Below are 139,013 nucleotides of genomic sequence, written 5' to 3' on the forward strand. Positions count from 1 at the left end.
AGTAATATAGTTGTATAGTGAATATAAAAAGAAGTATCAATGTGTGCTGGGGAGAAGGGTAAGAAGAGGGTAACAATGTATGTGTGTGTCTATAAGGATATATACATTCATCTGCCACTTTATTTATTTTTACTTTCAGGAAATATGTACACTCACTGGCCACTTTATTAGGTACACCTGTTCAATTGCTCAATAACACAAATTACTTATCAGCCAATCACATGGCAGAAATTCAAATGCATTTAGGCATCTATGTGTGGTGAAGACGACTTGCTGAAGTTCAAACTGAGCATCAGAATGGTGAAGAAAGGGGATTTAAGTGACTTTGGCATGGTTGTTAGACCAGCTCATCTGGCACCGAGTATTTAGTAAACTACTGATCTACTGTGACTTTCGAGCACAGCCATCTCTCGGGTTTACAGAGGATGGTGGGGAAAAGAGAAAATATCCAGTGAGCGGCGGTTGTGTGGAGAAAAATGCCTTGTTGATGTCAGAGGAGAATGGGCAGAATGGTTCCAGATGATAGGCAACAATAACTCATATACCCACTTGGTACACCCAAGGTATGCAAAATACCATCTCTGAACGCACAACACATCCAACCTTGAAGCAGATTGGCTACAGCAGCAGAAGACGACACCGGGCGCCACTTCTGTCAGCTAAGAACAGGAAACTGAGGCTACAATTCGCACAATCCAAAGCCAACTAAACTCCCGTTGGGGCAGACAGGCAGGTACAGTTGTGCGCATAAGTTTATGATTTATGAATTTTTTTGTCCATTTTTCTGAGAATATGAATGATAACACAAAAACCTTTCTTTCACTCCTGGTTAGTGTTTGGCTGAAGCCATTTATTATCAATCAACTGTGTTTACTCTTTTTATATCATAATGACAACAGAAACTACCCAAATGACCCTGATCAAAAGTTTACACACCCTGGTGATTTTGGCCTTATAACATGCACACAAGTTGACACAAAGGGGTTTGAATGGCTATTAAAGGTAACCATCCTAACCTGTGATCTGTTTGCTTGTAATTAGTGGGTGTGTATAAAAGGTCAATGAGTTCCTGGACTCCTGACAGACCCTTGCATCTTTCATCCAGTACTGCGCTGACATTTCTGGATTCTGAGTCATGGAGAAAACAATAGAATTGTCAGAGGATCTGCGGGAAAAGGTAGTTGAACTGTATAAAACAGGAAAGGGATATAAAAAGATATCCAAGGAATTGAGAATGCCAATCATGAAGTGGAAAATGAGGGGTTCTGGTGAAACCAAACCACGGTCAGGTAGACCAACTAGAATTTCAGCCACAACTGCCAGGAAAATTGTTCGGGATGCAAAGAAAACCCACAAATAACTTCAGGTGAAATACAGGACTCTCTAAAAATATGCGGTGTGGCTGATTCGAGATGCACAATAAGGAGGGACTTGAAGAAAGATGGGCTGCATGGCCGAGTCGCCAGAAGGAAGTCATTACTACGCAAATGTCACAAACTATCCCACTTACAATACGCAGAACAGCACAGAGACAATCCTCAAACCTTCTGCCACAAAGTCATTTGGAGGGATGAGACCAAAATTTAGCTTTTTGGCCACAACCATAAACTCTACATTTGGAAAGAAGTCAATAAGGCCTATGATGAAAGGTCCATCATCCCTACTGTGAAACACGGAGGTGGATCGCTGATGTTTTGGGGATGTGTGAGCTACAAAGACACGAAATGTTATCAAATAATACTGGAGGAACATTTGCATTCATCAGCCAGGAACCTGCGCATGGGACGGACATTCCAACATGACAACGATCCAAAACACAAGGCCAGGTCGACTCGTCATCGGCTACAGCAGAATAAAGTGAAGGTTCTGGAGTGGCCATCTCAGTCTCCTGACCTAAATATCATTGAGCCCCTCTGGGGAGATCTCAAGCGTGCCGTTCATACGAGACAGCCAAAGAATTTACAGGAACTGGAGGCTTTTTGGCAAGAGGAATGGGCAGCTTTACCATCTGAGAAGATAAAGAGCCTCATCCACAAATACCACAAAAGACTTTAAGCTGTCATTGATGTTAAAGGGGGCAATACACGGTATTAGGAACTGGGGTATGTAAACTTTTGATCAGGGTCATTTGGGTAGTTTCTGTTGCGATTATGATATAAAAAGAGTAAACACAGTTGATTGATAATAAATGGCTTCAGCCAAACACTAACCATGAGTGAAAGAAAAGTTCTTGTGTTATCATTCATATTCTCAGAAAAATGGCCAAGAAATCATAAAATCTGCCCTAGGGTATGTAAACCTATGAGCACAGCTATAGGTAATTAGAATAAAGATGGGTTAGGGTTTCCCCTTGAAGCACTTTCCCCGACTTGTTCATTCCCCGACTTAGTTGGGGTAGGCGGTACACTTTGGTGGGGGTGGGTCAGCCACGCCTCGTGACCTTTGACCTCTGGGAACCCGTTTTCTGACATTTGACCTCTGGGGGAGGACCCTGTTCCAATTCCTGAGTCCTAGCCTTATTCTTCAGGGGGAAACCCTAACCCTAAATAGAGAGAGTGGCTGCTGCAGGGGAGAACAGGGTGCACCAGCAACAGAGTGGCAATGGATGATGTCACGGCTCTAGGAATTCACGCCCACTACCAAACAATCTACTACACAGGAGAACTGTGGGACCACGTGAGTGGAGGCGGTTAGATTGACCCAGGTTCAGGGGACCTAGACTTTGTCCAGGTTTGCTTTTTCTCTTCTGTATTCTGTATTTAGGGTTAGGGTTTCCCCCTGAAGAATATGGCTAGGACTCAGGAATTTGAACAGGGACCTCCCCCAGAGGTCAAAGGTCAGAAAACGGGTTCGTTTTCTGACCTTGGCCCCGCCCTGCAAAACAGAAGAGCCCTGAGGGCAAATAAGAAAAAATATCTCGGAATTCTGAGACAATATCACCGTGTTCTCAAAAATATGTCTGAGTTTTAGATACAAAGGGCCAGATCCACGAAGCAGTTACGCTGGCGTATCTATTGATACGCCGCGTAACTGCTAGGTTGCTCCGGCGTATCTTTGTTTTGTATCCACAAAACAAGATACGTCTGAAGCTGGGCTAGATCCGACTGGCGTACGCCTTAGTACGCCGTCGGATCTAAGGTGCATATTTACGCTGGCTGCTAGGTGGCGCTTCCGTCGATTTCCGCGTCGAGTATGCAAATTAGCAAGATACGCGAATCCACAAACGTACGTCCGGCCGGCGCATTTTTTTACGTCGTTTCCCTAAGGCTTTTTTCGGCTTAACGTTACCCCTGCTATATGAGGCGTAGCCAATGTTAAGTATGGACGTCGGGCCAGCGTCAAATTTTCCGTCGTGTACGTCGTTTGCGTAAAACGTTTGCGAATAGGGCTTTGCGTAGAAAGACGTTCACGTCGAAATCATTGGCTTGTTGCGGGTTAATTTGGAGCATGCGCACTGGGATACCCCCAGAAAAAAACGTCATTTACGTTGGGTCAAGACGTATTAACATAAAACACGCCCCCATCTCATCCATTTCAATTGCGCGCCCTTACGCCGACACAGTTACACTACGCCGCCGTAACTTACGGCGCAAATTCTTTGTGGATACGGGAAATACGCTGTAAGTTACGGCGGCGTAGTGTATCTAAGATACACTACGCCGGACTTAAAGAAGCGCGGAGGTACGTGGATCTGGCCCTATGCCAGTATTCCGAGGTCACACATCAAATTCCGACATAATATCTCAGATTCATGAAAACTTATTTTTTTCACTTATATGTAAATCAGTAGATTATACAAATATATTGAAAAACTATATGAAACGTATCAAGTTATATATAAAAAAATATATAAAACAGTACAAACATCGCATCAGATGTGTACAAAGCGTGATCACAGGGTAGATATAGATAGAAAAAGCGTAGTGTGTAGAGCTGAGCAGGCCACCTTGCATATTTCAGCTTCAGTATCTTATCTCATGAACTTTAACATCTTGTGACTATGTCTAATGCCGCGTACACACGATCATTTTTCGGCTTGTAAAAATTTAAGCTAAAACGATGGTGTGTGGGCTTCACATCATTTTTCGGGTTCTGAAAAACGACAAAAAAAATTCGAACACGCTGCATTTTTTAACGACGTTTTAAACAATGTCGTTTTTCGGGTTGTAAAAAATTATTGTGTGTGCGCTAAAACGATGTTAAAAACCCGCGCATGCTCAGAAGCAAGTTATGAGACGGGAGCGCTCGTTCTGCTAAAACTAGCGTTCGTAATGGAGATTGCACATTCCTCACGCTGTAACAGACAGAAAAGCGCAAATCGTCTTTTACTAACACGAAATCAGCTAAAAGCAGCCCAAAGGGTGGCGTCATCCGCATTGAACTTCCCCTTTATAGTGCCGTCGTACGTCACCGCGATTTGCTAGAGCAATTTTTTTTTAACGATTGTGTGTGGGCAACGTTGTTTTAATGATGAAGTTGGAAAAAAAATTCGTTTTTTCTAGAGTCTGAAAAACGTTGTTTTTTACAACCCGAAAAATGATCGCGTGTACGCGGCATTAGGAACTGAGCATGAGATTTTGCCTTCAGGGACTCTCATGTGGTCATTGAAGTTTATTAGCTGTGTTCTTTAGAAGTTTCCTTCCTTAAAAACATTCTATGTGAAAATTTCATTCTGGCTTATTTATGGTTGTAGGCATGTGCAATTTTTTAAGTTACGAATACGTTTTCCGTCAATTTTCGTTGTTTTAGTTGATTCGTTAACATACGAATGAACGAACGGTTTAGCGCAATTAATAACGAAGAACGATATTTTCAAAATAACGAATATGGAAAACAACGAAGATACGAAAGAAGAAAGAAACGAAAACATAGAAACAACGAAAATACCGAACCCAAAAAAAAAAATTATTACGAAAAACAAAATGAACGAAAATGCAAACTTACTAATATTCGAAGACCGAAAAGAAAACAACCGAAATGCCGAACAAAGAATAAAAAACGAAAATCAAAACTAACGAAAAATAAATTACGAATCTTCGGAAAACGGAAATGAAAACAACGGAAATACGAAATAATGTAAATTAGCTTTCGTTAGTACTGAAATATTTCTGGACATTGACCAATAGCCACTGAGCGCTGTCCCTTTCCTCTGAAGAGGTTTGTTCCTTCCCCCAATGAGCTTCTTTCTCATTACCTCCTGGCTCATTGTGTCTTTTTCTGTGTTAGACTGCAGTGCATCTCATTTCTAGATTTGTATTTGTAATATCTGACATATTTTAGTTTTCTTCTACGTCAGACTTCATTCTAGACAGGGTGGGCCAGATTCACATAGAACTGCGGCGGCGCAACGTATCGTAGATACGTTACACCGCCGCAAGTTTTCATCGCAAGTGCCTGATTCACAGAGCACTTGCGATGAAAACTACGCCGGCGGCCTCCGGCGCAAGGCGGGCCAATTCAAATGGGCGTGAGCCATTTAAATTAGGCGCGCTCCCGCGCCGGACCTACTGCGCATGCTCCGTTTCGTAATTCCCGTCGTGCTTTGCACGCCGTGACGTCATTTTTTCAAACGGCGACGCACGTAGCGTAATTCCGTATTCCCGGACGGCTTACGCAAACGACGTTGATTTTTAAATTTCGACGCGGGAACGACGGCCATACTTTAGACAGCAATACGTTTGCTGACTAAAGATAGGGCACCTAAAACGACGACTAACTTTGCGACGGGAAACTAGACTAGCGGCGACGTAGCGAACGCGAAAATCCGTTGTGGATCGCCGTAACTCCTAATTTGCATACCCGACGCTGGTTTACGACGCAAACTCCCCCCAGCGGCGGCCGCGGTATTGCATCCTAAGATCCGACAGTGTAAAACAATTACACCTGTCGGATCTTAGGGCTATCTATGCGTAAAACTGATTCTATGAATCAGCCGCATAGATAGAAACAGAGATACGACGGCGTATCAGGAGATACGCCGTCGTATCTCATTTGTGAGTCTGGCCCGGTGTGTGTGCTAACTAAGACAGTCAAGTCAATCACAGTAAAGTACGAATTACAAAATTACGACGAGTAGTGTGTCGAATAAACGTAAAATGTATTCTAACAGAATTACGAATGCAATAAAATCTACAAAAGTACGTTTTTACAATCAAAGGAAATTAGACACGAAAATACAAATAATCATAAAGCAACGAAAATATATTTCTTACGAAAATACGAACGCGGCATGATAGAAAATATAATGTAAATACGAATAGCAAAACAACGAAAATTAAACTAACGTAAAAACGAAGGAACGAATAAAATCATTTTAAAAATACGAACGCGGCAGAATACAAAATCTAACGAAAATACTAATCTCGATTCAATGAAAAATAAACTAACAGAAAAAAACGGAAATGGAAAAAAGAGTGTTACGAAAATACTGAAGAGTACGAATACGATAACTAACGTCTTACGAAATTACGACTCGTTACGAATCACGATAAACGAACAGAAATGAAACAGAAATAAACAACATTTTTTGCTGTGCACATGTCTATATGGTTGCATATTTTTGTCGGTGTTAATGCACCACCTTGAATGATTTTCACTTCTAAAGCCTCGTACACACGCTCGGTTTACTCGGCAAAAACCAGCAAGAAAACTGCTGGCAGAGTAAACCGAGCGTGTGTATGAGGCTTTCAGGTTTCTCGTCTGGAAATCTTCCCAGAATCTCGACGAGAAAAATAGAGAACCTGCTCTCGATTTTCTAGATTCTTGTCGGCCTGTTTCCCGACGAGAAACCCGAGCGTCTGTATACTTACCTGTCGCCGGTGGAAACCCGCGCATGCTCGAAATGACTTTGACGCATGCGCGGTAGCTTCCACGGCATAGGTAGGGTGAAGCAAGATGGCGGCGACGGCATCAACGTATGCGATGATGTCACCGCGTTCTTGCCTTTGAAAAGAACCGCGGTTCTTTTGAATGGAGTGTGTGTACACTCGGGCGGCAAGAGATTCTTGCCAAGAATCTCGTCAGGAAAAACAAAGTTTTTTTCCTGACGAGATTCTAGCTCGTGTGTACGAGGCTTAAAGGGGTTTTCCACCTTTTTTTTAAGTTTATTAAAAGTCAGCAGCTACAAAAAGTGTAGCTGCTGGCTTTTAATAAACTGACACTTACCTGCGACGCGCTGGCCGGGGGGTCCGCTCCTCGCCCCCCCTCGCCGGCCGGCGTCTTCATTCTTAGTGTGGGCACCCGGCAGTGACAGCTTACAGGGAGGGGCTGTGAAAAGGCGATTAAGCTAATCGCCTTTTCAGCCCCTCGGCGGAAGGAGGAAGTGGGACAGGAAGTCCCCTTCTCTTGAAGCCCCCACTCCCCCCCCAAAAAAATTTCATGCCAAATCTGGCATGTAAGGGGGCGAGGAGTGGGTTAAGCGGAGGTCCATTTTTAGGTGGAACTCCTCTTTAAGAGCATTTCTCGTACATACATCTATGAAGCACTGCACACAGCACTTTGGTATATTACTTGATACGTTTCATATATTTTTTCTAGGGCTGTTACTGATTAAAATTTTCGTGTTCGATTAATCGTTTTTTTTTTTATCGATTAATCGATTAATTTCGATTTAGAACGCACAGAGCCAACTACTTTTAGCTGATCTCCTTGCATTGCAACTCTGCATTAGTCAGTGGTAAATGTGGTATACACTATATACAATCACCCGACACTAGTTAGTTTCCACAATCCATAACTTAACTTCACAGTTCACACAAATACGTTTTAAATTCAAATTGTAGAACCGACGTAAGTAATTTTTTCTTATTAAACTTTAAGAAAAACGTAGAAAGTTAGTTTAACTTTAATTATAAAACGTATCTAGTATATTGACTGTCAGTCACTTTATAGTAGGCAAGAAGGCATCACTTTAGCCAGTCACGCAGACATACCAGAGTGTTTACATTTTCTGGAAGCAGACATGATCGCATTTTATTGACAATATACCCTGAAGAACCGAACAGTCTTTCGCACGGAACAGATGATGCTGATACACAAAGAATTGTCTGCACAAAACTGCTTAGGACAGGAAAACAATGGTTATTTTTGCCCCCTTCCCCTGGTGGAGCCTGGTGCATCCTCCTGCTCCACAGATGCAAAGGTACCTCAATCCAATGGGTGCAGTTTGCTCGCATCCAGCAGGGTAAGTCTCACCGTCCAGGCTGTCCGGTGACATCAACAATTTTGATCGATCAAAAAAATTAAAGATTAATCGGGGAATTAATCTTTAATTTCCCCAGCCTTAATTTTTTCACATTTTTTTAACTTTTTTGGTTATATATGCACTTGGCACTTTATATAGTACCCCACATTGAGCCCACACCCCTTGGACATCAATCCGGGGTATACATTTATTCTATAGCGCTGCATCTCCCCTGTCCTTTTACCTTGTGCAATTCGTCTTATTGCTGATGCTGGTCGCTTGTTGATATTAGAAGCACAATTCCCCCCCCCCCCCCCAATATTTTATACAAATATATTGCATTTACCAAGATACACACAATACATACCACATAATGTCATTGTGATGGTCTCACTTTGTGCGCTGTCTACTAAACTCTTCCCTCAATCTTCTTATTATGTCCTTGGCTTCATGTCTCTGTATCAGTGTTTTGCCTAAGAAAGGCTGTAGGCCATCACAGGGAGTCAGGTTGGTCAGAAGCTCTGACATAGGGAGTTGAAGCCGTTCATTGCCAGGTAGGTGAAAGTCAACCACCAGCGCATTCCACACACAGCGAGGTTCATAGGCACGCTTTTTGCGCCGGAGCACTGACCTTCTAGAACGAGGAGGGTCCAACGGTCTCACCTGGCAGTTTTTCTCAGAGATCTTCAGTTTCAGAGATCTGGAGGTGGATTCCGGCCTCCAGAACAATCTTTCCTCCATCCAGTAGACAAAGGGCATGCGTCCAGAGATGTTCTGGGCAGGTGGCACAGTTGGAAGGTCATTGAACTGGTCGGCGTTGGGACGGTGAACTACAATGTAGTGAGCAATCTCCTGTTTGTAGATATCGGTCCCCAGAATCCTCAGTTGAGGTTCCTCACCCCCGCAGTGCTGAGTCTTGTACAAGGACAGAAGGTAGGACAATGGGAAGGAAAGTCTGAAGTTGCCGTACAGAGAAGCCGATTGATCAAACGCCGGAGAGCTGGCATATTGTTCCTTTATCTCTGTCTGGAATCCTTCGGCATTTCTCACACGTCGGACTTTGTCATAGGCCTGTTGGCGAGCGCTCTCAATGTACTTTGGACAGATGTCTGCACTCCAGAATGAGAGGTCTCTGAATTCTTCTCTCTCGTGGTCTCCTCTTCCTTTGAAAGATTTTGATTTCAGAATTTCTTGTAAGGATTCCCAATCGGTGACATGCTGCAGCCTCATGACGGGGAAGTCTATCGGTAGACGGAGAGAGAGATCGGTGCGAACCTTGCCAATGTTCTCCTTCATGGTTTTCCCGGCTGTCTTTATATTATCCAGAGAAGTCAAGTTGTTATAAATCTCCTCAATGGACAGTAATTCTCCAGAGCAGTGGTATCCTCTGCATTTTGAGCCAGATTTGATCTCCTCTAGATTTTTCAGTATAGAGGACGGCATTGTGGTCGGGTTTGTCACAGCTCAATGAGATCCCTCGTGTACAGTATGTAAGAAGACTTTGAACTGGCGAATTGTCACACCTTGAATTCACAATACAGGAGGAAAACATGTATAGGAAGAATGTGAACTGGTTTATGTCACTAACATGTGTCTTATGACTAATGTAGAGAAATATGTGACCCTATATAGAACGAATGATGGTGATTGACAGGATCACTTCTGTGACCTTAATGAGTTGAACTAAAACCATTCTTAAAGTGTATATACAGGTGAAACTGGAAAAATTTCAATATTGTGCAAAAGTAATTTTTTTTTTACTAATGCAACTTAAAAGGTGAAACTAATATATGATATAATATATAATATATTCATTACATGAAAAGTAAGATAGTTCAAGCCATGATTTGTCATCATTGTGATGATTATGGCTTACAGCTCATGAAAACCCCAAATCCACAATCTCAGGAAATTAGAATATTACATGCAATCAATAAAACAAGGATTGTACATAGAACAATATCGGACCTCTGAAAAGTAGAAGCATGCATATATTCTCAGTACATGGTTTGGGCCCCTCAGTACTTGGTTTGGGCCCCTCAATGTGGCGTGGCATGGAAGGGATCAGCCTGTGGCACTGCTGAGGTGTTATGGAAGACCAGGATGCTTCAATAGCGGCCTTCAGATCTTCTGCATTGTTGGGTCTCATGTCGCTCATCTTTCTCTTGGCAATGCCCCATGGGGATCAGGTCAGGCAAGTTTGCTGGCCAATCAAGCACAGTAATCCCACGGTCATTAAACCAGGTTTTGGTGCTTTTGTAAGTGTGTGGGAGGTGCCAAGTCCTGTTGGAAAATTAAGTCAGCATCCCCATAGAGCTCGTTTGCAGAAGGAAGCATTAAGTGCTACAAAATCTCCTGGTAGACGGCTGCAGTGACCCCGGACTTAATGAAGCACAGTGGACCAACACCAGCAGGTGACACGGCTCCCCAAATCATCACTGACTGGGGAAACTTCACACTGGACTTCAAGCATCTTCCAGTGTGTGCCTCTCCATTGTTCCTCCATACTCCGGCTCCTTGGTTTCCTCCATTCTTCCTCCATACTCTGGCTCCTTGGTTTCCTCCATTCTTCCTCCATACTCCGGCTCCTTGGTTTCCTCCATTCTTCCTCCATACTCCGGCTCCTTGGTTTCCTCCATTCTTCCTCCATACTCCGGATCCTTGGTTTCCTCCATTCTTCTTCCAGACTCCGGCTCCTTGGTTTCCTCCATTCTTCCTCCATACTCCGGCTCCTTGGTTTCCTCCATTCTTCCTCCATACTCCGGCTCCTTGGTTTCCAATTGAGATGCAATATTTGCTCTCATCAGAAAAGAGGACTTTGGACCCCTGAGCACCAGACCAGGTGTGTTTTCCTTTAGCCCAGGTAAGACGCCTCTGACATTGTTTGTTGGTCAGGAGGCTTGACAAGAGGAATACGACATTTAAAGCCCATGTCCAGGATCCGCCTGTGTGTGGCGGCTATTGATGCTCTGACTCCAGCCTCAGTCCACTGTGTCAATGATGGTTTTCTGCACAACCGTCAGGTCCGTAGTCTTTCCCATGATTGTGATTCCTACTGAACCAGACTGAGAGACCATTTAAAGGCTCAGGAACCCTTTGCAGGTTTTATGGCTTAATTAGCTGATTAGAGTGGGACACTTTGAGCTTAGAATATCGCACCTTTTCACAATATTCACATTTTCTGAGATTGTGGATTTGGGGTTTTCATGAGCTGTAAGCCATAATCATCACAATTATGACAAATCACGTCTTGAACTATCTTACTTTGCATGTAATGAGTCTCTCTCATATATTAGTTCCACCTTTTAAGTTGCATTAGTGAAATAAATGAACTTTTGCACAATATTCAAATTTTTCGAGTTTCACCTGTGTGTATATATATATATATATATATATATATATATATATATATATATATATATATATATATATCTTTTATGGCCCCCAACAAATCCCAGAGCGCCGCAGGGGCCACAAAAGAGATATACCTGTAATTATGTAAATATATGTGCCTCGGAGGGGACAGGGTGTGGGCGGGACGAGCGCCAACAGAATACATACAGTGAGAAATAACCTGTTTGCACGGTGGCCGATGTAATAGGAAATCCCGTTTCCTGGGCTGGCATTGGATGACTGTTTTGTCTATCATAAGAGGCGGGACTTTGTATTAAAGTAATTTGTTTGTTTGTATTAAAGATCAGGCTGCATTCCTACAATGGTAAGGCTGCATTCATGCAATGGTGAGGTTGCATTTGAGGCTGAATTCATGTCAATGGTGAGGCTGTATTCATGTCAATAGTGAGGCTGCGTTCATGCAATGATGAGGCTGCATTCATGTCAATAGTGAGTCTGCATTCATGTCAATTATAAGGCTGCATTCATGTCAATTATAGGGCTGCATTCATATCAATGGTGAGGCTGCATTCATGTCAATAGTGAGGCTGCATTCATGCAATGGTATGGCTGCATTCATGTCAATTATAAGACTGCATTCATGTCAATGGTAAGGCTGTATTCATGTCAATGGTGAGGCTGCATTCATGTCAATGGTGAGGCTGCATTCATGCAATGATGAGGCTGCATTCATGTCAATGGTAAGGCTGCATTCATGTCAATGATAAGGCTGCATTCATGTCAATTATAGGGCTGCATTCATGTCAATGGTGAGGCTGCATTCATGTCAATAGTGAGGCTGCATTCATGCAATGGTATAGCTGCATTCATGTCAATTATAAGATTGCATTCATGTCAATAGTAAGGCTGTATTCATGTCAATGGAGAGGCTGCATTCATGTCAATGGTGAGGCTGCATTCATGTCAATGGTGAGCAGGGATTTTTTTCAGCAGGAACGTGGGTGAACGCAGTTCCAGCACCTCCCAAACTGAATGTATGTAATAGAAAGAGGTGCTGGAGAGTCTATTAATGCTGGCTGCTGGGGGATATATTGTTGCTGGAGGGGATGTATTTTTGCGAAAGAAGGGGGTTTATTGTTGCTGGGGAGTTCTTCTGTCACTCGTAGGGGATCTGTTGTTGATGGGGGGGTCAGTCGTTGCTAAGAGGGATGTACTCTTGAGGGAGGGGTCTTTGTTGCTGGCTGCTAGAGGGTCTATTGATGCTGGCTATTGGGGATTCTATTGTTGCCGGAGGGGATCTATTTTTGCAGGGGGTCTATTGTTGCTGGTGGGGGATATATGGTTTCTGTGGGTGGGTCTTGTGTTGCAGGGGGACAATCGTTGCTAGGAGGGATCTGCTGGCTGTTGGAGGTTATATTGATGCTGACTGTTGGGAGTCCATTGTTGCCGCGCTGGATTTATTGTCGCTGGGGTGTCCATTTTTGCTAGATCTATTTTACTACAAAATACTTAGCACCACAAAATGATACTTGCTTCTGTATTCTCTAAAAGGGGTGGTACTGGGAGGTGGGTAAGGGGTGGAACCAAGGAACAGTGCTCAGAGGTGGTGTAACGGAATGGCCCATGATACCCAGAGACTTTTGAAGGATGCGGGGTACTCCTGTGCCAGCTTCACTAATGACTCTTGGGTCTAGGGTTATCCTATGTCCAATAGGGGCATAGGATGACTGAGAAATGATATCTCGGATTACATGAGATGGGACAGTAATGATAATTTATGTATTGCAGGATATCTTGAAATATTACAAGTTGTTAATTCTGAACACAACAGGTCAATAGGAGAGTGTCTCCTTCAATGTGGTACATAGACTGTTGAGGTGCTAATTAAGTCTACCTGGCTCCTAAGATAGTTCATTGTCTATTGTGCTAATTAAGTCTGGCTTCTGAAGGACCTCTCATTGTGTGATGCTAGTGACACTGTATTGTGTGAAAGTTCTATTGATGATAGATATGTGTTGGCAGTCTGAAAGCTCAGATGTCTGACCTTTCAGGTGTAGTGGATTAGCATGTCAATTATGTTTACTAAAGGAATGTGTTTTATGTAGCAGGTGAGAATAACTTATCGCAGAGTCATAACGTCTGACTTGTCAGCTGTAGTAATTAACTCCCGTAGATTCGGTGCCAGAATGTCATTATCTAACGGAATGTGTATTGAGCACCCATTGTGTCATGTTTTGGGTGGAGTTGAGTCATTGTCCATATTTGGCTTCTAACTGTATAAAAACCTGAGAGTTTACCATTAAAGTGTTCATTCGTTTGGGACCAGAGAACAGAGCTTGTGTCTCGTTATTCGGGGGGAGGGGGAATCCAATGGATTGTGTCTGCTGGATTGTTGGAGTGTCGGATAAGCATGTCGTGGGTTGGTGGAATGGAATATCGTAAACGGCGTTAACCCCTGACCGTAACAGAGGGATAGGGGGCGGAGTCAAGGGTGGCTTGGAAGGGAGGAGTTCCTGCACCTATTCTCTCAGGAAAAAAAGCCCTGATGGTGAGGCTGCATTCATGCAATGGTAAGGCTGCATTCATGTCAATGGTGAGGCTGCATTCATGTCAATGGTGAGGCTGCATTCATGTCAATGGTGAGGCTGCATTCATGTCAATAGTAAGGCTGCATTCATGCAATGGTATGGCTGCATTCATGTCAATGGTGAGGCTGCATTCATGCAATGATAATGCCGCGTACACACAATCTGATTTTCCGACAACAAATGTCCGTGTGTATGCAATTACGACGCACAAAAAAACACGCATGCTCAAAATCAAGCAGAAGAGCCGCACTGCCTATTGAACTCGGCTCATCATACGTGTTGTATGTCATCGCGTTCTTGACGTTCGGAAATTTACGACAACATTTGTGTGACCGTGTGTATGCAACACAACAAGTTTGAGTTAACATTCCGTCAGAAAAAAATCCACGGTTTTGTTGTCGGAATGTCCGATCGTGTGTACGTGATATTGAGTGCATTCATGCAATAGTCAAGCTGCATTTGAGGCTGCATTCATGTCAATGGTGAGGCTGCATTCATGCGATGGAGAGGCTGCATTCATGTCAATAGTAAGGCTGCATTCATGTCAATGGTGAGGCTGCATTCATGTCAATGGGGAGGCTGCATTCGTGTCAATGGGGAGGCTGCATTCATGTCAATGGTGAAGCTGCATTCATGTCAATGGTGAGGCTGCATTCATGTCAATGGTGGGGCTGCATTCATGTCAATGGTGAGGCTGCATTCATGTCAATGATGAGGCTAAATTCATGTCAATGGTGAGGCTGCATTCATGTCAATGGTGAGGCTGCATTCATGTCAATGGTGAGGCTGCATTCATGTCAATAGTGAGGCTGCATTCATGTCAATGATAAGGCTGCATTCATGTCAATAGTGAGGCTGCATTCATGCAATGATAAAGCTGCATTCATGTCAATAGTGAGGCTGCATTCATGCAATAGTATGGCTGCATTCATGTCAATGGTGAGGCTGCATTCATGTCAATAGTGAGGCTGCATTCATGCAATGGTATGGCTGCATTCATGTCAATGGTGAGGCTGCATTCATGTCAATTATAAGGCTGCATTCATGCAATGGTAAGACTGCATTCATGTCAATGGTAAGGCTGCATTCATGTCAATTATAAGGCTGCATTCGTGTCAATGGTGAGGCTACATTCATGTCAATAGTGAGGCTGCATTAATGTCAATTATAAGGCTGCATTCATGTTAATGGTAAGGCTGCACGGACGCTCTCCCTGGGGACACACGTGGGAAATCATCAGCCACGCTGGAATCAGTGCATTGCACTGCCTATACCCTGGCAGTTGAGCTAACCTTATAATTGACTTACCAAGGCTGTCCTCCTGTGCCCCAGTAAAATTGGATATACATATTTTATGTATAGCTATGAGCCCGTTCTAAACAAACATATCCCCCTCCTTGCGCCAAAGAAGGTATTCAACTGGGTCTCCGGCTTGATCAATTGACCAGTCTGGACAAACCCCCTCCTGAAGAAGCGGTACACTACCGCGAAACCGGTCGAGGCGATCAACTCCTTACATGCAGATATAGTTTGTGTTTAACTTACTGTTGTGCAATGTGGGGATTGTTTTTAAATGTTGTTTTATGATACCTGTTTTATGTTTAATAAATACTTGTTATTTTTTACTTAATCGTGTTTAACCAGTGCCGTGAATAGTCCCCCCCAAAATCCCCTTTCTCCCCTTCCCTTGACCTAGTTGGTGACAAACTCCTTGGTTTCAAGCAGCCAGTGGTGTCTCAATTAATCAGGTCTACTTATTTCATATATCAATTGGGACGAAGGCACATGCCCACTTCTTATATTCTTAGTATAAAAGAGACCATACTCATCCTTTCTTCAAGGCTGCATTCATGTCAATGATAAGGCTGCATTCATGTCAATGGTGAGGGTGCATTCATGTCAATGGTAAGGCTGCATGCATGTCAATGGTGAGGCTGCATTCATGTCAATGGTGAGGCTGCATTAATGTCAATTATAAGGCTGCATTCATGTTAATGGTAAGGCTGCATTCATGTCAATGATAAGGCTGCATTCATGTCAATAGTGAGGCTGCATTCATGTCAATGGTGAGGCTGCATTCATGTCAATGGTGATGCTGCATTCATGTCAATGGTGAGGCTGCATTTGAGTTTTTCATGAAACTTCCCTCTTAAAATAAAGGTGTGTGTTATACGCCGATAAATACAGTATATCCAAATTACACTCCCAAGTCAATCTTTAGTCCTGAGCGGCGCCTGGGGATTCGTTGGGGCCACAAAAGATATACATACATACCTACATACATTTCCAAATAACACGCCCGTGCTCATCTCTTCACCAAACAACCACAAAGGCAGGAGAATTCCTGTTGGGCGGTGTATTAGTGTATTAGTTGCTCGGACAAACACACTTAGACCGAATTTTACTGGTTCAAAGAATGTCAAGCAAAATGGTCGGCCCATGTTCACTTCATCAAATCTGGTTCTCTTTGAAAAAAGTTTGGACACCCCTCCCCTAATCTACATGCAGAGGAATGCATGGATTTCAATGGGGTTTTTTTTTTTGTAAGCACATGATTAGAGCCTGAGGCTGTAATCGGCTTTAAAAAGGGTGGGCTCTGGGTGCACAGCACTGCTCCCTAATCCCACCCAGTTGTGTGACTTTAGCAATTGAATACTCGCTAATGTCTTCCTGCTTCTCCTCCCGGCCAATCAGAAAGCAGGTCCCGAGACCCGATTGGCAGCAAGTAAATACGACGGTATAGTGGCGCTAAAAATTGCGACGCTATACCGCCACGGCACCTCCCCTGCCCCCTGTGAAAGGGGCCTAAAAAGCACACCAAGCCTTGATAATCCCAAGATGTCCACATGCAGTTCTCCTGCCCTCCACGGACGAACCCCCACCTCCACACCACTTGCAAGAAGTCACCCTTCTATTGGACTGGGGACTGGATGGTGGGAGGGGCAATGGGGCTCACACAGCTTTCTAGATTCCAAAGTTTAAAAATGATTTTACTATTATTAGAGCCCTCAAGGGATGCTAAAAACAGACCTAATATATCTGTATATCAGTAATAATACAGTATCTGATTAATATTATTTGTTTTTATGTTTTTTAGAGCTAGTATATCGTACACACAACATTTTTTTTTATATATATATTTTAGGGATATTTATTACAGTAAAAAGTAAAAAATATTGCTTTTTTTTCAAAATTGTCGCTCTATTTTTGTTTTTAGCACAAAAAATAAAAACCGCAGAGGTGATCAAATACCACCAAAAGAAAGCTCTGTTTGTGGGGAAAAAAGGACGTAATTTTTTTCTGGGAGACACGTCGCACAACCGCGCAATTGTCAGTTAAAGCGACGCAGTGCCGAATCGCAAAAAGTGCTCTGGTCTGGAAGGGGGTAATTTCTTCCGGGGCTGAAGTGGTTAAAGGGTGCATCCTGAGGACGGGGCAGAGACTTGCACAGGGGCTTTCTTCGAGAGGGAGGTCTGGTGAATCTTCAGGCTTCACTAATGCCTCGTTTTCCACTGAGCGGGACGGTTGGGGTCGGTACAGTTTGGAAGGGTTAGAATGGTCCGGTCTATTCAGGCGAGCGTTTCCACTGCAAGTCGGACCGCTAGGGGCCATACAGGGTTTAGAAAAAAAAATGTGGTGTTTGTTTTGGGCTTTCCTTTGATGTCAGCATTGACGTTTTTCTGTCCACCAATCAGTGGAATGTATCTTGTGACGCCAGTAGCTCCGCCCTAACCGTACCGTACCATTTTCTATGGCCCCCACACCGGAAGCAGGACCCTGAATGGTGCGGTACGGTTCGGTTGTATGGGCCGCTTTCATAATGGAAACACTTAAAATAGCGTACCGTACCAAACCGATCCGAACCGATTTGAACCGAGCCGGCTCAGTGGAAACGAGGCATAAGAGTCTCTCTAGGCTCGAATCACTGAAGCGTTTGTACCTTAAATGCTGCAACTTACTAGCATTTTTTTTCTTTCAGCAGATCTCCTGCAGATGTTCTGCAGCTTATTAGTTTTTTTGTTTTTTACTTTTTTTTTTACTTCTTTAGTAGATCTCCTGAAGCTTACTAGCAATTTTTTTTCCTTCAGCAGATCTCCTGCAGCCTATCGGCGTGTTTTCTGGCAGATCTCCTACAGCCTATTAGCATGTATTCTTTTATTTTTATTTTTTTCTAGCAGATGTTCTGCAGCTTATTCGTTTTTTTTTTTTTCCTTTTTAGCAGATCTCCTGCAGCTTACTAGCATATTTTATTTTATTTTCCTCAGGGCTTTTTTTCCTGAGAGAATAGGTGCAGGAACTCCTCCCTTCCAAGCCACCCTTGACTCCGCCCCCTTATCCACCTGTTACGGTCAGGGGTTAACGCCGTTTACAATATTCCATTCCACCAACCCACGACATGCTTATCCGACACTCCAACAATCCAGCAGACACGATCCATTGGATTCCCCCCCCCCCAGAATAACGAGTCACAAGCTCTGTTCTATGGTTCCAAACGAATGACCACTTTAATGGTAAACTCTCAGGTTTTTATACAGTTAGAAGCCAAATATGGATAATGACTCAACTCCACCCATAACATGACACAATGGGTGCTCAATACACATTCCGTTAGATAATGACATTCAGATGAGCTAATTACTATTCATAACCCAGACGTTCTGACTCTGCGATAAGTTATTCTCACCTGCAACATAAAACACATTCCTTTAGTAAACATAATTGACATGCTAATTCACAACACCTGAAAGGTCAGACATCTGACCTTTCAGACTGCCAACACATATCTATCATCAATAGAACTTTCACACAATACAGTGTCATTAGCATCACACAATGAGAGATCCTTCAGAAGCCAGACTTAATTAGCACAATAGACAATGAACTATCTTAGGAGCCAGGTAGACTTAATTAGCACCTCAACAGTCTATGTACCACATTGAAGGAGACACTCTCCTATTGACCTGTTGTGTTCAGAATTAACAACTTGTAATATTTCAAGATATCCTGCAATACATGAATTATCGTTACTGTCCCATCTCATGTAATCCGAGATATCATTTCTCAGTCATCCTATGCCCCTATAGGACATAGGATGACCCTAGACCCAAGAGTCATTAGTGAAGCTGGCACAGGAGTACCCCACATCCTTCAAAAGTCTCTGGGTATCACGGGTCATTCCGTTACACCACCTCTGAGCACTGTTCCTTGGTTCCACCCCTTACCCACCTCCCAGTACCACCCCTTTTAGAAAATACAGAAGCAAGTATCATTTTGCGGTGCTAAGTATTTTGTATGGAATTTGTTAATGATAACAAGAAAGGCAGTAAAATAGAATATAAAATGGACACCCCAGCGACAACAAATCCAGCGCAGCAACAATGGACTCCCAACAGTCAGCATCAATATAACCTCCAACAGCCAGCAGATCCCTCCTAGCAACGATCGTCCCCCTGCAACACAAGACCCACCCACAGCAACAATATATCCCCCACCAGCAACAATAGACCCCCTGCAAAAATAGATCCCCTCCAGCAGCAATAGATTCCCCGGTAGCCAGCATCAATAGACCCTCCTGCAGCCAGCAACAAAGACCCCTCCCTCAACAGTACATCCCTTTCAGCAATGACTGACCCAATACGAGTGACAGAAGAACTCCCCAGCAACAATAAACCCCCTTCCTTCGCAAAAATAGATCCCCTTCAGCAACAATATATCCCCCAGCAGCCAGCATTAATAGACCCATCCAGCACCTCTTTCTATTACATACATTCAGTTTGGAAGTTGCCGGAACTGCGTTCCCCCACGTTTCTGCTGAAAAAAATCCCTGGTTTTCCTTCAGCAGATCTCCTGCAGCCTATCAGCGTGTTTTCTGGCAGATCTCCTTCACTTTCTCGCTTTTTTTTTCTTACTAGACTGGATCTCAGAGGTCTGACAAGTTATCTGAGAATTTGCAGGAGGTTTTTTTTTTTCTAATAACTTGGCCCCGCCCTACAAAACAGAAGAGCCCTGAGGGCAAATAAATAATATCTCGGAATTCTGAGGCAATATCACCGTGTTCTCCAAAAATATGTCTGAGTTTTAGATACTATGCCAGTATTCAGAGGTCACACCTTAAATTCCGACATACTATCTCAGATTCATGAAAACTTTGTTTTCACTTCTGTGTAAATCAGTAGATTATACAATATACAAATATATAGAAAAAATATATGAAACGTATCAAGTGATATACCAAAAATCTGCGTGCAGTGCTACATATACCGTATATACTCGAGTATAAGCCGAGTTTTTCCAGCACATTTTTTTGTGCTGAAAATGCCCCCCTCGGCTTATACTCGAGTCACATTTGTGTGCCTGATCTCCCAGACAAGGTGTGTGCTGTTACCCTGTGTTGGCATCACTTCATGATTGTGTCCCACTTGTTGTTGATTCTTCAAAAAAAAATTACAGTTTGATATCTTTATGTTTGAAGCCTGAAATGTGGCAAAAGGTCGCAAAGTTCAAGGGGGCCGAATACTTTCGCAAGGCACTGTATGCACTTGGCACTTTATATAGTACCCCACATTGAGCCCACACCCCTTGGACATCAATCAGGAGTACACATTTATTCTATAGCGCTGCCTCTCCACTGTCCTTTTACCTTGTGCAATTAGTCTTATTGCTGATGCTGGTCGCTTGTTGATATAAGTAGCGCAATTTTTTCCCCCCAAAATTTTATACAAATATATTGCATTTACCAAGATACGCACAATACATACCACATAAATGTCACTGTGATGGTCTTACTTTGTCCTCTCTCTACTAAACTTTTTACTCAGAATTCTTATCTTTTCCTCGGCTTCATAATCCTGCATCGGTGTTTGGCCCAAGAAAGGCTGTAGGACATCACAAGGAGTCAGGTTGGTCAGAAGCTGTGACATAGGGAGTTGAAGCCGTCCATTGTCAGGTAGGTGAAAGGCAACCACCAGCGCATTCCACACACAGCGAGGTTCATAGGCACGCTTTTTACGCCAGAGCACTGACCTTCTAGAACGAGGAGGAGGGTCTGACCATCTCACCTGGCAGTTTTTCTTCGAGATTTTCAGCTTCAGAGATCTGGAGGTGGATTCTGGCCTCCAGAACAATCTTTCCTCCATCCGGTAGACAAAGGGCATATGTCCAGAGATGTTCTGGGCAGGTGGCACAGTTGGAAGGTCATTGAACTGATCGGCGTTGGGACGGTGAACTACAATGTAGTGAGCAATCTCCTGTTTGTAGATATCGGTCCCCAGAATCCTCAGTTGAGGTTCCTCACCCCCGCAGTGCTGAGTCTTGTACAAGGACAGAAGGTAGGACAATGGGAAGGAAAGTCTGAAGTTGCCGTACTGAGAAGCCGATTGATCAAACGCCGGAGAGCTGGCATATTGTTCCTTTATCTTTGTCTGGAATCCTTCGGCATTTCTCACACGTCTGACTTTGTCATAGGCCTGTTGGCGAGCGCTCTCTATGTACTTTGGACAGATGTCTGCACTCCAGAATGAGAGGTCTCTGAATTCTTCTCTCTTGTGGTCTCCTCTTCCCTTGAAAGATTTTGATTCCAGAATTTCTTGTAAAGATTCCCAATCGGTGACATGCTGCAGCTTCATGACGGGGAAGTCTATTGGTAGACGGAGAGAGAGATCGGTGTGAACACTGCCAATGTTCTCTTTCATGGTTTTCCCGGCTGGCTTTATATTATCCAGAAAAGTCAGTTTGTCATTAATCTTCTTAATGGACAGTAATTCTCCAGAGCAGTGGTATCCTCGGCAATTTGAGCCAGATTTTATCTCCTCTAGATGTCTCCATACAGAGGGCTGCATTTTGATCGGGAAGTTCTCAGCTCTGTGCCCGCTCTCATTCTTCACTGCCAAATTCTAAGTCTTTTTATACACATAAAAAGACTTAGAATTTGGCAGTGAAGAATTGGCACGCCCCACATTCACAATACATGAAGGAAAACATGAACAGGAGAATTCTGAACTGGCTTCATACCAGACAAACGTCACAACCACGGTTTGGAAATAGGAAACTAAACTCTTATGACTAACATTGATACATTTTTGATCCTATAAGACCAAAACTAAACTCAAACCCTATAAGACCGAAACTAAACCCTATAAGACCAAAACTAAACTCTTATGACTAACATAGATAAATATGTGACCCTATAAGACCAAAACTAAACTCAAACCCTATAAGACCGAAACTAAACCCTATAAGACCAAAACTAAACTCTTATGCCTAACCTAGATAAACATGTGACCCTATAAGATCAAAACTAAACTCAAACCCTATAAGACCGGAACTAAACTCAAACCCTATGGGGCAGATCCTCAAAGAAATTACGCCGGCGTATCTGTTGATACGCCGCGTAATTTCAAATTTTGCGTGTCGTACCTTTGTTTTGGTATCCACCAAACAAGATACGACGGCATCTGTGTTAGATCCGACAGGCGTACGCCTTAGTACGCCGTCGGATCTAAGATGCAATTTTCCGGCGGCCGCTGGGTGGCGTTCACGTCGTAATCCGGGTTGAGTATGCAAATTAGCTTTTTCCGACGATCCACGAACGTACGAGCGGCCGTCGCATTCTTTTACGTCGTTTCCGTTCGGCTTTTTCCGGCGTATAGTTAAAGCAGCTATCTGGTGGCGTACTCAATGTTAAGTATGGCCGTCGTTCCCGCGTATCATTTTGAAAATTTTACGTCATTTGCGTAAATCGTCCGTGAATGGGGCTGGACGCCATTTACCTTCACGACGAAAACAATGACGTCCTTGCGACGTCATTTGGAGCAATGTACCCTGGAAGTTTTGACGGACGGGGCATGCGCAGTTCGTTCGGCGCGGGGACACGCTTCATTTAAATGAAACACGCCACCTACTCGCCGCATTTGAATTCCGCGCCCTTACGCCGCAAGAGATACACTACGCCGCCGTAACTTACGGCGCGAATTGTTTCAGGATTCAAAGATTTGCAAAGTAAGTTACAGCGGCGTAGTGTATCTCACATACGCTGCGCCCACGCAAATGTATGTGGATCTGCCCCTATAAGACCGAAACTAAACCCTATCAGACCAAAACTAAACTCCTATGACTAACATAGATACATTTGTGACCCTATAAGACCTAAACTAAACTCTTATGACTAACATAGATAAATATGTGACCCTATAAGACCAAAACTAAACTCAAACCCTATAAGACCGAAACTAAACTCAAACCCTATAAGACCAAAACTAAACTCTTATGACTAACATAGATAAATATGTGACCCTATAAGACCGAAACTAAACCCTATGGCCCGGATTCACGTAACACTTACGCCGACGTATCTCGAGATACGCCGCGTAAGTGTAAATGTGCGCCGTCGTATCTATGCGCCGAACTAGATACGCCTGAAAATAGGCTTCCTCCGACTGATGTAAGTTTCCTACGCCGTCGTATCTTGGGTGCATATTTACGCTGGCCGCAAGGGGCGCTCCCATTGATTTACACGTTGAATATGCAAATGACTGAGATACACCGATTCACGAACGTAAAGTTATTCCACATATAGGAGGCGCAACCCATGCAAAGGTATGGACCACAGAACAGCCGTCGTATTTTACGTCGTTTACGTAGTACTACGTGAATAGGGCTGGGCGTAGGTTACGTTCAGTGATTCGACGTATCTTAAGAGTTCTTTCCGACAAGATTTTGAGAATGCGCACTGGGAGCGTCCACGGGACGGGCATGCGCCGTTCGTTTGGCCCATCATTTGCATGGGGTCACGGTTCATTTAAATGGATCACGCCCACTCCCACCTACTTTGAATTAGGCCGGCTTACGCCTAGGAATTTACGTTGCGCCGGCGCAACGTTGGGAGCATTTCCTTTGAGAATACTGTGCTCGCCGCTCTGCGCGGCGTCAGGCGAAGACCAAAACTAAACTCCTAAACTATAAGACCAAAACTAAACTCTTATGACTAACATAGATAAATATGTGACCCTATAAGGAAAGAAAGATGGTCAGTCAAAGGATCAATTCTTTGATCTTATTTTGTGAGTTGAACTCTAACACTTAACGTCTCTTAATTACTTTCTGTTGAACACACCGTAAAAAGCATTTTGTGCAAGATGGCATAAGGCCAGAGCTGTGTTCATTTTTTTTAAATAGAATAATTTTAAAACAGCTGAAATAGTGACTGGAAATTTGTAAGAGTCCCTCTCATTGGTTGGCGATTAGCTTCTTGGATGGGACAGTCAACAACCTATTGTGAAGAGATTCTCTGCCATATTGTGTCATACTTCCCCTGGCCCTCCTCCTCCATAGTCCCGGCCTAATGCCGCGTACACACGACCGTTTTTCGGGATGTCAAAAATTACGTTTTTTTTATGTCATTAAAAACGACAGTGTGTGGTCTCCAGAGCATTTTTCACGACGTAAAAAATGGCCATTAAAAATGTAGAACATGCTCTAAATTTTCACGTCATTTTTAACGTTGTCGTTTTAAACGTCGTGAAAAAAAGGTCGTGTGTGGGCTTTAACGACGTGAAAAAAAACGCGCATGCTCAGAAGCAAGTTATGAGACGGAAGCGCTCGTTCTGGTAAAACTAGCGGTCGGAATGGAGATCGCGCATTCATCACGCTGTAACAGACAGAAAAACATGAAGACTGAAAAGCGCGAATCGTCTCTCACCAAACTTTTACTAATACAAAATCAGCAAAAGCAGCCCCAAGGGTGGCGCCATCCGAATGGAACTTTCCCTTTATAGTGCCGTCGTACGTGTTGCACGTCACCGCGCTTTGCTAGAGCTTTTTTTTTTTCACGATCGTGTGTAGGCAAGGCCGGCTTAACAATAATCGGGTTGAAAAAAACGTCTTTTTTTCTAGACCATTAAAAACGTCCGTGTGTACGCAGCATAAGGCCTGTTGTCTGGAATAAATGAATGTCCCGTCCAGTTTCCTTTTAAATGCTTTACTGCTCAACTTCAATCCAGCACAACCGGCAGACGTCCATAGTGCATAACACTTTTCCTCCTCATGACTTTCCATACAGGGGGTCCCACAGCACTTACATAGTTAGTCAGGTTGAAAAAAGTCCATCCAGTCCAACCACAAAAAAAAACAAAAACAAACAATACAATCCCATACACCCAACTCCATACCCACAGTTGATCCAGAGGAAGGCGAAAAACCCCAGCAGAGCATGAGATCCAATTTGCTACAGCAGGGGAAAAAATTCCTTCCTGATCCCCCGAGAGGCAATCGGATTTTCCCTGGATCAACTTTACCTACAAATCTTAGTACTCAGTTATATTCTGTACATTTAGGAAAGAATCCAGACCTTTCTTATAGCAATCTACTGATCTGGCCAGAACCACCTCTGGAGGGAGTCTGTTCCACATTTTCACAGCTCTTACTGTGAAAAAACCTTTCCGTATTTGGAGGTGAAATCTCTTTTCCTCTAGACGTAAAGAGTGCCCCCTTGTCCTCAGTGATGACCGTAAAGTGAATAACTCAACACCAAGTTCACTGTATGGACCTCTTATATATTTGTACATGTTGATCATATCCCCCCTAATTCTCCTCTTCTCATGAGAGAATAAATTTAGTTCCTCTAATCTTTCCTCATAGCTGAGCTCCTCCATGCCTCTTATCAGTTTGGTTGCCCTTCTCTGCACTTTCTCCAGTTCTCCGATATCCTTCTTGAGAACTGGTGCCCAAAACTGAACTGCGTATTCCAGATGAGGTCTTACTAATGATTTGTACAGGGGCAAAATTATATCTCTGTCTCTGGAGTCCATACCTCTCTTATACAAGAAAGGACTTTGCTCGCTTTGGAAACCGCAGCTTGGCATTGCATGCCATTATTGAGCTTATGATCAACTAAAACCCCCAGATCCTTCTCCACTACAGACCCCCCCAGTTGTACTCCCCCTAGTATGTATGATGCATGCATATTCTTAGTCCCTAAGTGCATAACTTTACATTTATCAACATTTACTTCATCGTGTCACAGAAAGGTTCCAGCCATCTTCCCCAGCAGGGTTGCCAACCTCCTGAAATGAAATTTACTGACACAAAACAATAAAATAAATCTACTGACGGAACCAATGTTTTACTGACAGGACACAAAAAAGTTACAGACAGCTCAAAAAGTTAGCCTATTCGTCAGTTTTTAGTGCAAATATGAATATTTAAGCTACGAAGATGTCGCTAGTGCTAGTAGCAATGTCTTCAAGGCATAACAAAAGGCAAACAACATAATTGTCCTTTTACATGAAGATCATATTAATCTAACTCAGCACAGAGTTCCCCCTTATATCAAAGTTTGTAGGGTTCCCCTTTACAGTGCAAGGGGGAACTCTGCGGACCCTGTTGTAAGAGGGAACACTGTGAACTGTGATGTAAAGGAGAACTCTGATGTAAGGGGGATTCTGCGGACTCTGGTATAAAGGGAAAGTCTGATGTAAGGGGGTCTCTGGTCACCTAAGCCCCCCTTACACAAGATTCCACAGAGCTCCTCTTTACATCACAGTCCACGGAGATTTTCCAGTTTCATCAGACTCCAGAGTTACATAGTAGGTGAGGTTGTATGTTGTGGTCGTTCAGGTGCTTATCTAATATTTTTTTGAAACGATTGAGACCACCGCCGGTGGAAGGGAATTCAACATCCTTGCCGCGCTTACAGTAAAGAACCCTTATGTAGTTTAGGATTAAACCTCTTTTCCTCAAATTGTAATGAGTGGCCACGTGTCTTATTAAACTCCCTTTGGCAAAAAAGTTGTCTCCCTATCATGGGGTCACCAGTACAGTATTTGTACATTGAAATCATCTCCCCTCTCAAGCGTCTCTCCTCCAGAGAGAATAAGTTCAGAGCTCCCAACCTTTCCTCATCACTAATATCCTCCAGACCCTTTATTAGCTTTGTTTCCCTTCTTTGTACTCTCTCCATTTCCAGCACATCCTTCCTGAGGACTGGTGCCCAGAACTGGACGGCATACTCCAGGTGCGGCCGGACCAGAGTCTTGTAGAGCGGGAGAATTATCGCTTTATCTCTGGAGTTAATCGCCTTTTTAATGCCAATATTCTGTTTGCTTTGTTAGCAGCAGCTTGGCATTGCTGAGCCTCTCATGTACTAGGACCCCCAGGTCCTTTTCCGTCCTAGATTCCCCCAGAGGTTCTCCCCCCAGTGTATAGATTGCATTCATATTTTTGCCACCCAAATGCATTATTTTACCTTTTTTTACATTAAACCTCATTTGCCATGTAGTTGCCCCCCATTCATTTGTTCAGATCTTCTGGCAGAGTTACCACATCCTGAGGAGAAGTTATTTCCCTGCTTAGCTTAGTATTGTCCACAAATACAGTGGGGTAGATTCAGGTAGGGGCGCGCAATGATACGGCGGCGCAGCGTATTGTCTTTACGATACGCCGCCGTAACTTACAGGAGCAAGTGCTGTATTCACAAAGCACTTGCTCCGTAAGTTGCGGCGGCGTAGCGTAAAAGGGGGCGGCGTAAGCGCGCAAAATTCAAATGTGGAAGGGGGGCGTGTTTTATGTAAATTTATGATGACCTGACGTGATGCGCCGTCCATGTACATATCCCAGTGTGCATTGCTTCCAAGTACGGCGAAACGACGTATTGGTTTCGACATGAACGAAAAATTACGTCCAGCCCTATTCGCGAACGACTTACGCAAACGACGTAAAAAATTCAAATTTCGAAGCGGGAACAACGTCCATACTTAACATTGGCTGCGCCTCCTAATAGCAGGAACAACCTTACGCCGAAAAAGCCTTAACGCAAACTACGTAAAATACGAACGCCGGGCGCACGTACGTTTGTGAATCGGCGTATCTAGGAAATTGGCATATTCTACGCCGACAACAACGGAAGCGCCCCTAGCGCCGGCGTAAATTCTCTGTGAATCTACCCCAGAGATTTCACTTTTCACCCCCATCCTCCAGGTCGTTTATGAACACATTAAATAGGATTGGGCCCATAATATCCTATTGCCTGGGGCCTCATAATCTCGAATTGCCCGGGGGCCCCATAATCTCCTATTGCCCAGGGGCCCCATAATCTCCCATTGCCCCGGGGCCCCCATAATATCCTATTGCCTGGGGCCTCATAATCTTGAATTGCCCGGGGGCCCCATAATCTCCTATTGCCCGGGGGCCCCATAATCTCTTATTGCCCGGGCCCCCATAATCTCCTATTGCCCGGGGCCCCCATAATCTCCTATTGCCCGGGGCCCCCATAATCTCTTATTGCCCGGGCCCCCATAATCTCCTATTGCCCGGGGCCCCCATAATCTCCTATTGCCCGGGACCCCATAATTTCCTATTGCCCGGGAGCTCCATAATCTCCTATTGCCCGGGCCCCCATAATCTCCTATTGCCCGGGGCCCCCATAATCTCCTATTGCCCGGGGGCCCCATAATCTCTTATTGCCCGGGCCCCCATAATCTCCTATTGCCCGGGGCCCCCATAATCTCCTATTGCCCGGGACCCCATAATTTCCTATTGCCCGGGAGCTCCATAATCTCCTATTGCCCGAGCTCCCCATGAGTTGTCAGTCCGCCCCTGAAAAGATACATTGTTTCTGAGTCAGAGGAGAAGCTGTAGACACAAAATATAAATAAAGATAAAACAGCTAGATGGGGCTTATACTAGATTAGTGTCAGGGTTACGTTTGGGGTCAAAAGTCGGTAAGTTTTAGGTTGGATTAAAAAAACAAATGCAAAAGTGCACATGATTTTTTCTTGCACATCTACAAAAAACGCATACATATGTGGTATCGCTAATACTCGGTTTTAGAGAACGAGGCACAGATGGGGATTGAACCCATGATCTTTGGTTTACGAGACCAACGCCTTACCACTTGGCCACTGCACCCTCAAAAAGATCTGTTTTTATGTCAAGTTTCAAGAATGCTGTATTTGGTTTTTGTATATATGACAATAAAATGTGAATCTTCCATCTATTGTTTGATTCTACACATGATATTTAGTAATAATATTTTACCTAAAAGGATAAAAAGATGTGAGCGGATGTAATGTCAGATCACAGTCAGTGGGCCAGATTCTCGTATAACTGCGGCGGCGTAACGTATCTCCTTTACGTTACACCGCCGCAAGTTTTACGGGCAAGTGCTTGATTCACAAAGCGCTTGCCTGTAAACTTGAGTCGGAGTAGCGTAAAGTCAACCGGCGCAAGCCCGCCTAATTCAAATGATCCAGGTAGGGGGCGTGGATCATTTAAATTAGGCGCGTTCCCGCGCCGATCGTACTGCGCATGCTCCGTCTCGAATTTTCCCGCCGTGCATTGCGCGAAATTACGTCGCAAGTACGTCATTGGTTTCGACGTTAACGTAAATGTCGTCCAGCGCCATTCACGGACAACTTACGCAAACAACGTAAAATTTTCAAATTGCGACACGGGAACGATGGCCATACTTAACATTGAGTACGCCACCTAGGGGGCATGTTTATCTTTACGCCGCGTAACTCTTACGGAAACAACGTAAAATCACTACGACGGGCAATCGTACGTTCGTGAATCGTCGTAACTAGTCATTTGCATATTCTACGCCGACCGCAATGGAAGCGCCACCTAGCGGTCAGCGTAGATATTGCACCCTAAGATACAACGGCGCTGGCCGTCGTATCTTAGGCATGTTTAAGTGTATCTCAGTTTGAGAATACACTTAACCATACGACGGCCTTAGATTCGGACTTACGTCGGAGTATCTGCTGATACGCCGGCGTAATTCTATGTGAATCTGGCCCATTGAGTCCATGAGGTGAAAGTGGGGGGGAGGGGCCGAGACACCTTGTGCCTTATGGATGCATAGAGAAGGGATCGGGAGCGATCACACACCAGTGTCCTCATAGCAAGTGACTTGCTATTGGGGGAACTGGACAAGGGGGAGGAGCCAGAAGCACCAGCGGGGGACCACTTAGGCAATAATTGATTTTTTTCTCCTCCAGCATTTTGGATCTTCACGCTACAAAACTGAATGCAGCCTAAAAGCCAGCCGTGAGCTTCAGTCAGCGACTTCGCCAGAGTAGATGTCATCAGTCTGCCGTAGGCAGGATAAAACATTTCCCTTCTCCCCTCCCCCAGGGATCAGATTGTAAATTCTAATAAGTAACACAGAGAGAGGTTGCAGAAGGGTTCAGATCTGATCAGACTTTTGTTACCATAGCAAATATCTGCACAGACACCAGGATTTCCATGATTGTGTCATCTCTGAGCCGACATCAGTCCAGGAAGAAGATGGTGACCATGGATGAAGACAATAACTTTCTCCTTTTCTAGCAAATATTATATGTAGTGTCAGTCTGAACTAATTTCCCTACAATTGGAGGAAATACAAAGCACCAGATTCATACATCATGTTTATAGAGTTCCCTAATTTATCACAAATGTTTATAGTACTGAGTAGATTAGGTTTAATAAAAGAGGCACAGATGGGGATTGAACCCATGATCTTGGGCTTGCGAGAGCAACGCCTTACCACTTGGCCACAGCGCCCTCTACAAGAAGAGTCTATTTATGTTTAAGCTCTAAGAAAGCACACAAGTTATATTTGGTCATTATAGCTTAGGTCATCTTCATATTGCGCAACAAATCTTTTTTCCAGATCGTCTATTTCTTGTAGTAAAGCCCCAGCCTTTGCTCTTTCTCTACAGTTGTCTCAAAATTCATGTAGAAAGAAGCTGAGCTTCCACAGGTCATGTTTATAGCACTGAGTAGAATAGGTTGGGTTTATATAGGGAGGCACAGATGGGGATTGAACCCATGATCTTTGGTTTACGAGAGCAACGCCTTACCACTTGGCCACTGCGCCCTCTACAAGAAGTGTCTATTTATGTTTAAGCTCTAAGAAAGCACACAAGTTATATTTGGTCATTATAGCCTAGGTCATCTTCATGTTGAGCAAAAATATTTTTTTCCAGATCGTCTAAATCTTTTAATAAATCCCCAGCCTATGCTCTTTCTCTCCAGTACATTAGGGACTAGTCTTGATCAGTATAATTGTCCTATTGCTGACCAATTTTACACGGTTGTGTCATCTGTTGTCTCATAATTCATGTAGAAAGAAGCTGAGCTTCCACAGGTCATCTTCACCACAAATGTTTATAGCACTCCGTAGATTAGGTTGGGTTTAAAAAAAGTGGCACAGATGGGGATTGAACCCATGATCTTTGGTTTACGAGACCAACTCCTTACCACTTGGCCACTGCGCCCTCTACAGGTCAGTTATCTTTATATTTAAGCTCTAAGAAAGCACACAAGTTATATTTGGTCATTACAGCATAGGTCATGTTGAGCAAAAATAATTTTTTCTAGATCGTCTAATTCTTTTAATAAATCCCCAGCCTTTGCTCTTTCTCTCCAGTACATTGGGGACTAGTCTTGCTCAGTATAATTGTCCTGTTGCTGACCAATTTTACACTGTTGTGTCATCTGTTGTCTCATAATTCGGGTAGAAATAAGCTGAGCTTCCACAGGTCATCTTCACCACAAATGTTTATAGCACTCAGTAGAATAGGTTGGGTTTAAATAGGGAGGCACAGATGGGGTTTGAACCCATGATCTTTGGTTTACGAGACCAACACCTTACCACTTGGCCACTGCGCCCTCTACAGGACAAGTGGTTTTATGTTTAAGCTCTAAGAAAGCACACACGTTATATTTGGTCATTATAGCCTAGGTCATCTTCATGTTGAGCAAAAAAATTTTTTTCCGGATTGTCTAATTATTTTGTTAAATCCCCAGCCTAATTGTCCTGTTGCTGACCAATTTTACACTGTTGTGTCATCTGTTGTCTCATAATTCATGTAGAAAGAAGCTGAGCTTCCACAGGTCATCTTCAGCAACAAATGTTTATAGCACTCAGTAGAGTAGGTTGGGTTTAAATAGGGAGGCACAGATAGGGATTGAACCCCTGACCTTTGGTTTACGAGACCAACGCCTTACCACTTGGCCACTGTGCCCTCTCCCGGACAAGTATCTTTATGTTTAAGCTCTGTGAAGGATGCTTCAGTGTAATTCTCCCTGCTAAGTAATATAAGCTGTGTGTTAGAGGATTTTTTAAGGTGGGACTCACTCCTCGGCTAACAGGCTATTGATATGTTAATGACCCTTCCTCAGCCAGCTCCCTATTTCAAAGGGTAAATGGTCTATTGTGTGTGTGTGAAGGAGCCATGTGGTTACTGTTTACTGTTATTAGAAGTGGCTCATGTTAATTATTCTGATTGCTTCATTGTGGTCAGGCTGTCTAGATAATGTATTCTGTACAACTAGTGATTAACGTCACTGATGTCATTATCTAAAGAAAATGTGTTTTCAAGGTCGGCTCCGAAATGTCTGCTTATCATCTGTATGGAAGCCCCAGTGTGAGGGGGCGGAGATTTGTCATTGTAACAGTTTGTAAATTACTTATAAGCTCTGTGTTGTAACATTAAAGCTGTCTTGTTCCAGCAGTAAGCGTGACCCATGTGTGGCTTATTGGGCGATTCCAGGAATATTCCTCCTCGTGGAATATTGGGGTGATTTCCTTTATGGGGAGAAGGGAAGACTTTGATGGGGATATCATCTTAATACCGTCACAACTGGTTGGAAGCAGCGGGATTTTCCCTTCTACTCTCCTTTACACCCGGATTCCAAGCAGACACTGGAAGAACTACTGGAAGTTCGTGGAAGGATTGCTAGCAACAAAACCAAGCGGGTCATCATAGCAGAATTAATGGAGCTAGACCAGGAGAACGGGATTGCAGCAACGCCAGCAGTACAAGAGATGGAGACACCAGTGATTCAGGAAGAGGAATCGCCAGCCAACAAGCTAATGAGAGAGAAGCTAGCATGGTTCGGTCCGAACCCAACGGCGGATGTGGTGCTGAAAGTGATGGACCTGTTAGCAAAGGCAGAACTACAGAAGGATAAACAAATAAGAGACGCAGAACTACAGTTAAAACTGGCAGCAGTCCAACAAGCAGCTGCACATTCTCCAAACAGTGAGTACAGTACAGCAGACACAAGGAAGATTCCGTTTAGCGCTTTTAAAGCTTTTGATGAAAAGGACTGTGAAATTGATAACTACCTGGCAGATTTTGAGAGACAATGTAACCTGCACCGAATAGCTAGAGGAGAGTGGGTTGCAATATTGTCAGGCAAACTGTCAGGCAAAGCTTCTGATGCTTTCCGGACCGTGCCAGATCAGGATATTCATAGCTACGCCAGGGTTAAAGAAGTGCTCCTGGCTCGTTATGCAGTAACCCCAGAGTCCCACCGACAGAAGTTCAGGGACTCACGCAAAACCACGAAAGACTCTTACGCGGAATGGGCATGCCAGTTATCCCTGTCGGCCTCTAACTGGGTTAACAGCAGCCAGGCCACCACCGCAGAGGACATTTTGCAACTAATGCTCCTGGAGCAATTTTACAATCACATCCAGACGGACGTCAAAGACTGGGTGAGAGATCGCAGGCCCATGATGCTACCAGAGGCCGCGAAGTTGGCGGATGAATATGCGGATACTCGCAAGACAAACCAGGTCACACCACGGGTACAACCTCCACGACCAACGGCGCCCTCACACCCACCAGCCGCTAGATACCAACCTCCTAACAGACCGATGACTTCTAGCCCTCGCTATCCACTCCAGGAGTTGGTTTACGAGACCAACGCCTTACCACTTGGCCACTGCGCCCTCAACAGGACTAGAAGTGTTATGTTTAATCTCTAAGAAAGCACACAAGTTATATTTGGTCATTATAGCCTATGTCATCTTCATGTTGAGCAAAAATTCTTTTTTCCAGATCGTCTAAATCTTGTAGTAAGGCTGGGGCCTTTGCTCTTTCTCTCCAGTACATTGGGGACTAGTCTTGCTCAGTATAATTGTCCTATTGCTGACCAATTTTACACTGTTGTTTTATAATTCATGTAGAAAGAAGCTGAGCTTCCAGAGGTCATCTTCACCACACATGTTTATAGCACTCAGTAGAATAGGTTGGGTAAAAATAGGGAAGCACAGATGGGGATTGAACCCATGATCTTTGGTTTACAAAACCAACGCCTTACCACTTGGCCACTGCACCCTCTACAGGTCAAGTGGTTTTATGTTTAAGCTCTAAGAAAGCACACAAGTTATATTTGGTCATTATAGCCTAGGTCATCTTCATGTTGAGCAAAAATTCTTTTTTCCAGATCGTCTAATTATTTTATTAAATCCCCAGCCTTTGCTCTTTCTCTCCAGTACATTGGGGACTAGTCTTGCTCAGTATAATCGTCCTGTTGCTGACCGATTTTACACTGTTGTGTCATCTGTTGTCTCTAAATTCATGCAGAAAGAAGCTGAGCTTCCACAGGTCATCTTCACCACAAATGTTTATAGCACTCAGTAGAATAGCTTGGGTTTAAGTAACAAGGCACAGATGGGGATCGAACCCATGATCTTTGGTTTACGGGACCAACGCCTTACCACTCGGCAACACAGCGCCCTCTACAGGACAAGTGGTTTTATGTTTAAGCTCTAAGAAAGCACACAAGTTATATTTGGTCATTATAGCCTAGGTCATCTTCATGTTGAGCAAAAATTATTTTTTCCAGATCGTCTAATTCTTGTAGTAAAGCCCCAGCCTTTGCTCTTTCTTTCCAGTACATTGGGGACTAGTCTTGCTCAGTATAATTGTCCTATTGCTGACCAATTTTACACTGTTGTGTCATAATGCATGTAGATAGAAGCTGAGCTTCCACAGGTCATCTTCATCACAAACGTTTATAGCACTGAGTAGAATAGGTTGGGTATAAATAGGGAGGCACAGATGGGGATTGAACCCATGATCTTTGGTTTACGAGACCAACGCCTTACCACTTGGCCACTGCACCCTCTACAGGACAAGTGGTTTTATGTTTAAGCTCTAAGAAAGCACACAAGTTATATTTGGTCATTATAGCCTAGGTCATCTTCATGTTGAGCAAAAATTCTTTTTTGCAGATCGTCTAATTCTTCTAGTAAAGCCCCAGCCTTTGCTCTTTCTCTCAAGTACATTGGGGACTAGTTTTGCTCAGTATAATTGTCCTATTGCTGACCAATTTTACACTGTTGTGTCATAATTCATGTAGATAGAAGCTGATCTTCCACAGGTCATCTTCACCACAAATGTTTATAGCACTCAGTAGAATAGGTTGGGTTTAAGTAACGAGGCACAGATGGGGATCGAACCCATGATCTTTGGTTTACGAGACCAACACCTTACCACTTGGCCACTGCGCCCTCTACAGGAAAAGTGTTTTATGTTTAAGCTCTAAGAAAGCACACAAGTTATATTTGGTCATTATAGCCCTAGGTCATCTTCATGTTGAGCAAAAATTCTTTTTTCCAGATCGTCTAATTCTTGTAGTAAAGCCCCAGCCTTTGCTCTTTCTCTCCAGTACATTGGGGACTAGTCTTGCTCAGTATAATTATCCTATTGCTGACCAATTTTACACTGTTGTGTCATCTGTTGTCTCATAATTCATGTAGAAAGAAGCTGAGCTTCCACAGGTCATCTTCACCACAAATGTTTATAGCACTCAGTAGATTAGGTTGGGTTTAAATAACTAGGCACAGATGGGGATCAAATCCATGATCTTCAGTTTACGAGACCAACGCCTTACCACTTGGCCACTACGCCCTCTACAGGACAAGTGGTTTTATGTTTAAGCTCTAAGAAAGCACAAAAGTTATATTTGGTCATTATAGCCTAGGTCATCTTCATGTTGAGCAAAAATTATTTTGTCCAGATCGTCTAATTCTTGTAGTAAAGCCCCAGCCTTTGCTCTTTCTCTCAATTACATTGGGGACTAGTATTACTCAGTATAATTGTCCTATTGCTGATCAATTTTACACTGCTGTGTCATAATTCATGTAGATAGAAGCTGAGCTTCCACAGGTCATCTTCACCACAAATGTTTATAGCACTCAGTAGAATAGGTTGGGTTTAAGTAACGAGGCACAAATGGGGATCGAACACATGATCTTTGATTTACGAGACCAACGCCTTACCACTTGGCCACTGCGCCCTCTACAGGTCAAGCCATTTTATGTTTAAGCTCTAAGAAAGTACACAAGTTATATTTGGTCATTATAGCCTAGGTCATCTTCATGTTGAGCAAAAATTCTTTTTTCCAGATCGTCTAATTATTTTATTAAATCCCCAGCCTTTGCTCTTTCTCTCCAGTACATTGGGGGCTAGTCTTGCTCAGTATAATTGTCCTGTTGCTGACCAATTTTACACTGTTGTGTCATCTGTTGTCTCATAATTCAGGTAGAAAGAAGCTGAGCTTCCACAGGTCATCTTCACCACAAATGTTTATACCACTCAGTAGATTAGGTTGGGTTTAAATAACTAGGCACAGATGGGGATCAAATCCATGATCTTCGGTTTACGAAGTCTAATTATTTTATTAAATCCACAGCCTTTGCTCTTTCTCTCCAGTACATTGGAGACTAGTCTTGTTCAGTATAATTGTCCTATTGCTGACCAATTTTACACTGTTGTGTCATAATTCATGTAGACAGAAGCTGAGCTTCCACAGGTCATCTTCACCACAAATGTTTATAGCACTCAGTAGAATAGGTTGGGTTTAAATAACGAGGCACAGATGGGGATCGAACCCATGATCTTTGGTTTACGAGACCAACGCCTTACCACTTAGCCACTGCGCCCTCTACAGGACAAGTGGTTTTATGTTTAATCTCTAAGAAAGCACACAAGTTATATTTGGTCATTATAGCCTATGTCATCTTCATGTTGAGCAAAAATTATTTTTTCCAGATCGTCTAATTCTTGTAGTAAAGCCCCAGCCTTTGCTCTTTCTCTCCAGTACATTGGGGACTAGTCTTGCTCAGTATAATTATCCTATTGCTGACCAATTTTACACTGTTGTGTCATCTGTTGTCTCATAATTCATGTAGAAAGAAGCTGAGCTTCCACAGGTCATCTTCACCACAAATGTTTATAGCACTCAGTAGATTAGGTTGGGTTTAAATAACGAGGCACAGATAGGGATCGAACCCATGATCTTTGGTTTACGAGACCAATGCCTTACCACTTGGCCACAGCGCCCTCTACAGGACAAGTGGTTTTATGTTTAAGCTCTAAGAAAGCACACAAGTTATATTTGGTCATAATAGCCTAGGTCATCTTCATGTTGAGCAAAAATTATTTTTTCCAGATCGTCTAATTCTTGTAGTAAAGCCCCAGCCTTTGCTCTTTCTCTCAAGTACATTGGGGACTAGTTTTGATGAGTATAATTGTCCTATTGCTGACCAATTTTACACTGTTGTGTCATAATTCATGTAGATAGAAGCTGAGCATCCACAGGTCATCTTCACCACAAATGTTTATAGCACTCAGTTGAATAGGTTGGGTTTAAGTAACGAGGCACAGATGGGGATCGAACCCATGATCTTTGGTTTACGAGACCAACGCCTTACCACTTGGCCACTGCGCCCTCTACTGGACAAGTGGTTTTATGTTTAAGCTCTAAGAAAGCACACAAGTTATATTTGGTCATTATAGCCTATGTCATCTTCATGTTGAGCAAAAATTCTTTTTTCCAGATCGTCTAATTCTTGTAGTAAAGCCCCAGCCTTTACTCTTTCTCTCAAGTACATTGGGGACTAGTCTTGCTCAGTATAATTATCCTATTGCTGACCAATTTTACACTGTTGTCTCATAATTCTTGTAGTAAAGCCCCAGCCTTACTCTTTCTCTCAAGTACATTGGGGACTAGTTTTGCTCAGTATAATTGTCCTATTGCTGACCAATTTTACACTGTTGTGTCATTTGTTGTCTCATAATTCATGTAGAAAGAAGCTGAGCTTCCACAGGTCATCTTCACCACAAATGTTTATAGCACTCAGTAGAATAGGTTAGGTTTAAATAGGGAGGTACAGATGGGGATTTAACCCATGATCTTTGGTTTACGAGACCTACGCCTTACCACTTGGCCACTGCGCCCTCTACTGGACTAGTGGTTTTATGTTTAAGCTCTAAGAAAGCACACAAGTTATATTTGGTCATTATAGCCTAGGTCATCTTCATGTTGAGCAAAAATTCTTTTTTCCAGATCGTCTAATTCTTGTAGTAAAGCCCCAGCCTTTGCTCTTTCTCTCCAGTACATTGGGGACTAGTCTTGCTCAGTATAATTGTCCTATTGCTGACCAATTTTACACTGTTGTGTCATCTGTTGTCTCATAATTCATGTAGAAAGAAGCTGAGCTTCCACAGGTCATCTTCACCACAAATGTTTATAGCACTCAGTAGATTAGGTTGGGTTTAAATAACTAGGCACAGATGGGGATCAAATCCATGATCTTCGGTTTACGAGACCAACGCCTTACCACTTGGCCACTACAGGACAAGTGGTTTTATGTTTAAGCTCTAAGAAAGCACAAAAGTTATATTTGGTCATTATAGCCTAGGTCATCTTCATGTTGAGCAAAAATTCTTTTTTCCAGATCGTCTAATTCTTGTAGTAAAGCCCCAGCCTTTGCTCTTTCTCTCAATTACATTGGGGACTAGTATTACTCAGTATAATTGTCCTATTGCTGATCAATTTTACACTGCTGTGTCATAATTCATGTAGATAGAAGCTGAGCTTCCACAGGTCATCTTCACCACAAATGTTTATAGCACTCAGTAGAATAGGTTGGGTTTAAGTAACGAGGCACAGATGGGGATCGAACACATGATCTTTGATTTACGAGACCAACGCCTTACCACTTGGCCACTGCGCCCTCTACAGGTCAAGCCGTTTTATGTTTAAGCTCTAAGAAAGTACACAAGTTATATTTGGTCATTATAGCCTAGGTCATCTTCATGTTGAGCAAAAATTCTTTTTTCCAGATCGTCTAATTATTTTATTAAATCCCCAGCCTTTGCTCTTTCTCTCCAGTACATTGGGGACTAGTCTTGCTCAGTATAATTGTCCTGTTGCTGACCAATTTTACACTGTTGTGTCATCTGTTGTCTCATAATTCAGGTAGAAAGAAGCTGAGCTTCCACAGGTCATCTTCACCACAAATGTTTATAGCACTCAGTAGATTAGGTTGGGTTTAAATAACGAGGCACAGATAGGGATCGAACCCATGATCTTTGGTTTACGAGACCAATGCCTTACCACTTGGCCACAGCGCCCTCTACAGGACAAGTGGTTTTATGTTTAAGCTCTAAGAAAGCACACAAGTTATATTTGGTCATAATAGCCTAGGTCATCTTCATGTTGAGCAAAAATTATTTTTTCCAGATCGTCTAATTCTTGTAGTAAAGCCCCAGCCTTTGCTCTTTCTCTCAAGTACATTGGGGACTAGTTTTGATGAGTATAATTGTCCTATTGCTGACCAATTTTACACTGTTGTGTCATAATTCATGTAGATAGAAGCTGAGCATCCACAGGTCATCTTCACCACAAATGTTTATAGCACTCAGTTGAATAGGTTGGGTTTAAGTAACGAGGCACAGATGGGGATCGAACCCATGATCTTTGGTTTACGAGACCAACGCCTTACCACTTGGCCACTGCGCCCTCTACTGGACAAGTGGTTTTATGTTTAAGCTCTAAGAAAGCACACAAGTTATATTTGGTCATTATAGCCTATGTCATCTTCATGTTGAGCAAAAATTCTTTTTTCCAGATCGTCTAATTCTTGTAGTAAAGCCCCAGCCCTTACTCTTTCTCTCAAGTACATTGGGGACTAGTCTTGCTCAGTATAATTATCCTATTGCTGACCAATTTTACACTGTTGTCTCATAATTCTTGTAGTAAAGCCCCAGCCTTACTCTTTCTCTCAAGTACATTGGGGACTAGTTTTGCTCAGTATAATTGTCCTATTGCTGACCAATTTTACACTGTTGTGTCATTTGTTGTCTCATAATTCATGTAGAAAGAAGCTGAGCTTCCACAGGTCATCTTCACCACAAATGTTTATAGCACTCAGTAGAATAGGTTAGGTTTAAATAGGGAGGTACAGATGGGGATTTAACCCATGATCTTTGGTTTACGAGACCTACGCCTTACCACTTGGCCACTGCGCCCTCTACTGGACTAGTGGTTTTATGTTTAAGCTCTAAGAAAGCACACAAGTTATATTTGGTCATTATAGCCTAGGTCATCTTCATGTTGAGCAAAAATTCTTTTTTCCAGATCGTCTAATTCTTGTAGTAAAGCCCCAGCCTTTGCTCTTTCTCTCCAGTACATTGGGGACTAGTCTTGCTCAGTATAATTGTCCTATTGCTGACCAATTTTACACTGTTGTGTCATCTGTTGTCTCATAATTCATGTAGAAAGAAGCTGAGCTTCCACAGGTCATCTTCACCACAAATGTTTATAGCACTCAGTAGAATAGGTTGGGTTTAAATAACGAGGCACAGATGGGGATCGAACCCATGATCTTTGGTTTACGAGACCAACGCCTTACCACTTGGCCACTGCGCCCTCTACAGGACAAGTGGTTTTATGTTTAAGCTCTAAGAAAGCACACAAGTTATATTTGGTCATTATAGCCTAGGTCATCTTCATGTTGAGCAAAAATTCTTTTTTCCAGATCGTCTAATTCTTGTAGTAAAGCCCCAGCCTTTGCTCTTTCTCTCCAGTACATTGGGGACTAGTCTTGCTCAGTATAATTGTCCTATTGCTGACCAATTTTACACTGTTGTGTCATAATTCATGTAGATAGAAGCTGAGCTTCCACAGGTCATCTTCACCACAAATGTTTATAGCACTCAGTAGAATAGGTTGGGTTTAAGTAACGAAGGCACAGATGGGGATCGAACCAATGATCTTTGGTTTACGAGACCAACGCCTTACCACTTGGCCACTGCGCCCTCTACAGGACAAGTGGTTTTATGTTTAAGCTCTAAGAAAGCACACAAGTTATATTTGGTCATTATAGCCTAGGTCATCTTCATGTTGAGCAAAAATTCTTTTTTCCAGATCGTCTAATTATTTTATTAAATCCCCAGCCTTTGCTCTTTCTCTCCAGTACATTGGGGACTAGTCTTGCTCAGTATAATTGTCCTATTGCTGACCAATTTTACACTGTTGTGTCATCTGTTGTCTCATAATTCATGTAGAAAGAAGCTGAGCTTCCACAGGTCATCTTCACCACAAATGTTTATAGCACTCAGTAGATTAGGTTGGGTTTAAATAACGAGGCACAGATGGGGATCGAACCCATGATCTTTGGTTTACGAGACCAACGCCTTACCACTTGGCCACAGCGCCCTCTACAGGACAAGTGGTTTTATGTTTAAGCTCTAAGAAAGCACACAAGTTATATTTGGTCATTATAGCCTAGGTCATCTTCATGTTGAGCAAAAATTATTTTTTCCAGATCGTCTAATTCTTGTAGTAAAGCCCCAGCCTTTGCTCTTTCTCTCCAGTACATTGGGGACTAGTCATGCTCAGTATAATTGTCCTATTGCTGACCAATTTTACACTGTTGTGTCATAATTCATGTAGATAGAAGCTGAGCATCCACAGGTCATCTTCACCACAAATGTTTATAGCACTCAGTAGAATAGGTTGGGTTTAAGTAACGAGGCACAGATGGGGATCGAACCCATGATCTTTGGTTTACGAGACCAACGCCTTACCACTTGGCCACTGCGCCCTCTACTGGACAAGTGGTTTTATGTTTAAGCTCTAAGAAAGCACACAAGTTATATTTGGTCATTATAGCCTATGTCATCTTCATGTTGAGCAAAAATTCTTTTTTCCAGATCGTCTAATTCTTGTAGTAAAGCCCCAGCCTTTACTCTTTCTCTCAAGTACATTGGGGACTAGTCTTGCTCAGTATAATTATCCTATTGCTGACCAATTTTACACTGTTGTCTCATAATTCTTGTAGTAAAGCCCCAGCCTTACTCTTTCTCTCAAGTACATTGGGGACTAGTTTTGCTCAGTATAATTGTCCTATTGCTGACCAATTTTACACTGTTGTGTCATAATTCATGTAGATAGAAGCTGAGCTTCCATAGGTCATCTTCACCACAAATGTTAATAGCACTCAGTAGAATAGGTTAGGTTTAAATAGGAAGGCACAGAAGGGGATTTAACCCATGATCTTTGGTTTACGAGACCTACGCCTTACCACTTGGCCACTGCGCCCTCTACTGGACTAGTGGTTTTATGTTTAAGCTCTAAGAAAGCACACAAGTTATATTTGGTCATTATAGCCTAGGTCATCTTCATGTTGAGAAAAAATTCTTTTTTCCAGATCGTCTAATTCTTGTAGTAAAGCCCCAGCCTTTGCTCTTTCTCTCCAGTACATTGGGGACTATTCTTGCTCAGTATCATTATCCTATTGCTGACCAATTTTACACTGTTGTCTCATAATTCTTGTAGTAAAGCCCCAGCCTTTGCTCTTTCTCTCCAGTACATTGGGGACTAGTCTTGCTCAGTATAATTGTCCTATTGCTGACCAATTTTACACTGTCGTGTCATCTGTTGTCTCATAATCCATGTAGAAAGAAGCTGAGCTTCCACAGGTCATCTTCACCACAAATGTTTATAGCACTCAGTAGAATAGGGTGGGTTTATATAGGGAGGCACATTTGGGGGTTGAACCCATGATCTTTGGTTTACGAGTCCAATGCCTTACCACTTCGCCACTGCACCCTCTGCAGGACAAGTGGTTTTATGTTTAAGCTCTAAGAAAGCACACAAGTTATATTTGGTCATTATAGGCTAGGTCATCTTCATTTTGAGCAAAAATAATTTTATCCAGATCGTCTAATTCTTGTAGTAAAGCCCCAGCCTTTGCTCTTTCTCTCCAGTACATTGGGGACTAGTCTTGCTCAGTATAATTGTCCTATTGCTGACCAATTTTACACTGTTGTGTCATAATTCATGTAGATAGAAGCTGAGCTTCCACAGGTCATCTTCACCACAAATGTTTATAGCACTCAGTAGAATAGGTTGGGTTTAAATAGGAAGGCACAGATGGGGATCGAACCAATGATCTTTGGTTTACGAGACCAACGCCTTACCACTTGGCCACTGCGCCCTCTACAGGACAAGTGGTTTTATGTTTAAGCTCTAAGAAAGCACACAAGTTATATTTGGTCATTATAGCCTAGGTCATCTTCATGTTGAGCAAAAATTCTTTTTTCCAGATCGTCTAATTCTTGTAGTAAAGCCCCAGCCTTTGCTCTTTCTCTCCAGTACATTGGGGACTAGTTTTACTCAGTATAATTGTCCTATTGCTGACCAGTTTTACACTGTTGTGTCATCTGTTGTCTCATAATTCATGTAGAAAGAAGCTGAGCTTCCACAGGTCATCTTCACCACAAATGTTTATAGCACTCAGTAGAATAGGTTGGGTTTAAATAGGGAGGCACAGATGGGGATCGAACCCATGATCTTTGGTTTACGAGACCAACGCCTTACCACTTGGCCACTGCGCCCTCTACAATTGACAAGTGGTTTTATGTTTAAGCTCTAAGAAAGCACACAAGTTATATTTGGTCATTATAGCCTAGGTCATCTTCATGTTGAGAAAAAATTCTTTTTTCCAGATCGTCTAATTCTTGTAGTAAAGCCCCAGCCTTTACTCTTTCTCTCAAGTACATTGGGGACTAGTTTTGCTCAGTATAATTGTCCTATTGCTGACCAATTTTACACTGTTGTGTCATAATTCATGTAGATAGAAGCTGAGCATCCACAGGTCATCTTCACCACAAATGTTTATAGCACTCAGTAGAATAGGTTGGGTTTAAGTAACGAGGCACAGATGGGGATCGAACCCATGATCTTTGGTTTACGAGACCAACGCCTTACCACTTGGCCACTGCGCCCTCTACTGGACAAGTGGTTTTATGTTTAAGCTCTAAGAAAGCACACAAGTTATATTTGGTCATTATAGCCTATGTCATCTTCATGTTGAGCAAAAATTCTTTTTTCCAGATCGTCTAATTCTTGTAGTAAAGCCCCAGCCTTTACTCTTTCTCTCAAGTACATTGGGGACTAGTCTTGCTCAGTATAATTATCCTATTGCTGACCAAATTCTTTTTTCCAGATCGTCTAATTCTTGTAGTAAAGCCCCAGCCTTTGCTCTTTCTCTCCAGTACATTGGGGACTAGTCTTGCTCAGTATAATTGTCCTATTGCTGACCAATTTTACACTGTTGTGTCATAATTCATGTAGAAAGAAGCTGAGCTTCCACAGGTCATCTTCACCACAAATGTTTATAGCACTCAGTAGAATAGGTTGGGTTTAAATAGGAGGCACAGATGGGGATCGAACCCATGATCTTTGGTTTACGAGACCAACGCCTTACCACTTGGCCACTGCGCCCTCTACAGGACAAGTGGTTTTATGTTTAAGCTCTAAGAAAGCACACAAGTTATATTTGGTCATTATAGCCTAGGTCATCTTCATGTTGAGCAAAAATTATTTTTTCCAGATCGTCTAATTCTTGTAGTAAAGCCCCAGCCTTTGCTCTTTCTCTCCAGTACATTGGGGACTAGTTTTCCTCAGTATAATTGTCCTATTGCTGACCAATTTTACACTGTTGAGTCATAATTCATGTAGATAGAAGCTGAGCTTCCACAGGTCATCTTCACCACAAACGTTTATAGCACTCAGTAGAATAGGTTGGGTTTAAATAACAAGGCACAGATGGGGATCGAACCCATGATCTTTGGTTTACGAGACCAACGCCTTACCACTAGGCCACTGCGCCCTCTACAGGACAATCTTCATGTTGAGAAAAAATTATTTTTTCCAGATCGTCTAATTCTTGTAGTAAAGCCCCAGCCTTTGCTCTTTCCCTCCAGTACATTGGGGACCAGTCTTGCTCAGTATAATTGTCCTATTGAGAGAGTGGGTAACCGCTCAAAGAGAACCAGGCAATCCGACCCCTGTGGTCCGAGCCAAGGGTGCAGGCAGTGCAATCAAAATGCAGGTTAGGATGAAGGAAAAAAGCTGGGACAGCTTCCACAGGTCATCTTCACCACAAATGTTTATAGCACTCAGTAGAATAGGTTGGGTTTAAATAGGAGGCACAGATGGGGATCGAACCCATGATCTTTGGTTTACGAGACCAACGCCTTACCACTTGGCCACTGCGCCCTCTACAGGACAAGTGGTTTTATGTTTAAGCTCTAAGAAAGCACACAAGTTATATTTGGTCATTATAGCCTAGGTCATCTTCATGTTGAGCAAAAATTCTTTTTTCCAGATCGTCTAATTCTTGTAGTAAAGCCCCAGCCTTTGCTCTTTCTCTCCAGTACATTGGGGACTAGTCTTGCTCAGTATAATTGTCCTATTGCTGACCAATTTTACACTGTTGTGTCATAATTCATGTAGATAGAAGCTGAGCTTCCACAGGTCATCTTCACCACAAATGTTTATAGCACTCAGTAGAATAGGTTGGGTTTAAATAACGAGGCACAGATGGGGATCGAACCCATGATCTTTGGTTTACGAGACCAACGCCTTACCACTTGGCCACTGCGCCCTCTTCTGGACAAGTGGTTTTATGTTTAAGCTCTAACGATGCACACAAGTTATATTTGGTCATTATAGCCTAGGTCATCTTCATGTTGAGCAAAAATTCTTTTTTCCAGATCGTCTAATTCTTGTAGTAAAGCCCCAGCCTTTGCTCTATCTCTCCAGTACATTGCGGACTAGTTTTGCTCAGTATAATTGTCCTATTGCTGACCAATATTACACTGTTGTGTCATAATTCATGTAGATAGAAGCTGAGCTTCCACAGGTCATCTTCACCACAAATGTTTATACCACTCAGTAGAATAGGTTGGGTTTAAATAACGAGGCACAGATGGGGATCGAACACATGATCTTTGGTTTACGAGACCAACGCCTTACCACTTGGCCACTGCGCCCTCTACAGGACAAGTGGTTTTATGTTTAAGCTCTAAGAAAGCACACAAGTTATATTTGGTCATTATAGCCTAGGTCATCTTCATGTTGAGCAAAAATTCTTTTTTCCAGATCGTCTAATTCTTGTAGTAAAGCCCCAGCCTTTGCTCTTTCTCTCCAGTACATTGGGGACTAGTCTTGCTCAGTATAATTGTCCTATTGCTGACCAATTTTACACTGTTGTGTCATCATTCATGTAGAAAGAAGCTGAGCTTCCACAGGTCATCTTCACCACAGATGTTTATAGCACTCAGTAGAATAGGTTGGGTTTAAATATGGAGGCACAGATGGGGATCGAAACCATGATCTTTGGTTTACGAGACCAACACCTTCCCACTTGGCCACTGCGCCCTCTACTGGACACGTGGTTTTATGTTTAAGCTCTAACGACGCACACAAGTTATATTTGGTCATTATAGCCTAGGTCATCTTCATGTTGAGCAAAAATTCTTTTTTCCAGATCGTCTAATTCTTGTAGTAAAGCCCCAGCCTTTGCTCTTTCTCTCCAGTACATTGCGGACTAGTTTTGCTCAGTATAATTGTCCTATTGCTGACCAATATTACACTGTTGTGTCATAATTCATGTAGATAGAAGCTGAGCTTCCACAGGTCATCTTCACCACAAATGTTTATAGCACTCAGTAGAATAGGTTGGGTTTAAATAACGAGGCACAGATGGGGATCGAACACATGATCTTTGGTTTACGAGACCAACGCCTTACCACTTGGCCACTGCGCCCTCTACAGGACAAGTGGTTTTATGTTTAAGCTCTAAGAAAGCACACAAGTTATATTTGGTCATTATAGCCTAGGTCATCTTCATGTTGAGCAAAAATTCTTTTTTCCAGATCGTCTAATTCTTGTAGTAAAGCCCCAGCCTTTGCTCTTTCTCTCCAGTACATTGGGACTAGTCTTGCTCAGTATAATTGTCCTATTGCTGACCAATTTTACACTGTTGTGTCATCATTCATGTAGAAAGAAGCTGAGCTTCCACAGGTCATCTAAAGCCCCAGCCTTTGCTCTTTCTCTCCAGTACATTGGGGACTAGTCTTGCTCAGTATAATTGTCCTATTGCTGACCAATTTTACACTGTTGTGTCATCTGTTGTCTCATAATTCATGTAGAAAGAAGCTGAGCTTCCACAGGTCATCTTCACCACAAATGTTTATAGCACTCAGTAGAATAGGTTGGGTTTAAATAGGGAGGCACAGATGGGGATTGAACCCATGATCTTTGGTTTACGAGACCAACGCCTTACCACTTGGCCACTGCACCCTCTACAGGACAAGTGGATTTATGTTTAAGCTCTAAGAAAGCACACAAGTTATATTTGGTCATTATAGCCTAGGTCATCTTCATGTTGAGCAAAAATTCTTTTTTCCAGATCGTCTAATTCTTGTAGTAAAGCCCCAGCCTTTGCTCTTTCTCTCCAGTACATTGGGGACTAGTCTTGCTCAGTATAATTGTCCTATTGCTGACCGATTTTACACTGTTGTGTCATCTGTTGTGTCATAATTCATGTAGATAGAAGCTGAGCTTCCACAGCTCATCTTCACCACAAATGTTTATAGCACTCAGTAGAATAGGTTGAATTTGGCACAGGTGGGGATTGAACCCATGATCTTTGGTTTACGAGACCAACACCTTCCCACTTGGCCACTGCGCCCTCTACAGGACAAGTGGTTTTATGTTTAATCTCTAAGAAAGCACACAAGTTATATTTGGTCATTATAGCCTAGGTCATCTTCATGTTGAGCAAAAATTCTTTTTTCCAGATCGTCTAATTCTTGTAGTAAAGCCCCAACCTTTGCTCTTTCTCTCCAGTACATTGGGAACTAGTCTTGCTCAGTATAATTGTCCTATTGCTGACCAATTTTACACTGTTGTGTCATCATTCATGTAGAAAGAAGCTGAGCTTCCACAGGTCATCTTCACCACAGATGTTTATAGCACTAGGTAGAATAGGTTGGGTTTAAATATGGAGGCACAGATGGGGATCGAACCCATGATCTTTGGTTTACGAGACCAACACCTTACCACTTGGCCACTGCGCCCTCTACAGGACAAGTGGTTTTATGTTTAAGCTCTAAGAAAGCACACAAGTTATATTTGGTCATTATAGCCTAGGTCACCTTCATGTTGAGCAAAAATTAATTTTTCCAGATCGTCTAATTCTTGTAGTAAAGCCCCAGCCTTTGCTCTTTCTCTCCAGTACATTGGGGACTAGTTTTCTCAGTATAATTGTCCTATTGCTGACCAATTTTACACTGTTGTGTCATAATTCATGTAGATAGAAGCTGAGCTTCCACAGGTCATCTTCACCACAAATGTTTATAGCACTCAGTAGAATAGGTTGGGTTTAAATATCAAGGCACAGATGGGGATTGAACCCATGATCTTTGGTTTACGAGACCAACGCCTTACCACTTGGCCACTGCGCCCTCTACAGGACAAGTGGTTTTATGTTTAAGCTCTAAGAAAGCACACAAGTTATATTTGGTCATTATAGCCTAGGTCATCTTCATGTTGAGCAAAAATTCTTTTTTCCAGATCGTCTAATTCTTGTAGTAAAGCCCCAGCCTTTGCTCTTTCTCTCCAGTACATTGGGACTAGTCTTGCTCAGTATAATTGTCCTATTGCTGACCAATTTTACACTGTTGTGTCATCATTCATGTAGAAAGAAGCTGAGCTTCCACAGGTCATCTTCACCACAAATGTTTATACCACTCAGTAGAATAGGTTGGGTTTAAATATGGAGGCACAGATGGGGATCGAACCCATGATCTTTGGTTTACGAGACCAACACCTTCCCACTTGGCCACTGCGCCCTCTACAGGACAAGTGGTTTTATGTTTAATCTCTAAGAAAGCACACAAGTTATATTTGGTCATTATAGCCTAGGTCATCTTCATGTTGAGCAAAAATTATTTTTTCCAGATCGTCTAATTCTTGTAGTAAAGCCCCAGCCTTTGCTCTTTCTCTCCAGTACATTGGGGACTAGTTTTCCTCAGTATAATTGTCCTATTGCTGACCAATTTTACACTGTTGAGTCATAATTCATGTAGATAGAAGCTGAGCTTCCACAGGTCATCTTCACCACAAACGTTTATAGCACTCAGTAGAATAGGTTGGGTTTAAATAACAAGGCACAGATGGGGATCGAACCCATGATCTTTGGTTTACGAGACCAACGCCTTACCACTAGGCCACTGCGCCCTCTACAGGACAATCTTCATGTTGAGAAAAAATTATTTTTTCCAGATCGTCTAATTCTTGTAGTAAAGCCCCAGCCTTTGCTCTTTCCCTCCAGTACATTGGGGACCAGTCTTGCTCAGTATAATTGTCCTATTGAGAGAGTGGGTAACCGCTCAAAGAGAACCAGGCAATCCGACCCCTGTGGTCCGAGCCAAGGGTGCAGGCAGTGCAATCAAAATGCAGGTTAGGATGAAGGAAAAAAGCTGGGACAGCCGCACTCCAAAAAAACTCCTCCTTTAATTAAAAATCACAAAATACATGCCACAGCAAAAAACAGCACAACAAAAGAAAAGCTGACGTTTCGCACTATGCCTTAGTGCTTCTTCATAGCTGATGGGGATCGAACCCATGATCTTTGGTTACGAGACCAACGCCTTACCACTTGGCCACTGCGCCCTCTACTGGACAAGTGGTTTTATGTTTAAGCTCTAAGGACGCACACAAGTTATATTTGGTCATTATAGCCTAGGTCATCTTCATGTTGAGCAAAAATTCTTTTTTCCAGATCGTCTAATTCTTGTAGTAAAGCCCCAGCCTTTGCTCTTTCTCTCCAGTACATTGCGGACTAGTTTTACTCAGTATAATTGTCCTATTGCTGACCAATATTACACTGTTGTATCATAATTCATGTAGATAGAAGCTGAGCTTCCACAGGTCATCTTCACCACAAATGTTTATACCACTCAGTAGAATAGGTTGGGATTAAATAACGAGGCACAGATGGGGATCGAACCCATGATCTATGGTTTACGAGACCAAAGCCTTACCACTTGGCCACTGCGCCCTCTACAATTGACAAGTGGTTTTATGTTTAAGCTCTAAGAAAGCACACAAGTTATATTTGGTCATTATAGCCTAGGTCATCTTCATGTTGAGCAAAAATTCTTTTTTCCAGATCGTCTAATTCTTGTAGTAAAGCCCCAGCCTTTGCTCTTTCTCTCCAGTACATTGGGGACTAGTCTTGCTCAATATAATTGTCCTATTGCTGACCAATTTTACACTGTTGTGTCATAATTCATGTAGAAAGAAGCTGAGCTTCCACAGGTCATCTTCACCACAAATGTTTATAGCACTCAGCAGAATAGGTTGGGTTTAAATAGGGAGGCACAGATGGGGATTGAACCCATGATCTTTGGTTTACGAGACCAACGCCTTACCACTTGGCCACTGCTCCCTCTACTGGACTAGTGGTTTTATGTTTAAGCTCTAAGAAAGCACACAAGTCATATTTGGTCATTATAGCCTAGGTCATCTTCATGTTGAGAAAAAATTTTTTTTCCAGATCGTCTAATTATTGTAGTAAAGCCCCAGCCTTTGCTCTTTCTCTCCAGTACATTGGGGACTAGTCTTGCTCAGTATAATTGTCCTATTGCTGACCAATTTTACACTGTTGTGTCATAATGCATGTAGATAGAAGCTGAGCTTCCACAGGTCATCTTCACCACAAATGTTTATAGCACTCAGTAGAATAGGTTGGGTTTAAGTAACGAGGCACAGATGGGGATCGAACCCATGATCTTTGGTTTACGAGACCAACGCCTTACCACTTGGCCACTACGCCCTCTACTGGACAAGTGGTTTTATGTTTAAGCTCTAAGAAAGCACACAAGTTATATTTGGTCATTATAGCCTAGGTCATCTTCATGTTGAGCAAAAATTATTTTTTCCAGATCGTCTAATTCTTGTAGTAAAGCCCCAGCCTTTGCTCTTTCTCTCCAGTACATTGGGGACTAGTCTTGCTCAGTATAGTTATCCTATTGCTGATCAATTTTACACTGTTGTGTCATCTGTTGTCTCATGATTCAGGTAGAAAGAAGCTGAGCTTCCACAGGTCATCTTCACCACAAATGTTTATAGCACTCAGTAGAATAGGTTGGGTTTAAATAACGAGGCACAGATGGGGATCGAACCCATGATCTTTGGTTTACGAGACCAACGCCTTACCACTTGGCCACTGCGCCCTCTACAGAACAAGTGGTTTTATGTTTAAGCTCTAAGAAAGCACACAAGTTATATTTGGTCATTAAAGCCTAGGTCATCTTCATGTTGAGCAAAAATTCTTTTTTCCAGATCGTCTAATTCTTGTAGTAAAGCCCCAGCCTTTGCTCATTCTCTCCAGTACATTGGGGACTAGTCTTGCTCAGTATAATTATCCTATTGCTGACCAATTTTACACTGTTGTCTCATAATTCATGTAGAAAGAAGCTGAGCTTCCACAGGTCATTTTCACCACAAATGTTTATAGCACTCAGCAGAATAGGTTGGGTTTAAATAGGGAGGCACAGATGGGGATTGAAGCAATGATATTTGGTTTACGAGACCAACGCCTTACCACTTGGCCACTGCACCCTCTACAGGACAAGTGGATTTATGTTTAAGCTCTAAGAAAGCACACAAGTTATATTTGGTCATTATAGCCTAGGTCATCTTCATGTTGAGCAAAAATTCTTTTTTCCAGATCGTCTAATTATTTTCTTAAATCCCCAGCCTTTGCTCTTTCTCTCCAGTACATTGGGGACTAGTCTTGCTCCGTATAATTGTACTGTTGCTGACCGATTTTACACTGTTGTGTCATCTGTTGTCTCATAATTCATGTAGAAAGAAGCTGAGCTTCCACAGGTCATTTTCACCACAAATGTTTATAGCACTCAGCAGAATAGGTTGGGTTTAAATAGGGAGGCACAGATGGGGATTGAAGCAATGATATTTGGTTTACGAGACCAACGCCTTACCACTTGGCCACTGCACCCTCTACAGGACAAGTGGATTTATGTTTAAGCTCTAAGAAAGCACACAAGTTATATTTGGTCATTATAGCCTAGGTCATCTTCATGTTGAGCAAAAATTCTTTTTTCCAGATTGTCTAATTATTTTCTTAAATCCCCAGCCTTTGCTCTTTCTCTCCAGTACATTGGGGACTAGTCTTGCTCCGTATAATTGTACTGTTGCTGACCGATTTTACACTGTTGTGTCATCTGTTGTGTCATAATTCATGTAGATAGAAGCTGAGCTTCCACAGCTCATCTTCACCACAAATGTTTATAGCACTCAGTAGAATAGGTTGGATTTGGCACAGATGGGGATTGAACCCATGATCTTTGGTTTACGAGACCAACACCTTCCCACTTGGCCACTGCGCCCTCTACAGGACAAGTGGTTTTATGTTTAATCTCTAAGAAAGCACACAAGTTATATTTGGTCATTATAGCCTAGGTCATCTTCATGTTGAGCAAAAATATTTTTTTCCAGATCGTCTAATTCTTGTAGTAAAGCCCCAGCCTTTGCTCTTTCTCTCCAGTACATTGGGGACTAGTCTTGCTCAGTATAGTTATCCTATTGCTGACCAATATTACACTGTTGTGTCATAATTCATGTAGATAGAAGCTGAGCTTCCACAGGTCATCTTCACCACAAATGTTTATAGCACTCAGTAGAATAGGTTGGGTTTAAATAACGAGGCACAGATGGGGATCGAACACATGATCTTTGGTTTACGAGACCAACGCCTTACCACTTGGCCACTGCGCCCTCTACAGGACAAGTGGTTTTATGTTTAAGCTCTAAGAAAGCACACAAGTTATATTTGGTCATTATAGCCTAGGTCATCTTCATGTTGAGCAAAAATTCTTTTTTCCAGATCGTCTAATTCTTGTAGTAAAGCCCCAGCCTTTGCTCTTTCTCTCCAGTACATTGGGAACTAGTCTTGCTCAGTATAATTGTCCTATTGCTGACCAATTTTACACTGTTGTGTCATCATTCATGTAGAAAGAAGCTGAGCTTCCACAGGTCATCTTCACCACAGATGTTTATAGCACTCAGTAGAATAGGTTGGGTTTAAATATGGAGGCACAGATGGGGATCGAACCCATGATCTTTGGTTTACGAGACCAACACCTTCCCACTTGGCCACTGCGCCCTCTACAGGACAAGTGGTTTTATGTTTAATCTCTAAGAAAGCACACAAGTTATATTTGGTCATTATAGCCTAGGTCATCTTCATGTTGAGCAAAAATTATTTTTTCCAGATCGTCTAATTCTTGTAGTAAAGCCCCAGCCTTTGCTCTTTCTCTCCAGTACATTGGGGACTAGTTTTCCTCAGTATAATTGTCCTATTGCTGACCAATTTTACACTGTTGAGTCATAATTCATGTAGATAGAAGCTGAGCTTCCACAGGTCATCTTCACCACAAACGTTTATAGCACTCAGTAGAATAGGTTGGGTTTAAATAACGAGGCACAGATGGGGATCGAACCCATGATCTTTGGTTTACGAGACCAACGCCTTACCACTTGGCCACTGCGCCCTCTACAGGACAAGTGGTTTTATGTTTAAGCTCTAAGAAAGCACACAAGTTATATTTGGTCATTATAGGCTAGGTCATCTTCATGTTGAGCAAAAATTCTTTTTTCCAGATCGTCTAATTCTTGTAGTAAAGCCCAGCCTTTGCTCTTTCTCTCCAGTACATTGGAGGACTAGTCTTGCTCAGTATAATTGTCCTATTGCTGACCAATTTTACACTGTTGTGTCATAATGCATGTAGATAGAAGCTGAGCTTCCACAGGTCATCTTCACCACAAATGTTTATAGCACTCAGTAGAATAGGTTGGGTTTAAATACGAGGCACAGATGGGGATCGAACCCATGATCTTTGGTTTACGAGACCAACGCCTTACCACTTGGCCACTGCGCCCTCTACTGGACAAGTGGTTTTATGTTTAAGCTCTAAGGAAGCACACAAGTTATATTTGGTCATTATAGCCTAGGTCATCTTCATGTTGAGCAAAAATTCTTTTTTCCAGATCGTCTAATTCTTGTAGTAAAGCCCCAGCCTTTGCTCTTTCTCTCCAGTACATTGCGGACTAGTTTTGCTCAGTATAATTGTCCTATTGCTGACCAATATTACACTGTTGTATCATAATTCATGTAGATAGAAGCTGAGCTTCCACAGGTCATCTTCACCACAAATGTTTATACCACTCAGTAGAATAGGTTGGGATTAAATAACGAGGCACAGATGGGGATCGAACCCATGATCTATGGTTTACGAGACCAAAGCCTTACCACTTGGCCACTGCGCCCTCTACAATTGACAAGTGGTTTTATGTTTAAGCTCTAAGGACGCACACAAGTTATATTTGGTCATTATAGCCTAGGTCATCTTCATGTTGAGCAAAAATTCTTTTTTCCAGATCGTCTAATTCTTGTAGTAAAGCCCCAGCCTTTGCTCATTCTCTCCAGTACATTGGGGACTAGTCTTGCTCAGTATAATTATCCTATTGCTGACCAATTTTACACTGTTGTCTCATAATTCATGTAGAAAGAAGCTGAGCTTCCACAGGTCATTTTCACCACAAATGTTTATAGCACTCAGCAGAATAGGTTGGGTTTAAATAGGGAGGCACAGATGGGGATTGAAGCAATGATATTTGGTTTACGAGACCAACGCCTTACCACTTGGCCACTGCACCCTCTACAGGACAAGTGGATTTATGTTTAAGCTCTAAGAAAGCACACAAGTTATATTTGGTCATTATAGCCTAGGTCATCTTCATGTTGAGCAAAAATTCTTTTTTCCAGATCGTCTAATTATTTTCTTAAATCCCCAGCCTTTGCTCTTTCTCTCCAGTACATTGGGGACTAGTCTTGCTCCGTATAATTGTACTGTTGCTGACCGATTTTACACTGTTGTGTCATCTGTTGTCTCATAATTCATGTAGAAAGAAGCTGAGCTTCCACAGGTCATTTTCACCACAAATGTTTATAGCACTCAGCAGAATAGGTTGGGTTTAAATAGGGAGGCACAGATGGGGATTGAACCCATGATCTTTGGTTTACGAGACCAACACCTTCCCACTTGGCCACTGCACCCTCTACAGGACAAGTGGTTTTATGTTTAATCTCTAAGAAAGCACACAAGTTATATTTGGTCATTATAGCCTAGGTCATCTTCATGTTGAGCAAAAATTCTTTTTTCCAGATCGTCTAATTCTTGTAGTAAAGCCCCAGCCTTTGCTCTTTCTCTCCAGTACATTGGGGACTAGTTTTCCTCAGTATAATTGTCCTATTGCTGACCAATTTTACACTGTTGTGTCATAATTCATGTAGATAGAAGCTGAGCTTCCACAGGTCATCTTCACCACAAATGTTTATACCACTCAGTAGAATAGGTTGGGTTTAAGTAGGGAGGCATAGATGGGGATTGAACCCATGATCTTTGGTTTACGAGACCAACGCCTTACCACTTGGCCACTGCGCCCTCTACTGGACAAGTGGTTTTATGTTTAATCTCTAAGAAAGCACACAAGTTATATTTGGTCATTATAGCCTATGTCATCTTCATGTTGAGCAAAAATTCTTTTTTCCAGATCGTCTAATTCTTGTAGTAAAGCCCCAGCCTTTGCTCTTTCTCTCCAGTACATTGGGGACTAGTCTTGCTCAATATAATTGTCCTATTGCTGACCAATTTTACACTGTTGTGTCATAATGCATGTAGATAGAAGCTGAGCTTCCACAGGTCATCTTCACCACAAATGTTTATAGCACTCAGTAGAATAGGTTGGGTTTAAATAGGGAGGCACAGATGGGGATTGAACCCATGATCTTTGGTTTACGAGACCAACGCCTTACCACTTGGCCACTGCGCCCTCTACTGGACAAGTGGTTTTATGTTTAAGCTCTAAGAAAGCACACAAGTTATATTTGGTCATTATAGCCTAGGTCATCTTCATGTTGAGAAAAAATTATTTTTTCCAGATCGTCTAATTCTTGTAGTAAAGCCCCAGCCTTTGCTCTTTCTCTCCAGTACATTGGGGACTAGTCTTGCTCAGTATAATTGTCCTATTGCTGACCAATTTTACACTGTTGTGTCATAATTCATGTAGATAGAAGCTGAGCATCCACAGGTCATCTTCACCACAAATGTTTATAGCACTCAGTAGAATAGGTTGGGTTTAAATAACGAGGCACAGATGGGGATCGAACCCATGATCTTTGGTTTACGAGACCAACGCCTTACCACTTGGCCACTGCACCCTCTACAGGACAAGTGGATTTATGTTTAAGCTCTAAGAAAGCACACAAGTTATATTTGGTCATTATAGCCTAGGTCATCTTCATGTTGAGCAAAAATTCTTTTTTCCAGATCGTCTAATTATTTTCTTAAATCCCCAGCCTTTGCTCTTTCTCTCCAGTACATTGGGGACTAGTCTTGCTCCGTATAATTGTCCTGTTGCTGACCGATTTTACACTGTTGTGTCATAATTCATGTAGATAGAAGCTGAGCTTCCACAGCTCATCTTCACCACAAATGTTTATAGCACTCAGTAGAATAGGTTGGGTTTGGCACAGATGGGGATTGAACCCATAATCTTTGGTTTACGAGACCAACGCCTTACCACTTGGCCACTGCGCCCTCTACTGGACTAGTGGTTTTATGTTTAAGCTCTAAGAAAGCACACAAGTTATATTTGGTCATTATAGCCTAGGTCATCTTCATGTTGAGAAAAAATTATTTTTTCCAGATCGTCTAATTCTTGTAGTAAAGCCCCAGCCTTTGCTCTTTCCCTCCAGTACATTGGGGACCAGTCTTGCTCAGTATAATTGTCCTATTGCTGACCAATTTTACACTGTTGTGTCATAATTCATGTAGATAGAAGCTGAGCATCCACAGGTCATCTTCACCACAAATGTTTATAGCACTCAGTAGAATAGGTTGGGTTTAAATAACGAGGCACAGATGGGGATCGAACCCATGATCTTTGGTTTACGAGACCAACGCCTTACCACTTGGCCACTGCGCCCTCTACTGGACAAGTGGTTTTATGTTTAAGCTCTAACGAAGCACACAAGTTATATTTGGTCATTATAGCCTAGGTCATCTTCATGTTGAGCAAAAATTCTTTTTTCCAGATCGTCTAATTCTTGTAGTAAAGCCCCAGCCTTTGCTCTTTCTCTCCAGTACATTGCGGACTAGTTTTGCTCAGTATAATTGTCCTATTGCTGACCAATTTTACACTGTTGTGTCATAATTCATGTAGATAGAAGCTGAGCTTCCACAGGTCATCTTCACCACAAATGTTTATAGCACTCAGTAGAATAGGTTGGGTTTAAATAACGAGGCACAGATGGGGATCGAACACATGATCTTTGGTTTACGAGACCAACGCCTTACCACTTGGCCACTGCGCCCTCTACAGGACAAGTGGTTTTATGTTTAAGCTCTAAGAAAGCACACAAGTTATATTTGGTCATTATAGCCTAGGTCATCTTCATGTTGAGCAAAAATTCTTTTTTCCAGATCGTCTAATTCTTGTAGTAAAGCCCCAGCCTTTGCTCTTTCTCTCCAGTACATTGGGGACTAGTCTTGCTCAGTATAATTGTCCTATTGCTGACCAATTTTACACTGTTGTGTCATCATTCATGTAGAAAGAAGCTGAGCTTCCACAGGTCATCTTCACCACAGATGTTTATAGCACTCAGTAGAATAGGTTGGGTTTAAATATGGAGGCACAGATGGGGATCGAAACCATGATCTTTGGTTTACGAGACCAACACCTTCCCACTTGGCCACTGCGCCCTCTACTGGACAAGTGGTTTTATGTTTAAGCTCTAACGAAGCACACAAGTTATATTTGGTCATTATAGCCTAGGTCATCTTCATGTTGAGCAAAAATTCTTTTTTCCAGATCGTCTAATTCTTGTAGTAAAGCCCCAGCCTTTGCTCTTTCTCTCCAGTACATTGCGGACTAGTTTTGCTCAGTATAATTGTCCTATTGCTGACCAATTTTACACTGTTGTGTCATAATTCATGTAGATAGAAGCTGAGCTTCCACAGGTCATCTTCACCACAAATGTTTATAGCACTCAGTAGAATAGGTTGGGTTTAAATAACGAGGCACAGATGGGGATCGAACACATGATCTTTGGTTTACGAGACCAACGCCTTACCACTTGGCCACTGCGCCCTCTACAGGACAAGTGGTTTTATGTTTAAGCTCTAAGAAAGCACACAAGTTATATTTGGTCATTATAGCCTAGGTCATCTTCATGTTGAGCAAAAATTCTTTTTTCCAGATCGTCTAATTCTTGTAGTAAAGCCCCAGCCTTTGCTCTTTCTCTCCAGTACATTGGGGACTAGTCTTGCTCAGTATAATTGTCCTATTGCTGACCAATTTTACACTGTTGTGTCATAATTCATGTAGAAAGAAGCTGAGCTTCCACAGGTCATCTTCACCACAAATGTTTATAGCACTCAGTAGAATAGGTTGGGTTTAAATAGGAGGCACAGATGGGGATCGAACCCATGATCTTTGGTTTACGAGACCAACGCCTTACCACTTGGCCACTGCGCCCTCTACAGGACAAGTGGTTTTATGTTTAAGCTCTAAGAAAGCACACAAGTTATATTTGGTCATTATAGCCTAGGTCATCTTCATGTTGAGCAAAAATTCTTTTTTCCAGATCGTCTAATTCTTGTAGTAAAGCCCCAGCCTTTGCTCTTTCTCTCCAGTACATTGGGGACTAGTCTTGCTCAGTATAATTGTCCTATTGCTGACCAATTTTACACTGTTGTGTCATAATTCATGTAGATAGAAGCTGAGCTTCCACAGGTCATCTTCACCACAAATGTTTATAGCACTCAGTAGAATAGGTTGGGTTTAAATAACGAGGCACAGATGGGGATCGAACCCATGATCTTTGGTTTACGAGACCAACGCCTTACCACTTGGCCACTACGCCCTCTACTGGACAAGTGGTCTTATGTTTAAGCTCTAAGAAAGCAAACAAGTTATATTTGGTCATTATAGCCTAGGTCATCTTCATGTTGAGCAAAAATTATTTTTTCCAGATCGTCTAATTCTTGTAGTAAAGCCCCAGCCTTTGCTCTTTCTCTCCAGTACATTGGGGACTAGTCTTGCTCAGTATAGTTATCCTATTGCTGATCAATTTTACACTGTTGTGTCATCTGTTGTCTCATAATTCAGGTAGAAAGAAGCTGAGCTTCCACAGGTCATCTTCACCACAAACGTTTATAGCACTCAGTAGAATAGGTTGGGTTTAAATAACGAGGCACAGATGGGGATCGAACCCATGATCTTTGGTTTACGAGACCAACGCCTTACCACTTGGCCACTGCGCCCTCTACAGGACAAGTGGTTTTATGTTTAATCTCTAAGAAAGCACACAAGTTATATTTGGTCATTATAGCCTAGGTCATCTTCATGTTGAGCAAAAATTCTTTTTTCCAGATCGTCTAATTCTTGTAGTAAAGCCCCAGCCTTTGCTCTTTCTCTCCAGTACATTGGGGACTAGTTTTGCTCAGTATAATTGTCCTATTGCTGACCAATTTTACACTGTTGTGTCATAATTCATGTAGAAAGAATCTGAGCATCCACAGGTCATCTTCACCACAAATGTTTATAGCACTCAGCAGAATAGGTTGGGTTTAAATAGGGAAGCACAGATGGGGATTGAAGCAATGATATTTGGTTTACGAGACCAACGCCTTACCACTTGGCCACTGCACCCTCAACAGGACAAGTGGATTTATGTTTAAGCTCTAATAAAGCACACAAGTTATATTTGGTCATTATAGCCTAGGTCATCTTCATGTTGAGCAAAAAATCTTTTTTCCAGATCGTCTAATTATTTTCTTAAATCCCCAGCCTTTGCTCTTTCTCTACAGTACATTGGGGACTAGTCTTGCTCCATATAATTGTCCTGTTGCTGACCGATTTTACACTGTTGTGTCATAATTCATGTAGATAGAAGCTGAGCTTCCACAGCTCATCTTCACCACAAATGTTTATAGCACTCAGTAGAATAGGTTGGGTTTGGCACAGATGGGGATTGAACCCATGATCTTTGGTTTACGAGACCAACGCCTTACCACTTGGCCACTGCACCCTCAACAGGACAAGTGGATTTATGTTTAAGCTCTAAGAAAGCACACAAGTTATATTTGGTCATTATAGCCTAGGTCATCTTCATGTTGAGAAAAAATTATTTTTACCAGATCGTCTAATTCTTGTAGTAAAGCCCCAGCCTTTGCTCTTTCCCTCCAGTACATTGGGGACCAGTCTTGCTCAGTATAATTGTCCTATTGCTGACCAATTTTACACTGTTGTGTCATAATTCATGTAGATAGAAGCTGAGCATCCACAGGTCATCTTCACCACAAATGTTTATAGCACTCAGTAGAATAGGTTGGGTTTAAATAACGAGGCACAGATGGGGATCGAACCCATGATCTTTGGTTTACGAGACCAACGCCTTACCACTTGGCCACTGCGCCCTCTACTGGACAAGTGGTTTTATGTTTAAGCTCTAACGACGCACACAAGTTATATTTGGTCATTATAGCCTAGGTCATCTTCATGTTGAGCAAAAATTCTTTTTTCCAGATCGTCTAATTCTTGTAGTAAAGCCCCAGCCTTTGCTCTTTCTCTCCAGTACATTGGGGACTAGTCTTGCTCAGTATAATTGTCCTATTGCTGACCAATTTTACACTGTTGTGTCATCATTCATGTAGAAAGAAGCTGAGCTTCCACAGGTCATCTTCACCACAAATGTTTATAGCACTCAGTAGAATAGGTTGGGTTTAAATATGGAGGCACAGATGGGGATCGAACCCATGATCTTTGGTTTACGAGACCAACACCTTCACACTTGGCCACTGCGCCCTCTACAGGACAAGTGGTTTTATGTTTAATCTCTAAGAAAGCACACAAGTTATATTTGGTCATTATAGCCTAGGTCATCTTCATGTTGAGCAAAAATTCTTTTTTCCAGATCGTCTAATTCTTGTAGTAAAGCCCCAGCCTTTGCTCTTTCTCTCCAGTACATTGGGGACTAGTCTTGCTCAGTATAATTGTCCTATTGCTGACCAATTTTACACTGTTGTGTCATAATTCATGTAGATAGAAGCCGAGCTTCCACAGGTCATCTTCACCACACATGTTTATAGCACTCAGTAGAATAGGTTGGGTTTAAGTAACGAGGCACAGATGGGGATCGAACCCATGATCTTTGGTTTACGAGACCAACGCCTTACCACTTGGCCACTACGCCCTCTACTGGACAAGTGGTCTTATGTTTAAGCTCTAAGAAAGCAAACAAGTTATATTTGGTCATTATAGCCTAGGTCATCTTCATGTTGAGCAAAAATTATTTTTTCCAGATCGTCTAATTCTTGTAGTAAAGCCCCAGCCTTTGCTCTTTCTCTCCAGTACATTGGGGACTAGTCTTGCTCAGTATAGTTATCCTATTGCTGATCAATTTTACACTGTTGTGTCATCTGTTGTCTCATAATTCAGGTAGAAAGAAGCTGAGCTTCCACAGGTCATCTTCACCACAAACGTTTATAGCACTCAGTAGAATAGGTTGGGTTTAAATAACGAGGCACAGATGGGGATCGAACCCATGATCTTTGGTTTACGAGACCAACGCCTTACCACTTGGCCACTGCGCCCTCTACAGGACAAGTGGTTTTATGTTTAATCTCTAAGAAAGCACACAAGTTATATTTGGTCATTATAGCCTAGGTCATCTTCATGTTGAGCAAAAATTCTTTTTTCCAGATCGTCTAATTCTTGTAGTAAAGCCCCAGCCTTTGCTCTTTCTCTCCAGTACATTGGGGACTAGTTTTGCTCAGTATAATTGTCCTATTGCTGACCAATTTTACACTGTTGTGTCATAATTCATGTAGAAAGAATCTGAGCATCCACAGGTCATCTTCACCACAAATGTTTATAGCACTCAGCAGAATAGGTTGGGTTTAAATAGGGAAGCACAGATGGGGATTGAAGCAATGATATTTGGTTTACGAGACCAACGCCTTACCACTTGGCCACTGCACCCTCAACAGGACAAGTGGATTTATGTTTAAGCTCTAATAAAGCACACAAGTTATATTTGGTCATTATAGCCTAGGTCATCTTCATGTTGAGCAAAAAATCTTTTTTCCAGATCGTCTAATTATTTTCTTAAATCCCCAGCCTTTGCTCTTTCTCTACAGTACATTGGGGACTAGTCTTGCTCCATATAATTGTCCTGTTGCTGACCGATTTTACACTGTTGTGTCATAATTCATGTAGATAGAAGCTGAGCTTCCACAGCTCATCTTCACCACAAATGTTTATAGCACTCAGTAGAATAGGTTGGGTTTGGCACAGATGGGGATTGAACCCATGATCTTTGGTTTACGAGACCAACGCCTTACCACTTGGCCACTGCGCCCTCTACAGGACAAGTGGTTTTATGTTTAAGCTCTAAGAAAGCACACAAGTTATATTTGGTCATTATAGCCTAGGTCATCTTCATGTTGAGAAAAAATTATTTTTACCAGATCGTCTAATTCTTGTAGTAAAGCCCCAGCCTTTGCTCTTTCCCTCCAGTACATTGGGGACCAGTCTTGCTCAGTATAATTGTCCTATTGCTGACCAATTTTACACTGTTGTGTCATAATTCATGTAGATAGAAGCTGAGCATCCACAGGTCATCTTCACAACAAATGTTTATAGCACTCAGTAGAATAGGTTGGGTTTAAATAACGAGGCACAGATGGGGATCGAACCCATGATCTTTGGTTTACGAGACCAACGCCTTACCACTTGGCCACTGCGCCCTCTACTGGACAAGTGGTTTTATGTTTAAGCTCTAACGACGCACACAAGTTATATTTGGTCATTATAGCCTAGGTCATCTTCATGTTGAGCAAAAATTCTTTTTTCCAGATCGTCTAATTCTTGTAGTAAAGCCCCAGCCTTTGCTCTTTCTCTCCAGTACATTGCGGACTAGTTTTGCTCAGTATAATTGTCCTATTGCTGACCAATATTACACTGTTGTGTCATAATTCATGTAGATAGAAGCTGAGCTTCCACAGGTCATCTTCACCACAAATGTTTATACCACTCAGTAGAATAGGTTGGGTTTAAATAACGAGGCACAGATGGGGATCGAACACATGATCTTTGGTTTACGAGACCAACGCCTTACCACTTGGCCACTGCGCCCTCTACAGGACAAGTGGTTTTATGTTTAAGCTCTAAGAAAGCACACAAGTTATATTTGGTCATTAAAGCCTAGGTCATCTTCATGTTGAGCAAAAATTCTTTTTTCCAGATCGTCTAATTCTTGTAGTAAAGCCCCAGCCTTTGCTCATTCTCTCCAGTACATTGGGGACTAGTCTTGCTCAGTATAATTATCCTATTGCTGACCAATTTTACACTGTTGTCTCATAATTCATGTAGAAAGAAGCTGAGCTTCCACAGGTCATTTTCACCACAAATGTTTATAGCACTCAGCAGAATAGGTTGGGTTTAAATAGGGAGGCACAGATGGGGATTGAAGCAATGATATTTGGTTTACGAGACCAACACCTTACCACTTGGCCACTGCACCCTCTACAGGACAAGAGGATTTATGTTTAAGCTCTAAGAAAGCACACAAGTTATATTTGGTCATTATAGCCTAGGTCATCTTCATGTTGAGCAAAAATTCTTTTTTCCAGATCGTCTAATTATTTTCTTAAATCCCCAGCCTTTGCTCTTTCTCTCCAGTACATTGGGGACTAGTCTTGCTCTGTATAATTTTACTGTTGCTGACCGATTTTACACTGTTGTGTCATCTGTTGTCTCATAATTCATGTAGAAAGAAGCTGAGCTTCCACAGGTCATTTTCACCACAAATGTTTATAGCACTCAGCAGAATAGGTTGGGTTTAAATAGGGAGGCACAGATGGGGATTGAAGCAATGATATTTGGTTTACGAGACCAACGCCTTACCACTTGGCCACTGCACCCTCTACAGGACAAGTGGATTTATGTTTAAGCTCTAAGAAAGCACACAAGTTATATTTGGTCATTATAGCCTAGGTCATCTTCATGTTGAGCAAAAATTCTTTTTTCCAGATCGTCTAATTATTTTCTTAAATCCCCAGCCTTTGCTCTTTCTCTCCAGTACATTGGGGACTAGTCTTGCTCCGTATAATTGTACTGTTGCTGACCGATTTTACACTGTTGTGTCATCTGTTGTCTCATAATTCATGTAGAAAGAAGCTGAGCTTCCACAGGTCATCTTCACCACAAATGTTTATAGCACTCAGCAGAATAGGTTGGGTTTAAATAGGGAGGCACAGATGGGGATTGAAGCAATGATATTTGGTTTACGAGACCAACGCCTTACCACTTGGCCACTGCACCCTCTACAGGACAAGTGGATTTATGTTTAAGCTCTAAGAAAGCACACAAGTTATATTTGGTCATTATAGCCTAGGTCATCTTCATGTTGAGCAAAAATTCTTTTTTCCAGATTGTCTAATTATTTTCTTAAATCCCCAGCCTTTGCTCTTTCTCTCCAGTACATTGGGGACTAGTCTTGCTCCGTATAATTGTACTGTTGCTGACCGATTTTACACTGTTGTGTCATCTGTTGTGTCATAATTCATGTAGATAGAAGCTGAGCTTCCACAGCTCATCTTCACCACAAATGTTTATAGCACTCAGTAGAATAGGTTGGATTTGGCACAGATGGGGATTGAACCCATGATCTTTGGTTTACGAGACCAACACCTTCCCACTTGGCCACTGCGCCCTCTACAGGACAAGTGGTTTTATGTTTAATCTCTAAGAAAGCACACAAGTTATATTTGGTCATTATAGCCTAGGTCATCTTCATGTTGAGCAAAAATTCTTTTTTCCAGATCGTCTAATTCTTGTAGTAAAGCCCCAGCCTTTGCTTTTTCTCTCCAGTACATTGGGGACTAGTCTTGCTCAGTATAGTTATCCTATTGCTGACCAATATTACACTGTTGTGTCATAATTCATGTAGATAGAAGCTGAGCTTCCACAGGTCATCTTCACCACAAATGTTTATAGCACTCAGTAGAATAGGTTGGGTTTAAATAACGAGGCACAGATGGGGATCGAACACATGATCTTTGGTTTACGAGACCAACGCCTTACCACTTGGCCACTGCGCCCTCTACAGGACAAGTGGTTTTATGTTTAAGCTCTAAGAAAGCACACAAGTTATATTTGGTCATTATAGCCTAGGTCATCTTCATGTTGAGCAAAAATTCTTTTTTCCAGATCGTCTAATTCTTGTAGTAAAGCCCCAGCCTTTGCTCTTTCTCTCCAGTACATTGGGAACTAGTCTTGCTCAGTATAATTGTCCTATTGCTGACCAATTTTACACTGTTGTGTCATCATTCATGTAGAAAGAAGCTGAGCTTCCACAGGTCATCTTCACCACAGATGTTTATAGCACTCAGTAGAATAGGTTGGGTTTAAATATGGAGGCACAGATGGGGATCGAACCCATGATCTTTGGTTTACGAGACCAACACCTTCCCACTTGGCCACTGCGCCCTCTACAGGACAAGTGGTTTTATGTTTAATCTCTAAGAAAGCACACAAGTTATATTTGGTCATTATAGCCTAGGTCATCTTCATGTTGAGCAAAAATTATTTTTTCCAGATCGTCTAATTCTTGTAGTAAAGCCCCAGCCTTTGCTCTTTCTCTCCAGTACATTGGGGACTAGTTTTCCTCAGTATAATTGTCCTATTGCTGACCAATTTTACACTGTTGAGTCATAATTCATGTAGATAGAAGCTGAGCTTCCACAGGTCATCTTCACCACAAACGTTTATAGCACTCAGTAGAATAGGTTGGGTTTAAATAACAAGGCACAGATGGGGATCGAACCCATGATCTTTGGTTTACGAGACCAACGCCTTACCACTAGGCCACTGCGCCCTCTACAGGACAATCTTCATGTTGAGAAAAAATTATTTTTTCCAGATCGTCTAATTCTTGTAGTAAAGCCCCAGCCTTTGCTCTTTCCCTCCAGTACATTGGGGACCAGTCTTGCTCAGTATAATTGTCCTATTGAGAGAGTGGGTAACCGCTCAAAGAGAACCAGGCAATCCGACCCCTGTGGTCCGAGCCAAGGGTGCAGGCAGTGCAATCAAAATGCAGGTTAGGATGAAGGAAAAAAGCTGGGACAGCCGCACTCCAAAAAAACTCCTCCTTTAATTAAAAATCACAAAATACATGCCACAGCAAAAAACAGCACAACAAAAGAAAAGCTGACGTTTCGCACTATGCCTTAGTGCTTCTTCATAGCTGATGGGGATCGAACCCATGATCTTTGGTTACGAGACCAACGCCTTACCACTTGGCCACTGCGCCCTCTACTGGACTAGTGGTTTTATGTTTAAGCTCTAAGACGCACACAAGTTATATTTGGTCATTATAGCCTAGGTCATCTTCATGTTGAGCAAAAATTCTTTTTTCCAGATCGTCTAATTCTTGTAGTAAAGCCCCAGCCTTTGCTCTTTCTCTCCAGTACATTGCGGACTAGTTTTGCTCAGTATAATTGTCCTATTGCTGACCAATATTACACTGTTGTATCATAATTCATGTAGATAGAAGCTGAGCTTCCACAGGTCATCTTCACCACAAATGTTTATAGCACTCAGTAGGATAGGTTGGGTTTAAATAACGAGGCACAGATGGGGATCGAACCCATGATCTATGGTTTACGAGACCAAAGCCTTACCACTTGGCCACTGCGCCCTCTACAATTGACAAGTGGTTTTATGTTTAAGCTCTAAGAAAGCACACAAGTTATATTTGGTCATTATAGCCTAGGTCATCTTCATGTTGAGCAAAAATTCTTTTTTCCAGATCGTCTAATTCTTGTAGTAAAGCCCCAGCCTTTGCTCTTTCTCTCCAGTACATTGGGGACTAGTCTTGCTCAATATAATTGTCCTATTGCTGACCAATTTTACACTGTTGTGTCATAATTCATGTAGAAAGAAGCTGAGCTTCCACAGGTCATCTTCACCACAAATGTTTATACCACTCAGTAGAATAGGTTGGGTTTAAATAGGGAGGCACAGATGGGGATTGAACCCATGATCTTTGGTTTACGAGACCAACGCCTTACCACTTGGCCACTGCGCCCTCTACTGGACTAGTGGTTTTATGTTTAAGCTCTAAGAAAGCACACAAGTTATATTTGGTCATTATAGCCTAGGTCATCTTCATGTTGAGCAAAAATTCTTTTTTCCAGATCGTCTAATTCTTGTAGTAAAGCCCCAGCCTTTGCTCTTTCTCTCCAGTACATTGGGGACTAGTCTTGCTCAGTATAATTGTCCTATTGCTGACCAATTTTACACTGTTGTGTCATCATTCATGTAGAAAGAAGCTGAGCTTCCACAGGTCATCTTCACCACAGATGTTTATAGCACTCAGTAGAATAGGTTGGGTTTAAATATGGAGGCACAGATGGGGATCGAAACCATGATCTTTGGTTTACGAGACCAACACCTTCCCACTTGGCCACTGCGCCCTCTACTGGACAAGTGGTTTTATGTTTAAGCTCTAACGACGCACACAAGTTATATTTGGTCATTATAGCCTAGGTCATCTTCATGTTGAGCAAAAATTCTTTTTTCCAGATCGTCTAATTCTTGTAGTAAAGCCCCAGCCTTTGCTCTTTCTCTCCAGTACATTGCGGACTAGTTTTGCTCAGTATAATTGTCCTATTGCTGACCAATATTACACTGTTGTGTCATAATTCATGTAGATAGAAGCTGAGCTTCCACAGGTCATCTTCACCACAAATGTTTATACCACTCAGTAGAATAGGTTGGGTTTAAATAACGAGGCACAGATGGGGATCGAACACATGATCTTTGGTTTACGAGACCAACGCCTTACCACTTGGCCACTGCGCCCTCTACAGGACAAGTGGTTTTATGTTTAAGCTCTAAGAAAGCACACAAGTTATATTTGGTCATTATAGCCTAGGTCATCTTCATGTTGAGCAAAAATTCTTTTTTCCAGATCGTCTAATTCTTGTAGTAAAGCCCCAGCCTTTGCTCTTTCTCTCCAGTACATTGGGGACTAGTCTTGCTCAGTATAATTGTCCTATTGCTGACCAATTTTACACTGTTGTGTCATCATTCATGTAGAAAGAAGCTGAGCTTCCACAGGTCATCTTCACCACAGATGTTTATAGCACTCAGTAGAATAGGTTGGGTTTAAATATGGAGGCACAGATGGGGATCGAAACCATGATCTTTGGTTTACGAAACCAACACCTTCACACTTGGCCACTGCGCCCTCTACAGGACAAGTGGTTTTATGTTTAATCTCTAAGAAAGCACACAAGTTATATTTGGTCATTACAGCCTAGGTCATCTTCATGTTGAGCAAAAATTCTTTTTTCCAGATCGTCTAATTCTTGTAGTAAAGCCCCAGCCTTTGCTCTTTCTCTCCAGTACATTGGGGACTAGTCTTGCTCAGTATAATTGTCCTATTGCTGACCAATTTTACACTGTTGTGTCATAATTCATGTAGATAGAAGCTGAGCATCCACAGGTCATCTTCACCACAAATGTTTATAGCACTCAGTAGAATAGGTTGGGTTTAAATAACGAGGCACAGATGGGGATCGAACCCATGATCTTTGGTTTACGAGACCAACGCCTTACCACTTGGCCACTGCACCCTCTACAGGACAAGTGGTTTTATGTTTAATCTCTAAGAAAGCACACAAGTTATATTTGGTCATTATAGCCTATGTCATCTTCATGTTGAGCAAAAATTCTTTTTTCCAGATCGTCTAATTCTTGTAGTAAAGCCCCAGCCTTTGCTCTTTCTCTCCAGTACATTGGGGACTAGTCTTGCTCAATATAATTGTCCTATTGCTGACCAATTTTACACTGTTGTGTCATAATGCATGTAGATAGAAGCTGAGCTTCCACATGTCATCTTCACCACAAATGTTTATACCACTCAGTAGAATAGGTTGGGTTTAAATAGGGAGGCATAGATGGGGATTGAACCCATGATCTTTGGTTTACGAGACCAACGCCTTACCACTTGGCCACTGCGCCCTCTACTGGACTAGTGGTTTTATGTTTAAGCTCTAAGAAAGCACACAAGTTATATTTGGTCATTATAGCCTAGGTCATCTTCATGTTGAGAAAAAATTATTTTTTCCAGATCGTCTAATTCTTGTAGTAAAGCCCCAGCCTTTGCTCTTTCTCTCCAGTACATTGGGGACTAGTCTTGCTCAGTATAATTGTCCTATTGCTGACCAATTTTACACTGTTGTGTCATAATTCATGTAGATAGAAGCTGAGCATCCACAGGTCATCTTCACCACAAATGTTTATAGCACTCAGTAGAATAGGTTGGGTTTAAATAACGAGGCACAGATGGGGATCGAACCCATGATCTTTGGTTTACGAGACCAACGCCTTACCACTTGGCCACTGCGCCCTCTACAGGACAAGTGGTTTTATGTTTAATCTCTAAGAAAGCACACAAGTTATATTTGGTCATTATAGCCTAGGTCATCTTCATGTTGAGCAAAAATTCTTTTTTCCAGATCGTCTAATTCTTGTAGTAAAGCCCCAGCCTTTGCTCTTTCCCTCCAGTACATTGGGGACCAGTCTTGCTCAGTATAATTGTCCTATTGAGAGAGTGGGTAACCGCTCAAAGAGAACCAGGCAATCCGACCCCTGTGGTCCGAGCCAAGGGTGCAGGCAGTGCAATCAAAATGCAGGTTAGGATGAAGGAAAAAAGCTGGGACAGCCGCACTCCAAAAAAAACTCCTCCTTTAATTAAAAATCACAAAATACATGCCACAGCAAAAAACAGCACAACAAAAGAAAAGCTGACGTTTCGCACTATGCCTTAGTGCTTCTTCATAGCTGATGGGGATCGAACCCATGATCTTTGGTTACGAGACCAACGCCTTACCACTTGGCCACTGCGCCCTCTACTGGACAAGTGGTTTTATGTTTAAGCTCTAAGGACGCACACAAGTTATATTTGGTCATTATAGCCTAGGTCATCTTCATGTTGAGCAAAAATTCTTTTTTCCAGATCGTCTAATTCTTGTAGTAAAGCCCCAGCCTTTGCTCTTTCTCTCCAGTACATTGCGGACTAGTTTTACTCAGTATAATTGTCCTATTGCGGACCAATATTACACTGTTGTGTCATAATTCATGTAGATAGAAGCTGAGCTTCCACAGGTCATCTTCACCACAAATGTTTATAGCACTCAGTAGAATAGGTTAGGTTTAAATATGGAGGCACAGACGGGGATCGAACCCATGATCTTTGGTTTACGAGACCAACACCTTACCACTTGGCCACTGCGCCCTCTACTGGACTAGTGGTTTTATGTTTAAGCTCTAAGAAAGCACACAAGTTATATTTGGTCATTATAGCCTAGGTCATCTTCATGTTGAGAAAAAATTATTTTTTCCAGATCGTCTAATTATTTTATTAAATCCCCAGCCTTTGCTCTTTCTCTCCAGTACATTGGAGACTAGTCTTGCTCAGTATAATTGTCCTATTGCTGACCAATTTTACACTGTTGTGTCATAATGCATGTAGATAGAAGCCGAGCTTCCACAGGTCCTCTTCACCACACATGTTTATAGCACTCAGTAGAATAGGTTGGGTTTAAGTAACGAGGCACAGATGGGGATCGAACCCATGATCTTTGGTTTACGAGACCAACGCCTTACCACTTGGCCACTACGCCCTCTACTGGACAAGTGGTCTTATGTTTAAGCTCTAAGAAAGCAAACAAGTTATATGTGGTCATTATAGCCTAGGTCATCTTCATGTTGAGCAAAAATTATTTTTTCCAGATCGTCTAATTCTTGTAGTAAAGCCCCAGCCTTTGCTCTTTCTCTCCAGTACATTGGGGACTAGTCTTGCTCAGTATAGTTATCCTATTGCTGATCAATTTTACACTGTTGTGTCATCTGTTGTCTCATAATTCAGGTAGAAAGAAGCTGAGCTTCGCCAGGTCATCTTCACCACAAATGTTTATAGCACTCAGTAGAATAGGTTGGGTTTAAATAACGAGGCACAGATGGGGATCGAACCCATGATCTTTGGTTTACGAGACCAACGCCTTACCACTTGGCCACTGCGCCCTCTACAGAACAAGTGGTTTTATGTTTAAGCTCTAAGAAAGCACACAAGTTATATATTGTCATTAAAGCCTAGGTCATCTTCATGTTGAGCAAAAATTCTTTTTTCCAGATCGTCTAATTCTTGTAGTAAAGCCCCAGCCTTTGCTCATTCTCTCCAGTACATTGGGGACTAGTCTTGCTCAGTATAATTATCCTATTGCTGACCAATTTTACACTGTTGTCTCATAATTCATGTAGAAAGAAGCTGAGCTTCCACAGGTCATTTTCACCACAAATGTTTATAGCACTCAGCAGAATAGGTTGGGTTTAAATAGGGAGGCACAGATGGGGATTGAAGCAATGATATTTGGTTTACGAGACCAACGCCTTACCACTTGGCCACTGCACCCTCTACAGGACAAGTGGATTTATGTTTAAGCTCTAAGAAAGCACACAAGTTATATTTGGTCATTATAGCCTAGGTCATCTTCATGTTGAGCAAAAATTCTTTTTTCCAGATCGTCTAATTATTTTCTTAAATCCCCAGCCTTTGCTCTTTCTCTCCAGTACATTGGGGACTAGTCTTGCTCCGTATAATTGTACTGTTGCTGACCGATTTTACACTGTTGTGTCATCTGTTGTCTCATAATTCATGTAGAAAGAAGCTGAGCTTCCACAGGTCATCTTCACCACAAATGTTTATAGCACTCAGCAGAATAGGTTGGGTTTAAATAGGGAGGCACAGATGGGGATTGAAGCAATGATATTTGGTTTACGAGACCAACGCCTTACCACTTGGCCACTGCACCCTCTACAGGACAAGTGGATTTATGTTTAAGCTCTAAGAAAGCACACAAGTTATATTTGGTCATTATATCCTAGGTCATCTTCATGTTGAGCAAAAATTCTTTTTTCCAGATTGTCTAATTATTTTCTTAAATCCCCAGCCTTTGCTCTTTCTCTCCAGTACATTGGGGACTAGTCTTGCTCTGTATAATTGTACTGTTGCTGACCGATTTTACACTGTTGTGTCATAATTCATGTAGATAGAAGCTGAGCTTCCACAGCTCATCTTCACCACAAATGTTTATAGCACTCAGTAGAATAGGTTGGATTTGGCACAGATGGGGATTGAACCCATGATCTTTGGTTTACGAGACCAACACCTTCCCACTTGGCCACTGCGCCCTCTACAGGACAAGTGGTTTTATGTTTAATCTCTAAGAAAGCACACAAGTTATATTTGGTCATTATAGCCTAGGTCATCTTCATGTTGAGCAAAAATTCTTTTTTCCAGATTGTCTAATTCTTGTAGTAAAGCCCCAACCTTTGCTCTTTCTCTCCAGTACATTGGGAACTAGTCTTGCTCAGTATAATTGTCCTATTGCTGACCAATTTTACACTGTTGTGTCATCATTCATGTAGAAAGAAGCTGAGCTTCCACAGGTCATCTTCACCACAGATGTTTATAGCACTCAGTAGAATAGGTTGGGTTTAAATATGGAGGCACAGATGGGGATCGAACCCATGATCTTTGGTTTACGAGACCAACACCTTCCCACTTGGCCACTGCGCCCTCTACAGGGCAAGTGGTTTTATGTTTAATCTCTAAGAAAGCACACACGTTATATTTGGTCATTATAGCCTAGGTCATCTTCATGTTGAGCAAAAATTATTTTTTCCAGATCGTCTAATTCTTGTAGTAAAGCCCCAGCCTTTGCTCTTTCTCTCCAGTACATTGGGGACTAGTTTTCCTCAGTATAATTGTCCTATTGCTGACCAATTTTACACTGTTGAGTCATAATTCATGTAGATAGAAGACTGAGCTTCCACAGGTCATCTTCACCACAAACGTTTATAGCACTCAGTAGAATAGGTTGGGTTTAAATATCAAGGCACAGATGGGGATTGAACCCATGATCTTTGGTTTACGAGACCAACGCCTTACCACTTGGCCACTGCGCCCTCTACAGGACGAGTGGTTTTATGTTTAAGCTCTAAGAAAGCACACAAGTTATATTTGGTCATTATAGGCTAGGTCATCTTCATGTTGAGCAAAAATTCTTTTTTCCAGATCGTCTAATTATTTTATTAAATCCCCAGCCTTTGCTCTTTCTCTCCAGTACATTGGAGACTAGTCTTGCTCAGTATAATTGTCCTATTGCTGACCAATTTTACACTGTTGTGTCATAATGCATGTAGATAGAAGCCGAGCTTCCACAGGTCATCTTCACCACACATGTTTATAGCACTCAGTAGAATAGGTTGGGTTTAAGTAACGAGGCACAGATGGGGATCGAACCCATGATCTTTGGTTTACGAGACCAACGCCTTACCACTTGGCCACTACGCCCTCTACTGGACAAGTGGTCTTATGTTTAAGTTCTAAGAAAGCAAACAAGTTATATTTGGTCATTATAGCCTAGGTCATCTTCATGTTGAGCAAAAATTCTTTTTTCCAGATCGTCTAATTCTTGTAGTAAAGCCCCAGCCTTTGCTCTTTCTCTCCAGTACATTGGGGACTAGTCTTGCTCAGTATAGTTATCCTATTGCTGATCAATTTTACACTGTTGTGTCATCTGTTGTCTCATAATTCAGGTAGAAAGAAGCTGAGCTTCCACAGGTCATCTTCACCACAAACGTTTATAGCACTCAGTAGAATAGGTTGGGTTTAAATAACGAGGCACAGATGGGGATCGAACCCATGATCTTTGGTTTACGAGACCAACGCCTTACCACTTGGCCACTGCGCCCTCTACAGGACAAGTGGTTTTATGTTTAAGCTCTAAGAAAGCACACAAGTTATATTTGGTCATTAAAGCCTAGGTCATCTTCATGTTGAGCAAAAATTCTTTTTTCCAGATCGTCTAATTCTTGTAGTAAAGCCCCAGCCTTTGCTCATTCTCTCCAGTACATTGGGGACTAGTCTTGCTCAGTATAATTATCCTATTGCTGACCAATTTTACACTGTTGTCTCATAATTCATGTAGAAAGAAGCTGAGTTTCCACAGGTCATTTTCACCACAAATGTTTATAGCACTCAGCAGAATAGGTTGGGTTTAAATAGGGAGGCACAGATGGGGATTGAAGCAATGATATTTGGTTTACAAGACCAACGCCTTACCACTTGGCCACTGCACCCTCTACAGGACAAGTGGATTTATGTTTAAGCTCTAAGAAAGCACACAAGTTATATTTGGTCATTATAGCCTAGGTCATCTTCATGTTGAGCAAAAATTCTTTTTTCCAGATCGTCTAATTATTTTCTTAAATCCCCAGCCTTTGCTCTTTCTCTCCAGTACATTGGGGACTAGTCTTGCTCCGTATAATTGTACTGTTGCTGACCGATTTTACACTGTTGTGTCATCTGTTGTCTCATAATTCATGTAGAAAGAAGCTGAGCTTCCACAGGTCATTTTCACCACAAATGTTTATAGCACTCAGCAGAATAGGTTGGGTTTAAACAGGGAGGCACAGATGGGGATTGAACCCATGATCTTTGGTTTACGAGACCAACACCTTCCCACTTGGCCACTGCACCCTCTACAGGACAAGTGGTTTTATGTTTAATCTCTAAGAAAGCACACAAGTTATATTTGGTCATTATAGCCTAGGTCATCTTCATGTTGAGCAAAAATTATTTTTTCCAGATCGTCTAATTCTTGTAGTAAATCCCCAGCCTTTGCTCTTTCTCTCCAGTACATTGGGGACTAGTTTTGCTCAGTATAATTGTCCTATTGCTGACCAATTTTACACTGTTGTGTCATAATTCATGTAGATAGAAGCTGAGCTTCCACAGGTCATCTTCACCACAAACATTCATAGCACTCAGTAGAATAGGTTGGGTTTAAATATGGAGGCACAGATGGGGATCGAACCCATGATCTTTGGATTTACGAGACCAACACCTTCCCACTTGGCCACTGCACCCTCTACAGGACGAGTGGTTTTATGTTTAAAGCGGTGGTTCACCCTGCTGAACAACATTTCAGCATAAAATCCGGCATAGTAGCGCGAGCTACACTATGCCGGTCTTACATTTTTTAACCCCGTACTCACTGTTTAATCGTAGCGCAGGCGCCGTGAAGAGCCAAGCCTATTTCGGCTATTTCCGGAGAAGCGTGACGCGCCAAAGCCGGCCGTCAATCACTTTCCGTCTGGATTGGAACACCCATTCCCCGTGGGCAGACGGAATCGTCTAGGTTGGATTAAACAGTGAGTACGGGGATAAAAAATGTAAGACCGGCATACTGTAGCTCGCGCTACGATGCCGAATTTTATGATAGAATAAAAAAAAAAAAAATTATTCTAGGGTGAACCCCCGCTTTAAGCTCTAAGAAAGCACACAAGTTATATGTGGTCATTATAGCCTAGGTCATTTTCATGTTGAGCAAAAAATCATTTTTCCAGATCGTCTAATTATTTTATTAAATCCCCAGCCTTTGCTCTTTCTCTCCAGTACATTGGGGACTAGTCTTGCTCGGTATAATTGTCCTGTTGCTCACCGATTTTACACTGTTGTGTCATCTGTTGTCTCATAATTCATGTAGAAAGAAGCTGAGCATCCACAGGTCATCTTCACCACAAATGTTTATAGCACTCAGCAGAATAGGTTGGGTTTTTTTTTTTTTTTTTTTTTTCCAAATTCCTTTATTATATTTTTTCTAGACATTACAGTAAATACAACATAAAATCAACATATAGACTAACAACATACATGGTCTCGATTAGGTACCCCTTACACTAATATAGATAAAAGAGATAAAAGGGGAGACATCTTCAGACGGTATTTCTTCTAGGATATTCCTTACCACTTTGCCTCTAGATCTAATTTTTCCCATTGCATTCTTTATGAGGAGCACCGGGTGAGAGGGCTCCAAAGCCCCTAATGGAGGGGGGGGCGGGATAGGTGGGGGAGATGGGGGCGTGGGGTAACGAGGCATTAGAGAGATAAAATAATAAAAACAAAAACAAAGATGGATGAAAGAAAGAAGAAAAAAAAAAAAAAAAGAAAGGAAATATACATATATACCCATATATGCACACACACATACACACATATATATATATATATATATATATATATATATATATATATACATATACATACACATATACGTATACATACACATACACATATACTTACACACATACCATTCACACACATACCCAAACTAACATACATTCCAGTTCCTTCTCCTTCCATACCCCCCTCCCCTAGATCATGAAAGGTAAGTGCTTAGACAAGAATATACTATGGGGGATATTTCCCCTTGTTGTGTCAATACATTAAATGTGAGAGAAAAAAAAAAAAAAGAAAGAAAAAATATGTAAAGACAAATTAAAGGAAAAAATATATCTAATAAGAAGGGGAGTAGAAAAAAAAGGCAATTCCCCTATTAGTGCTAGACAAAAAAGAACATAATTAATCTAATTAACATATGGGGGGATAATTCCCCTTAATTGTGTATACTCTACTAGAAGGGGGGAAAAAATAAATAAATAAATAGATAAATAAATAAAAAGAGGCAAAACAAAAGGAAAAAAAAAGAAAAAGGGAGAGAAGGAGTTTAATTATCTTCCTCCCCCCTTTCTTTTAAGGGAAGCCGAGTTTCCCTACATTGTGAAAGGTGTGAGGGAGAAAAAAAAATACAAAAATTATTCCTAGGGGGAAGAATTTCCGCCTATTGTGTATTAGGGGTGAGGTGGGGGAAGGGACCAATCCATTATATGATATAATAATCATTATTGTGTATATCATCAATATTATTAGAGTGCAAACACACATATAGGGGTAATAAAAAAAGGAAGAAAAATTCCCCTATATTGTGAGAGGTAAATAAGAAAAAATATTATATGGGGCATAGTCCCCTTGTTGTGTATATTCTCGTGTAGGAGAGAAGGAAGGGAGGTGGAGAAAAAAAAAAAAAAAAAAAGAAGGAGAAAGAGAGAGGAAAAAAAAAGGAAAAGAAGAAGAGGAGAGAGAAAGAAAAAAAAAAAAAAAAGGAAAAGGGGGGGGGGGCCCGAGAAGGAGGACAATATCTACCCCTCTCCCTCCCCCCTCCTCTACTCCCCACCACTCCCTCCCTCCCCATCACCCCCTCTCCCAGCCCTATACTCCCTCCATCTCCTCCAGATCACTTCATGTCTTGATCTTAAATCCACATGGAAGGACCACAATTCCTCCATCAGTTTCATTTTATCAATTTCTTGAAACCACTCTCCAATCGAGGGTGCTTCTTTTTTCCTCCAGTTTCTGGGGATTAGTGCCTTGGCTCCATTCAATAGGAATGGGACCAAGGAACCTCTATACTTTTTCCTGGGCAGACTCGTAGTATGAAACAGACATTCCCATGGATCATACCTTATTTCATATCCACTTATTTTTTTAACCAACGCCAATATCTCCCTCCAATATACCTGTATGAGGGGGCACTGCCACCATATGTGGGCATGGGTTCCCTCCATCCCACACTCCCTCCAGCATAGGGAAGAGGCCTCACTACTCATTCTGTGTAATTTCATTGGAACAAAATACCATTTAGTAAGTAACTTATAGTTGGTTTCTTTTACTTTTGCATCCATCGATGTGGCCTGGACATAGTCTAATACCTGTCTCCTCTTTTCATTGGATATCGTTTGATTAAGCTCTATTTCCCAGTTCTCTATTATTTTCAGTCTCCCTAGTTCTATCTTGGTTGTCAGCATTTTGTAGATACCTGATATTCCCTGTCTTCCCAATTCTCCTTGGGTCATATATTTTTCCCATTGATTTAATTCATTCATAGCTCGCAGGGGTTTTGGCAAAGTACCCACAAAATGCTGGACTTGTCTGTACCTCCACCTGTCCCCTAGGGACAGACCGTATCTCTCTTGGAGTTCTGCCAACGAGCAGAGTACATTACCCTTCAATACATCCTTCAGTTTTAGAGTGTCCGAGGTTGCCCACTTCAAGTACATCCCCCCTCCCTTGCCCGGTGGGAAGAAGTCTGTACCCGTAAGCGGCAACAGCGGGCTATTATACAGCCATTTTTTTGTCCTACAGACCTTATCCCAAATTCTAAGAGTTTCTTTTGTTATTACAGGAATATCCTGAGGCAGTCCTCTGAATTGCCGCGGTACCCATATTGTATCTCCAAGCTCTTTTTTACTTAAACTCTCTTCGACTTCCACCCACTTTTTTTTACTTCCACCCTCGGCCTGGGCCCAGTCTGTAATCCTCCTTAATACCGCCGCCTCATAGTACCTTTTAAAGTCCGGCAGCTGCATTCCTCCTTCCTCTTTAGGTCTAATCAGGGTCTCTGCTGCTATACGGGGCTTTTTCCCCCTCCATATAAAACCCCTTATTATCCTTTCTAGGACTTTAAAATAAGTTTCTGGTATTTTTATCGGAAGTGTTTGAAAAACATATAGAACTTTAGGTAGAATCATCATCTTTATGGTATTAATCCTTCCCCACCAAGATACTCTGTCTATACTATATCCTTTTAACTCTGATTTTACTTTATTCAATAATAATATATAGTTGTCTTCATAGAGATATCTTTCTGTGCTGGACAGGAAGATACCTAGATATTTCATCCTCCTCTGCTTCCATTTAAATGGATAGAGGACTTCAAGTTCCCTGCGATCTTGTGGGCTTAATGATATACTCAAAATCTCAGTTTTTTCTTTATTAATTTTAAGGTTCGAGATCTCGCCATATTGTTCATATTCCGACATTATCCTGGGCAGTGTCTTCCTAGGATTAGATACAAATAGCATCATGTCATCCGCAAATGCAGATATCTTATGCTCTCTTCTCTCCAGTCCTATCCCTTCTATTTCCTGGTTCATCCGTATTGTTTCCAATAATGGCTCTAATGATAGGACGAATAAGAGGGGCGATAGCGGACATCCTTGCCGGGTCCCATTAAAAAGTGGGAAGCTGTCTGACAGGGTGCCATTCACCCTCACCTGGGCAGAGGGTTGTGAATACAAGGCCCCTATCCACCTCAGCATACTTGGGCCCAATCCTATATGGGATAGGTTCGCTAACATGAATTGCCAATCCAACCTGTCAAACGCCTTTTCGGCATCTAAAGACAGGAATACTACTGGATCTTTATTCTTTTTCACTTTCTGTATCAAAAATATCACTCTTAAAATATTTTCTCTCGTTTCTCTCCCAGGTATGAACCCTGCCTGGTCATTGTCTATTAGACCTGCTAGGAGTGGTCTTATTCTCTCGGCAAGGATTTTTGAATAGATTTTTATATCCACATTTATCAAAGATATGGGCCTATAACTGGCACAGAGGGAGGGATCCTTGTCCTCCTTCTCTATCAAGGTTATGTGCGCATTCAGAGCCTCCTTACGTATTGCCAAGCCCTCCCCTATAGAATTCATGTATTTCTGAAAGAATGGAGCTAATATCCCCCCAAATCTTTTATAATATAGTGACGTATACCCATCTGGGCCAGGACTCTTTCCTATTTTAATACTCCTGATCGTTTGGGTTATTTCCTCTTTTGTTATTTCTTTCTCTAGATTACTTATTACTTCCTCTGCTAGGTCTGGGGTTTTAACCTTTTCTAAGTATTGTTTAATTTTCTCCCTTTTATTCTGAGCTTCTGTGGCCCCTTGTCCTTTGTTCACATTATATAGATTTTGGTAATATTCATAGAATATTTTGGTTATTTCACTAGTGGAGTGTCTCACAACCCCATTTATATCTTTTATTTTCAGTATAGAGTTCTGTGTGTTTCTTGGTTTTATGGTCCTTGCTAGCAGTCTCCCCGGTTTATTACCTAGGGCATAAAATTTGTTATTCATGTTGTTAAATATCCATTTTGTTTCCTGTTCCAAGAGGTCACGAAGTTCTTCTCTCTTTTTAGTTAGTACCTTTAGAACTTGCTCTTCCTGAAATTCTTTGTGCTTCCGTTCGAGGGCCTGAATTTCTTCTAGTAATGTTTGTTTCCGTGCCTGCCTAATCTTCCTCCTCTTGGCTTTTTCTGCTATCAGCCTCCCTCTCATGTATACCTTGTGCGTTTCCCAGAGCGTGGATGGGGCGATATTTTCAATATCGTTTTCTTTAAAGAATACAGACATGTCCTTTTCTAGGTCCTCGGCTGTTTTACTGTTGTTGATTAGGGACTCATCTAGTCTCCACACTGTCTGTCCAGCCGGGATCTCCCCTGAATCCAGGGACATCACCACTGGGGCATGGTCAGACAGCGTTATCGATTTTATTTCTATCTTTATCAGTCCTTCAAGCAGCCGATGATCTAGCAGGACATGGTCGATTCTTGAATATGACTCATGAACCGATGAGAAATATGTAAAATCCTTGTCTTTTGGGTGGAAGATTCTCCAAGCCTCCACCAACTGCATCTGATATAGTTTATGTTTAATCATTCTAAGGTATTTCCCTTCTGACCTCAATGACACCGGCTGGGTATCTAGTAATGGATCGAATACAAAATTTAGGTCGCCAGCTAGGATCACCATACCCTCTCTAAATCCTTCTAATTTGTTCAAAATTTTTCTCAGATATACGGCCGGCCTTACATTGGGGCAATATACATTTACCAATGTATATCTCATATTCAATAAAGTACCCTTGACAAATAAGTATCTTCCATCAGGATCAATTTCTGTAGCTTCTAGGGAGAACCGTATGTTCCTGTCAAACCCTATTGCAGTTCCCTTTGATCTTTTGTTAGGAGAATAACTATGGATCCATGTAGGAAATTCCTTTGAATTTAATCTGATCTTTGATGTTATCTTTAAATGGGTTTCCTGCAGAAATACTATATTGGCCGAGAGTCTCTTCATATCCTGTAGTATCTGATACCGCTTGCTTGGGCTATTTAACCCTCGTACATTGTACGTAACAATCTTTAATGCAGCCATTTTTTTTTCCCCGCTTTTTTTCCCAATAGGCAGCGCATATCGTACCCCCACAGGGCACGAGAGACTCTAGGCCCTTTCTTCATATATAAAAAAACTAGACCATACTCTTGGTTCAGCATCCAACCAATGACAATCAAAAAATTCTTATTCAGAGTACCTTGAGACCACATAGACAACATATACCCCCCACCCTCTCCCAACCCACCCCCAACGCATTGAACCTCAATGCTAAGACTCACTCGGTCTGTGGCCACCCAGGCCACTTGCCGAGTGGGCCTTTCCGCGGGATGCCTGTTATGGCCCCCCATTTCCCAGGCCCCGTCCACTAAATCGGGGACGGCTCCTGGTCCAGGGACGGCATATCAGCTCCATGTTTCCCCCCTCCCCAAGTGACATCCGGTTTTTTTTGTTTTTGTTTTTTTTTCCCCCTCTCTCTAGACGCTAGCCTTACAAAAATCTGTTAACAAAAAATAAGGGAGATGAGGATGGAAAATGAAGAAAACAATCCCCCCGGATACCTGGAAACCAGCCACCCTTGTCCTCCACCCTCCTACCCCCACTTCCCTGCACCCCAATACCCTAGAGAGAGCACCCCACATCAGAAAATAAGCTTAATAGTCTATGTCCTATTCCAATCCTGTTCCCTCCATCTTCTCCAGGCTGGAGGTCTCTTTTCACAATTGTCAATCTGCATTGGCTGAATATTCAGCCTATTACAGAATTCCTTTACATCTTCAGGGAAACGAATAACCGCGGAGACCCCCTGGTTCTTAACCGACAGGCATGCTGGGAAACCCCATCTATACGGAATGGCCTTTGTCTGTAGGTGACTAGTTAATGGCTTCAGTGCCCTTTTTCGTGCAAGTGTCTCTGGTGACAGATCTGAAAACAAGAGTAATTTGACACCCTTGTATTCCAAAGCGGCAGAATTCCTTGAACCTTGAGATACCAGTTCTTTTTGATTATATTCTAGGAATCTAACTATAGTGTCCCTTGGTAGGTCTCTATGTATGTTATATGGTTTTTGTATTCTGTGAGCCCGTTCAAAGTGCATAGGAGCTGTCACCTCCCTTTTTAGAACTGTATTGAATATTCCTCGCAGCACCTCCCCCAATTCTATATCCTTGACTTCCTCCGGAAGACCTCTAATACGCAAATTTTTTCTTCTGCTGCGGTTCTCATGGTCCTCTAGTTTATATCGAGCATTTCTTATTTCTGCCCAGTCCATGTCAGCTCTATCTCTTAATTCCGATATTGCATTTTTGTGCTCCTCCAGCTGTTCCTCTATCCCTTCCACTCTCTGTAATACACTCTGTATATCTTTTCTTGTTGCTCCCATTTCTCCCTTGATGGTTCTTTCTAAGCGTAATATCATTTCTGTCATGTCCATCATATCCTGCTTAGTTGTTGGGGCTTGGGTGTCCTCAGGGGAGGTATCCGAGAATAGACTGGGTTGTTGTTGGCTCTCCGGGGTCTTTGGAGCTTTATTCTGAACTTTTACTACCGGGGATTGATCCTTATTTTTTCCCGCGGCCTCCCCCTCAGTCTGACCTTTACTCTTTATGGGTGTCCCAGATACACCATTACCGCTATCTCCTTTGGGACTAACCAGGGTCCGATCCGGGCCTTCAGTCACGAGATATGTCCTCATTGTGCTGCGGCCTGAGCCCCCTCCCTGCGTATTTTTTGGGGCCTTCCGCACCATCTTACCCTTTATCCAATACCTGTATATAGGGATTTTAATACTGTATATTGTTAAAATATCTATCCCTCCCAGGCTGGCAAACTAACAGGGTGTGTGACAGAGGCTGACAGAGTGTGTGTGTATCTACTCCTTATTTCAACAGAGTTTTAACAGTCCTATGCCCACTTCAGATCAGACAGACAATAAAATCCTTTTTCCAGCGATCCTTGGAGCTTATATGCACTTGAAAGCTCTTATATATGCATTTTTATACGTTTGTAACCAACATATTTCCTTTGGCAAGGAGGCAATAAGATAGCAGCCTGGTAACAGTTCAACAGTGCAGTAGCCGAGCAGCAATCCTATTCAATCTTATTCACTTGTTACCTTTAGCAAGGTGTCAGCAAAGTAAAGCCAAGCAACAGTTCAATAATACCTTGACCAGTCAGCAGTCTTATTCACATTTTTCATCCCACCACCTCCTCGCTCTTAGCTTCTCTCTCTCCCCTCACCTCAAGTTCCTGGCAGTCCAAGACCTGTACAGGGAAGAGGGATTCATCCGTCTTGTCCGCTTTATGGATACATGGAGGGCTGAGCGTTACCCACTCAGCTTAGCCAGCCTTCTTCCAGAGCCCAGGGTTGCTCACCTCCCCAGCATCTCTTCGCCAGCTGAGCCAAGGTCGGCGTCCGTAGCAGCACCCAACAGGATCTCGTGTCACAGTCCCCCAGTGGCTACCTCCTCCTCCGTCACTCCGCCTGGTGACCAATCGCTGTAGACGCAGCAGCTGACGCTCCGCCCGGGGACATCCAGGACACCGCACAGCTCCGTAAACCAGGGGCACAGACACACCCCTCAGCGACGCGATCGATCTCCGGGGGGACGGGGGGGGAGAGCTCCCAGCCGAGCTCCAATACTCCGCACGGATATCCCTCACCCTCGCCAGGCGCATCGAGCAGAGGTAGGAAATGGCGATAGCCAGGGGTGAATTCGCTTCAAGTCCATGTGTCTAGTCACTTTGGAGAGGAGCATGGAGCTGCTGCTGCTGCCGCCCTGATTCCTTACGGCGCCATGTTGTTACTCCGCCCCCTTCAGGGTCTCTGACGTCCAGAATAGGTTGGGTTTAAATAGGGAGGCACAGATGGGGATTGAAGCAATGATATTTGGTTTACGAGACCAACGCCTTACCACTTGGCCACTGCACCCTCAACAGGTCAAGTGGATTTATGTTTAAGCTCTAATAAAGCACACAAGTTATATTTGGTCATTATAGCCTAGGTCATCTTCATGTTGAGCAAAAATTCTTTTTTCCAGATCGTCTAATTATTTTCTTAAATTCCCAGCCTTTGCTCTTTCTCTCCAGTACATTGGGGACTAGTCTTGCTCCGTATAATTGTCCTGTTGCTGACCGATTTTACACTGTTGTGTCATAATTCATGTAGATAGAAGCTGAGCTTCCACAGCTCATCTTCACCACAAATGTTTATAGCACTCAGTAGAATAGGTTGGGTTTGGCACAGATGGGGATTGAACCCATGATCTTTGGTTTACGAGACCAACGCCTTACCACTTGGCCACTGCGCCCTCTACTGGACTAGTGGTTTTATGTTTAAGCTCTAAGAAAGCACACAAGTTATATTTGGTCATTATAGCCTAGGTCATCTTCATGTTGAGAAAAAATTCTTTTTTCCAGATCGTCTAATTCTTGTAGTAAATCCCCAGCCTATGCTCTTTCCCTCCAGTACATTGGGGACCAGTCTTGCTCAGTATAATTGTCCTATTGCTGACCAATTTTACACTGTTGTGTCATAATTCATGTAGATAGAAGCTGAGCATCCACAGGTCATCTTCACCACAAATGTTTATAGCACTCAGTAGAATAGGTTGGGTTTAAATAACGAGGCACAGATGGGGATCGAATCCATGATCTTTGGTTTACGAGACCAACGCCTTACCACTTGGCCACTGCGCCCTCTACTGGACAAGTGGTTTTATGTTTAAGCTCTAACGACGCACACAAGTTATATTTGGTCATTATAGCCTAGGTCATCTTCATGTTGAGCAAAAATTCTTTTTTCCAGATCGTCTAATTCTTGTAGTAAAGCCCCAGCCTTTGCTCTTTCTCTCCAGTACATTGCGGACTAGTTTTGCTCAGTATAATTGTCCTATTGCTGACCAATATTACACTGTTGTGTCATAATTCATGTAGATAGAAGCTGAGCTTCCACAGGTCATCTTCACCACAAATGTTTATACCACTCAGTAGAATAGGTTGGGTTTAAATAACGAGGCACAGATGGGGATCGAACACATGATCTTTGGTTTACGAGACCAACGCCTTACCACTTGGCCACTGCGCCCTCTACAGGACAAGTGGTTTTATGTTTAAGCTCTAAGAAAGCACACAAGTTATATTTGGTCATTATAGCCTAGGTCATCTTCATGTTGAGCAAAAATTATTTTTTCCAGATCGTCTAATTCTTGTAGTAAAGCCCCAGCCTTTGCTCTTTCTCTCCAGTACATTGGGGACTAGTCTTGCTCAGTATAATTGTCCTATTGCTGACCAATTTTACACTGTTGTGTCATCATTCATGTAGAAAGAAGCTGAGCTTCCACAGGTCATCTTCACCACAGATGTTTATAGCACTCAGTAGAATAGGTTGGGTTTAAATATGGAGGCACAGATGGGGATCGAACCCATGATCTTTGGTTTACGAGACCAACACCTTCCCACTTGGCCACTGCGCCCTCTACAGGACAAGTGGTTTTATGTTTAATCTCTAAGAAAGCACACAAGTTATATTTGGTCATTACAGCCTAGGTCATCTTCATGTTGAGCAAAAATTCTTTTTTCCAGATCGTCTAATTCTTGTAGTAAAGCCCCAGCCTTTGCTCTTTCTCTCCAGTACATTGGGGACTAGTTTTGCTCAGTATAATTGTCCTATTGCTGACCAATTTTACACTGTTGAGTCATAATTCATGTAGATAGAAGCTGAGCTTCCACAGGTCATCTTCACCACAAACGTTTATAGCACACAGTAGAATAGGTTGGGTTTAAATAACAAGGCACAGATGGGGATCGAACCCATGATCTTTGGTTACGAGACCAACGCCTTACCACTTGGCCACTGCGCCCTCTACTGGACAAGTGGTTTTATGTTTAAGCTCTAAGGACGCACACAAGTTATATTTGGTCATTATAGCCTAGGTCATCTTCATGTTGAGCAAAAATTCTTTTTTCCAGATCGTCTAATTCTTGTAGTAAAGCCCCAGCCTTTGCTCTTTCTCTCCAGTACATTGCGGACTAGTTTTCCTCAGTATAATTGTCCTATTGCTGACCAATATTACACTGTTGTGTCATAATTCATGTAGATAGAAGCTGAGCTTCCACAGGTCATCTTCACCACAAATGTTTATACCACTCAGTAGAATAGGTTGGGTTTAAATAACGAGGCACAGATGGGGATCGAACCCATGATCTTTGGTTTACGAGACCAACGCCTTACCACTTGGCCACTGCGCCCTCTACAATTGACAAGTGGTTTTATGTTTAAGCTCTAAGAAAGCACACAAGTTATATTTGGTCATTATAGCCTAGGTCATCTTCATGTTGAGCAAAAATTCTTTTTTCCAGATCGTCTAATTCTTGTAGTAAAGCCCCAGCCTTTGCTCTTTCTCTCCAGTACATTGGGGACTAGTCTTGCTCAGTATAATTGTCCTATTGCTGACCAATTTTACACTGTTGTGTCATCATTCATGTAGAAAGAAGCTGAGCTTCCACAGGTCATCTTCACCACAAATGTTTATAGCACTCAGTAGAATAGGTTAGGTTTAAATATGGAGGCACAGACGGGGATCGAACCCATGATCTTTGGTTTACGAGACCAACACCTTCCCACTTGGCCACTGCACCCTCTACAGGACAAGTGGTTTTATGTTTAATCTCTAAGAAAGCACACAAGTTATATTTGGTCATTATAGCCTATGTCATCTTCATGTTGAGCAAAAATTCTTTTTTCCAGATCGTCTAATTCTTGTAGTAAAGCCCCAGCCTTTGCTCTTTCTCTCCAGTACATTGGGGACTAGTCTTGCTCAGTATAATTGTCCTCTTGCTGACCAATTTTACACTGTTGTGTCATCTGTTGTCTCATAATTCATGTAGAAAGAAGCTGAGCTTCCACAGGTCATCTTCACCACAGATGTTTATAGCACTCAGTAGAATAGGTTGGGTTTAAATATGGAGGCACAGATGGGGATCGAACCCATGATCTTTAGTTTACGAGACCAACACCTTCCCACTTGGCCACTGCGCCCTCTACAGGACATGTGGTTTTATGTTTAATCTCTAAGAAAGCACACAAGTTATATTTGGTCATTATAGCCTAGGTCATCTTCATGTTGAGCAAAAATTCTTTTTTCCAGATCGTCTAATTCTTGTATTAAAGCCCCAGCCTTTGCTCTTTCTCTCCAGTACATTGGGGACTAGTTTTGCTCAGTATAATTGTCCTATTGCTGACCAATTTTACACGGTTGAGTCATAATTCATGTAGATAGAAGCTGAGCTTCCACAGGTCATCTTCACCACAAACGTTTATAGCACTCAGTAGAATAGGTTGGGTTTAAATAACAAGGCACAGATGGGGATCGAACCCATGATCTTTGGTTTACGAGACCAACGCCTTACCACTTGGCCACTGCGCCCTCTACAGGACAAGTGGTTTTATGTTTAAGCTCTAAGAAAGCACACAAGTTATATTTGGTCATTATAGCCTAGGTCATCTTCATGTTGAGCAAAAATTCTTTTTCCCAGATCGTCTAATTATTTTATTAAATCCCCAGCCCTTGCTCTTTCTCTCCAGTACATTGGAGACTAGTCTTGCTCAGTATAATTGTCCTATTGCTGACCAATTTTACACTGTTGTGTCATAATGCATGTAGATAGAAGCCGAGCTTCCACAGGTCATCTTCACCACACATGTTTATAGCACTCAGTAGAATAGGTTGGGTTTAAGTAACGAGGCACAGATGGGGATCGAACCCATGTTCTTTGGTTTACGAGACCAACGCCTTACCACTTGGCCACTACGCCCTCTACTGGCCAAGTGGTTTTATGTTTAAGCTCTAAGAAAGCAAACAAGTTATATTTGGTCATTATAGCCTAGGTCATCTTCATGTTGAGCAAAAATTATTTTTTCCAGATCGTCTAATTCTTGTAGTAAAGCCCCAGCCTTTGCTCTTTCTCTCCAGTACATTGGGGACTAGTCTTGCTCAGTATAGTTATCCTATTGCTGATCAATTTTACACTGTTGTGTCATCTGTTGTCTCATAATTCAGGTAGAAAGAAGCTGAGCTTCCACAGGTCATCTTCACCACAAACGTTTATAGCACTCAGTAGAATAGGTTGGGTTTAAATAACGAGGCACAGATGGGGATCGAACCCATGATCTTTGGTTTACGAGACCAACGCCTTACCACTTGGCCACTGCGCCCTCTACAGGACAAGTGGTTTTATGTTTAAGCTCTAAGAAAGCACACAAGTTATATTTGGTCATTAAAGCCTAGGTCATCTTCATGTTGAGCAAAAATTCTTTTTTCCAGATCGTCTAATTCTTGTAGTAAAGCCCCAGCCTTTGCTCATTCTCTCCAGTACATTGGGGACTAGTCTTGCTCAGTATAATTATCCTATTGCTGACCAATTTTACACTGTTGTCTCATAATTCATGTAGAAAGAAGCTGAGCTTCCACAGGTCATTTTCACCACAAATGTTTATAGCACTCAGTAGAATAGGTTGGGTTTAAATAGGGAGGCACAGATGGGGATTGAAGCAATGATATTTGGTTTACGAGACCAACGCCTTACCACTTGGCCACTGCACCCTCTACAGGACAAGTGGATTTATGTTTAAGCTCTAAGAAAGCACACAAGTTATATTTGGACATTATAGCCTAGGTCATCTTCATGTTGAGCAAAAATTCTTTTTTCCAGATCGTCTAATTATTTTCTTAAATCCCCAGCCTTTGCTCTTTCTCTCCAGTACATTGGGGACTAGTCTTGCTCCGTATAATTGTACTGTTGCTGACCGATTTTACACTGTTGTGTCATCTGTTGTCTCATAATTCATGTAGAAAGAAGCTGAGCTTCCACAGGTCATCTTCACCACAAATGTTTATAGCACTCAGCAGAATAGGTTGGGTTTAAATAGGGAGGCACAGATGGGGATTGAAGCAATGATATTTGGTTTACGAGACCAACGCCTTACCACTTGGCCACTGCACCCTCTACAGGACAAGTGGATTTATGTTTAAGCTCTAAGAAAGCACACAAGTTATATTTGGTCATTATAGCCTAGGTCATCTTCATGTTGAGCAAAAATTCTTTTTTCCAGATTGTCTAATTATTTTCTTAAATCCCCAGCCTTTGCTCTTTCTCTCCAGTACATTGGGGACTAGTCTTGCTCCGTATAATTGTACTGTTGCTGACCGATTTTACACTGTTGTGTCATAATTCATGTAGATAGAAGCTGAGCTTCCACAGCTCATCTTCACCACAAATGTTTATAGCACTCAGTAGAATAGGTTCGGTTTGGCACAGATGGGGATTGAACCCATGATCTTTGGTTTACGAGACCAACACCTTCCCACTTGGCCACTGCGCCCTCTACAGGACAAGTGGTTTTATGTTTAATCTCTAAGAAAGCACACAAGTTATATTTGGACATTATAGCCTAGGTCATCTTCATGTTGAGCAAAAATTCTTTTTTCCAGATCGTCTAATTCTTGTAGTAAAGCCCCAGCCTTTGCTCTTTCTCTCCAGTACATTGGGGACTAGTCTTGCTCCGTATAATTGTCCTGTTGCTGACCGATTTTACACTGTTGTGTCATAATTCATGTAGATAGAAGCTGAGCTTCCACAGCTCATCTTCACCACAAATGTTTATAGCACTCAGTAGAATAGGTTGGGTTCGGCACAGATGGGGATTGAACCCATGATCTTTGGTTTACGAGACCAACGCCTTACCACTTGGCCACTGCGCCCCCTACAGGAATTGTGGTTTAATGTTTAATCTCTAAGAAAGCACACAAGTTATATTTGGTCATTATAGCCTAGGTCATCTTCATGTTGAGCAAAAATTCTTTTTTCCAGATCATCTAATTCTTGTAGTAAGGCCCCAGCCTTTGCTCTTTCTCTCCAGTACATTGGCAGGGCCGGACTGGGAGTAAAAACCAGCCCTGGAAAACCTTTCATACCAGCCCCATAGCATTATTATACCAGCCCAACATCATAACGTCATTATTTTCTTGTTTATAAAAGAGAAAACCATACATTTTAAAGAAACATTTAAAGAGCGTATTATATAAAGATAAGACAGATATGAAAGCACATAGGGCTAGGGGATATATATATATATATATATTACAGTGGAACCTCAGATTACGAGCATAATCCGTTCCAGGAGAATGCTCGTAATCCAAAGTACTCACATATAAAAGTGAGTTTCCCCATTGAAGTTAATGGAAACGAAAATAATTTGTTCCGCATTGACTTTAATTGCATGCAATACCGCATGTGGTCAGAGGTGGGGGGCACCGGAGAGCATCGGAGACACTCGGAAATGTCACTTGCCACTTGTCCCTTGTCACCAGATTCAGCATGTCACGACAGCAGGGGACTGGGTGACAGAGGACTGCGTGACAGAGGACTGGGCGACAGCAGGGGACTGGGCGACAGAGCACTTGGCGACAGCAGGGGACTGGGCGACAGAGGACTTGGCGACAGCAGGGGACTGGGTGACAGAGGACTTGGCGACAGCAGGGGACTCGGTGACAGAGGAATTGGCGACAGCAGGGGACTGGATGACAGAGGACTTGGCGACAACAGGGGACTGGGCGACAGAGGAATTGGCGACAGCAGGGGACTGGGTGACAGAGGACTTGGTGACAGCAGGGGACTCGGTGACAGAGGAATTGGCGACAGCAGGGGACTGGATGACAGAGGAATTGGCGACAGCAGGGGACTGGGTGACAGAGGACTTGGTGACAGCAGGGGACTCGGTGACAGAGGAATTGGCGACAGCAGGGGACTGGGTGACAGAGGACTTGGCGACTGGGTGACAGAGAACTTGGCGATAGCAGGGGATTGGGTGACAGAGGACTTGGCGACAGAGAACTTGGCGACAGCAGGGGACTGGGTGACAGAGGACTGGTTGACAGAGGGCTGGGTGACAGGGGACTGGGTGAGAGCAGGGGACTGGGTGACAGGGGACTGGGTGACAGAGGGCTGAGTGACAGAGGGCTGGGTGACAGAGGGCTGGGTGACAGAGGGCTGGGTTACAGAGGGCTGGGCGACAGCAGGGGACTGGGTGACAGAGGACTGGGTGACAGAGGACTGGGTGACACAGGGGACTGGGTGACAGAGGGCTGGGTGACAGCAGGGGACTGGGTGACACAGGGGACTGGGTGACAGAGGACTGGGTGACAGAGGACTGGGTGACACAGGGAACTGGGTGACAGAGGGAACTGGGTGACAGAGGGCTGGGCGACAGCAGGGGACTGGGTGACAGAGGACTGGGTGACAGAGGACTGGGTGACACAGGGGACTGGGTGACAGAGGGCTGGGTGACAGCAGGGGACTGGGTGACAGAGGACTGGGTGACAGAGGACTGGGTGACACAGGGAACTGGGTGACAGAGGGAACTGGGTGACAGAGGGCTGGGCGACAGCAGGGGACTGGGTGACAGAGGACTGGGTGACACAGGGGACTGGGTGACACAGGGGGCTGGGTGACACAGGGGGCTGGGTGACACAGGACTGGGTGACACAGGGCTGGGTGACACAGGGGGCTGGGTGACACAGGACTGGGTGACACAGGACTGGGTGACACAGGGGACTGGGTGACACAGGACTGGGTGACACAGGGGACTGGGTGACACAGGGGACTGGGTGACACAGGGGGCTGGGTGACACAGGGGGCTGGGTGACATGGTACTGGGTGACACAGGGGACTGGGTGACACAGGACTGGGTGACACAGGACTGGGTGACACAGGGGGCTGGGTGACACGGGACTGGGTGACACAGGACTGGGTGACACAGGGGACTGGGTGACACAGGGGGCTGGGTGACACAGGGGGCTGGGTGACACAGGACTGGGTGACAGAGGACTGGGTGACAGAGGACTGGGTGACACAGGGGGCTGGGTGACACGGGACTGGGTGACACAGGGGACTGGGTGACACAGGGGGCTGGGTGACACGGGGGACTGGGTGACACAGGACTGGGTGACACAGGACTGGGTGACACAGAGGACTGGGTGACACAGGGGGCTGGGTGACACGGGACTGGGTGACACAGGGGACTGAGTGACACAGGGGGCTGGGTGACACGGGACTGGGTGACACAGGGGGCTGGGTGACACGGGACTGGGTGACACAGGGGACTGGGTGACACAGGGGGCTGGGTGACACAGTACTGGGTGACACAGGGGGCTGGGTGACACGGGACTGGGTGACACAGGGGACTGGGTGACAGAGGACTGGGTGACACAGGGGGCTGGGTGACACAGGGGACTGGGTGACACGGGACTGGGTGACACAGGGGACTGGGTGACACAGGGGGCTGGGTGACACGGGACTGGGTGACACAGGGGGCTGGGTGACACGGGACTGGGTGACACAGGGGGCTGGGTGACACGGGACTGGGTGACACAGGAGGCTGGGTGACACAGGGGGCTGTGTGACACAGGACTGGGTGACACAGGGGGCTGGGTGACACGGGACTGGGTGACACAGGGGACTGGGTGACACAGGGGGCTGGGTGACACAGTACTGGGTGACACAGGGGGCTGGGTGACATGGGACTGGGTGACACAGGGGGCTGGGTGAAAGCAGGGGACTGACACAGGGGACTGGACTCTCTCTCTCTCTCACCATTCCATGGTCAACCCCCCCCCCCTCTCTGAGATCATTAGACAGACTGTTTACATTTTCCAGGGGCAGCAAAGGTAGGTAGGTGGCAGAGAGAGGAGGGGGGGCAGGGGTGCACTGTTATATGGTGAGAGATACACACAGTATACAGGATTTGTTCCTCACCTTGTGGCCGGACCGGGCGTTCACTTCTCCTCTGGCTGCGGCTGAAGACACGTGACTCTGCACTGGGAGGTGCTGGCGCCGCACGGGAAGATGGAACAAGATCTGACGTTCGGTTCTTCTCCCGCTCGGCTCCTCCCCTCCCTCAGACACGTGACACGATCGCTTCAGTGACAGTCCACACAGCCCTGCGCCGGGAAGGAAAGTGCAGCGGCGAGCATGGCGGCCGCCAATTGCCGGCGGCCGGCCACCGCTGCTTTAGTCAACATGCATAATGTGACTGAGACATTAACATGACACTGACTGGAGAGGGCAGGCGCATAATTGAAAAGTGCGCCCGCGGCCGCGATGGCGGCCGCCGCCGAGGCCCACAGGCAGCTGAGCTGATTAATATTTGACTGACAGCAGGCGGCCTACCGGGAATTTTCCCGGTATCCCGGTAGGCCAGTCCGGCCCTGAATGTAGGACTAGTCTTGCTCAGTATAATTGTCCTATTGCTGACCAATTTTACACTGTTGTGTCATCTGTTGTCTCAAAATTCATGTAGAAAGAAGCTGAGCTTCCACAGGTCATCTTCAGCAACAAATGTTTATAGCACTCATTAGAATAGGTTGGGTTTAAATAGGGAGGCACAGATGGGGATTTAACCCATGATCTTTGGTTTACGAGACCAACGCCTTACCACTTGGCCACTGCGCCCTCTACTGGACAAGTGGTTTTATGTTTAAGCTCTAAGAAAGCACACAAGTTATATTTGGTCATCATAGCCTAGGTCATCTTCATGTGGAGCAAAAATATTTTTCCTGGTGCCTCCATGGCAGCACACCAATGGTCATGGCTCCGCTCCCGACTGACCCACAGGACCACATAACTCTCTTAATAAAAGGAGTTGCTCCCCCCTGTTTAGGCATTCTTTTTTCTGTCCTCATCCCGCAGGATCATACGTCAGCTCTACCTCACCATCCCATGGTGTGACCGTTGCAGGTTCATGCTTTCCTGCAGGACGGAGTCCTATAGCTTGGGCTGCTAAAGGCGCCAGATAAGTATAGGAGCCCTTTTTTTCTGTGGATCTTTTTTTTAGGGCACTTATTTTTAAACCTCCAGGAGCCTGTCTTCTCTCCTCTCTAGGTAACACAGGCTGACTGTCCCAAGGTATCCCTATTGATTCTTCCATAAAAAACGCTGTTCCTTACAAGCAGGCCATCTAGCGCACCCCACTTACCGCCAGTGTTTGTATCACTCTGCGGCTGGATGTCTGAGCATCGGCTCCCTCCACGAGCTGCGAGCGCTTCGCGCGCGTCACATGACTCAGGCTTGTCATCTCGGTGGGCAGAGTCGCGTTGGCGCGGCCGCGCATGCGCACTGCGCGTCCGGCGGCCATCTTGGTACTCCCAAGCTATTTAAACAGCCTGTGTCTCGCATTTGAGAGCAGACTGTCTGTAGGATAGCATCTCCATTGCTCCTCTCCTACTTACTCCCCCTGCAGCAAGCGCTATGGATCACTTCCAAGGTACATTTATTTCTTGGTTCTTTGGATTTTAAATTCCTTTTGTTTGTGATTATCCTTTTATTGGTATGTATATATATATGTATGTATATTTCTATATATTATTATTATTCTTTTTTACAAGTAGCGAATGCTTATGTAATACTTTATCTGCCCAAAGGCAGGATAGTAATCAGCGTAAATTCTGTAATTTGCCCTTAGCTGTCCTGGACATAGTCACGCCAATACAAAAAGATCCTCAACAATCCACTAGGTAAGGGCTGCTACAGTCAGGTACGTTTTTTTTAAAAAAAAAAAGAGCACTGCAGCAGGCATACAATATAGCCTTTTTCTGTGGTTTTGTCTCCACAGCCCACAACAAGACTCATCTCACAGATCTTCCCGCGACAGAGGTTCAGGGGGCCATAGAAGTTCGGGTCACCACCACACTTCAACCCGTAACTCAAGTAGTCAGTGGAGTTCTTCCCACCGCTCCTCATCCAAGCCAAGAGGGGAGGACTGCTGGGTTTGTGGTAAAAAGGCCTTGCCAGGGAAGTTAGCCTGCGGCCAGTGTTTTTCAGAGGCTACAGCAGAAGAGCGGGGCTCCTCAAGCTCTATAAAAGATCTCATCAAGGAATCAATCAGGGAATTGGCTTCAGCACAAAGCACCCCTTCTTCTCCCTCTGCTCATCAGGAGGTTGCAGGCCCGTCCACCCCATACCCTGGGGCCAGATGGCACCTACGGGAATTCCAACTAGGTTTCCTAGCACAGTGGGGGAAAGAACATCTCAAACAGAAAATAAGTGTTACCTCTTCGATGAAATCCAGCCTGTGGTGGTGGACGAGGCCCTCCAATCTACTAGTTCCTCGGTTCCTCGGACCAGTTACCTGGACAGTCCTTACATCAGACGCCAGTCAGCTCGGTTGGGGAGCCCACACCCAAGACAAGCTAGTTCAAGGGAGGTGGCCGTTCAGTGCGGAGGGAGTGATTTCCAATATCCTGGAGCTAAGAGCGGCGTGGATGGCGTTTCTGCATCTAGCTCCTCTCCTCAGAGACAAACCTGTCCTTCTCCAAATGGACAACCGAGCAGCAGTAGCCTACGTCCAGAACCAAGGGGGTACACACAGCAGGTCACTGCTCAGCGAGGTAACTCTAATCTCTTGGGCAGAGAAGAATCTATACGACCTGCGAGCATCCTATATTCCGGGACCAGAGAACCAGCTAAGAAAGGAGGAAGCAACTGCGCTAAGTGAATAAATGTGGATTGATAAGCAGCAATTATTATGTCAAACAAACACAGAAAATATAAGGAAAAGAAGGATAACTGCGCTAAACCAGAAATGTACACAGAAATGTACAGATCTTGTGATAATATGAATAATACAATAGACGTATGCCCAAGTGTATATCAAAAATACAGGCCAAAGAGCAGTGGCCTTTAGGAGTTAGGTGACTATATACTAAACAATTGAGCTCCAGATCCCTGGATGCCCAAAACTATAAGTGAAAAAATAAAACAAATAAAATAACAGTAACAGTGTATCACAATTATCGGTCTTCCACCAGAATTAGCAATAAGTGATTATTACAGTAAAAACGGAAATTGTGACATAAACAATTGATATTGTCAATAGTCCAAAGAAAAAAGGAAGTCCATAATATGACTGTTGGAAACACTCGTGCAGATTGAAACCATGCGATTATCCGTGGGATAAATTATCCAAAAGTGAATCCACCACCAGTGATCGCAAGCTGCTTACCAGATTTTAAGGTCCCTACGGACCAAGCCCAGCATATAACTCCTCAGTAAACGATGTTGGTATCCGGATGTAAGCAGACTCCACAATGGTATTCACATAAGCCAAATGAAGAAAAAAGGAAATGCTTCCATAGCATAAAACCAAATGTGACTTTATTAAAATAAATGTAGCAAATTTATCACTCACATTTCTGGAGATTCAATAAAACATTTCTGCCATGCAGCTCTGGCCGGACGCTTACAGGCAACAGGACTGCTCGTGGAGAGTAGACGGTTGAGAGGGGATGACACAGGAATGCCGCTCGCTCCGCCCGACGCGTTTCGTGAAAGAATCACTTCGTCTCGGGGCACGAGCAGCACCCTGTATCACCCCCTCTTAAATGGGTGACATACAAACAAAATTGAGACCGAGCCTCGTTACGGGCCGCACGCGCGCACGCGCAACGCCCCAGCTGCAGCGTTAAAGTGCCGCTGTGTTCCAGCCTACCTTGACCACTGGTTGGCTGTCATCAAGGAGGGAGACACCCAATTAGGTGGAACTGCAGGCGTGACGCGGTGCGCGCGCGGACCAGGAAACTGGCCCGGTAAGAACATATAGAACCAAGCCTCGTTCTGAGGCCACGCTCACGCACGACGTCCCGTAATACCAGGATGGTGACGCGCTCCTCAGTACTCCAGCCAATTGGCTGGCGGCCTCCACAATGGGACGCCCACATACGGGGAGCGTGAACATCAATTCGTACGAGAGCGGCACCCAGCGAGGCTTAGTCAAACAGAGTCCCGGAAATAGTTATTACAAATGTATTGGGGGACACATTTTTTAAAAATATACACTCATAATATCACATGCTGTCCGGACCATTGATATCCGTGCTTAAACAATTATGCGGAGTGCATTAATAAAAGCTAAATCAATAATATAATCAATTTAAGTATTAAATTAAAATAGGATTATATTGAGATGTGCACACTTTGGGCATTTTATAAGCACCGTGAGTGGCAATATATGCCATAACCAAAAAGTGCACATTGTAGATAAAAATGAGGCCAAAAATGCAAACCCTATTAACTCAAGGGACATTAAATGCCATTAGTGTTAATTCATACCGACACAGATGACAATTTTCAAAAGTCTGCACAGAGGCCTGCCCATTCGATAGTGAATCATGTCAGATAGATCCTATGGCCACCAGTTGATGGAACCCATGCGACGTCAAATAAACCAATATATGACATATTGGAACTAAAAACGCAAAACTATATAGTAAAACTAGTACCTAACTGAAGGCTTTAATCATATATGAACAATCTATATACAAGAATTGGGGGACAGTGTGGTGTGCTTGTTTTAGCACCCCCCATGGTTGTGTTAACAAAAATCCCAAAGAACACCAAAAAACTCAAAAAAAAGGGGGGGGGGGGCATTTTGCTACGGAAACAAAGACTACCCCTCACATCCTACCCACCTTGAAAGGAATAAAGCATAGGCCACACAGGGACCCGAATTTGGGGAAAGAAAAAGAAGCAGAAAACGAAAAGGGGACAAAGCGTGTGTTCAAGGGTGGAAGGTGGGAGGGGGGGGGGGGGAAACTGGAAGGAGGCAACAAAATCAAGAATTATTAATGAAGGCGTTTATGTCCGTATCAACATTAAGTCCAAATGGGAGATAAGTCCTTAGTCGATGGATCCAGTACATCTCACATTTAGATATTTCTCTGACAAGAGAACTCCCCCTCCAATGGGGCCTGTATTTGTCAATACCTATGAACAATGTCCCTGTCGGGTCCCTATTATGGACTTCATCATAATGTCGTGAAACTGAATGATTTGGGAAACCCTTTCTAATATTCGCTATATGTTCGTTGACTCTAATCCTCATTTCCCTCTTTGTCCTCCCCACGTACTGTAACCCGCAAGGGCACTGTAGGAGGTAGACGACCCCCTTGGTGGAACAAGTGACAAAAGGTTTTACCTCATGGGTCTTGCCAGTGCTTGTTGATATGAACTGCAAGATTTTACGGTCTTGGCACTTATTCAAAGAGCATACTTGGCATCTCTTACATCTGTGATAGCCACACAGACCCTCTAGAAAGGTTCTATTCCTTTCCGGGGGGTCCTGGACACTGGGCGCCACACTGCTGCCCAATGACGAAGCTCCCCGAAAAACAATAGAAGGCCTATCTGGCAATATTGGTGCGAGCAATTGATCGCTCCGCAAAATATGCCAGTGCTTTCTTATGAGTTGCTTAATACTTTGGTGTTGTGCCGAAAAGGTAGTAATAAAAGGTACCATGAAGGCATTCCTATCTCTCTTCGGACGGTCACTTAGGAGGGAATCCCTATCAACTGAACGAGTAGAAGAAACAAGTTCAGAAAGAATCCCTGGATCGTAACCTTTCTCCTTGAACCTTTGTGACAATACCTCTGCTTGACTATCATAGGCCTCAACCTCTGTGCAATTCCGTCTGATCCTAGTGAATTGCCCGCGAGGGACAGCCTTCAGCCAGGGGGAATAATGACAGCTGTCAAGAGGAATAAATGAATTCCTGTCTGTAGGTTTAAAAAATGTAGTTGTCCGAAAACTATCTCCTACAATTTCGATATTGAGATCAAGAAAATTGACCTTTGTCTGACTAGCTGAAAAGGTGAAATGGATACCCCTCGTGTTGTCATTGAGTGACGACATAAAGGTCTCCAAGTCATCCCTTCCGCCATCCCATAGGAGGAGGACGTCGTCAATATACCTGATCCAAAAAATGACCTCAGGTCTGCCACACTTATCGACGACGTCCTCCTCCCACTTGGCCATGAACAGGTTAGCCAAACTGGGGGCATACTTGGCCCCCATGGCTACTCCCCTGTCTTGGCGGAAGAAGCTGTTGTCGAACCAAAAGTAGTTATGACCTGCTGCAAATTTGAGCAAGGCCATAATGAAATCTATTTGGTCAGTTGCTAACTCGGTTCCTCTGGTCAGATGTAACTTCACCGCCTCAAACCCCAACTCGTGGGGAATGATGGTGTATAATGACGTCACGTCAGCCGTGACCATCCAGACGCCCTTAGTAGGAACAAAACCAGCAAGTAAATTAATGACTTGTTTGGTGTCCCTAACATAAGACGGAATGTTCTGGACAAGGGGTTGCAAAAAAAAGTCTATATACTTGCGTAAGACTCTTGTGCACCAGCTAGCCGATCACCTTTCCAGGTCATTCTACAACAACAACGAATGGTCTCTAGACCAAGAGGTTTTCAACAAGATCTGCCAACAGTGGGGGACTCCCCAAATAGATCTCTTTGCCTCACCCCTCAACGCGAAAACTCCTCTGTTTTTCTCGAGGACACCATGTCCGACCTCAGCGGGTATGGATCCAGCCTTGGACATTCCAGTTGGGATATGCATTTCCCCCAACTCCCTTAATTCTGAGATTACTCCAACGTCTGACGAAGGAAGATGTCACCATCCTGGCGGTCATTCCATATTGGCCAAAGAGGCCGTGGTTCCCGCTCTTGGTCAGTCTGTCACTGTGCAGTCCGACTCCTCTACCTCACAGGAGCAACCTGCTGTCTCAGGGCGACTTCCTTCACCCTCATCCAGGGATACTGGACTTGAGGGTCTGGAAATTGAAAGGAGGAGGCTGGGGGACTTAGGGTGTTCACATAAAGTTATTCAAACCCTTTTACTTGCAAGGAAATATTCCACAAACACCACTTACTACAGAATATGGAAGAAGTTTGTGGCTCTGGCCAACCAATTCAACCCACTATTTCCTGAAGTCCATAATGTTCTGTCTTTTCTGCAGTCGGGCTTAGACCTAGGTTTGGGCCACAGCACTCTAAAGGTCCAGGTGTCTGCCATCTCAGCTCTAACAGATGTTCGATGGGCTCATAATCCGTTGGTGGACCGATTTCTGAAAGCGGTTCTGAGACTACGCCCGCCTAGAAAATCTCTATACCCCAAGTGGGATCTGACAATAGTTCTAGAAGCTCTAGCACGTTCCCCCTTCGCTCCTACAGAAGATTGCTCACTGGAAGACATTACCTGGAAAACAGCCTTTCTAATTGCCATCACGTCGGGGCGCAGGATATCGGAAATTCAAGCCCTAGGAGCCCAAGAGCCTTATTTCACCTTCTTCCCAGACAGGGTGGTATTACAGCCTATTCATCAGTTCATTCCTAAACTACCTTCGGTCTTTCATCTAAATCAGGAATGGGTCCTTCCAACATTTGAAGTAGAGCAAGCATCCTCAAACTTGCACGAGCTAGATGTAGTCAGATGCTTAAAACACTATCTTAAGTTAACTCAGGGGTTCCGAAAGGACCAACGTCTCTTCATCATCCCTAAAAGAGCAAGGAAGGGAAAAGCAGCTTCCAAAGTACCAGTGGCAAGTTGGATTGTTAAACTCATTCAGAAAACTTATCGGGCTAGTGGTCTTCCTATTCCCAAGGCAGTGAACGCCCATTCAACAAGAGGAGTCGCCGCGTCCTGGGCAGCTTTGGCACGGGTCTCCCCGGAGACAATCTGCAGGGCAGCAAGCTGGTCTTCCTTCAGCACCTTTATGGCACACTATAGCCTAGATCCGGCAGTTCTCACCTCCCGTGACTTTGGGAGAAAGATGCTAGAATGCTCCACTCTGTAGTTTATTAAATATATATTTTTGAGCAGTACCCTCCCTGTAAGCGAGTTATTTGACCATTGGTATGCTGCCATGGAGGCACCAGGAAAACGGAAAATGTAATACTTACCTTTCTGTAATTTTCCTTTCCTGGTGCCTACCCATGGCAGCATACACCCTTCCTTATGGACTGCTCTGCGGTCTGAGGTCTAGTTACTAAGAATGCCTAAACAGGGGGGAGCAACTCCTTTTATTAAGAGAGTTATGTGGTCCTGTGGGTCGGTCGGGGGCGGAGCCATGACCATTGGTATGCTGCCATGGGTAGGCACCAGGAAAGGAAAATTACAGAAAGGTAAGTATTCAATCTTTCGTTTTTTCCAGATCGTCTAATTCTTTTAATAAATCCCCAGCCTATGCTCTTTCTCTCCAGTACATTGGGGACTAGTCTTGCTCGGTATAATTATCCTGTTGCTGACCAATTTTACACTGTTGTGTCATAATGCATGTAGATAGAAGCTGAGCTTCCACAGGTCATCTTCACCACAAATGTTTATAGCACTCAGTAGAATAGGTTGGGTTTAAATAGGGAGGCACAGATGGGGATTGAACCCATGATCTTTGGTTTACGAGACCAACGCCTTACCACTTGGCCACTGCACCCTCTACAGGGCAAGTGGTTTTATGTTTAAGCTCTAAGAAAGCACACAAGTTATATTTGGTCATTATAGCCTAGGTCATCTTCATGTGGAGCAAAAATATTTTTTTCCAGATCGTCTAATTCTTGTAGTAAAGCCCCAGCCTTTGCTCTTTCTCTCCAGTACATTGGGGACTAGTCTTGCTCAGTATAATTGTCCTATTGCTGACCAATTTTACACTGTTGTGTCATAATGCATGTAGATAGAAGCTGAGCTTCCACAGGTCATCTTCACCACAAATGTTTATAGCACTCAGTAGAATAGGTTGGGTTTAAATAGGGAGGCACAGATGGGGATTGAACCCATGGTTTTTAGTTTACGAGACCAACGCCTTACCACTTGGCCATTGCGCCCTCTCCGGGACAAGTATCTTTATGTTTAAGCTCTAAGAAAGCACACAAGTTATATTTGGTCATTATAGCCTAGGTCATCTTCATGTGGAGCAAAAATATTTTTTTCCAGATCGTCTAATTCTTGTAGTAAAGCCCCAGCCTTTGCTCTTTCTCTTCAGTACATTGGGGACTAGTCTTGCTGGGTATAATTGTCCTGTTGCTGACCAATTTTACACTGTTGTGTCATCTGTTGTCTCATAATTCATGTAGAAAGAAGCTGAGCTTCCACAGGTCATCTTTATCACAAATGTTTATAGCACTCAGTAGAATTGGGTTTAAATAGGGAGGCACAGGTGGGGATTGAACCCATGATCTTTGGTTTACGAGACCAACGCCTTACCACTTGGCCACTGCGCCCTCTACTGGACAAGTTATATTTGGTCATTATAGCCTAGGTCATCTTCATGTTGAGCAAAAATTCTTTTTTCCAGATCGTCTAATTCTTGTAGTAAAGCCCCAGCCTTTGCTCTTTCTCTCCAGTACATTGGGGACTAGTCTTGCTCAGTATAATTGTCCTATTGCTGACCAATTTTACACTGTTGTGTCATAATGCATGTAGATAGAAGCTGAGCTTCCACAGGTCATCTTCACCACAAATGTTTATAGCACTCAGTAGAATAGGTTGGGTTTAAATAGTGAGGCACAGATGGGGATTAAACCCATAATCTTTGGTTTACGAGACCTACGCCTTACCACTTGGCCACTGCGCCCTCTACAGGACAAGTATATTTATGTTTAAGCTCTAAGAAAGCACACAAGTTATATTTGGTCATTATAGCCTAGGTCATCTTCATGTTGAGCAAAAATTCTTTTTTCCAGATCGTCTAATTCTTGTAGTAAAGCCCCAGCCTTTACTCTTTCTCTCCAGTACATTGGGGACTAGTCTTGCTCAGTATAATTGTCCTATTGCTGACCAATTTTACACTGTTGTGTCATCTGTTGTCTCATAATTCATGTAGAAAGAAGCTGAGCTTCCACAGGTCATCTTCACCACAAATGTTTATAACACTCAGTAGAATAGGTTGGGTATAAATAGGGAGGCACAGATGGGGATTGAACCCATGATCTTTGGTTTACAAGACCAATGCCTTTAGCGGCATGATGTACTGAATTTAAGAAATTAATTTTAAGTGTTAAAATTCAATCTTTACTTGGTTTATACAATACAGTAAAAATACAACATAGTTGGATCATTTAAAAAAAATAGTAAACATAGTACACTCTGGTTATACATGATTTAAAAAAAATATATACCAACAGTAGCAAATAATCAACAACAATACAGTGCATGATAAGCCGTAGTTCAATTAACTTCCATATGAGTACCCCGACGTGTTTCGACCAATACTGTCACAGTCTTCTTCAGGGGAATTGTACTCTGATGAAATATATTAGAATATATTAGAATAAATATTAAAGTTCCATCCCTACTCCACTACTCCCCTCCCCTACTCCCCTACTACCCTACTCCCCTCACTCTACTACTCCCTTGCTCCCCTACTCCCCTCCCCTACATCCCTCCCCTACTCCACTACTCCCCTACACTTGATGGAAGGCAAATTCTTGTATGGGGTGCAGTGGCCAAGTGGTAATGCGTTGGTCTTGTAAACAAATATCATGGATTCAATCACCATCTGTGCCTCATTCTGCAATTCCCAATTGAGTTGATTAGTTGAAGTCATATTTATTGGCACCCCCATCAATTATACGATTCCAGTCCTAATAGTCTATCTATAGATGGCACTGTACTTCTAAATTTAAAAAATCTCGGGGTGATATTTGATGCTAATTTAACCTTTTATCCACATGTACAAAATGTTGTCAGCACATCTTTTTCACACTTGAGAAACATTACATTTTCACAGGGTGACATAAAGCTGCATAATCTATAGGTGGCGCAGTGGCCAAGTGGTAAGGCGTTGGTCTCGTAAACCAAAGATCATGGGTTCAATCCCCATCTGTGCCTCGTTCTGTATTCCCCAACTCAATTTAGTAAACATTTGTGATTATTTAGTGAACAGCATAAACATCACTTATGGTGTAGACGACCTGTATGGAAATAACTTCACAGATACAGGGACATCCTCTGTGTGATACTTGTGTGTCTATAACCCAGTGTTTCTCAATTCCAGTCCTCAGGCCCCCCCAACAGGTCAGGTTTTCAGGATTTCCCTCAGATGAAAAGGCTGTGGTGATTACTAAGGCAGTGAAACTGATCAAATCACCTGTGCAAAATAATGGAAATCCTGAAAACCTGACCTGTTGGGGGGGCCTGAGGACTGGAATTGAGAAACACTGCTATAACCCCTCCCCCCTACATTTCTTATCTCTTCCAGTCACAGAATATTACTAAATATCACACATGGAATCAAACAATAGATGCCATAATCACATTGTCAGATGTGCAAATACAACTTGTGACATACAACCACCTCACCTGTAGAGGGCGCAGTGGCCAAGTGGTAAGGCGTTGGTCTTGTAAACCAAAGATCATGGGTTCAGTCCCCATCTGTGCCTGTTTCTCTAATCCCAAATGAATGTAGTAAACATTTGTGATAATTTAGTGAACCACATAAACATCACTTATGGTGAAGACGACCTGTAAGGAAATAACTTCACAGATACAGGGACATCCTCTGTGTGATACTTGTGTGTCTATAACCCCTCCCCCCTACATTTCTTATCTCTTCCCGTCACAGAATATTACTAAATATCACACATGGAATCACACAATAGATGGAAAATTCACATTTTATTGTCATATATACAAATACCAAATACAACTTGTGACATACAATGGCCTTACCTGTAGAGGGCGCAGTGGCCAAGTGGTAAGGCGTTGGTCTTGTAAACCAAAGATCATGGGTTCGATCCACATCTGTGCCTCTAACCGCTCCATTTAATGCAAAAGGCTGGCAAACGCACATAACTGCACGTGATCTTTTCCATCTGCTCTGGGGGGAGGTTCCGCCAGAGCCCTGCATCCAATGGCCCGGATTCAAGAAGCAATTGCGCCTGTGTAACCATAGGTTACACAGCGCAATTGCTTACTTGCCCCGGCGTTACGAATGCTCCTGATTCAGGAACATCGTAACGCCGACTGCAGCCTAAAATCTGGGTGGCATAAGGCTCTTATGCCACGCATATCTTAGGCTGCATTCTTGCGATGGCCGCTAGGGGGCGCTCCCATTGTGCTCAGTGTATAGTATGCAAATTGCATACTAACACCGATTCACAATGTTGTGCGAGCCCTGCGTACGCAATTTACGTCGTTTCCGTACGGCGTGTTTAGCGTAAGGCTGCCCCTTCTAATAGCAGGGGCAGCCAATGCTAAAGTATACCCGTCGTTCCCGCGTTGCGACGTTCGAATTTTACGTAATTTGCGTAAGTGATTCGTGAATGGCGCTGGATGCCATTCACTTTCACTTTGAAGCAAATGACGTCCTTGCGACGTCATTTGCCGCAATGCACGTCGGGAAAGTTTCCCGACGGAGCATGCGCTCTACGCTTGGCGCGGGAGCGCGCCTAATTTAAATGATTCCCGCCCCCTACGGGATCATTTACATTAGGCGCCCTTACGCAGGGCAAGTTTACACAGCGCACACGCAATTTACGGAGCTACTGCTCCGTGAATCGCGGGTAGCGCAGGAAATTTGCGGGGGCGCAGGGCAAAAACGCTGCCCTGCGCCTCCGTACCTGAATCCGGGCCATTGCGTCCAACCAGAGGGTCCTATGGCCACCAGGAACCTGGTGATTGGTTATAGAGAGGCAGGACAATGGTCTACCTATGTCATGGGTCTTCGAACTACGGCCCTCCAGTTGTTCAGGAACTACAATTCCCGTCATGTCTGTGAATGTCAGAGTTTTACAGCGCCTCATGGGATGTGTAGTTCCGCAACAGCTGGAGGGCCGTAGTTTGAGGATCCCTGACCTATGTAAACAAGGCAGATCACTGTTCTGCCAGAAAGGAAAATGGAGATCTCTGCTTCATTTTAGTCAAAGCACCTCCCCCACAGTTAGAAAGCACACACAGTGAACACATTTAACCCTTTGGTCACCTCCTGATGTTAACTCCTTTCCTGCCAGTGTCGTTAGTACAGTGACAGTGCATTTCTTTTTAGCACTGATCACTGTATTGGTGTTACTGGTCCCCAAAAAGTGTCACTTAGGCTGCTTTCACACTGGGGCGGGGGTGGGGGCTGCGGTAAAGCAACGTTATTTTTAGCTGCGCTTTACCATTGTTGTTGCGGAGGTATTCGGCCGATATCGGGGTGCTTTTAACCTTTTAAGCTAGTGTCCGAAAAAGGCTTGCAACCACCCGCAAAGCATCGCTGCAGCCGGCGGTTCAGCCGCGCTGCCCATTCATTTCAATGGGCAGGAGTGGTGGAGGAGTGGTGTCTACACCGCTTCTTTCACCGCTCCAAAGATGCTGCTTGCAGGAGTTATTTTTTTAACGTCCTGCCAGCACACCGCCTCAGTGAGAATGCCCTCGGGCTTTCACGCTGAGACTGCAGGAGAGCTGTTTTTCAGGCGCTTTACAGGCACTATTTTTAGCCCAAAAGCACCAGAACCCCCCCAGTGTGAAAGGGGTCTTGGTGTCAGATTTGTTCGCCGCAATGTTGCAGTGCCGCTAAAAATCTCTGATTGCTGCCCTTACTAGTAAAAGAATATATATTGTTTTTTAAATGCCTGAATCTATCCCATATTTTGTAGACGCTATAACTTTTGTGCAAACCAATCAGGATTTTTTACCGAAAATATGTAGCAGAATACATATTGGTCTAAATAGATGAAGAAATTCGATTTTTTACTTTTTTTATTGGATATGTTTTATAGCAGAATGTAAAAAATATATATATTTTTTTTTTAATTGTCGGTCTGTTTTTGTTTATAGTGCAAAAAATAAAAACCACAAATCTCTATTTGTGGGGAAAAAAGGACGTCGCACGACCGCGCAATTGTCAGTAAAAGCGACGCAGTGCCGTTAATCGCAAAAAAAATTCCTGGTCATAAAGGGGGGGGGGGTAAATCCTTCCAGGGGTGAAGTGGTTAAACTTAAAGCGGTGTTCCAACCGTGATTTTTTTTTTTAAGTCAGCAGCTGACTTTTAATAAGGACACTTACCTGTCCTAGGCGCCCGCGATCTCGGCCCACCGAGGCCGATCCCTCGATAGTGGCAGGTCCCGGGGTGTCTTGCCGAAAAAGGTCCCCCCGGCGGATTATGCCCCCCCCTGTACTGCGCAGGCGTGGCACTTGCCTCCGAAAGTTGCCGAACATGTAGCTCTAGACGGAGCCTGCGCACGCTTCTGACATCCAGGCTCATTCCTTACCATCCCCGTGGACATGGAGGATGTTAAAAAAAAAAGAGCCAGGAGGCCAAGCGAGCGAAGCCAACTTGCCACTTATAGCGAGGTCCACGCAGGCGCCACATGTTTGGCTATTTTCAGAGGCAATCACCGCGCCTGCGCAGTACAGGGTGGGCATAATCCGCCAGGGGAACACTCATCGGCAGCACACAGGCACCGTCTGTAACGGTCAACACTTTACAACCCCATTAAATATATAATTTCAATTAGTTTTTATTGGTTCACAAAAAAGGTGACACAACAATATTGCATATGTAATACAAATCAATACAACTCCTTATCGAAATTAGTCACTGTAGAACCAACGGTTATTAGCAAACAGTATTGGAAAATAACACATATACTTAAAATATTGGCCATAGAGCCACATAGACTCCCATCTCAGATTACCCAGTAGACGAGGCAGCACGTCCTACTGCAAAATGTGGACGTCACCACCTCACCATGAGCAACCCGAATGGGACATAACAAGAACTTACAGCATAGCTATGTCGCTTATCATTACCGTATGCAATAGAAAAGCTCATTTGTAACTCACAAGGTGTAGAGAGTAATATCAACCCAGTATTTAGATTGCATAATAACAAAACACCTAAGAAATGAACCAGGGTCATAACTTCAAAATAAAGGGGAAGGAAGGTGAAAGAAAGAATAGGACCAATAGGATAAGAAGAAGGAGGAGGGGAGTAGGATGAGAACGGGACCAAGAATCAAGGAAGAAGGAGGAATACCTGAGAAATTATGTTGCATGAGATATCTATTTTTGTTTCTTTGCCTAACTGCCGAGCTTATTTTTGTCAGTAAATGAAACTAGAGGTCAAAGACCAATTCAGGACTCTAAGTTTAGACTTGGAATCTAGATATCCAAGGCTCCCAATGGTCGCGGAACTTAGCGACCGACTGGGATTGGAAGGCGAAATGTTGCTCGTAGGAGCATTGTTTCTTTACCCGTTGAATAACCTCACTACAATTGGGGACTAAATTCGACTTCCATTTGGACGTGACCGTTAGCCTAGCCGCAATAAGAATGTGGCTTGTGATACTTCTAAATTGAAGAGGAGTTCTGAATATTAAGGAATAAAAGAGCCAGTTGAGGAGACGGTTTAACAAAGAAGCCTGTCACTGAAGAGATCAATTTGAATACTTTGCGCCAAAAGCTGCGAATACATTTGCAATCCCATAGGATATGAAAAATGTTCCCTCTCGACCCGCACGATCTCCAACAGTCACTGGGCTCTGAGGGGAAAATCATAGACATCCTCACAGGGGTCAAATAAGACCTATGTAGTGTCCTCAACATCAGATCCCAGTGGTTAGAGCAATGAGAAAATCTGTAACAATTGTTGATAGCAAGTTTCCATTCCTCTGGGGAATGGACAGACCCCAGGTCTCTTTCCCAACTCACCATATTAGAGGTCTTAGAGAAACTAGAGTTGTTTTGTAGAGTATTGTAGAACCAAGACAAACCTTTTGGCTTATCATGACTAGACAATAGGTACTTCCATACATCGTCATATAGGTGATAAGCTACTTCTGGGTGTTTAATGTGGAAATAGTGAATCTGCGTCTTAGAGAACTGATGAGTGACAGGTTGTTTTGTAAGCAGGTCTCTATAGGTAAATGTATCCTCTTTAAGCCACTGGTAAATATTAACGTTGGGTATCAGGAATTCGTATATCTGGAGGTTAGACAGGAAGTGTTTTAATAACGAGTTCTGGGGCGCTGAGAAGTGGAGTTTTTTCCAAGCTGCGAGCGTCGCCTCGATAGAGGGGAGTTTGGGGCATACTAAGGGTATATCAATCAGGCAGGCTATCAGGAGGGAAGGGAGGTCTCTGTTGGCTAACACTGACTTCTCATTGTGAACCCACAGTTTAGGGGATTGCGGATCGAACCAGGCTTTCGCCTGGTCCAGAATAGCAGCCCTGTAGTAATTTCTTATATTTGGGAAACCAGCCCCCCCGTTTTTCCTATGTTTCTGAACTATAACATAGGGGATCTTGGACATTTTACGGTTCCACACAAATTGTCTAAAGAGTTTATCTAAAAGAGTGAAGAAGGATTCAGGAAGACAGATAGGAATAGTTCTAAAGTAGTAGATCAGTTTAGGGAGTACCACCATTTTTAAGGCTGCAATCTTCCCGAGCCAAGAAAGTTCATAGGAGGCAATGTGCTGGAGATCATTTTTAACTGTATGAATTAGATTGGGAAAGTTGGCCTTGTATGTAGACAAGGTAGGGAAGGCCAATCTGACACCTAAATAAGAGATCGCCTTTGACATCCATTGGAATTGGTATTTACCTTTCAAGAGGGCTATGTGTTTTTGGGGTATGTTCATGGGTAATATGCATGATTTCACCACATTTAATTTGTAATAGGAAACATCACTATAACTTTTTAACACCTTAAATACATTATCCAGGGAGGAAGCCGGCTTAGTAAGTGTTAATACCACATCATCGGCGAAAAGGCCAATTTTGTGGGTAACATTCCCTACCTTTATTTCTGTGATCGCATCATTGGACCTAATGGCCTCCGTCATGAGCTCCATCAAAAGTGTAAAAATGATGGGGGAGAGAGGGCACCCCTGGCGGGTACCATTCGTAATGGAAAAAGTATCAGAAAGAGCATTCGATGTAAAAACTCTTGCTGAGGGCTTAGAGTAGAGGGCTAGGATTGCTGACAGGATGTGTCCCTGGAGACCAAATTTTTGCAATGTGGCCTGAAGGTAGCCCCAGTGGACCCTATCAAAGGCCTTTTTGGCGTCAAGTGCCAAAACGGCCGCAGGAATCTTTTTGCTCTCCGCTATATGTAACAGGTCGAACAATCTCCTAGTGCCATCAGGAGCTTGACGGCCCCTCACAAAGCCCACCTGGTCCGATTTGATCAAAGATGGGGTTATTTTTGCTAGCCTATTAGCTACAATTTTTGCATATATCTTAAGGTCCGTGTTTAGTAGGGAAATGGGTCTGAAATTTTGGGGTGAGTCCGGCTTCTTCCCTGGTTTGGGCAATGTCACGATTATGGCTTGTAGCATTTCCTCCGGGAAGGAGGCCAAAGAGGAGGCGCTGTTGAACAACCTGCCCAAATATGGAGCTAGGGACTGATAAAACACTTTATAGTACTCAGACGTGAAGCCGTCAGCTCCTGGGGATTTGTTTTTTGGTAATGACTTGATAGTGTCTATTATTTCCTTATTTGATATCTGGGAGTTAAAGCGGTTCTCCACCCTAAAGTGGAGTCCCGCTGATCGGAACCTCCCCCCCCTCCGGTGTCACATTTGACACCTTTCAGGGGGGAGGGGGGTGCAGATACCTGTCTAAAGACAGGTATTTGCACCCACTTCCGGCCCGGCATTCATGGGCAAAAGACGGGCATTGCGTCACATCCCGTCGCCCCCCCGTTGTGTGCTGGGAACACTCGGCTCCCAGCACACAGCGGGAGCCAATCGGCGGGCGCGGCGCGACTCGCGCATGCGCCGTAGGGAACCGGGCAGTGAAGCCGCAGCGCTTCACTTCCTGGTTCCCTCAGCGTGGATGGAGGGGGGAGCAGCAGGGTGATGAGCGATCGCTCGTCATCTGCTGCGGACGGCGCTGGACTCCAGGACAGGTAAGTGTCCTATTATTAAAAGTCAGCAGCTGCAGTATTTGTAGCTGCTGGCTTTTAATATTTTTTTTTGCCGGAACATCCGCTTTAAGTAGGGCTAGCTCCTCCTCCTTTAAAGAAGGTAGAGAAACAGTATCTAGGAAGGAAGCAATGGATTGCTGTGAAGGTTGTGGAGTATCTCCATCTAAGTGGAGGTTATACAAATCACGGTAGTACTTCATAAAGGAATTTGCAATTTTATTGGGGTGATGTTCTATCAGGTTGGTGTGCGGGTCCCTAATTGATATCAAATTTGTTTTTTGTTGTCGTCTGGATAAGTAGCTGGCCAAGAGTTTTTCCGCTTTGTTACCTTGGACATAAAACTGAGCCTTAAGCCTCTTTAAACTGTTTTGGTGCCTAGATAGGAGAGTTAGACGCACTTTCTGTCTACAATTGAATAATTCCGATTAAATTTTAGGGGATGAGGCTGTTTTATGAAGGTCCTCTAGGGATTTGAGGTTACTGAGAAGGTCATTCAACAGTGCCCCTCTGCGCTTTTTTTCTCTAGCAGCAGCCTGAATAAGTAGACCTCTGCTAAAGGCTTTGTGGGACCACCACAACGTAGATATATCAACATCAACAGTATCATTAATTGCAAAAAATTCAGACAATTGGCGGTTAAGGAGTGAAGCAGCAGTGGGATTGTGTAACAGTTCCGTGTTATTTCTCCAGAGATACGTAGGGGGGACATAAGAACTGCTTTTCAGCACTAAGGAAATCGGAGCGTGGTCAGACCACGTGATGGAGTGGATCTTAGCTGATTCAGATCTATGTAGGAGAGTTAGGTCTGTAAGGAAAAGGTCGATCCTGGAGTATGTGCGATGGGGGGAAGAGTAGTAGGTGTAGTCCCTTTCAGTTGAATTGAGGCACCTCCAAGGATCATAAAGACTGTGTTCCGACAACAGAGGTTGTAGTTCCTTCCTGGAGGGCAGTTTCGTGCCTGAACTATCTAGATATTTGTTCACAATTCAATTAAAGTCCCCACATATGAGCAAAGATCCCTGTTTGATCTTATCAACTTTCCTCAGGAGGGATTTTAGAAATGAGAAAGGCCGCTGATTAGGAGCATACAAGTTCACCAAAGTGTAGGTAGAATTGTTTAGATCACAGACCAGGATAATGAATCTGCCATTCGGATCGCTAATTACTTCATGTAACTTGAAGGGGACAGATTGTTTGACTCCTCTTTTTTTAACTGAGGCCATAGCATGAAAAATATGAGGAAAGGCCTTGTGGGTGCATTTAGGTTGTTTTGCCGTCATGAAGTGGGTTTCCTGTGCACATAAGATGTCCCCTTTAAGCTTAATTGCATCCTTCCACATAGCACTTCGCTTGAACGGGCTATTAAGCCTGTGTACGTTCATGGAGACTATCGACACAGACATCCTAGATAAGGGAGGCTGAATGCAGTATCAACGATAAGTATTAGGCTTACCAGTTGTAGCACCAATTTGTTACCTGTAGATGGCGCCAATGTAGTGGGAATATTCGTCCAGGTCATAGCAACAGTGTGGAACTCTTCATATATATGAAACATAAGTCTCGCGATGCAGATAGGCATGATGATGATATCCTCAGGTGCGAAAAAAAAAAGAAGAAAAGACAAGGGGAAAAAGGAAAAACACACAAAAAAAAATATCAGAAATTCCAGACAACACATAAAAATGTGACAACGTTCACAAAGTGCGAGCTGTCCTCGCATTATCTCACAAGAGGGGATACGAACTCCGAGAGAACCAAAAAAATAAAAAAGCAGATTGAACTACGGTTGTAAACCAGCCCCTGGTTGGGGATTAGTGACGGGGAGTTAAATGAAGCTGCCCTAAGGCATGTATCAGGTAGTGCTCCAATCGGGGGACAGCCGAGCAGGTGGGGACTTGGAAGCGGGGGCCCGATCTTCTCCTGGGAGAAGATTCCATTTTTTTGCTAGATCCATCCCTTCGTCAACACTCCTGATGGCATAGGTACGGTTATACCTGGTGACCAGTAACTTAGTGGGAAACCCCCAGGAGTATGTAATCTTGTTATTTTGCAATAACTTAGTAACGGATGTCAGATTTTTGCGCGCCATCATAGTGTGCTGCGACAGATCCGAGTAAATTGAGATGTCTGAATACGGAGCGGGCAAGGGATGGTTCTTCTTGGAAAATCGCATCACATCATCCTTAATATGGAAGAAATGAACCCGGGCTATGACATCTCTGGGAATTTTATCAGGGAGGAATTTAGGTTTAGGAAGGCGGTGCGCTCTATCCACAATGATCTCGTTGCCCGGGGCCTCAGGCAAAATGGCCGTTATAAATTCCTGTAAATAGTGCCTTAGATCCGAGGGTGGTACTGACTCCTCCACCCCCCGCAATTTAATGTTATTTCTGCGGGATCTATCCTCCAAGTCCGCTAACTTTTCACGCATGGCTTGAATGTCCCCTTCTGCCTCATAGTGTGCATCTACTAAGTCATTATGGGCAGTAGTGAAGTCTCCCATTTTATCCTCCAAGTGGCTGATCCTGTCGCCAATTGCTGACACTTCCCTCTTTAGTTGAGACACACACATCATCATGTCTTTATGCATGGATCCCCTGAGGGTCACTAGCATATCCCTCATGACTGTATCACTAAGCGGGACCCCAGATGTAGGGAAGTCGTGGATCTGTTCCACAAAGTCTCTGGTGCTGTTTTGGGAGTCACAGGCTTCATCTGGCTCACCTGCGTATCTGTGCTCCACTGACCTCTTTTGGGGTGACTTCTGCGGGCTGTTTATGGGCGACGCGATCGGCGTGGAGCCTCCGCTTCCTCCTCCGCTCCGATGGAGCGATGCTCCGCTTTGTAGCTGGGCCGGGCTGCGCTGGTGACCTCCGCCGTTTGAGCCGCACCGCAAGTCCGAGGCCTCGGCACCATCTTGCGGCCTAGGTGTACTCGCCGCCGAGTAGAAGTCCGTGAGTTTGGAGGGTTTCCTATCCGGCTTGCGTTTCCCCATCACCTCCGCTCTGTCCGTGGAGTCACCCGCGGTATCGTAGGGGTGTTTTAGGGCTGGTTTAGCTGCTCGATGTCGCTGGATGCAGGTTCGTTACTCGGAGCTCCTGTCTTACACGGCCACCCGGACAGTTCGGGTTTGGATTCTTGTATCCGGGTTTCAGTCTGCCTGAAATCCGGACACATTATATAGACAGGGCTGTGGCTCCCCAAGTAACTGAGGTAGTCACACAAAAATCTGTTGCCATTTGGGAGATGGGGGCCGCTGTCTGGGGGCAGGTTTGGCATCACTGAAGGGGAGCCATGATGTCAGCAAGAGCAGTTTGGTGACGCCCACTGTTTGCCGCAGCGTGCTGCATTACCACTCTCCTTGAGGCACCCAAAGGTGCCCCAGGTCTTTTAAAATCTTATTGTGTATACTACGGAAAAAACTGTGCCTGTGCCTGTGTTCGGGTTTGGCTTGAAGAAAAGGTGGCAACCCTAATCAGGGGGGATAATAATGTGTAGCAGAAGGTATCACGGCTGTTCTGACCAGGGCCGCCATCAGGAATTATGGGGCCCCTTACACAGCTTCAGGCATGGGCCCCCTGGAGCAGAGAACCGGGGGGGGGGGGGGGGGCTGCCGCCTGAGATTAAGAAGCGGGGGGTGGGCCATCTGGGCTTTGAGGACTTCTGGGCCCTTTAATAAAAAAAAAAAAAAAAAAAATACATATTTTTTTTTTAAAAGGGGGGTTGCCATCTGGGTACCTCTGGGCCCTTTAATAATAAATATATATATACATACACAAATTATTATTTTTTTTTTTATAAAAAGAAATTACAAAAAAAGGGGGGTTGCCATCTGGGACCTCCGGGCCCTTTAATAATAATAATAATAATAATAAAAAATATATATATATATATATATATATATAGATATATATATATATATATATATATATATATATATATATATATATATATATATATATATATATATATATATATATAGATATATATACAAATTATTATTATTTTTTTATAAAAATAAATTACAAAAAAAAGGGGGTTGCCATCCGGGGCCTCTGTGCCCTTTAATAAAAAAATAAAAAAATAAACCTCTGGGCCCTTTAATAAAAAATAAATAAAAACAATATAAAAAAAAAAAAAAAGATTTATAAAAAAAAAAAAAGGGGGGGGTTGCCATCCAGGGCCCTGGGGACCTCTGGGCCCTTTAATAAAAAATAAATATATAAACAAAAATAAAAAAATAAACATTTATAAAAAAATAAAAAAAAGGGGTTTGCCACATGGAGCCCTCTGAGCCCTTGTATTATATATATATATATATATATATATATATATATATATATATATATATATATATATATATATATATATATATATATGAAATAAAAATAAAAAAATAAAAAAGGGGGGGTTGCCATCCGGGGACCTCCGGACCTCCGGACCTCTAAAAAAAAAATAAAAAAATGGCCCTTTAATAAAAAATAAAATAAAAATATATTAAAAAAAATATATATATTTTTTATAAAAAAAAAAGAAAAAAAGAAATGGGAGTTGCTATCTGGGGCCCTGTGGGCCTCTGGGCCCCTGGGGACCTCCGGGCCCCTTACAGGTGTACTGCCTGTACCCCCCTGATGGCGGCCCTGGTTCTGACATTTGGGGGACATGTCTGTTGTCACCAGTCGTCTCGTCTGATAGCAGTGATATAAACCGCCTTATTGTTCTGTAAATTTCAAGTAGAGGAAAACGCTATGGATAGAAACAATGACATCACAATTCAGGTGGCGTCCATCCAGCCTCAGCAGCCAACTGTATCAGTTCCCGTTCTAGAAAATGCCTGAGGACATGTCTGGACATGTATGAGATACACAAACATTGTAGAACACAAGAGAAAAGTAAAACTGAAAAACACATAGAAGAAGAAATTGCAAAAAGCAGAAGCTTTCTAAAAAATGTTACAGGATATTTTCATGATTAACATCCACAAATCTCTAAGATACACCCAGAGGTGTTCAGGAAGAAAATCTTTGTGGTTCAGTGTGAACTTATTTCCTAAGGCCCCTTTCACACGGGGCGGATCAGTAATGATCCGCCCCGCGAACCTCCGCTTGCTCAGCGGGGATCGCTCCGTTGATCCCCGCTGAGCCGGCGGATGACAGGGCGGTCCCCGCACACTGTGCAGGGACCGCCCGGTCCTTTCTCCGCTCTCCCCTATGGGGGGGATCGGATGAACACGGACCGCCTGTCAGTGTTCACCCGATCCGATCCGCCAGACGGATGGAAAAGTAGGTTTTTCCTCCGTCACACTTTGGCAGATCGGAGCGGGTCGGATGTCAGCGGGCATGTCACCGCCGACATCCGCGGCTCGATAGAGGAGCACGGAGCACCCGTTCAGGTCCGCAAAAAAAAAACTGTCAGGCGGACCTGAACAGGCCTCCCGTGTGAAAGAGCCCTTAAAATTGGAGGAAATTCATGTCATCGGAACCACATGTATGTGTACCCCAAAATTGGGGTTGTGTTTCCTCGGTGGGACTTTTAGATTGGGAGACTGGTTGTAAATAAAGTGAAAAATTGATTGGTAAACAATGATATTGTCACAAAGTATCAAATTTTATTCAGCGTTGTTAAGGTGAACAACACATCAAGGCCAAAGTTTACAAAATGTAGTAAAAGCATCCAATATGACCAAGAAAAGGGGCAAGCAAATCCGGGCATACAGAGGTCAAACAACTTTAAACATCAAAAATTACAAGGATAATAACAAAACATAAAAAACAATATATAATAGCGACAAAAAAATGTGTATAGAAAACACCCCCTAGGAAAGCTGTCTATTGCAGTAAAGACAGACGTGCCAACGTTTCGAGGCTTACATAGGGTAGAGCCTCTTCATCAGAGCGAGGGTCAAGCAAGGTTGTCGCTGTATAATCTAAAATGAAAGAAAAGATATAAATAGTAATGCAAAAGTAAGATACCAGAAAACAAAAACACAGAAAATATCAATATTCCCTCATTCAGGTCGTTCCCCTTGTGTGAGGAGATGCACAAATGGACATACAGGTGGAGGGGCAACAAAAAATGCCCCCTTTGCCACATGTGGTCCTCTAATTTATCACAAATGTTTATGGCACTCAGTATATTAAGTTTAACCACTTCAGCCCCAGAAGAATTTATTCTCCCCCCCCTTCCCCCCCCCCCCTTAATAATGGACCATTTTTTGCGATACGGCACTGCATCGCTTTAACTGACAATTGCGCGGTCGTGCGATGTTGTACCCAAACAAAATTGGCATCCTTTTTTTCCCACAAATAGAGATTTCTTTTTTTTTTATCACCTCTGCGGTTTTTATTTTTTCACTATAAACAAAAACGGATATATGTGGAGGTCCACCCTAAAAAAATAAAAAAATACACCAAAAACTTGCAAAAAACAGAAAAAAAAAATAGAAAAAAAATAATGTTTTACTCACCAGAAATGCCGGTTGCAATGCGGATCTTCCTAATCTGCCTCTTCCCAATCCGCTGACCAGCATATGAAATGAACTGTTGTTTTTTGCTCTGATAGGAGTATACCCAGTGGGGTAGATTCAGGTAGGGGCGCGCACTTATATGGCGGCGCAGGGTATCGTTTTTACGCTACGCCTCCGTAAATTACTGGAGCTACGCTTCATTCACGAAGCATTTGCTCTGTAATTTGCGGCAGCGTTTCGTAAAATGGACCGGCGTAAGCGCGCGTAATTTAAATGATCCCGTAGGGGGCGCGGATCATTTAAATTAGACGCGTTCCCGCACCGAACGTACTGCGCATGCTCCGTCGGGAAAATTTCCCGACGTGCATTGTGGTAAATGACATCGCAAGGACGTCATTTGCTTCGACGTGAACGTAAATGGCGTCCAGCGCCATTCACGATCCACTTACACAAACAACGCAAATTTTGAAAATCGCGACGCGGGAACGACGTCCATACTTACCATTGGCTGCGCCTCTTAATAGCAGGAGTAGCCTTACGACGGAAGCGACGTACGCAAACGACGTAAAACTCGAACGCCGGGCGCGCGTACGTTTGTGAATCGGCGTGAGTATGCAATTTGCATATTCTACGCTGACCAATACGGGAACGCCACCTAGCGGCCAGCGTCAGATTGCACCCTAAGATACGACGGCATAAGAGCCTTATGCCGTCGTATCTTAGGCTACAGTCGGCATATCAAGCTCTCTGAATACAGAAAGTTGATACGCCGGCGCTACTTAGCAATTACGCTGCGTATCTATGGATACGCAGGCGTAATTGCTACCTGAATCTACCCCACTGCATTTATCCTCTTGTGCTTGTTAATTAACTTAGGGCCAGATTCTCGTATGAGTTACGCCGGCGTATCTCCAGATACGCCGTCGTAACTCTGAGTTTGAGGCGTCGTATCTATGCGCCTGATTCTTAGAATCAGTTACGCATAGATTTGTATTAGATCCGACTGGCGTAAGTCTCTTACGCCGTCGTATCTAAGTTGCATATTTACGCTGGGCGCGTCGATTTACGCGTCAAATATGGTAATGAGCTAGATACGCCGATTCTCAAAACGTACGTGCGGCCGGCGCATTTGTTTACGTCGTTTACGTTAGGCTTTTTTGGGCGTAAAGTTACCCCTGCTCTCTACCTGTTAGGTATGGACGTCGGAACAGCGTCAAATTTTTCACGTTTTACATCGTTTGCGTAAGTCGTCCGTGAATGGGGCTGGACGTAAGTTACGTTCACGTCGACTAGGCATTGAGCGGGCGCAATTTAATTAGAAAATTCTACGTGATACTGAGCATGCGTGCGCATGCGCCGTTTGAAAAAAGCGTAAATTACGCGGGGTCACGATAAATTTCCATAAAACACGTCCACCACTTCCACATTTGAATTAGACGGGCTTACGCCGGCCCAGTTACACTACGCCGGCGTAACTTAAAGCGCAAGTTCTTTGAGAATACGGGACATGCCGCTCTAAGTTACGGCGGCGTAGTGTATCTGAGATGCGCTACGCCCGCCTAAAGATGGGCGATTCTACGAGAATCTGGCCCTTAGTTTAAAATTTCAGAGCAGCTTCTTTCTATTTATTGTTGTTTTGTGCTTATCCCACTTAAGCTGCTGCCTTTAGCATCCTTTACTTAATTTTGAGTCAGCGCAGTTTTTCTTTCTTGTTAAGTACCGTACATACTCGAGTATAAGCCGACCCGAATATAAGCCGAGGCACCTAATTTTACCACAAAAAAACTGGGAAAATGTATTGACTCGAGTATAAGCCTAGGGTGAGAATGCAGCAGCTACTGTAAGTGGAAAAGAGGGTCAACAATGCCCATTTACAGCTTCACTGTGCCCATTTGCACGCCTCACTGTGCCCAACCTCACTGTGCCCATTTGCATGCCTCACTGTGCCCATTACAACCTCACTGTGCCCATTAACTCACTGTGCCCATTACCTCACTGTGCCCATTACCTCACTGTGCCCATTACAACCTCACTGTGCACATTGCAGCATACCTGAAATTCTTGACGGGCTGCACTGCGGGCGTCCATTTTTTAAAACTCGCGGCTTCCTCCTGGTCCCGTCCCGTTCCGTGATAGGCATTTGACACTGTGCTCAGTGTTCCGCCTATCACGGACGTTCTTTCATCCTCGGACTCAGTTTCCCAGCAGACACTGTGCTCAGTGTTCCACCAATCACGGACATTCTTTCATCTTTGGACATGAGAAGGTCCGTGATAGGCGGAACATTGAACACAGTGGGTCAGATTCAGATACATTGGCGTATCTGTCCAGCCCGCGTAACGTCTCTCCGACACGTTACGCCGCTCTAACTTTGGGCGCAAGTTCTTTATTCACAAAGAACTTGCGCCCTTAGTTAGAGCGGCGTAGCGTATGTGTTGCGGCGTAAGGCCGCGTAATTCAAATGGGGATGTGTTTTATTTAAATTTATGTTGACCCCGCGTTTTTGACGTTTTAGTTGAACGGCGCATGCGCCGTCCGTAAAATTTCCCAACGTGCATTGCTCTAAATGACGTCACAAGGATGTCATTGGTTTCGACATGAACGTAAATTACGTCCATCAATATTCGCGAACGACTTACGCAAACGACGTAAAAAATTCAAAACTCGGCGCGGGAACGACGGCCATACTTAACATTAGCTACCCCTCATATAGCAGGGGTAACTATACGCCTGAAAAAGCCGAACGCAAACGACGTAAAAAAAATGCGCCGGGCGGTCATTCGTTTCTGAATCGGCGGAAAATCCTCATTTGCATATTCCTCGCGTATTCAAACGGAAGCGCCACCTAGGGGCCAGCGTGAGATTGCAGCCTAAGATCCGACGGTGTAACTTACACCTGGCGGATCTTAGGGATATCTATGCGTAACCTGATTCTATGAACCAGTCGCATAGATACGACCGGCAGAACTCAGAGATATGACGGCGTATCAGGAGATACGCCGTCGTATCTCCTATCTGAATCTGGCCCACTGTGTTCAGTGTTCCTCCAATCACGGACGTTCTTTCATCTTTGGACATGAGAAGGTCCGTGATAGGCGGAACATTGAACACAGTGTCTGCTGGGAAACTGAGTCCGAGGATGAAAGAACATCTGTGATAGGCGGAACACTGAACACAGTGTCAAACGCCTATCACGGAACGGGACCAGGAGGAAGCCGCGAGTTTTAAAAAATGGACACCGAGGTACACTGTCTCGGGTATAAGCCGAGGGGGGTATTTTCAGCCCTAAAAAATGTGCTGAAAAACTCGGCTTATACTCGAGTATATACGGTAATTTTCATGCAACGTTACAATGTATCTAGATATCCTACAACGTTGGAAAGTTTTTGGATGTTTGTCTCATGTACACGGACTTATGAAAAAAATTATTTGGCAGAAAAATCTCCTTGAGCCCTGGTTCACACTGGGTACGATTTGTAACGATTTGAGATGCGATTTGACATGTCAAATCGCATCTCAAATCGGCGGCAATTGTCGGCAATGGCACTGTCCTAATCAGTGCGACGCCGCATCTGCGATTTCAAAAAGTAGTTCCTGTACTACTTTTTGCGATTTGGGGCTGCGATTTACATTAAATTGCGGCCGAAATCGTGGCAAAATCGCAGCCGCAAAAACGCGGTAAAATCGCTCATTTTACTGCGATTTTGAATTCGCAGCAGTGTGAACCTAGGCTGACTGTCACATTATGTATGCACAGTTCTGTACGCATGGTGCTTGAGCATAAATGCATTCTACCGCCCTTTGTATTAATTCATTATTTTGAATACTGTACATTTACGCCCATACACACGTGTTTATGCACATTTAGACATATTTCGGTCCGTACGCATGTTTTTCCGGATACACTTTGTATATAAAGTATCACAGCTCTCCTCCTCCCGCACCCCAATAACCCCAATAATGACCAGTCCAGGGGCGGACTGAAAACTCATGGGGCCCCCAGGCAATGGGAGATTATGGGGCCCCCAGGCAATAGATTGTGGGCCCACACAGTATACACACTTTGGGCCAGATTCTCATAGAATCGGCAGCAGGGTAGTGTAAGCCATTTACACCACGCCACCGCAAATTACTGGAGCAAGTGCCGTATTCCCCAAGCACTTGCTCCGTAATTTGCGGTGGCGTGGTGTAAATGGCCCGGCGTATGGCCGCGTAATTCAAAGGGGGCAGCTTGTATTCAAATTAAGCGCGCCCCCGCGCCATTCGAACTGCGCATGCGCCGGGCGGAAAAATAGCTCACGACGTAAAACGTCAATGACGCCGACGAGAGCGTCATTGACGGAAAGTCGTATACGCGAACGACTTAGTAAAACGACGTAACCGACGGAAAAAGACAAAGCTGTCCCGAGGCCATACTTAACATGGCTAAACGACGGACCTTCGTAAACGTATCCCTCATATAGCAGGGGTAAGTTTACGCTTACGGAAACGTCGTAAATTCACTGCGTCGACCGCGCGTACGTTCGGGAATCTCGCGTAATAGCTAATTTGCATAGACGACGGGGAAAACGACGAGGCAACACCTAGCGGCGGGAAAAAAATTGCATTTAAGATCTGACAGCGTAAGAGCCTTACGCCTGTCAGATCTAATGGATATCTATGCGTAACTGATTCTAAGAATCAGTCGCATAGATACGACGGCCCAGATTAGGACTTACGACGGCGCAAATGGCGTTGCGCCGTCGTAAGCCCTTTGAGAATCTGGGCCATACAGTATACACACCAGGTGTCGGCTGGTGCTCAAAATGTTTTGGCGGGGGGCGCAAAATAAATGAAAAATTCTGAAAAATACTGAAACAAAAACATCAAATGCCGCCTCACTGTGCCATTAAATGCAGCCACTGTGCCCAGCAAATGCAACCACTGACACACCCCAACTCCCGCTGTCTGACCGGCACTTACCCCATCATGGTGACTTCTGAAGGCAATTGGTCCCACAAGATTTTAGTTAGGGGTATCAGAGTAAAGAGGGCTGAATACAAATGTACCCCCCACACTTTTCACATATTTATTTGTAAAACACGTTGCAAACCATTTATCATTTTCCTTCCACTTCACAATTATGTGACACTTTGTGTTGGTCCATTACATAAACAAACAATAAAAGACATTTACGTTTTTGGTTGTAACATGAGAAGATGTGGGACATTTCAAGGGGTATGAATACTTTTTCAAGGCACTGTATAGCTTTATTGCACCTACTGTGCATTTCTGTGCACCTATAGGTCCTATGATGTCACTGTAAATTATAGATCACCCACCTGGCCCCAAAATCATTGTTCTGTGCACTGCTGGATTATGTACCCAATGCCACTGTACCTATAGGGCTAGATTCAGAAAGAATTTACGTTGGCGTATCTATTGATACGCCACGTAAATTCAAAGCTGCGCCGGCGTATCTTCTTTCTGTATTCAGAAAGCAAGATACGTCAAAATTAGGCTAAGATCCGACTGGCGTAAGTCTCTTACGCCGTCGTATCTTAGTTGCATATTTACGCTGGCCGCTAGGTGGCGCTTCCGTCGATTTACGCGAGGAATGTGCTAATTCAGAAGATACGCCGATTCAGAAACGTACGTCCGCCCGGCGCATTTTTTTACGTCAGGCTTTTTCCGGCATAAAGTTACCCCTGCTATATGAGACGTATCCTATGTTAAGTGTGGAGGTCGGGTCAGCGTTGAATTTTCCGTCGTTTGCGTAAGTCGTTCGCGAATAGGGCTGTACGTAAGTTACGTTCACGTCTAAAGCATTGACGATTTGCGGGCATGCGCACTGGGATTCTTTCACGGACGGTGAACGGTCATTCGTAAAAAAACGTCAAATACGTGGGGTCATAAGTAATTTGAATAAAACACGCCCACATCATCCACATTTGAATTAGGCGGGCTTACGCCGGACCACATACACTACGCCGCCGTCACTTAAGGCGCAAGTTCTTTCTGAATACGGAACTTGCGCCCTAAGTTACGGCGGCGTAACATATCTGGCCCATAGTCTCTATATTGCACCTACTGTGCATTGCTGGATTAGGTGCTTGACCTCTCCAGACCAAGTCTGCCCAAGGCTCCCAGACTCTTTATAACTGGTTCCAGTATGTACACTATCCCACCCATTAGGGTGACCACATTTCCAAACTGCCATTCAGGGACACACCCCTCTCTCACCTTCCCAAAAAAAAGATCAGGGGGGCGGGGGGGGGAATGTAGTCTCGGGGTTGATGGGGAATTTGGCGGCGGGTTATTTGTCAGGTGAATGTGCCACTTGCCACCAGATGCAGTGCCGCTTGCCACCCATAGCCTGCCACCAGATGCAGTGCCGCTTGCCACCCATAGCCTGCCACCAGATGCAGTGCCGCTTGCCACCCATAGCCTGCCACCAGATGCAGTGCTGCTGTCACTCCCTCTGCATGAGCCACGTGCGTAGAAGGAAAGGAGTGGCGTCGCTATCTGGAGAGTGAAGATCACACCAGTCCCTGCTGCTTGACGCTGGGTGCCGGAGGAGGTGCCGAGGTGGGTGGGGACAGCAGTGCTGCACTAGGCGCAGGCCTCGCTCCCGGCCTCACTGTCTGAGAGTAAATTGTCACTGGTTGCAAGACGCCAGGCAGCAACCAGTTCGGGAAATGTAGTTATTAGTTAGTAGGGGAGTGGCTGTGTCCTCTGTTTTATTCCGGGACATTGTATTGTCCCGGAATGAAAATACCCGGGACAGACATGTCAATTGCAGGACAGTCCCGGGCAATCCGGGACACGTGGGCACCCTACCACCCATACCCTATACTGTGCCAAATATATCACAAATATATCACACTTCCCATTGCACTCCAATCCTCAATATATCTCATTGCCAGAACTGCTGCAGTATCTCTTGCAGCACAGACCTGTCAATCAATCAGCTCACCTAGTGCTCTGTAGGGAATCCCAGGTATTCTATGTGTTTTCCAACCACAGTCCACCATAGACTCAGTGTTATAACAGAGCTGCTGCGGAACATCTTGCCAACTAGACGTGTCAATCAAATAACTCTATACAACTTACTGTTCTACATCACCAGAGGCCGTCTTCAATATGTCTCATTCCCAGCACTGCTGCAGAACCTCTTGCCAACCTGTCAATCAAATATCTCATCTAGCACCAAAGGCAATCCTAGCTATGCAATGTTTCCTGGCCAACCTCCACCTAGACCCAGTGGCCCGGATTCAGATAGAGATACGACAGTGTATCTCCTGATACGCCGTCGTATCTCTGAGTTCCGTCGGTCGGATCTATGCGCCTGATTCATAGAATCAGGTTCCTCATAGATCTCCCTAAGATCCGACAGGTGTAAGTGACTTACACCGTCGGATCTTACGCTGCAATTCCAGGCCGGCCGCTAGGTGGCGTTTCGTTTTTTAACACGCAACGAATATGCAAATGAGGATTTCCGCCGATTCAGAAACGAACCCCCGCCCGTCGCTTTTTTTTTTACGTCGCTTGCGTTCGGCTTTTTCCGGCGTATAGTTACCCCTGCTATGTGAGGGGTATCCTATGTTAAGTATGGCCGTCGTTCCCGCGCCGAGTTTTGAATTTTTACGTCGTTTGCGTAAGTCGATTCAGAAAAGAGCTGGACGCAAGTTACGCTCACGCCGACCATTAGTAGTAAAAAAAAAATTTTTTTTATAAAAATGCAATAAAAATATCCCCTATTTTGTAAACGCTATAAATTTTGCGCAAACCAACCGATTAAACGATTATTGCGTTTTTTTTTACCAAAAATATGTAGAAGAATACGTATCGGCCTAAACTGAGGAAAAAACGATTTTATATATGTTTTTGGGGGATATTTATTATAGCAAAAAGTAAAAAATATTGCATTTTTTTCGAAATTGTAGCTCTATTTTTGTTTATAGCGCAAAAAATAAAATACGCCGAGGTGATCAAATACCACCAAAAGACAGCTCTATTTGTGGGGAAAAAAGGACGCCAATTTTGTTTGGGAGCCACGTCGCACGACCGCGCAATTGTCTGTTAAAGCGACGCAGTGCCGAATCGCAAAACCTGGCTTGGGCATTTAGCTGCCTAAAGGTCCGGGGCTTAAGTGGTTAAAGGACATTTTTCTTTTTTTTTTTTATTAAAGGGGCCGTTTTTTTTTTTGGTGACTACAGGAGGGGGGGGCGACGCCTGGGCGCCCCCTATGGACAGACCGCCACTGATACTCACATACAGTATACATACACAGTATACACACACAGAATACAGACACACAGTACACACACAGAAACACATTGAGAAGGTACTGGAGAGGTGGGGCAGCTATAATCTTGATATTTTCATGACATTTCAGGGACAGATGTAAAAAAACACAGATTTTTACATCCTATCCCTGGTTTTCCTGAGACTGGCAACCCTTATGGGCTTCCTAGTGGCATGGGGACCTCGGGCAGTGCCCGAATGGTCAGTCCGCCCCCTGGCCCCCTCATATTACTGGACATGGTGCTGACAGCCCAGTGGGGTGTAGGTGAGAAATACAACGTAAAATCCTATTGACTGCAATCCTATATACATTATGTGAGTGTAAGTGCCACTGAGGAACTACAAGTCCCAGCATTGTATACCCTTTCCCATTCATTTTTATTATATTTTAAAATAATAGTTGGATGGAGGTTATAAAGATCACAAATCCCTCTCCAGATCTGTAAGGGGGGGTACAATAGGGACAGTTGGAGTCAAATTATCATTACGTAAACGGCATGCTCCTAATCATTTTACTTTCTGTTTCTCTATTGAGTCCCTGAAGTGGGCGTGGAATGTCATTCCAGTCCGGAAATAGTGTGGTGGAGTCACAGCAGGTCAGGGATGGTATTTGCTGAGTCAGGGCCTTGTACATGGAATCGTGGAAGGTATGGCTGTCACAGAAAGAGACCACTGCTTCCACAGAGAAAGACCACTGCTTCCACAGAGAGAGACCACTGCTTCCACAGAGAAAGACCACTGCTTCCACAGAGAGAGACCACTGCTTCCACAGAGAGAGACCACTGCTTCCACAGAGAGAGAGACCACTGCTCCCACAGAGAGAGATCACTGCTTCCACAGAGAGAGACCACTGCTCCCACAGAGAGAGACTACTGCTCCCACAGAGAGAGACCACTGTTCCCACAGAGAGAGACCACTGCTCCCACAGAGAGAGACCACTGCTTCCACAGAGAGAGACCACTGCTTCCACAGAGAGACCACTGCTTCCACAGAGAGACCACTGCTCCCACAGAGAGAGACCACTGTTCCCACAGAGAGAGACGACTGTTCCCACAGAGAGACCACTGCTCCCACAGAGAGAGAGACCACTGCTTCCACAGAGAGAGAGACCACTGCTCCCACAGAGAGAGACTACTGCTTCCACAGAGAGACCACTGCTTCCACAGAGAGAGACTACTGCTTCCACAGAGAGAGACCACTGCTTCCACAGAGAGAGACCACTGCTCCCACAGAGAGAGACTACTGCTCCCACAGAGAGACCACTGCTTCCACAGAGAGAGACTACTGCTTCCACAGAGAGAGACCACTGCTTCCACAGAGAGAGACCACTGCTTCCACAGAGAGAGACTACTGTTCCCACAGAGAGAGACTACTGTTCCCACAGAGAGACCACTGCTTCCACAGAGAGAGACTACTGCTTCCACAGAGAGAGACCACTGCTTCCACAGAGAGAGACCACTGCTTCCACAGAGAGAGACTACTGTTCCCACAGAGAGAGACTACTGTTCCCACAGAGAGACCACTGCTTCCACAGAGAGAGACTACTGCTCCCACAGAGAGAGACCACTGCTTCCACAGAGAGAGAGACCACTGCTCCCACAGAGAGAGACTACTGCTTCCACAGAGAGACCACTGCTTCCACAGAGAGAGACTACTGCTTCCACAGAGAGAGACCACTGCTTCCACAGAGAGAGACCACTGCTCCCACAGAGAGAGACTACTGCTCCCACAGAGAGACCACTGCTTCCACAGAGAGAGACTACTGCTTCCACAGAGAGAGACCACTGCTTCCACAGAGAGAGACCACTGCTTCCACAGAGAGAGACTACTGTTCCCACAGAGAGAGACTACTGTTCCCACAGAGAGACCACTGCTTCCACAGAGAGAGACTACTGCTTCCACAGAGAGAGACCACTGCTTCCACAGAGAGAGACCACTGCTTCCACAGAGAGAGACTACTGTTCCCACAGAGAGAGACTACTGTTCCCACAGAGAGACCACTGCTTCCACAGAGAGAGACTACTGCTTCCACAGAGAGAGACCACTGCTTCCACAGAGAGAGACCACTGCTCCCACAGAGAGAGACCACTGCTCCCACAGAGAGAGACTACTGCTTCCACAGAGAGAGACCACTGCTTCCACAGAGAGACCACTGCTTCCACAGAGAGAGACCACTGCTTCCACAGAGAGAGACCACTGCTTCCACAGAGAGAGACCACTGCTCCCACAGAGAGAGACCACTGCTTCCACAGAGAGAGACCACTGCTTCCACAGAGAGAGACCACTGTTCCCACAGAGAGAGAGAGACCACTGCTTCCACAGAGAGAGACCACTGCTTCCACAGAGAGAGACCACTGCTCCCACAGAGAGAGACCACTGCTTCCACAGAGAGAGACTACTGCTTCCACAGAGAGAGACTACTGCTTCCACAGAGAGACCACTGCCTCCACAGAGAGAGACTACTGCTTCCACAGAGAGACCACTGCTTCCACAGAGAGATCACTGCTCCCACAGAGAGACAGATCACTGCTTCCACAGAGAGACCACTGCTTCCACAGAGAGAGACTACTGCTTCCACAGAGAGATCACTGTTCCCACAGAGAGATCACTGCTCCCACAGAGAGAGACCACTGCTTACATAGAGAGAGACCATTGCTTCCACAGAGAGACCACTGCTCCCACAGAGAGAGACCACTGCTTACATAGAGAGAGACCACTGCTTCCACAGAGAGACCACTGCTTCCACAGAGAGAGACCACTGCTCCCACAGAGAGAGACCACTGCTTCCACAGAGAGAGACCACTGCTTCCACAGAGAGACCACTGCTTCCACAGAGAGAGACCACTGCTTCCACAGAGAGAGACCACTGCTTCCACAGAGAGAGACCACTGCTCCACAGCGAGAGACCACTGCTCCCACAGAGAGACCACTGCTTCCACAGAGAGAGACTACTGCTTCCACAGAGAGACCACTGCTTCCACAGAGAGACCACTGCTTCCACAGAGAGAGACCACTGCTTCCACAGAGAGAGACCACTGCTTCCACAGAGAGACCACTGCTTCCACAGAGAGAGACTACTGCTTCCACAGAGAGAGACTTCTGCTTCCACAGAGAGAGACCACTGCTTCCACAGAGAGAGACCACTGCTTCCACAGAGAGAGACCACTGCTTCCACAGAGAGAGAGACCACTGCTTCCACAGAGAGAGACCACTGCTCCCACAGAGAGAGACCACTGCTCCCACAGAGAGAGACTACTGCTTCCACAGAGAGAGACCACTGCTTCCACAGAGAGACCACTGCTTCCACAGAGAGAGACCACTGCTTCCACAGAGAGAGACCACTGCTTCCACAGAGAGAGACCACTGCTTCCACAGAGAGAGAGACCACTGCTTCCACAGAGAGAGACCACTGCTCCCACAGAGAGAGACCACTGCTTCCACAGAGAGAGAGACCACTGCTTCCACAGAGAGAGACCACTGCTCCCACAGAGAGAGACCACTGCTTCCACAGAGAGAGACTACTGCTTCCACAGAGAGAGACCACTGCTTCCACAGAGAGACCACTGCTTCCACAGAGAGAGACCACTGCTTCCACAGAGAGAGACCACTGCTTCCACAGAGAGAGACCACTGCTTCCACAGAGAGAGACCACTGCTTCCACAGAGAGAGACCACTGCTTCCACAGAGAGAGATCACTGCTCCCACAGAGAGACCACTGCTTCCACAGAGAGAGACCACTGCTCCCACAGAGAGAGATCACTGTTCCCACAGAGAGAGACCACTGCTTCCACAGAGAGAGAGACCTCTGCTTCCACAGAGAGAGACCACTGCTTCCACAGAGAGACCACTGCTTCCACAGAGAGACCACTGCTTCCACAGAGAGAGACCACTGCTTCCACAGAGAGACTACTGCTTCCACAGAGAGAGAGACCACTGCTTCCACAGAGAGAGACCACTGCTTCCACAGAGAGAGAGAGACCACTGCTTCCACAGAGAGACCACTGCTTCCACAGAGAGACCACTGCTTCCACAGAGAGACTACTGCTTCCACAGAGAGAGAGACCACTGCTTCCACAGAGAGAGACCACTGCTTCCACAGAGAGAGAGACCACTGCTTCCACAGAGAGAGACCACTGCTCCCACAGAGAGAGACCACTGCTCCCACAGAGAGAGACTACTGCTTCCACAGAGAGAGACCACTGCTTCCACAGAGAGAGACCACTGCTTCCACAGAGAGAGACCACTGCTTCCACAGAGAGAGACCACTGCTCCCACAGAGAGAGACCACTGCTTCCACAGAGAGAGACCACTGTTTCCACAGAGAGAGACCACTGTTCCCACAGAGAGAGAGAGACCACTGCTTCCACAGAGAGAGACCACTGCTTCCACAGAGAGAGACCACTGCTCCCACAGAGAGAGACCACTGCTCCCACAGAGAGAGACCACTGCTCCCACAGAGAGAGACCACTGCTTCCACAGAGAGAGACCACTGCTCCCACAGAGAGAGACCACTGCTTCCACAGAGAGAGACTAATGCTTCCACAGAGAGAGACTACTGCTTCCACAGAGAGACCACTGCCTCCACAGAGAGAGACTACTGCTTCCACAGAGAGACCACTGCTCCCACAGAGAGAGACCACTGCTTCCACAGAGAGATCACTGCTCCCACAGAGAGAGAGATCACTGCTTCCACAGAGAGACCACTGCTTCCACAGAGAGAGACTACTGCTTCCACAGAGAGATCACTGCTTCCAAAGAGAGATCACTGCTCCCACAGAGAGAGACCACTGCTTACATAGAGAGAGACCATTGCTTCCACAGAGAGACCACTGCTCCCACAGAGAGAGACCACTGCTTACATAGAGAGAGACCACTGCTTCCACAGAGAGACCACTGCTTCCACAGAGAGAGACCACTGCTCCCACAGAGAGAGACCACTGCTTCCACAGAGAGAGACTACTGCTTCCACCGAGAGAGACCACTGCTTCCACAGAGAGAGACCACTGCTTCCACAGAGAGACCACTGCTTCCACAGAGAGAGACCACTGCTTCCACAGAGAGAGACCACTGCTTCCACAGAGAGAGACCACTGCTTCCACAGAGAGAGAGACCACTGCTTCCACAGAGAGAGACCACTGCTCCCACAGAGAGAGACCACTGCTTCCACAGAGAGAGAGACCACTGCTTCCACAGAGAGACCACTGCTTCCACAGAGAGACCACTGCTTCCACAGAGAGAGACCACTGCTTCCACAGAGAGACTACTGCTTCCACAGAGAGAGAGACCACTGCTTCCACAGAGAGAGACCACTGCTTCCACAGAGAGAGAGACCACTGCTTCCACAGAGAGAGACCACTGCTCCCACAGAGAGAGACTACTGCTTCCACAGAGAGAGACCACTGCTTCCACAGAGAGACCACTGCTTCCACAGAGAGAGACCACTGCTTCCACAGAGAGAGACCACTGCTTCCACAGAGAGAGACCACTGCTCCCACAGAGAGAGACCACTGCTTCCACAGAGAGAGACCACTGCTTCCACAGAGAGAGACCACTGTTCCCACAGAGAGAGAGAGACCACTGCTTCCACAGAGAGAGACCACTGCTTCCACAGAGAGAGACCACTGCTCCCACAGAGAGAGACCACTGCTCCCACAGAGAGAGACCACTGCTTCCACAGAGAGAGACCACTGCTCCCACAGAGAGAGACCACTGCTTCCACAGAGAGAGACTACTGCTTCCACAGAGAGAGACTACTGCTTCCACAGAGAGACCACTGCCTCCACAGAGAGAGACTACTGCTTCCACAGAGAGACCACTGCTCCCACAGAGAGAGACCACTGCTTCCACAGAGAGATCACTGCTCCCACAGAGAGAGAGATCACTGCTTCCACAGAGAGACCACTGCTTCCACAGAGAGAGACTACTGCTTCCACAGAGAGATCACTGTTCCCACAGAGAGAGATCACTGCTTCCAAAGAGAGATCACTGCTCCCACAGAGAGAGACCACTGCTTACATAGAGAGAGACCATTGCTTCCACAGAGAGACCACTGCTCCCACAGAGAGAGACCACTGCTTACATAGAGAGAGACCACTGCTTCCACAGAGAGACCACTGCTTCCACAGAGAGAGACCACTGCTTCCACAGAGAGAGACCACTGCTTCCACAGAGAGAGACCACTGCTTCCACAGAGAGAGACCACTGCTCCCACAGAGAGAGACCACTGCTTCCACAGAGAGAGAGACCACTGCTTACATAGAGTGAGACCACTGCTTCCACAGAGAGACCACTGCTTCCACAGAGAGAGACCACTGCTCCCACAGAGAGAGACCACTGCTTCCACAGAGAGACCACTGCTTCCACAGAGAGAGACTACTGCTTCCACAGAGAGAGACCACTGCTTCCACAGAGAGACCACTGCTTCCACAGAGAGAGACCACTGCTTCCACAGAGAGAGACCACTGCTTCCACAGAGAGAGACCACTGCTTCCACAGAGAGAGACCACTGCTCCCACAGAGAGAGACCACTGCTTCCACAGAGAGAGAGACCACTGCTTCCACAGAGAGAGACCACTGCTCCCACAGAGAGAGACCACTGCTTCCACAGAGAGAGAGACCACTGCTTCCACAGAGAGAGACCACTGCTCCCACAGAGAGAGACCACTGCTCCCACAGAGAGAGACTACTGCTTCCACAGAGAGAGACCACTGCTTCCACAGAGAGACCACTGCTTCCACAGAGAGAGACCACTGCTCCCACAGAGAGAGACCACTGCTTCCACAGAGAGAGACCACTGCTTCCACAGAGAGAGACCACTGCTTCCACAGAGAGACTACTGCTTCCACAGAGAGAGACCACTGTTCCCACAGAGAGAGACCACTGCTTCCACAGAGAGAGACCACTGCTTCCACAGAGAGAGACCACTGCTCCCACAGAGAGAGACCACTGCTCCCACAGAGAGAGACCACTGCTCCCACAGAGAGAGACCACTGCTTCCACAGAGAGAGACCACTGCTCCCACAGAGAGAGACCACTGCTTCCACAGAGAGAGACTACTGCTTCCACAGAGAGAGACTACTGCTTCCACAGAGAGACCACTGCCTCCACAGAGAGAGACTACTGCTTCCACAGAGAGACCACTGCTCCCACAGAGAGAGACCACTGCTTCCACAGAGAGATCACTGCTCCCACAGAGAGAGAGATCACTGCTTCCACAGAGAGACCACTGCTTCCACAGAGAGAGACTACTGCTTCCACAGAGAGATCACTGTTCCCACAGAGAGAGACTACTGCTTCCACAGAGAGACCACTGCTTCCACAGAGAGAGACCACTGCTTCCAAAGAGAGATCACTGCTCCCACAGAGAGAGACCACTGCTTACATAGAGAGAGACCACTGCTTCCACAGAGAGACCACTGCTCCCACAGAGAGAGACCACTGCTTACATAGAGAGAGACCACTGCTTCCACAGAGAGACCACTGCTTCCACAGAGAGAGACCACTGCTCCCACAGAGAGAGACCACTGCTTCCACAGAGAGAGACTACTGCTTCCACAGAGAGAGACCACTGCTTCCACAGAGAGAGACCACTGCTTCCACAGAGAGACCACTGCTTCCACTGCTTCCACAGAGAGAGACCACTGCTTCCACAGAGAGAGACCACTGCTTCCACAGAGAGAGACCACTGCTCCACAGCGAGAGACCACTGCTCCCACTGAGAGACCACTGCTTCCACAGAGAGAGACTACTGCTTCCACAGAGAGACCACTGCTTCCACAGAGAGACCACTGCTTCCACAGAGAGAGACCACTGCTTCCACAGAGAGAGACCACTGCTTCCACAGAGAGAGACCACTGCTTCCACAGAGAGACCACTGCTTCCACAGAGAGAGACCACTGCTTCCACAGAGAGACCACTGCTTCCACAGAGAGACCACTGCTTCCACAGAGAGAGACCACTGCTTCCACAGAGAGAGACCACTGCTTCCACAGAGAGAGACCACTGCTTCCACAGAGAGAGACCACTGCTTCCACAGAGAGACTACTGCTTCCACAGAGAGAGACCACTCTTCCCACAGAGAGAGACCACTGCTTCCACAGAGAGAGACCACTGCTTCCACAGAGAGAGACCACTGCTCCCACAGAGAGAGACCACTGCTCCCACAGAGAGAGACCACTGCTTCCACAGAGAGAGACCACTGCTCCCACAGAGAGAGACCACTGCTTCCACAGAGAGAGACTACTGCTTCCACAGAGAGAGACCACTGCTTCCACAGAGAGACCACTGCTTCCACAGAGAGAGACCACTGCTTCCACAGAGAGAGAGACCACTGCTTCCACAGAGAGAGACCACTGCTCCCACAGAGAGAGACCACTGCTTCCACAGAGAGAGAGACCACTGCTCCCACAGAGAGAGACCACTGCTCCCACAGAGAGAGACCACTGCTCCCACAGAGAGAGACCACTGCTTCCACAGAGAGAGACCACTGCTCCCACAGAGAGAGACCACTGCTTCCACAGAGAGAGACTACTGCTTCCACAGAGAGAGACTACTGCTTCCACAGAGAGACCACTGCCTCCACAGAGAGAGACCACTGCTTCCACAGAGAGACCACTGCTCCCACAGAGAGAGACCACTGCTTCCACAGAGAGAGACCACTGCTTCCACAGAGAGAGAGACCACTGCTTCCACAGAGAGAGACCACTGCTCCCACAGAGAGAGACCACTGCTCCCACAGAGAGAGACTACTGCTTCCACAGAGAGAGACCACTGCTTCCACAGAGAGACCACTGCTTCCACAGAGAGAGACCACTGCTTCCACAGAGAGAGACCACTGCTTCCACAGAGAGAGACCACTGCTTCCACAGAGAGAGAGACCACTGCTTCCACAGGGAGAGACCACTGCTCCCACAGAGAGAGACCACTGCTTCCACAGAGAGAGAGACCACTGCTTCCACAGAGAGAGACCACTGCTCCCACAGAGAGAGACCACTGCTCCCACAGAGAGAGACTACTGCTTCCACAGAGAGAGACCACTGCTTCCACAGAGAGACCACTGCTTCCACAGAGAGAGACCACTGCTTCCACAGAGAGAGACCACTGCTTCCACAGAGAGAGACCACTGCTTCCACAGAGAGACTACTGCTTCCACAGAGAGAGACCACTGTTCCCACAGAGAGAGACCACTGCTTCCACAGAGAGAGACCACTGCTTCCACAGAGAGAGACCACTGCTCCCACAGAGAGAGACCACTGCTCCCACAGAGAGAGACCACTGCTCCCACAGAGAGAGACCACTGCTTCCACAGAGAGAGACCACTGCTCCCACAGAGAGAGACCACTGCTTCCACAGAGAGAGACTACTGCTTCCACAGAGAGAGACTACTGCTTCCACAGAGAGACCACTGCCTCCACAGAGAGAGACTACTGCTTCCACAGAGAGAGACCATTGCTTCCACAGAGAGATCACTGCTCCCACAGAGAGAGAGATCACTGCTTCCACAGAGAGACCACTGCTTCCACAGAGAGAGACTACTGCTTCCACAGAGAGATCACTGTTCCCACAGAGAGAGACTACTGCTTCCACAGAGAGACCACTGCTCCCACAGAGAGAGACCACTGCTTACATAGAGAGAGACCACTGCTTCCACAGAGAGACCACTGCTCCCACAGAGAGAGACCACTGCTTACATAGAGAGAGACCACTGCTTCCACAGAGAGACCACTGCTTCCACAGAGAGAGACCACTGCTCCCACAGAGAGAGACCACTGCTTCCACAGAGAGAGACTACTGCTTCCACAGAGAGAGACCACTGCTTCCACAGAGAAAGACCACTGCTTCCACAGAGAGACCACTGCTTCCACTGCTTCCACAGAGAGAGACCACTGCTTCCACAGAGAGAGACCACTGCTTCCACAGAGAGAGACCACTGCTCCACAGCGAGAGACCACTGCTCCCACAGAGAGACCACTGCTTCCACAGAGAGAGACTACTGCTTCCACAGAGAGACCACTGCTTCCACAGAGAGACCACTGCTTCCACAGAGAGAGACCACTGCTTCCACAGAGAGAGACCACTGCTTCCACAGAGAGAGACCACTGCTTCCACAGAGAGAGACCACTGCTTCCACAGAGAGACCACTGCTTCCACAGAGAGAGACCACTGCTTCCACAGAGAGAGACTACTGCTTCCACAGAGAGACCACTGCTTCCACAGAGAGACCACTGCTTCCACAGAGAGAGACCACTGCTTCCACAGAGAGAGACCACTGCTTCCACAGAGAGAGACCACTGCTTCCACAGAGAGAGACCACTGCTTCCACAGAGAGACTACTGCTTCCACAGAGAGAGACCACTCTTCCCACAGAGAGAGACCACTGCTTCCACAGAGAGAGACCACTGCTTCCACAGAGAGAGACCACTGCTCCCACAGAGAGAGACCACTGCTCCCACAGAGAGAGACCACTGCTCCCACAGAGAGAGACCACTGCTTCCACAGAGAGAGACCACTGCTCCCACAGAGAGAGACCACTGCTTCCACAGAGAGAGACTACTGCTTCCACAGAGAGAGACCACTGCTTCCACAGAGAGACCACTGCTTCCACAGAGAGAGACCACTGCTTCCACAGAGAGAGACCACTGCTTCCACAGAGAGAGAGACCACTGCTTCCACAGAGAGAGACCACTGCTCCCACAGAGAGAGACCACTGCTTCCACAGAGAGAGAGACCACTGCTTCCACAGAGAGAGACCACTGCTCCCACAGAGAGAGACCACTGCTCCCACAGAGAGAGACCACTGCTTCCACAGAGAGAGACCACTGCTCCCACAGAGAGAGACCACTGCTTCCACAGAGAGAGACTACTGCTTCCACAGTGAGAGACTACTGCTTCCACAGAGAGACCACTGCCTCCACAGAGAGAGACCACTGCTTCCACAGAGAGACCACTGCTCCCACAGAGAGAGACCACTGCTTCCACAGAGAGAGACCACTGCTTCCACAGAGAGAGAGACCACTGCTTCCACAGAGAGAGACCACTGCTCCCACAGAGAGAGACCACTGCTCCCACAGAGAGAGACTACTGCTTCCACAGAGAGAGACCACTGCTTCCACAGAGAGACCACTGCTTCCACAGAGAGAGACCACTGCTTCCACAGAGAGAGACCACTGCTTCCACAGAGAGAGACCACTGCTTCCACAGAGAGAGAGACCACTGCTTCCACAGAGAGAGACCACTGCTCCCACAGAGAGAGACCACTGCTTCCACAGAGAGAGAGACCACTGCTTCCACAGAGAGAGACCACTGCTCCCACAGAGAGAGACCACTGCTTCCACAGAGAGAGAGACCACTGCTTCCACAGAGAGAGACCACTGCTCCCACAGAGAGAGACCACTGCTCCCACAAAGAGAGACTACTGCTTCCACAGAGAGAGACCACTGCTTCCACAGAGAGACCACTGCTTCCACAGAGAGAGACCACTGCTTCCACAGAGAGAGACCACTGCTTCCACAGAGAGAGACCACTGCTTCCACAGAGAGAGACCACTGCTTCCACAGAGAGAGACCACTGCTTCCACAGAGAGACTACTGCTTCCACAGAGAGAGACCACTGTTCCCACAGAGAGAGACCACTGCTTCCACAGAGAGAGACCACTGCTTCCACAGAGAGAGACCACTGCTTCCACAGAGAGAGACCACTGCTCCCACAGAGAGAGACCACTGCTCCCACAGAGAGAGACCACTGCTCCCACAGAGAGAGACCACTGCTTCCACAGAGAGAGACCACTGCTCCCACAGAGAGAGACCACTGCTTCCACAGAGAGAGACTACTGCTTCCACAGAGAGAGACTACTGCTTCCACAGAGAGACCACTGCCTCCACAGAGAGAGACTACTGCTTCCACAGAGAGACCACTGCTCCCACAGAGAGAGACCATTGCTTCCACAGAGAGATCACTGCTCCCACAGAGAGAGAGATCACTGCTTCCACAGAGAGACCACTGCTTCCACAGAGAGAGACTACTGCTTCCACAGAGAGATCACTGTTCCCACAGAGAGAGACTACTGCTTCCACAGAGAGACCACTGCTTCCACAGAGAGAGACCACTGCTTCCAAAGAGAGATCACTGCTCCCACAGAGAGAGACCACTGCTTACATAGAGAGAGACCACTGCTTCCACAGAGAGACCACTGCTCCCACAGAGAGAGACCACTGCTTACATAGAGAGAGACCACTGCTTCCACAGAGAGACCACTGCTTCCACAGAGAGAGACCACTGCTCCCACAGAGAGAGACCACTGCTTCCACAGAGAGAGACTACTGCTTCCACAGAGAGAGACCACTGCTTCCACAGAGAGAGACCACTGCTTCCACAGAGAGACCACTGCTTCCACTGCTTCCACAGAGAGAGACCACTGCTTCCACAGAGAGAGACCACTGCTCCACAGCGAGAGACCACTGCTCCCACAGAGAGACCACTGCTTCCACAGAGAGAGACTACTGCTTCCACAGAGAGACCACTGCTTCCACAGAGAGACCAATGCTTCCACAGAGAGAGACCACTGCTTCCACAGAGAGAGACCACTGCTCCCACAGAGAGAGACCACTGCTTCCACAGAGAGAGACCACTGCTTCCACAGAGAGACCACTGCTTCCACAGAGAGAGACCACTGCTTCCACAGAGAGACTACTGCTTCCACAGAGAGAGAGACCACTGCTTCCACAGAGAGAGACCACTGCTTCCACAGAGAGAGAGACCACTGCTTCCACAGAGAGAGACCACTGCTCCCACAGAGAGAGACCACTGCTCCCACAGAGAGAGACTACTGCTTCCACAGAGAGAGAGACCACTGCTTCCACAGAGAGACCACTGCTTCCACAGAGAGAGACCACTGCTTCCACAGAGAGAGACCACTGCTTCCACAGAGAGAGAGACCACTGCTTCCACAGAGAGAGACCACTGCTCCCACAGAGAGAGACCACTGCTTCCACAGAGAGAGAGACCACTGCTTCCACAGAGAGAGACCACTGCTCCCACAGAGAGAGACCATTGCTCCCACAGAGAGAGACTACTGCTTCCACAGAGAGAGACCACTGCTTCCACAGAGAGACCACTGCTTCCACAGAGAGAGACCACTGCTTCCACAGAGAGAGACCACTGCTTCCACAGAGAGAGACCACTGCTTCCACAGAGAGAGACCACTGCTTCCACAGAGAGACTACTGCTTCCACAGAGAGAGACCACTGTTCCCACAGAGAGAGACCACTGCTTCCACAGAGAGAGACCACTGCTCCCACAGAGAGAGACCACTGCTCCCACAGAGAGAGACCACTGCTTCCACAGAGAGAGACCACTGCTCCCACAGAGAGAGACCACTGCTTCCACAGAGAG

The 139,013-nt window shown here is 44.5% G+C and overlaps 1 protein-coding gene and 81 non-coding genes across 82 annotated transcripts in view; 3 read left to right on the plus strand and 79 right to left on the minus strand.

Annotated features, from left to right (window-relative positions):
• Window positions 1-9,848, minus strand: part of LOC120923708 — a 10,129-nt gene extending 281 nt beyond the window's left edge. The window contains exon 1 of the mRNA XM_040335022.1: window positions 8,550-9,848. Within this exon, the coding sequence (XP_040190956.1) occupies window positions 8,573-9,625 (1,053 nt within the window). The 5' untranslated portion in view covers window positions 9,626-9,848 and the 3' untranslated portion in view covers window positions 8,550-8,572. The remainder of the gene's footprint in view (window positions 1-8,549) is intronic.
• A 19,105-nt stretch (window positions 9,849-28,953) lies between these two features.
• TRNAT-CGU lies at window positions 28,954-29,025 on the minus strand. The gene has a single exon. It is a non-coding gene; the product is annotated as a tRNA-Thr (tRNA).
• A 1,569-nt stretch (window positions 29,026-30,594) lies between these two features.
• TRNAA-CGC lies at window positions 30,595-30,666 on the minus strand. The gene has a single exon. It is a non-coding gene; the product is annotated as a tRNA-Ala (tRNA).
• Window positions 30,667-31,310: 644 nt separating this feature from the next.
• TRNAT-CGU lies at window positions 31,311-31,382 on the minus strand. Its single transcript has one exon. It is a non-coding gene; the product is annotated as a tRNA-Thr (tRNA).
• A 322-nt stretch (window positions 31,383-31,704) lies between these two features.
• TRNAT-CGU lies at window positions 31,705-31,776 on the minus strand. Its single transcript has one exon. It is a non-coding gene; the product is annotated as a tRNA-Thr (tRNA).
• Window positions 31,777-34,163: 2,387 nt separating this feature from the next.
• Window positions 34,164-34,235, minus strand: TRNAT-UGU. The gene has a single exon. It is a non-coding gene; the product is annotated as a tRNA-Thr (tRNA).
• Window positions 34,236-34,953: 718 nt separating this feature from the next.
• Window positions 34,954-35,025, minus strand: TRNAT-CGU. Its single transcript has one exon. It is a non-coding gene; the product is annotated as a tRNA-Thr (tRNA).
• Window positions 35,026-35,341: 316 nt separating this feature from the next.
• On the minus strand, window positions 35,342-35,413 carry TRNAT-CGU. Its single transcript has one exon. It is a non-coding gene; the product is annotated as a tRNA-Thr (tRNA).
• A 1,362-nt stretch (window positions 35,414-36,775) lies between these two features.
• TRNAT-CGU lies at window positions 36,776-36,847 on the minus strand. Its single transcript has one exon. It is a non-coding gene; the product is annotated as a tRNA-Thr (tRNA).
• A 328-nt stretch (window positions 36,848-37,175) lies between these two features.
• TRNAT-CGU lies at window positions 37,176-37,247 on the minus strand. Its single transcript has one exon. It is a non-coding gene; the product is annotated as a tRNA-Thr (tRNA).
• A 316-nt stretch (window positions 37,248-37,563) lies between these two features.
• TRNAT-CGU lies at window positions 37,564-37,635 on the minus strand. Its single transcript has one exon. It is a non-coding gene; the product is annotated as a tRNA-Thr (tRNA).
• Window positions 37,636-39,251: 1,616 nt separating this feature from the next.
• Window positions 39,252-39,323, minus strand: TRNAT-CGU. Its single transcript has one exon. It is a non-coding gene; the product is annotated as a tRNA-Thr (tRNA).
• Window positions 39,324-39,639: 316 nt separating this feature from the next.
• Window positions 39,640-39,711, minus strand: TRNAT-CGU. The gene has a single exon. It is a non-coding gene; the product is annotated as a tRNA-Thr (tRNA).
• An 837-nt stretch (window positions 39,712-40,548) lies between these two features.
• On the minus strand, window positions 40,549-40,620 carry TRNAT-CGU. The gene has a single exon. It is a non-coding gene; the product is annotated as a tRNA-Thr (tRNA).
• Window positions 40,621-40,937: 317 nt separating this feature from the next.
• TRNAT-CGU lies at window positions 40,938-41,009 on the minus strand. The gene has a single exon. It is a non-coding gene; the product is annotated as a tRNA-Thr (tRNA).
• Window positions 41,010-41,337: 328 nt separating this feature from the next.
• TRNAT-CGU lies at window positions 41,338-41,409 on the minus strand. Its single transcript has one exon. It is a non-coding gene; the product is annotated as a tRNA-Thr (tRNA).
• Window positions 41,410-41,725: 316 nt separating this feature from the next.
• Window positions 41,726-41,797, minus strand: TRNAT-CGU. The gene has a single exon. It is a non-coding gene; the product is annotated as a tRNA-Thr (tRNA).
• A 1,323-nt stretch (window positions 41,798-43,120) lies between these two features.
• TRNAT-CGU lies at window positions 43,121-43,192 on the minus strand. The gene has a single exon. It is a non-coding gene; the product is annotated as a tRNA-Thr (tRNA).
• Window positions 43,193-43,520: 328 nt separating this feature from the next.
• TRNAT-CGU lies at window positions 43,521-43,592 on the minus strand. Its single transcript has one exon. It is a non-coding gene; the product is annotated as a tRNA-Thr (tRNA).
• A 318-nt stretch (window positions 43,593-43,910) lies between these two features.
• On the minus strand, window positions 43,911-43,982 carry TRNAT-CGU. Its single transcript has one exon. It is a non-coding gene; the product is annotated as a tRNA-Thr (tRNA).
• A 427-nt stretch (window positions 43,983-44,409) lies between these two features.
• On the minus strand, window positions 44,410-44,481 carry TRNAT-CGU. The gene has a single exon. It is a non-coding gene; the product is annotated as a tRNA-Thr (tRNA).
• Window positions 44,482-44,797: 316 nt separating this feature from the next.
• Window positions 44,798-44,869, minus strand: TRNAT-CGU. The gene has a single exon. It is a non-coding gene; the product is annotated as a tRNA-Thr (tRNA).
• A 317-nt stretch (window positions 44,870-45,186) lies between these two features.
• On the minus strand, window positions 45,187-45,258 carry TRNAT-CGU. The gene has a single exon. It is a non-coding gene; the product is annotated as a tRNA-Thr (tRNA).
• Window positions 45,259-45,574: 316 nt separating this feature from the next.
• Window positions 45,575-45,646, minus strand: TRNAT-CGU. The gene has a single exon. It is a non-coding gene; the product is annotated as a tRNA-Thr (tRNA).
• A 1,628-nt stretch (window positions 45,647-47,274) lies between these two features.
• Window positions 47,275-47,346, minus strand: TRNAT-CGU. Its single transcript has one exon. It is a non-coding gene; the product is annotated as a tRNA-Thr (tRNA).
• Window positions 47,347-48,053: 707 nt separating this feature from the next.
• On the minus strand, window positions 48,054-48,125 carry TRNAT-CGU. The gene has a single exon. It is a non-coding gene; the product is annotated as a tRNA-Thr (tRNA).
• Window positions 48,126-48,440: 315 nt separating this feature from the next.
• TRNAT-CGU lies at window positions 48,441-48,512 on the minus strand. The gene has a single exon. It is a non-coding gene; the product is annotated as a tRNA-Thr (tRNA).
• A 315-nt stretch (window positions 48,513-48,827) lies between these two features.
• TRNAT-CGU lies at window positions 48,828-48,899 on the minus strand. The gene has a single exon. It is a non-coding gene; the product is annotated as a tRNA-Thr (tRNA).
• Window positions 48,900-49,215: 316 nt separating this feature from the next.
• Window positions 49,216-49,287, minus strand: TRNAT-CGU. Its single transcript has one exon. It is a non-coding gene; the product is annotated as a tRNA-Thr (tRNA).
• A 751-nt stretch (window positions 49,288-50,038) lies between these two features.
• On the minus strand, window positions 50,039-50,110 carry TRNAT-CGU. Its single transcript has one exon. It is a non-coding gene; the product is annotated as a tRNA-Thr (tRNA).
• A 318-nt stretch (window positions 50,111-50,428) lies between these two features.
• Window positions 50,429-50,500, minus strand: TRNAT-CGU. The gene has a single exon. It is a non-coding gene; the product is annotated as a tRNA-Thr (tRNA).
• A 315-nt stretch (window positions 50,501-50,815) lies between these two features.
• On the minus strand, window positions 50,816-50,887 carry TRNAT-CGU. The gene has a single exon. It is a non-coding gene; the product is annotated as a tRNA-Thr (tRNA).
• Window positions 50,888-51,215: 328 nt separating this feature from the next.
• On the minus strand, window positions 51,216-51,287 carry TRNAT-CGU. Its single transcript has one exon. It is a non-coding gene; the product is annotated as a tRNA-Thr (tRNA).
• A 1,107-nt stretch (window positions 51,288-52,394) lies between these two features.
• On the minus strand, window positions 52,395-52,466 carry TRNAT-CGU. Its single transcript has one exon. It is a non-coding gene; the product is annotated as a tRNA-Thr (tRNA).
• A 704-nt stretch (window positions 52,467-53,170) lies between these two features.
• On the minus strand, window positions 53,171-53,242 carry TRNAT-CGU. The gene has a single exon. It is a non-coding gene; the product is annotated as a tRNA-Thr (tRNA).
• Window positions 53,243-53,558: 316 nt separating this feature from the next.
• On the minus strand, window positions 53,559-53,630 carry TRNAT-CGU. The gene has a single exon. It is a non-coding gene; the product is annotated as a tRNA-Thr (tRNA).
• A 315-nt stretch (window positions 53,631-53,945) lies between these two features.
• TRNAT-CGU lies at window positions 53,946-54,017 on the minus strand. The gene has a single exon. It is a non-coding gene; the product is annotated as a tRNA-Thr (tRNA).
• A 316-nt stretch (window positions 54,018-54,333) lies between these two features.
• Window positions 54,334-54,405, minus strand: TRNAT-CGU. The gene has a single exon. It is a non-coding gene; the product is annotated as a tRNA-Thr (tRNA).
• A 1,106-nt stretch (window positions 54,406-55,511) lies between these two features.
• On the minus strand, window positions 55,512-55,583 carry TRNAT-CGU. Its single transcript has one exon. It is a non-coding gene; the product is annotated as a tRNA-Thr (tRNA).
• A 316-nt stretch (window positions 55,584-55,899) lies between these two features.
• Window positions 55,900-55,971, minus strand: TRNAT-CGU. Its single transcript has one exon. It is a non-coding gene; the product is annotated as a tRNA-Thr (tRNA).
• Window positions 55,972-56,287: 316 nt separating this feature from the next.
• Window positions 56,288-56,359, minus strand: TRNAT-CGU. Its single transcript has one exon. It is a non-coding gene; the product is annotated as a tRNA-Thr (tRNA).
• Window positions 56,360-56,666: 307 nt separating this feature from the next.
• TRNAT-CGU lies at window positions 56,667-56,738 on the minus strand. Its single transcript has one exon. It is a non-coding gene; the product is annotated as a tRNA-Thr (tRNA).
• A 316-nt stretch (window positions 56,739-57,054) lies between these two features.
• On the minus strand, window positions 57,055-57,126 carry TRNAT-CGU. The gene has a single exon. It is a non-coding gene; the product is annotated as a tRNA-Thr (tRNA).
• Window positions 57,127-58,605: 1,479 nt separating this feature from the next.
• Window positions 58,606-58,677, minus strand: TRNAT-CGU. Its single transcript has one exon. It is a non-coding gene; the product is annotated as a tRNA-Thr (tRNA).
• A 316-nt stretch (window positions 58,678-58,993) lies between these two features.
• On the minus strand, window positions 58,994-59,065 carry TRNAT-CGU. The gene has a single exon. It is a non-coding gene; the product is annotated as a tRNA-Thr (tRNA).
• Window positions 59,066-59,393: 328 nt separating this feature from the next.
• TRNAT-CGU lies at window positions 59,394-59,465 on the minus strand. Its single transcript has one exon. It is a non-coding gene; the product is annotated as a tRNA-Thr (tRNA).
• A 695-nt stretch (window positions 59,466-60,160) lies between these two features.
• Window positions 60,161-60,232, minus strand: TRNAT-CGU. Its single transcript has one exon. It is a non-coding gene; the product is annotated as a tRNA-Thr (tRNA).
• A 316-nt stretch (window positions 60,233-60,548) lies between these two features.
• On the minus strand, window positions 60,549-60,620 carry TRNAT-CGU. Its single transcript has one exon. It is a non-coding gene; the product is annotated as a tRNA-Thr (tRNA).
• A 704-nt stretch (window positions 60,621-61,324) lies between these two features.
• Window positions 61,325-61,396, minus strand: TRNAT-CGU. Its single transcript has one exon. It is a non-coding gene; the product is annotated as a tRNA-Thr (tRNA).
• Window positions 61,397-61,724: 328 nt separating this feature from the next.
• On the minus strand, window positions 61,725-61,796 carry TRNAT-CGU. Its single transcript has one exon. It is a non-coding gene; the product is annotated as a tRNA-Thr (tRNA).
• A 695-nt stretch (window positions 61,797-62,491) lies between these two features.
• On the minus strand, window positions 62,492-62,563 carry TRNAT-CGU. The gene has a single exon. It is a non-coding gene; the product is annotated as a tRNA-Thr (tRNA).
• A 316-nt stretch (window positions 62,564-62,879) lies between these two features.
• On the minus strand, window positions 62,880-62,951 carry TRNAT-CGU. The gene has a single exon. It is a non-coding gene; the product is annotated as a tRNA-Thr (tRNA).
• Window positions 62,952-64,846: 1,895 nt separating this feature from the next.
• TRNAT-CGU lies at window positions 64,847-64,918 on the minus strand. Its single transcript has one exon. It is a non-coding gene; the product is annotated as a tRNA-Thr (tRNA).
• A 704-nt stretch (window positions 64,919-65,622) lies between these two features.
• On the minus strand, window positions 65,623-65,694 carry TRNAT-CGU. Its single transcript has one exon. It is a non-coding gene; the product is annotated as a tRNA-Thr (tRNA).
• A 316-nt stretch (window positions 65,695-66,010) lies between these two features.
• Window positions 66,011-66,082, minus strand: TRNAT-CGU. Its single transcript has one exon. It is a non-coding gene; the product is annotated as a tRNA-Thr (tRNA).
• A 1,140-nt stretch (window positions 66,083-67,222) lies between these two features.
• TRNAT-CGU lies at window positions 67,223-67,294 on the minus strand. The gene has a single exon. It is a non-coding gene; the product is annotated as a tRNA-Thr (tRNA).
• A 1,480-nt stretch (window positions 67,295-68,774) lies between these two features.
• TRNAT-CGU lies at window positions 68,775-68,846 on the minus strand. The gene has a single exon. It is a non-coding gene; the product is annotated as a tRNA-Thr (tRNA).
• A 316-nt stretch (window positions 68,847-69,162) lies between these two features.
• On the minus strand, window positions 69,163-69,234 carry TRNAT-CGU. The gene has a single exon. It is a non-coding gene; the product is annotated as a tRNA-Thr (tRNA).
• Window positions 69,235-69,550: 316 nt separating this feature from the next.
• TRNAT-CGU lies at window positions 69,551-69,622 on the minus strand. Its single transcript has one exon. It is a non-coding gene; the product is annotated as a tRNA-Thr (tRNA).
• An 816-nt stretch (window positions 69,623-70,438) lies between these two features.
• On the minus strand, window positions 70,439-70,510 carry TRNAT-CGU. The gene has a single exon. It is a non-coding gene; the product is annotated as a tRNA-Thr (tRNA).
• A 316-nt stretch (window positions 70,511-70,826) lies between these two features.
• TRNAT-CGU lies at window positions 70,827-70,898 on the minus strand. Its single transcript has one exon. It is a non-coding gene; the product is annotated as a tRNA-Thr (tRNA).
• Window positions 70,899-71,226: 328 nt separating this feature from the next.
• Window positions 71,227-71,298, minus strand: TRNAT-CGU. Its single transcript has one exon. It is a non-coding gene; the product is annotated as a tRNA-Thr (tRNA).
• Window positions 71,299-72,393: 1,095 nt separating this feature from the next.
• On the minus strand, window positions 72,394-72,465 carry TRNAT-CGU. The gene has a single exon. It is a non-coding gene; the product is annotated as a tRNA-Thr (tRNA).
• A 316-nt stretch (window positions 72,466-72,781) lies between these two features.
• Window positions 72,782-72,853, minus strand: TRNAT-CGU. The gene has a single exon. It is a non-coding gene; the product is annotated as a tRNA-Thr (tRNA).
• Window positions 72,854-73,170: 317 nt separating this feature from the next.
• TRNAT-CGU lies at window positions 73,171-73,242 on the minus strand. The gene has a single exon. It is a non-coding gene; the product is annotated as a tRNA-Thr (tRNA).
• Window positions 73,243-73,558: 316 nt separating this feature from the next.
• TRNAT-CGU lies at window positions 73,559-73,630 on the minus strand. The gene has a single exon. It is a non-coding gene; the product is annotated as a tRNA-Thr (tRNA).
• Window positions 73,631-73,958: 328 nt separating this feature from the next.
• On the minus strand, window positions 73,959-74,030 carry TRNAT-CGU. The gene has a single exon. It is a non-coding gene; the product is annotated as a tRNA-Thr (tRNA).
• Window positions 74,031-84,365: 10,335 nt separating this feature from the next.
• On the minus strand, window positions 84,366-84,437 carry TRNAT-CGU. The gene has a single exon. It is a non-coding gene; the product is annotated as a tRNA-Thr (tRNA).
• Window positions 84,438-84,753: 316 nt separating this feature from the next.
• TRNAT-CGU lies at window positions 84,754-84,825 on the minus strand. Its single transcript has one exon. It is a non-coding gene; the product is annotated as a tRNA-Thr (tRNA).
• A 704-nt stretch (window positions 84,826-85,529) lies between these two features.
• TRNAT-CGU lies at window positions 85,530-85,601 on the minus strand. Its single transcript has one exon. It is a non-coding gene; the product is annotated as a tRNA-Thr (tRNA).
• Window positions 85,602-86,304: 703 nt separating this feature from the next.
• Window positions 86,305-86,376, minus strand: TRNAT-CGU. Its single transcript has one exon. It is a non-coding gene; the product is annotated as a tRNA-Thr (tRNA).
• A 1,106-nt stretch (window positions 86,377-87,482) lies between these two features.
• On the minus strand, window positions 87,483-87,554 carry TRNAT-CGU. Its single transcript has one exon. It is a non-coding gene; the product is annotated as a tRNA-Thr (tRNA).
• A 316-nt stretch (window positions 87,555-87,870) lies between these two features.
• Window positions 87,871-87,942, minus strand: TRNAT-CGU. The gene has a single exon. It is a non-coding gene; the product is annotated as a tRNA-Thr (tRNA).
• Window positions 87,943-88,270: 328 nt separating this feature from the next.
• On the minus strand, window positions 88,271-88,342 carry TRNAT-CGU. The gene has a single exon. It is a non-coding gene; the product is annotated as a tRNA-Thr (tRNA).
• A 1,095-nt stretch (window positions 88,343-89,437) lies between these two features.
• On the minus strand, window positions 89,438-89,509 carry TRNAT-CGU. Its single transcript has one exon. It is a non-coding gene; the product is annotated as a tRNA-Thr (tRNA).
• Window positions 89,510-89,816: 307 nt separating this feature from the next.
• TRNAT-CGU lies at window positions 89,817-89,888 on the minus strand. Its single transcript has one exon. It is a non-coding gene; the product is annotated as a tRNA-Thr (tRNA).
• Window positions 89,889-93,564: 3,676 nt separating this feature from the next.
• Window positions 93,565-93,636, minus strand: TRNAT-CGU. The gene has a single exon. It is a non-coding gene; the product is annotated as a tRNA-Thr (tRNA).
• A 7,748-nt stretch (window positions 93,637-101,384) lies between these two features.
• Window positions 101,385-101,456, minus strand: TRNAT-CGU. The gene has a single exon. It is a non-coding gene; the product is annotated as a tRNA-Thr (tRNA).
• A 712-nt stretch (window positions 101,457-102,168) lies between these two features.
• TRNAT-CGU lies at window positions 102,169-102,240 on the minus strand. Its single transcript has one exon. It is a non-coding gene; the product is annotated as a tRNA-Thr (tRNA).
• A 1,537-nt stretch (window positions 102,241-103,777) lies between these two features.
• TRNAT-CGU lies at window positions 103,778-103,849 on the plus strand. Its single transcript has one exon. It is a non-coding gene; the product is annotated as a tRNA-Thr (tRNA).
• Window positions 103,850-104,328: 479 nt separating this feature from the next.
• On the plus strand, window positions 104,329-104,400 carry TRNAT-UGU. Its single transcript has one exon. It is a non-coding gene; the product is annotated as a tRNA-Thr (tRNA).
• Window positions 104,401-104,697: 297 nt separating this feature from the next.
• Window positions 104,698-104,769, plus strand: TRNAT-UGU. The gene has a single exon. It is a non-coding gene; the product is annotated as a tRNA-Thr (tRNA).
• The last annotated feature ends 34,244 nt before the right edge of the window (window positions 104,770-139,013 follow it).

The sequence above is a fragment of the Rana temporaria genome, chromosome 1 (genome assembly GCF_905171775.1).
Source record: "Rana temporaria chromosome 1, aRanTem1.1, whole genome shotgun sequence".
NCBI classification, from domain to species: domain Eukaryota; kingdom Metazoa; phylum Chordata; class Amphibia; order Anura; family Ranidae; genus Rana; species Rana temporaria.